The sequence below is a fragment of the Poecilia mexicana genome, unplaced genomic scaffold (assembly GCF_051168715.1).
Source record: "Poecilia mexicana isolate PSO_F unplaced genomic scaffold, ASM5116871v1 scaffold_14, whole genome shotgun sequence".
NCBI classification, from domain to species: Eukaryota; Metazoa; Chordata; class Actinopteri; order Cyprinodontiformes; family Poeciliidae; genus Poecilia; species Poecilia mexicana.
Genome location: NW_028263383.1, coordinates 27,473,709 through 27,583,150, shown reverse-complemented (window position 1 = coordinate 27,583,150; position 109,442 = coordinate 27,473,709). Strand labels below are relative to the sequence as shown.

Genomic DNA, 109,442 nt, shown 5'->3' with positions numbered 1-109,442 from the left:
TATATATTTAATAAGTGTCATATAGCTGACTTTGGCATGTGATAATCTAATTTAGCAAATTAATTTGCAAATAGTCTCTATTAAAGATTTAGAACAATAGGATTTTTTGGTACAACTACATCCTTTTAAGATCTAAATGGAGAAAAAAAACAAGTGTGAACAATTAATGTTATTTATTTATCCTAATCACTTAAAATGATTAAGTTTCAGATGCCAAACATTTAAAGGGAAATGGCTAATTTGTATGACAATGGAACAAATTTTATTATCTCTGTGTCTAAAAAACCCAATTTATTTAACACAATCTTAAGCTAGATATCAAAGGTTTGCTGGTTGCAGACCCCAGTCTAAGACCAGAGGTGAAGCTTGGAGCATAGATGGTCCAGTTTTCTCTTCATTGTAAAAACACAAACTGCAGAAATGTTCATCTGTTCGTCCCTTAAATCCAAGCTGAGATTTGGAAGATGCCTTGTAATGAAGGTCTTCATTACTTGGAAGTACAACACTTAAAATGTGTGTTAAATGATTAAAAAATGCATGTTGAATGATAAAAGACACGGATACAGAGATTGAAGTATTTTATTGATTGTGTGTTTTTATGCAGTGGCATCTCAGCTGGAACTGATGGTGTCCTGTTAAAATACAACAAACTATAATATATGGTGATTGTCTGAAATGCACTGAAATGTTTGAAGGCTTTGTGTGGGTGTGGCTTACCTCTGTCTCTTCCTCTGCAGGGTGTTCAGGCTAAAAGATTCCCCAGGGGCCAGAGCATCTTTTAAAGGTTCCGGAAGAGGTCAAAGTAGATGGAAGAGGGGGAGCCATAGAGCTATGCACTTTATAAATTTAATGTTGGATTCATATTTATACCGATAGAAATGTGTTTTTAGAGATGCTTAAAATGAATAGCATTTGGTAATGTATATTATTCTGAAGATTTTGTTATTTTGTCAGTTTGTTTGTGTGTATGTATTTTGTTTTACCCTGTTTCTTGGTGGGTTTGTTAATTGGAACAGCCAGGGACTATAAAAGGCTGCATGTTGGCCACATTAGGGTAGTTGCTGCTGAGACCCTAGGCCTTTGTAAGCAGGGTTGTCTGTGTGTTAAATGTTGGTGAATAAACTCCCAGTAGGATTGCACTGTTTCTCTGCCTCAAGTCTCCTACTTCCTCCAGCTGCTAAGGGCCATTCTAACATGCCTGAAGTTCTGAGATCTTTGCAGACTTTATTATATAAAATATTAAAATACAACAAACCAGAGAAGAGAGTGGAGTCTTGGTTGTTTCGTTTAAGCTATCTTTATTTCACATTTATTTGTACACAATAAATACAGTCAAACATCCACTGGTGTGTAAATCTGAAGATTTAATGTCCGCAGAGCCAACATTAAACATGGGAATTTATCAGTGACTGGGCGTTAAATCAGGACCAGTAGCAGGTTTAAAACAACAACAATAACGTCTCTGATGGAAACGAGACGTCAGTCTGATTTTATTTTAATACAACAGGGTAAACGCAAACTTCAAAAATAAGTTTGATGTCATTCAGATCTCAAGGAGATCAATGAGAACACAGCAACGAGGCTGACAGATATCTCTTTCCCTCTGATCTAATTATCTACTGTTTAATAAAAAGGTCTTTATTTCTGAATCTAGTGAAACAGAGAAAATGCTATTATTATTTTTTCTTTTTTTACAGATATCCATCTCCAAGTTTTCTGTAAACTATTCATGTTTCAAAAACAGAAGCAGTAAAGACACTACGGTGGCTATTTAAGGCTAAATAACACAAAGAGCTGATAAAATAAATGCTTTTATACGAATACGGCTTTCAAACAAACCTTAAACATCAACAATACTGAGAGGGAACAAGAAGACGTGAAGAAAGTGCTTCGCTATGAAATGGGACAGCTAGCGGCTGCTAGCATCTCCAGCTAGTAGCTGCTAGTAGCTCCGGCCAGTGGTTGCTAGCTGCCCCAGATGGTAAAAAACATTAAGATGGAACAATCTGAATGATCTGCAGGGTTCCTGAACGGCTTCCATCAAAAAGGAACTCGAGATTTAATTCCTAAAATTTTAAAGATAAAAACATAAGGAAGGAAGGAGGGAAGGAGTGATGGAGAGATACAAGAAAGAAAGGAAGGGAAAAAGGATACAAAGAAGGAATCTGGGAGGGAGGGAAGAATGGATACAAGAAAGGAATAAAGGACATAAGGAAGGATGGAAGGGAGGCCATCAAGGATGGAAAAAAATAGATGGAAGTAAGGACTGAAGGAGGGAGGAAAGGAAGGAAAGATGACACAAGGAAGGGAAAAAAGGGACAAAGACAGAAGGTTGAGAGGGAGGACATAAAGAAGGAAGGAAGCTGAGCATTTAGGGAACAAAGTCTGGAGATTTTTTTTCTTTTCTCTTATTTTTCCACTTTTCCAGACCTGAAAAATCCTGAAATCATATTCCAGATTTTTTTATTTTCCCTCAGACTGCGAAGAAACCCCGAACATCACAAAACATCCAAATCTGGACGTCAGGACACAAAAACAACAAGACGTTACACTAAGTGTGTGTTTACGTTACAGGATTCCTTAAACTGCTTCTAAAGCGAAAACAAGGGCATAAAAAAACAAACAAAAAAACAAAGAGGAAGTCACTGAAAGGAGAAAAACAAACAGAATTGCCACTTTTCCCTTTGTTGGTGTAACTGTTTCCAGTTACGATGCGTTGAAGGCGGAGAGGACCGGCCTCGGCCGTGTGGAGTCGGGATCAGACCAGAGTTTTATTTTATCGGCGGGTCATGTGATCAGGAAGCTGCTACTTTATCAGGAACACAAAAAAAATTAGCAGTAAAAGATCGCTCTGATTGGGCACATAAAAATGTAAAAAAAAAAAAAAATACAATAATAACAATCTGCCACTAATTTTAATCTGTAAGATGGAAAAGTGTGACATTTAATGCATTTTAATAAAAAATAAATGAGGATAGCATTGTAGTTTCTGACAGATTTATAACTTAGGAAGATTTCCATCTTATTCGTACTTTGAAAAATAAAACCAAACAAGTTGAAAGTAGAATTTAAAAGCATGGTTTTGGCCAAGAAAAGCATGAATGGCCTGAAAATATCCATAAAATGAATCGAACTTTATTGTTTATCACAGTATTCTTCAGCTTGGGATTGAAAAGATGGACCGTGGGGAAGTTATTTCTTTTTCAGCAGGAAAACAAATAAATAAGAAGCCAGGAGGTGATTAGCATCAGCAGCTAAATCCTGCCTCTAATATTCATTAGATGAGTACGGAAGCTCTTAACTGCCAGGAAATAAACTCAGGAGCAAAAGCTCTTTTAAACGAGAAAACCTTCTGGTTTAAACAATATCAAAAACACAAAATACTAATACAAGATTTATTTTATGTCATTAAAACTAAAATATCTCTTACGCAAGAAATCTGTCAGAGGAGCATGTTTTTATATCTCATTACAGCGTCAAAGTTTTTCAATTCAACATTTTTTCTTTTAACAAAAAAACTTTCTCGTTACAACACTTTTACTGTTTTTGACAAGTGCCGTTTATTTAACGTCTTTTTCTCATGTTGTGGAGAAAACTTTTTCTGTTTTAACATTTTTTCTTATTTTAACAAAAAACTTTGTTTTAATATATTTTCTTTTTTTTTCCCAATGAGAAAACTGCCGTTTTAATGAGACACTGTTTCTGCATTCATTTCCATGCTGGTATTTAAATGCTTACATCTTTTTAAGAAATTAGAAAATAAAACGAATCACATTATAATGGGAGAAGCTAAGATTTTCTGTTACATTGTACAAAAATCTTAACACCTGCAACTAAGCCACATTTTTAATTATGAATTTCAACGTTTTATCTGGACTTTGTGCTGAATCTAAAAGCGACAGCCCACTTCCAGACACAAGATGAGGACGCAAATTTAAATTACATATCATCATAATCAAGAATTTAAATTATTAAAAGTTGAAAAGATAAAACATAATTAAGAGTTAAATTTGTTTTCTTAATGAGCTTTAGGGTAAATTTTAAATTGTAAATTTAACGTGAACCGGTTTAAATGAGGCCAAACTTACTGAAAATCAGTAAATTATGTGGAGCTAATCACCTCCAGGAAGTCAACGTGGCTTTAAAAGTGTTCCTTAAAGTGCAATCCACTCTGCTGACTACGAGTTGTTTCCTTTTCTGTAAACTTCCCTTAATTTACTAGGAGAAAATGTAATTTTTTTTTGGTATTGTAAATATTCCAGATGCAGATAAAGCAGGTGATGTTCCTCGTTTGCGTTAACTGAGCAGGAAAAACAGACGATAAAGGCACATTATTCCGACCCTCTGAGGTTCCGGACGTCTCCAGGCTCTCTCGGGGCGTTAAGCGTCCTCCGGTTTATTTGGGGGTGTCGGTGTTAGAGCAGTTTCACACCAGCGTGATCTCCACCTCCTCCCGGCGCTTTACCTGGCCGCGAGGATGCTGCTTTGGGGGAGGAGGAGCTGCACGGACCTGCAACACACCCAACAGGACAGACAAAATCACAACAAAGTTGCTTTTCAAAATACAATCATGATAAAAAAATTAAAAAAAAGGAAAATACACCCTACTCTGTTTGAAAAATACAACAAAATAATACTACAGGGTTTGCACTCTCTTCCCACAGTAAAATTCGAGCACTTTTTAAGCATTTTCAAGGTAAGTTTTCAAACATTTCTAACACCAAAACAATAAAATAAAGACAGCTCCAATTCATTATTATATGAAGCAAAAAAAAAAAAAAAAGTTATATATATATATATATATATATATATATATATATATATATATATAAAATAAATATACACAGGAGTTTTGAGTTTAACTACTGCTCAGAGTTTTGTTCTTTCATTAAATGCTTGTTTTTGAGTCTTTACTACAATTAACAATTAATCAATTACGTAGAGATTATTTCAGTAATCAATTAGTCATGATTAATACAATTAATCTTTTCAGTGTTTGTCCAAAATAAACAGTGGAATCAAACTTTACAACATATTTAGTTTGTTATGCAACTCTTGTTTTCTGGCGCCACCATCTGGTGAGAGTTTATTACTAAACTGTAGCTTACAGGTCTGATGCTGCCGGCGCCGCTCTCTGGGTATTTAGGAGGTTGAGGGGATCCTTGAACTGGACCTGAAGGAAAGACAAACATTCAGATTGTTCATCTTTCATCTCTGTGAGCTCTTTGTTTTCACCGCAGACAAAGCAGCTGATCTTACTGTGATACGGGCTCTTGTGCGGCGCCGGCGGAGGCCGGTGGTGTCCGTTGTGGTAAGATGGCGGCCGGCCGACAGGAGAGGCGGCGGCGCTGCACGGACTGGACCCGGGAGAGGCGGCGGTGGGAGTCTGCAGGGGGCTGCTGTGGAGAGGCGCCGCCTGGAAGGGACTGCAGGGGGAGCGGTCGCTCTGAGCCACGGCCGAGGGAGAAGCCTTAAAACGCAAAACGCAACGTCACAAACCGACACGCTGCAAACTGGATCGACTTCTGCACAATTCAAGCTTTAAACACAACAGCAGCTCCATTTATACAGGGATCTTTACATTTTATAAAATTCAAACACTTTTTAAGCACTTCAAGGTAAGTTTTCAAACTTTTACATTTCTTTGAAGGTAAAAACAATACAAACAAACTAAGAGAAGACTCATATTCAATATATCATATCATATTCAGAGGTGGTAGAGTAACCAAAAGTTGAACTCAACTAAGAGTAGAAGAACTTCAACATATTTTTACTCAAGTAAAAATAAAAAGCAGCAATCTAAGAAATTACTCAAGTAAGAGCAAAAAAAGTACAGAGTAACTGATGAAAAACATTTTATACTTAAAAATTACATCATCAGATGGAGTGGAACTATTGGTATTTTAAGGATCAGGATAAAACATATTTCATACAAGTAAAATCAGGTGAAATATTTGTTTTTCCAAATCAATTTCTTTCTATATAAAAATTATGAAACTTATGAAAACTGTCTGGTGGATTTTTGGTTAGAACATGTTTGTTCTTTTTTCAAGAGAAGCAATACTTCACAATCAAGTACAAGTAAAAAAGTACAGGGTAGTAAAAGTTCTCCTAAAAGTACATTTTATCCAAAAAGTTACTCAAATAAATGTAACTGAGTAAAGTCATTTCTACCCAACTCTGATTATTTGTTAGTGTAACTAATAACATCTTGTGATTGTATTCTACATTCTACAGCGGGGACAGTATAAGTTAAAAATAGCAACATGTGATGTTTTGAAACGTCTCTCACACACCTGACTGGTCGGAGAACAAAAAACGAATTTGACAAAAAAATAAAATAAAATAAAAAATTCAATAACCTTGTTTAGTGTATAATACATAAGCCAAACTTTATATCAATTACACAGACCAATAAGTCATAGAGAAGTTAAGAATAATAGATATTCATTACATTGAAACAATCCAAGCAAATTATGTTCAGGTTAAGAGCCTTCCTGCTCAAATTAAATGCTTCGACAAAGAAAGTTCCAAAAAAAAAAAAAAAAAAAAAATCTAAAAATGTTTTCTGGCATTTTACAAATGAAAATAATTTAAACAATTCTAACCTAAGACAAGACTGGGGACAAAGCTAACCTAAAACAAGAAAGTCTGATTTAACTTCAGACAGTGAGAAAGAAAATGTATCTGTGTCTTTTTATTGTGTATGAAAATATCTGGTTTCAACTGTACATAAAGTTTTCAAGGCTTCAAGCACCCATATGGCCGTGTTTTAGTATCAGCAGCCCACCTGCGCGCCGCCTTCTTTCTGTCCATCTCCGTTTTCGATGACTCCAGTGAGATCTTCCACCAGGACGGCAGGAAAGACGCCGACGGCGCCGTTGAACTCCCCCTCCCAGAAACCGTCGTCCTCATGAGTCTCTCTGCTCAGGATGCGGATGATGGCGCCTTCGGGGAACGAAAGTTCTTCGGCCGTTTGACCCGCGTAGTCGTACAGAGCCTTCGCAAACGACACTGATATAAACAGATTATTGTCATGTTATATGCTTGTCTGATGCTGATCAGCAGTAGTGTTGGGTTTGTGGGCCTCACCGCTGGAGTCTCCGTTGATGGAGCTGGCAGGCAGTTCGGTCTCGGGTTCGGTGGAGTTGCTGGAGGAGTGGGAGCGGGCGTCCAGCGAGGCGAGCGACTGCAGCATGCTCAGCAGGCTGTTGGAGGACGGCAGCTGCAGGTATTTCTCTGGGACATAACCGACCTGTCCACTGCGGTTTCTGGCCTGCAGAGATAAAAGTGTCAATAAATATATATCTGTAAAGACAGAGCCATGTTTCAATCCTTATGAGGGATTCCTAAAGAATCCCTCATATGGACTCATATCTGCACCCCTGTTTCATCCTGAATGAAACAGGGGTGCACAAACTTTCTATATACACATACATGAATGTGCAGCATCATCTTACCTTGAGCCAGTCCTCCATATCTCCATCATCAATGACCTCCAGGATCTCCTGTTCCTCGATGGTTAGTTCATCTGGCTGAGATGCCTGCAGGCAGCAGTTTAAACTGACTTCAGTTTTCCTCTGTTATAATCTAACTCCACTGTTTACCTTGTCCTCTTCCAGCTGCTCGGTCAGCTCTCTGTTACCTTGTAGGAGTAAAGCACTTTGCAGGTGAGCGGATAGTTCTTCAGGGTGCTGGAGGGACTGGAGCTGCTGTCGTCCAACACCTCACCGCTGTCCTCCGTCTCCTCCTCGTCTTCCCGCTCCAAATCAGCTGTTCCCTGAAAAAAATTACATCTTCACTTCTGCTAAATGTCACTTTAGTTAAGCACAAAAACTGTTTTTAGAGCCATTTCCATAACAGTAGACAAAAACATTGAGTTTTGCTTGAATAAGTCAGGTTTGGGGTCTTACGGAAAGTGAAGGATCATGGGTATTGAGGTTGTTCCAGCGCTCGTTCTCCAGCTCCTCCATCACCTGGTTCATTGCGCTCTTCAGCCACGTTTCCACGGCAACTCCCGCCTGCCGCAGGAGGTCCAATCGGGCCTCAGCCTTCACTTTCACAGTCTGCCATTAAATGATAAATGGCCATTTTATTTGCATACCAATGTGGCAGCAAGACATTTACAGCTTCTACTGTTAATTTAGCAAAGCAACCAACAATTATTTTAGGTATTTATTATTGGATCGATTATTTTGATGGTTAATCAGAGACAAAAACAGGCACATTTTGCAGATTTTTGATTTAACCACATAAGCCTTTTTTATACAAGATAAAAAAACACAAATAAATAATTGAATTCCATTTTAAATTAGAAAATAAAATTGTTCATCCCTAAAATGTAATAACAGCATTTATTTGGTATACACTGATCCATTCATTATGTTTTAGATGAACCTATTAACAACTGGATCGCAAAAGGTTCTGAACAGAAAATCTTTTCCTACTAAGAATTTGAGCCAGAATTTGAAAACGATGCCACTGGAGGAGTTCTGGATATAACATGTTTACAGAAAAAGAAGAGTTTTTAAAATAAAAGTGCATATTGTTTTTATATTTCTGGTAATTGCTGCTCTGACCGTATTTTTTTTCCAGCAGATTACCCTTTTTAGAGTCTGTACACTACAGTTAACCATTAATTGATTACTAAATTAGTTGACAATCATTTCAACTAATTGAAATGATTAGTTGAGCAGTCTGGTCTGCTCTGCATCCTAAGAACCAGAACCAAACACGGAGAAGCAAATCTCAGCTTCTACGCTCCACAAATCTGGAACAAACTTCTAGAAAACTGCAAAACAGCTGAAACACTGAGTTCATTTAAATCTAGACTAAAAACCCAGCTGATTGATTAACAAGTGGAACATCAATGGTTTTAATTTTAGCTTTCCAACTTCAATTTACTCCTTTTTATATTTTCTCCATATAAAGCAATTAGAATTGTCTTGTTACTGAAATGCATTATATAAATAAAGTTACCTTGGCTTAAATTTTCCTCTAATGGACATTCCACATGAATGAATGAAAGGTTTATTAGACCTTCAGCATGTCACTTCACCTCTCTAACCAGCAGATGGCGGGCTGGAAACAGTATATGTGAGAACAAGAGTGAGATTTAGGGTGCATTCACACCAGCCCAGAATTAGAGTCTTGAATCAGACTCCAATAAATTTGTCTAGAAAGTCCGATTCGTTAGGGAGGCGAGAATGCAAATTTGAATTCCAAAACGGACTAAAAACGTGAACTCTGATCCGCCTAAAAACCTAGGTCTCGATCCGGTTGAAGTGAACCCTTGCACGGTTGAAAGCATATCTGAATGCAACCTGACTAGGAACCGTTCCTGAAGCAGGAAGTGGACTACAGTGCAGGGCATTCTGTGTCATAACAACCATAACAAACGTGAGTTTCCACCATTAGTGAAAAAAATGGCTTGTGGTCAGACGTACAGTTGCACAGTGCCGCACCAAGGTAAAAAGACTTCGCCATCAATACATCAAAATCCATGACATGCTAAGGACAAGTAGAAGTTCAGGAGACGCGAAGGACAAGTTTCCTTGGTATGATGAACTAGATGCTATTCTTGGCACTCGATCCAGGAGCAACACGCAACATGTTGTGGAGTCCTACCAAAAAGAGCCTCTGCTTTTTGTCTTCTTCGGAGGTTTTAGTGTTGATTCCTTCAGTAGACGTTGGTGCAGCGCCACCACAGGCAGTGGTGGGAACAGGTTTTTCAGTAAGTTTGAGTGGTTTGACAGTGCAGTGTGAATGCGAACTACAGTCCTGAAAATGTAACTAATGTTGCAAATTTGATCCCCAATCGAACCAAGTCTACCAGATTATCAGGTGTGAAAGCACCGCTAGAGGAGATTTCATCGTTTCACCTCTGACCGCCGAAGACTCTGCCGGGCCACCTCCATCTTGGTCTCCACCTCGCCGCCGCTCTGCTCAGACGTATCCTGATTTCCGTACTCCTCCAGGGCCTGAAAGCAAACCACGAGGAAACATTGTCATGGTTACATCACAGACATCCAGAGTGTGAACAACAGAAGTGTGACTCATCTGAAAATGAAAGAGATAAGAGGTGATGAAACTCTGACCTGAGTCATCTCTCACATGGTGGTATAATCAAGCATAAATTTACAACCTCTGGGTTTATTTTTACTAAACTAACACGTCCTGCAGCTCGACAGGAAGAGGGACAGATTCCAGTTCAGTGAAGGAAAACAACACGTCAGACTAGAGATCAAGGAACAGATATGTGTTAAAACTGTAGAGAAAACTAATTTTGCTCAGCAACAATATATTTAAATTTTGGTGCGAGTTTCTTTAGATCCACAAATCCAAACTGCATGATTTCCCATTATTAGTGTAAATCTTGCAATAAATGGTAAATAAATCTTGGAAATCTAAGCTCTAAACAAATCCTGGATTTTTACAGCCATCTGGGACTTTAAATGGCCCAATATCCATAGAAAATCCCAAACAAACCAAGTGTTAATTCCAAATGCAAAACATAATTATGTTGCTTTGGTTCAAAACAAGAGCTTTTAATCTGAAGGTGACCAATATTGTTTTTGTTTGGTAGCTATATTAGCACCCTTGTATGTTTTTAATAATATGCTGACTAAATATGGGCTGAACAGTGCATTTCATTGCTGTACCATTAATAATAATGCAAAGGACTGTTATTTTCATATGTCATAAATACACACTCTGCATGTCAATAAGATATTCAGTCTCACAGCTGACACAGATAGTAGAGCACAAGACACTGAAGTTCCCACTGACAGGTGGAAACAATAAATAACACAAGTTTAGAGTAATTGTTTACTCGAGTCAGGTAAAGAGTCTGTGTGAAGAACAGGATGCAGTTCTCAGGGCTTCATTTCAAAAGTACTTTATTTCAAAGGGAAACTAAATGTTGCAACTTAAATCATCTAAGTATCTTCAAAAAGTCATTGTGGATGATGATGCTGCAAAAAGAGGGATCTCCAGTAGCAGTCAGTCTTGCCAGAGAATGAAAAAAACCTCTGACTGAACACTGTTGCTGTATGACAGTCTCATGACTGTTACAACATGCTAATAGCTTAATATCTAGACAGCACAATAACATGTCCTGAGTGACACCATCAGTTGTTGGAAAGCTCTGCTAATCCACCTCATTTGCTTTTGCTGCTCCTCTTTAAGTTTCTGACTAATCGCTTGGTTAGAAAACACCAGAAAGACGTTGGAATCGGGGATATGACATAAAAAAGGCCCATTTCACAGCTTTTTAAACATTCACTGGGTTATCTTACACTAAATATACATTCATCAATACAGTTTGTGATCTTTGATACCTTCTGTTAAAGAAAAAAGGGTAAATTTTAGTGCTTTATTTGCACCTAAAACGACCCGAGATTAAAACCTTTTTTTACAACACAGTTTAAAATCTCACAAACAGTGACATGGCCATTTTTGACTTGTGCATTCATCTGCAAGTAACGCAAAAAAAAATAAAATAAATATATATATATATATATATATATATATATATATATATATATATATATATATATATATATATATATACACACACACACCACTGGCAGCTAAAATGTTAAAGATAAAATATGCAATTTAAAACTAAATCAATATAAAAACAATTTCTTCTGGTTCTTATCATTTGGATAAAGTAATCAGAAAAATATGGAAATACTAACATCATTCTATATTCAGATTTCTTTTGACGATATTTATATCCACATTTGTCCAGTGGATGTTTTATTTCTAAGCTCTATTGCTCCATATTTTAGCTCAGGCACTTCTAATCTAAAAATAAAAATCAGACCAAATATCTGAATTTGAAGAAATTAATAAATAAATCTCATATTATTTTCCTCATTCCTCTGTTTTTTTTTTAGCAAACAGAAATAATTTATAGTGATTCTAACAAGAGAGAGTTGGTTTAACATCAGACAGTGAGAAAAAAGTGGACATGTCTTCTAACATTTAATGATTTAAGTGATATTTTTACAGGACAGCATATGAGACACCAAGCTGTGTTTGATTTCCTCCTCACCCTCTGTGTGTGGATAATGCTTTTGTACTCTCGTGCTACGCGGCTCGCCCACTTCCTCGCCTCTTTATCCAGGCTGTGCTCCTCGGCCGTTCCGCTCTCTTTCTGCAGCTCCATCACCTGAGACATAAAAACACCAGCATGAAAAAGATTAAATCCTGAAAACTTGATAATTTTGATAGACTTTAAGTATAATTTTCCTGTAGAAATTCTGTGAATCTTTGCAAAAATAAAAAAAATAAAATAAAATACAAAAAAAAGCAGCTCTTCCAAAAAAGTTCTCTTTGATGTAAATGTATTCTTCTAGGGGGCGCTGTTGCACATGTGCAAATCATTTTAGGTTATTTCTCCCCTTCAGTCTGATTCCAAACTTACAAATTGCTGCCCACAACTCCAGCCTGGAGCTTACTGGCATCTGCTTCTCAGCATGGAAACCAAACTGAGCTCAAACATATTTTATGTTTTTCTCCTTCCCAAAATAATAACAATAATAAAAATTAATAAAAAAATAAGATTTTTCGACAACACAGCATAAAAACAAAGAGATGGTTTTAAAAATATAAAAAGCTTCGTATATATATTTGGATCGGTCTGATGCTGTTGAAAAGATTTAATATGATGAAGGTAAAAAAATATATATATACTGAAATTTTATTTTAGTTTTATATAAAGAGTGAGTGAGTTAATGAGTTACTCAGGAGGCTGTTGGTGACCAAACAGAAAATGAGTTAGTTGATCCCACAAAGGTAGCTTAGCTGGTTGTGAGAGGTTGAGAGACTAAAGTCTTTCCTCTGCCTACATCCCCCAGAATGCTGTGCGGTTCTGGATCGGGGTTCAGTGGAATTGCATATTCTATCAGACGTATCATCTATTGATATTAGTCACATCTATCACGACATACTAATTAAATGTCCAGCCCTAGTTTTATAGAAAGTACCATTTTGAGTCATAAAGACAAAAAACAGGGTTAAGATGTAACAGTGTGTCTATGGTGTAAACTTTTCTCTTCATTAAGTTTTGAGTAAATGGATCCACATGACATCAGGGCAGTGTGTGCATGTGTGTGTGTTGAGGGAAGAGGCCAGGGTGGTGGGGGGCTGAGGTCAGTGCACTCTGATGAAACACACACACAATGCCTCCTTTTCACAGATGGCCCGTTCACAGGGCTCGGCCTGCTTCCCATCCAGCTCTGTTCCTCACCGGATCCCCTCGTCGGCAGCGAGCGGCGCTGGACGGAGGAAAGGAGAGAGAGAGGGAGGCGCTGCACCACTAAAGTTTTCTTTAGGAACAGGCTGCTGCTTGTTTGGCCTCCAATCAAAACAACACGAGCATTTGCAGTTCGAACAAATTGTCCAGTGTTGTCCAATGGAGCAGTGGAGAAAAGGAGCGCCAGTGATGGGCGATCTGCTCCTTCTTTCATGAGTCGTTAGAAAATCAGGAGAACATCTGAACTCCAGGCTCATCTCAAAGGAACACCCTAAAATATGTTTGGATCCTGTGTTTGTTTAAAACAGGGTAAAAAATCGTCCAATCAAAGTGACGTGAATGAGGGACAATGTCCTTCAGACATAGCAGGTCTGAGGAGATGAAGAGAAAGTCAGAATGAAACTTAGCGGCCATTTTAGGATGGATTTGATTCACATTCTTCATTTCTGTCAAAACCACAGAGTTATCTAACATAAAAACTAAACTTAACAATAACCTTGATATGAAAAAATGTATCATAACTGATGGATGGATGGACTGAAGAACAGATGAATGGATGAATGGATGCAACCTTTAGCTGATGAAAAAGAAGATAAAACCTGGAAATTCAAACATTTTTCATTCTTCTTGTTTCAACGTTTCCAAACCTTGAAAATCCTTAAATCACATAATCTAGCCTGAGTAGAAATCCAGAAAAAACTATAACTGATAAACAATTTTAGAGTTTAACTTTTAATCAACAGCTGCACCTCTGTGTTGCAACAATCATGCAGTTAATAAAGCTCCTTGCTGCTGGGTTTCACTTTCAACACAACATGCTAAAAAACGCTAAACAACCATGGGAAACCCTTTCGGAACCATGTATCCTTTTTATTTTCTGATTTGTGTTGGTCTGAGGCATTGTTTAAGCAGAGAGTGAGCGTTCCCGTCAGCTGTTTCTGAGCTCAGTGTAAACGCTTCCACATGCCGCATTGTGTTGGAATTTCCTAATAAAAAACATGCAAAACAAAGAATCAATCAATCCAAACAAAGACAACACAATCCAACCACTTCTGGTAATCCACTGATTTCTAGGATTTCTTAAAATTCTTTTCCCGTCATTAACAACCCAGTTGGACGCATTTCCTTCTTTTCTATAAACCACTGTTGACATTAGTTGAATCATTCATATTATCTGGATTTTATGTCCCACTTGCTCGTAAACATGATAAATATGAAGATTTCAAAACAAAGCCGGCGTGATCGACACCCACCGGAAACTTTGTTTACAAGAGGGCGACATTTCTGCGAGTCATAGAAACGTTTCTGTGGGGGGGAAAGCTGTTTACGACTGTCAGAACAAACTTTTAGGAGTGAATAAATCTGCAAACATCTGCTTACAAAAGGAATTTCAACACATTTTCTCCCAGATCCTGATAACATTTTGCATTCTAACCAAAATGTCTGATTACCAGAGTGAAACAAAGAACATAGCTTTAAGTTGTATTAGAAAAAGAACAAATTGAGCAACTATTTTATATTTTTCCAATAAAATTCACGAACTAGAAAAAGGGAAGGGTGTTTCTAATGATAAAAAAACAAAAATAAAGGGAAGCTGGGCATTTGTTTTCAAACAAAAAGGTTTAAGGTCTGCAAAGTTTTTCTAATACTTTTGATCTCAAAAAAAAAAAAAAAAAGACGTACAACTCAGAAAATTAGAATATCATCAAAAGATGAGTGCTATATCCAGAAATACTGGTAGAAAGTTGAGTGGAAGGAAAAAGTATGATGAAATAGGTTGAGTTTTCATCCTTTGGAAGCCATAAATATCAAAACTACAAGAAGAAAATGCTTGAAATATTTCGCAAAAAAAATTGACAAAATTTAGAACTTTTTCACAACATTCAAATACCTGTACCTATTATATAACCTATGTATACCCAATAATGAACTCAAAACAAACATAAATGGAAGAAAATAAAATCACATAAAAAGAGGAAATGAATGCATTTCCTGTTCTACATAAACATGATTTCTGAAGCGTTTCTGATATTAATTGCTATTAAGCCCATATTAAATCTCACAACACTTAGTAATGAGAAACAGCTGGTTTGAAGTGAAGCAACGCTCTTCATTAGACTTCATGAAGGCAGTCAAAGTTTCAGGCTTATAAAAACAGAGGCACAGAGGTTTCCCCTTAGAGTCTGGATTTTATTCTCACAGTAAGAGCAATTTATTAAGCCCAAATTAATATTATTATTAACAATATTATTGTTATTATTCTGTTACATGGTCTGCATTTGTGATAAAGGTGGGTTATAAAATCTTTTCATTACTAATTATTGCTTTATTTATGTATTTACTTTGAACATGATAGAAGTATAAAATCACACACATGAACAAGGAATGCAGAAGACATATTTTTGTACAATAATCTTAACATGCTCAAAAAGCATGTTAAGATTAATACAGCACTTAATTTTCATGCAAGTTAAGTGCTGTATTTCAGTGCTAATTTTAGCTATCGTCACTTTGTAACTAGTTTATTTGAGGTTTCTATTTTCTGATATAACGTAAGCACAGGAAATCTTGGTAACAGTTTTTGTTGGATATTAATAGGCTAGCCTTTCCACTGTTATTTTTCAGATACAGTACATGCAGTTATTCCCTGCCTTTCTTAAATGCTCTCCTTTCTTTCCCATTTCCAAGAGCAAACTAATAAAAGGCCCAAAAAAACAGAATATTTTGGATCATTCAAAAGGTCAGGCTGAACAACTTAAAGAGGCATTAAAAATATTTCACTTTACAAAACTTCTGAGCAGCTCTAAAAAGTGTAAAACTGGTGATTTTGTATTAAAATGTTTTAAAAAGCAGAATAAATGTTCTCATAGTAAGAAGTTTTACTAATGTGCCAAAATCCACAAGCTCAGGTTTATGGCTTGTTTTGGCTCGTTCCACCGTGTCAAAGCGGGTCGGCAGAACCGTTCAGAGCTTCAGCAAACAACAGCTGTTGTTCGGCATGAAACGATGACCCAGATTTGGTCCTGCAGTCCGACAGTCAGCTTTTATTCCCACACTTCAGAGAAGTTGTGCAGCGGCTAAATGTGTGACAGCTGCACATGGAAAACAAACAGTGTGAACAGTTTGTGTCAAAACCTGAATTCTGCACTTTCAGCTGATTTCACAACTAACCTTTACCACTACAGGTAATCGCTGGGTGTAAAATCAGAGATATAATCTAACAGCAGATGATGGTTTGGTGCCTGTGTGGTCCGTCAGCCCTGTGGGGGTTTTCCATGGAAATCTGACCAGGTCACATGTAACGTATACATATCGCTTTAACCAGGACAAGGGTTAGTCGGCTGCTTTAGCAGATCATATAATTATCAAATAAATAATGAACAAGTGCAAATTAGCATGCTCCCTGATTGTGCAAGACAATATTCGGTGGAATAAATTTTATTTTCATGGTTTGAACCAAATGAAGTAAAAGAAATTCTGCATCAACAGATGAAAACCTCGAATCCCAAACTGTACAAATCAAAATAAAACATTATTCTTTCCTCAAGATAGAAACTACTTTAAAGCTTTGTGGTTGGTTGAGTTAAAATATATATACACTGCTCAAAAAAATAAAGGGAACACTCAAATAACACATCCTAGATCTGAATGAATGAAATATTATCATTGAATACTTTGTTCTGTACAAAGTTGAATGTGCTGACAACAAAATCACACAAAAATCATCAATGGAAATCAAATTTATTAACCAATGGAGGCCTGGATTTAATCCTTAAAAAACACAGGTGTGGCTCAATGAATTATAATATTATACATGCATCCTCCTTTCTCAGGGTCTTGAAGGTCTGGTCTGGAGTTTCCCAAAATTCAATGTCAAAATATTTTGTTTCTGTAACATTGGCTGACAAAGAGGGAGAGGAGAAGAGCTTTAAATATAAGTATATTAAAATATGGCTGTTCAAAAATTTAAGGTAAGGCAGGACCGTCACTCCTGGATTGGTTGCTTTGCTAACATTAGCCAATAGCGTTTCAAGTAGCATAATGCCCATCTATTTCTGCTTCCCAACCTGCATTTTCTTTAGAAAATTTTAGATTTGTTCTATGGAAATTTCCAAGATTAATGTCAGAATAAAGTCAGAAGTATCTACCTTAAACTGAATTGTTTTCATTCCATAATCCAATACTTTTCCAGACTCAAATTTCTAGATTCTTTTCTAGTTATATTAATCTTCCTAACACTCAACCATAAAATATTCACCTCAATCTGCTGAGACTCGAGTATGAAACACGAGTCTCAAACTCGAGACTCTGACTCAAGTTGCACTGAAGTCCCAAAAATAAAATTTAACTTGGATCTAAGCCCTAAAGACTTTAAAAGAAAAAGACTTGTGAACACCTCTGGTTTCCACACATCCTGAATCAACAACATGCCAAAATCACCTCATGTTTTTTCTGATTTCACTTCCTATTTGGCATGTGGACCCCCTCAGACCAGCTCTACTTCCACATCTGTAACTCTTTTATTAGTCTAATAAAGATTGAAGCATCACACTGTAAAAATACATGTGTAAAGCAGCTTATAAAGTTACTCTTACCTTTATTTTATTTGTAAAAATTCCCAAAAATAGCTTTTTTTAGTGTGGCATTTCTACCAAACTCTGTTCAAGTTGAATCTGAAGTTGTTTAAAGCTAAAAAACTCATTAAATGGACTTTCTCAACTTTTGAATGACAGTAGATTTAGTCTATAAGTCAAAAACTAAAATACTGATGACTAAAGTGTTTAAAATGAAAGTTGTGATGTTTTAGTCAAATATAAGAAGTGTCACTTAAATATAAAACGAAGTAAAACCCATATTATTATTGTCATTTGAAAAACAAAACATAATGATAAACTGTCAATTTTCCATATTTAATTTTCTTTATTCACACTTTTTTGGGAAATGGTCATAGAAAATTCTAGATTTTTCCAGACTGATAAAAGCCGTAAACACCACAAACAGACACAAATACATGTAGTAAATCTATACATATTGTTTTTCAGTTTCAGCTGAGTATTTATCTGTTAATAATTATTTGTGATCCAATAATGAATAAATGGTGGAGCTGAACACCTCACTTGCAAAATAAAACCTTTCCTCTGACTTTACGTGTCCGTTTTTCTAGCTGCAGATGGAAACCCAGATTCTGCTCATTAGTTCTGCACACAAACCTTCTGGGTGTGTACAGGTTTAAAACAACACTGGATTCGTTCTGTACGCATGTGAGGCAACCCAAAGCGTCCTGAAAGCATGAATGTATGCATCTTTACACACCTAGAGGTTAATGTGTGAGGTTTTGGCAGTGCAGACCTACAGAACTGAGAAAGCTTACAGAGCAGTGGAACGCATTTAAAACATGCATAGAAATGAGTTCCAGTTTTAATTTTCTTGTGGAGGAGATGACTGATTGTAAAGTTGGAAGGGCAGACAAATAACAGAAAATCAGCATTTACCTTGTCTGAGTCAACGGGCTGATACAGGAAATCTGAGGCTTGTTGAAACACAGGATTCTTCTGCACAAACGTCTGCTGGTGAAACTCCTGGAGAAGCTGCAAATTAGAAACAAGAACCAATTCAAACACTGAGTAGATGCCGGGAGGTGCCAAAACTGGGACCAAGCAGAAACAAAACTGCATTCAATATTTTTGTACCTAAAGAGGAACAATTTAGAGTCAGCATACAGCTTTAGTCATTACAGCTAGAAACTAGTAATCAGGCCTGAAATCACATTTCAAACCTCTTAGGGTTCATTCCTCCCTAGGGTTCACTCTTAGGGTGGAGTGAACCCTAACAGTCATATAAAAACAATTACAAAGTCGGCCTTCTGTCACCTGAAGAACGTTTCCAGGATTAAAGAACTACTGACCCAGAAAGAGCTAGAGAAACTCATCCATGTGTTTATGTTTAGTTGCATTGATTACTGCAGCAGTGTCTTCACAGAACCAAACATGGAGAAGCAGAATTCAGCTTTTATGCTCCTCTAATCTGGAACAAACTTCCAGAAAACTGCAAAACTGCTGAAACAGTGAGTTACTTTAAATCAAGGCTAAAAAATTTTTGATTAATAAGAACTGAAACATTAACGATTTTCCTCTGGACTTTACAACTTTTCATCACTTTCCTATGTTATATCAGTACACCAAGATGTTTTGTCTGATGTTTTGATCATGAGAAGTGTTTCGAACTACCTTGTTGCTGAATTGTGCTCTACTCCCTTGCTCTCCTGCTCCAATGATTTGCTCATACTGTGTGGTGAGAAGAAATAAAAATCCCTCTTTGGGTCCAGAGACGCAAACTGACCCGAACAAACGTGAGCGGCTTTGGAGCGTGTAACTGAGCAGCAGCAAGTAACTCTAACCGCTTCAGTTAATCAGGAGAACCTGAAGCAGCCGAGTTCAGCTCAGGTTCATGAAACTGATCCGACGTTTACACATTTTGATCTATTTAAAAAAAAAAAACTCTTTACAATTTACCACTGAATTCATTTAAATTACTATGACTGTAAGATTCTTAAAGTTGGGTTTGTCTGACTGTCGGTCAAAAAAGCATCAAAAATACACTTTAACATAGAAAAAACCCCCACTGTGAATCAAAACTGTGAAGTAAAAATAGAGAAACTTGTGCTTTTTTTCCCTTTAAGGTGTCAAATTCATCTAGAAATGAAAGTTGTTTTTTTTTTTGTTTTTTTTTTTTGAGAAAATGTGCTCTATAGCTGCATTATTTTTCTTTTAATACACATGGTCTTAATACTCCACCACCACCTAAACCAGACCCAGTTTGAAAACCTCGGATTCAGTTTAAAATCTAAAAGGCCTTTAAGTAAAAAACATAAAAGTAAACAGATTTCGTTTGAATTTGAATAATTGTAGATTCTCCAAATAACAAACTAACAAAACAAAACAATAAGTTGGACAAAGACATTTTTTGATTTGGCAAGTCAAAGTTTCTAATGATAAATATACATAAAAAGTCATTTATGCCATTTTAAATTCTGTCTTTTAGAATACGATAAAAGCAGTAAAGGTATTTTCTTTTTTGCACTTTGGCTCATTAGTATTCTAGCATTAGAATCTGTTAAATAACCTTCATCTGGGTGCAATAAAGGCTCCTCTAATGGTTACAATCAGCTCTCTTTCCTGCAGCTGCAGCTGTTGCCCTCCATAACTACAGTGAAATGTGCCCACATGTTTGACCTCTGACTGTTTTTCTAAGCTCACCCAATAGTTCAACCACAAAGCTGCAACACTTTAGATAAGGCGGCTTTGTTGAGAGTTAAACTTCAACTTATTATGTCAGAACTGAAGCACTTTATGCAATAATTTATTTAAAGATAAATATTAAGTGGTGCTCTGCTTGATTCCAGGTGAGGGCAGAAAAAACTCACCCCGGCTGAGCTGTTCAGCAGCTGGGTGAAGGAGTCATGCACCGTCTGGTGCGTCTCCAGCTCAGTGTGACAAAGCGAGACCAGGTAATCTTTAACCTGCTCGTAGATTCGACCGTCTAACACCTGAAACACGGGAGGAAAACAGAAAGTGTTGTTATATCTGTGGGACATGAGGATCCGCAGCCGTTCAGATCCGGTTTGAACCGGCGGCCGCACCTTGATGCAGTCCTGGAGGTCTGCGCTGTAGTAGCGCTGCAGGTGAGCGTTGGAGGCCGCCAGGGTGAGAAGATAGTCGTTTCTGGCATGAGTTGCTTTGGAGTTGCATTCACTTCTCTTTGCTTTCAGCTGAAATGAAACCAGCAAAAACACAGTTAGCTGAGTTAAACATTGTCTAGATAATAAGAAGGAGCTCTTCTAAGGTGTCAATATCCTACCTTTACACTGGCCCTCTGCAGACTGGAGCGTGACTGGAAGAGACTTAGTTTTGACCTGAAAAATACAAAAATCAGATGTTGAAACTTGCAGTAGAAATACTTATTTTACAGTGAAAAGGTGGTTTAAATTAAAACAAGCAAAATTTCTAACAGCCAGTTGAAGCTAAAGCAAAGCTAAGTGATTAATATGGAGTGCTGAGCAAAGTTGCTTTTATTTTTGACTCCTAAAGACTCAGGATGCATAAAGAGATACATTGAAAACAATGCAGACTGGAAAAACTAAAATGATAAAATCTTTCAAATTGAAAAGTTGTTTAGAACTTTATTTTCAAATCTTTTTCTACTATTTTTGTTGATTTTCAGTCACAAAAACACAAATGATCTATCATAAGTAAATATAAAAAAAACAATTGATATATTTGGCACATTTTGGCAATTTTTAAAGCCAAAATGCTTGTATCATTTTTTAGTCTCTAAATTTTTTCAGTTTCAAAATTATTTTTTTTAACAATCTCTATGATCCCAATTTACCTCCATAGAGGCACAAATTATCAGTATTGCCATCTGGGTCGGTTGATGTTGGTCTTATGTTTTTAGAACATATTGGTACTAATATTAACCGATTAACTGATGCTTGTTTCCATCTTGTTGCTGTTTGTAGATGTGAGGGATTTGTGGGGCATTTACCTGACACAGAGAAGCAACGGAAATATTCACTAAAACTGATAGAAAAAACATCTTGATTGCAACATATTTGTGTGACAGAGGTTAAAAAACTGGAAAACAATTTTTTTAAGAAACATTTTTCCTCATTATTTGTGTGGAAAGAGACTGTTCTGAAATAAAATAAGACTTTATGTGACGTGTTTGCTCACAGCGTCCTAAAGAAAGTATTACTGGTATAAGAACAAGCGATTCTCCAGCAGTTAATCCCTCCTGAAAGCATTTCTTTATGAAGTCAAGCCACAGCTTTTTTAAAACGTTCCTGATGGGCAGAAAAATGTCAGAAATGCAGTGAGTCACGGTGCCAGCTGCTCATGTTGTGCCAGGATGAAGGGGAGAGGGACAGCTTCCTGGACTCGTCTGAGACATTTTTTCTGTTTGAAACCCATAAAAAAAACAGATTTTATATCTGCAGATCAGGCATCTTTGGGATAAAAGAGCACAGGTTCTGGCGTGTCCAGCTAGGGAGTGAATCAGTCGCTGGGAAGTGTGAATGAAATGGGAATTTTATGAGAATTCTGCACCATGATGTTCTAGCTTTGAGCATTTTGGAGTTCCACAGCCCAACAGGAAGTGATTTTAACCAACACTTTGCTCTGTGAGCATTCAGATAAGCTGGTTTGGATCTGTCGTACTTGGCCTCGAGCTCGGTCTTCTCCCGGACGGCCTGCGCCATGGTCTCAGCCTCCTGGTACTTCTTCCTGCTCTTGCTCAGCTCCTTCACCGAGTCCTGCAGCTCCGCCTGGATCACCGTCAGCTGTTCGATGCACTGCGGGGCCAAACACAGACACACACAACACATACATTCAAATGATTTATCCACCTGGAAAAACATGCAAATGCTCTTTATAAAAATGCACAAAAAACAGCTGAATACATGTGACATGTAGGAAACATGTAGGGCAAACAAGAGCAGCTTTGTGAGGTGTGAGCAGTGAAACACAGAGCAGCTCTTCTAATGTTTCTGAGCAAAAGGATCAGGAAGCAACCTGAAGCCTTTCACGTTCTGTCACACTGCAACCAGGCCTGTTGCAATAACCAATAAATCAATTAATCCCATGACAAATTAAAACAAGCTTAGTAATTTACATTTGCATAATTTAACATTTTAATCTTTTCTCTCTGTCTACTGAAAAAAACTCAATTGTTCATCAAAATTTAAAGTTTATTCATCTTTGAGATTGTGTTCCTGCATTATTATCCCGTTACCATTTTATTACTTCAAAATGGTCTCAAAACAACAATATTATCTTTTATCACAATAACTTCTGCGACGATTTATTGTCTAGTATTTTTTTTTATCATGACAGGCAATCCCAAACTTTAATGCATTTATGACAGTTTTATCTAAGAGACCGACACAAAGAAGGAGAGAGAGAGAGAAAGAAAGAAAAAAAAAACACAATTCAGAATCTGAAAAGAATGGACTGCATTTGAATTCTGCTCTTCTGAGTTGATGTTTTTCCCAGCTGCAGGGTTTTTGGAATATTTCTCCACCAGCTTTATCTAATTTCCAAGATAACAGTTGTGTGCTTAAATATTATTTTATCAATCAAATCAAAGCAGTTTTTATCTCTATATAGCCAAAGTACATCCATCAGTCTCTCCAGTTTTTTGTGATTCTGCAATTGTGGAAATTCACACAAAATCAACAGATTCTCAAATTTTTTGCATTAAGGCATAATTGTGAGTTTGTTGTAAATTTGTAGCAAAAATGGTTATATATATATATATATATATATATATATATATATATATATACATGTAAAAAAAATCAGGTTTAAGTGATTTAACTGTAAGTGGCAGAATTTCCCACTTCCACTGCCTCAGCCTTATTTAATGTAAAGTTATAGTCTTGATCAAAATGGAAAGGAATAAAAACATTTCCCATTATATTAAATGAACTGTAAAATTTCTTACACATATTCCTAAGTTAGCTCCATAAAATCAGTGATTTTTGATTGAAAAAGAAAAAAATTGCAAAAGCAACTGGAAATACTGGAGGGACTGATTTCTATCTCGTACTGATCATATTTTCAAATGTTTTAATATTTATTGGTACTCTCACTGGATATCAGTACAGTTTTAGTGAGTTTTAAAAATAATTAATTGGAATTTATCATGGCAACGATAAGTTTAAATTCTTATTATAATTAGAAATTAATCACAATAAATGATAAACAATACAATACATGCCCACGCCTATATGCCACTCCTAGTGAAATTTATTTTAAGTCATGTTAATATAAACCACATTTTTACAGCAACTGAAGGTAACCTCGTTACTTGACTATGGAAAATACATAAAGTCCCTTTAAGGCACCTGAGTGGTTGCCATGGAGATTAAAGGTTTTCTCAAACATGCATGAAGTAATCAAAGCAAGACTTCAGGTATGTTTTTGATAAGGGCATTCATTACATTATAACACGATATAAAGCTGAAAAAGTAAATTTTTTATAATATCTCCTCTTGAAGTTTGTATAGATAAACCTTCAAGTGGAAAAATGACTAACTTGTTTTTTATCTGCTTCTCAAAGCTGCAGGTTGTGACAGATTATTTTACACAAACTAAGCTGTGTTTTAGTGACTCTAATGAACACCTCTTTAATCTTCTTTTTCCACTGTTTTTATTAGCTGCGGTTGCCCCCAAATGATCGCGTGCCTTTCAGTAAACTGCTCAAAGCTCCCTCTTTAAACATCAGTGTAGCACATCATGAAGCATAATGGGTAGAATTAGGCTGGTTCTGACATCTGGGACACAACCTTTAAAGACCGGGGTCACAGTTTCAACCTCATCTCAGTTCTGCTCTGATGAAAGAAGCAGATCCTAGAACAGAAACAACTTTGTGATTCTGTGGGTGTGCTCTTCAGTGAGAAAATTGCTTTTTGTGGTTGGTTGAAAAGGGAAGGATGGCAATTGCTGTGAAATATTTCTTTTATTTCATCTTCCGCTATCAAATGTGACACAGAGAGTGAGATCACCAAGTGTGAACGTCTTTAAATGCAAACATCTCCACAGATCAAGTGAAAATTTAAACTTTGTTTAAAATTTACCTAAAAAAATATTTTTAAAAAATGAGTCTTGGTTCATGCTAACGTATGTAAAGTTTTTAACAGATCCTGGACTGCAGTATTAAAAAGCTTCAGTTATAACAGCTACAAACTCGTGATCAGGGCAGAAATCTCAGAGCTGAACATTCAGAGTCACATAAAGACAGTTACAAGTCGGCCTTCCATCACCTGAAGAACATTTCCAGGATTGAAGGACTAATTTTCCAGAAAGATCTAGAGAAACTCAGCCATGTGTTTATCTTTAGTTCTAAAATCCTTCCACTGGCTCCCTGCAGCTCAGAGAATAGAGTAGGGCTGTTGTAAACGAATATTTTAGTAATCGAGTAATCTATCGATTATTCTTACGATTAATCGAGTAATCGGATAAAAAAAATTATAAAATGAAATATTGGTAAATCTGGCATAATACCGGTGTTACTATCAGATATCAATATCAGTCCAATTTTTCATATTTGAGCATCCCTAACAGTTGCTTTATTGTAGTTTAGAAAACTAACCTGTAACAATAATAGCTCACTTTCTAAGTTAACCAGAAGAAAAGTTATAGAAAAATCTGAAATTATATTGAATTTAATAACAAAGAGGCAGGCTCACAAATATGCTTATAAAAAATGTCTACAATCCAGCTTTTAGTTTATGTATTCATCTTCAGTGAGTTTAATAGATTAATTAAACTCACCTTGCCACCTAACCTGTCACGCTTTGGGTTTGAAAATACGGGAAATGCCGCCTGGACTGGGAGGAGAGGGCGAATGAACGAACATGGGGTGGAGGGGAGGAAATAGACCAGCGGACTGACGAACCGTTAGACCGGGGGACGAACACGGGGGGAAGCAATACGGGATATTTACGACACCTTCACTGGTCACACTCAGAAACTCATCTACCAGCCATGTACGATGCGCTCCGCCACCCGTTTCTTCAGACCGGGATATGAAATTTATTGTGCGGTTCGTCGGTAAAGCTACATTTACACGGTAAGCATCAGCTACTCAGCCGCCCGCCCTGTTCAGGCTATCCGCTCACCTCAGCGCTCTTCCCGCCGTTCGCTTTCAACCAGCAGCCCCGGAGGAGAAATGCTGCCGTACTCCAGGCATTCCCCCAGTCATTTTAAGGATGCTTATTGGTTCCCCAAAAACGATAAAAAGTCGGGCATTATCATCAATCAATAAAATCCCCACGGGCCAATCTTGAAGATTGGACTTTATGCCGCTGAGACTTAACTTTTGTCAACAACTCAGAGGCGGAAGTGAGAGCTCCGCGCAACGCAAATGAAGTCCCGGCCGGAACACAGTGCACTAACTAATAAAACATAAATTAACGAAGCTTCGAGGCAGGTACATTTTCCTCGAGGAATTTTAGTAATCGAGGTACTCGAATCATTCGAGGAATCGTTTCAGCCCTAGAATAGAGATTAAAATAATTTTGTTAGTTCATAAATCACTGAAGGGCTTAGCACCAAAGGAGCTGTCGTTGTATCAACCTTCCAGACCTCAAAGGGCTTCTGCATCTGCATCCTCAGGGCATTATCCCAAACATGGAGAAGCAGCATTCAGCTTCTACCCACCACAAATCTGAAACAAACTTCCTTAAAACTGCAAAACAGCCAAAACACTGAGCTTCTTTAAATCAAGGCTAAAAACCCAGATGTTTAGAGCTGCTTTTGATTAATAATAACTGGAACATAGGTCAAAACATTTGATGTGTATTTGCTGAACCATTTTGATGACGACATCTGACAAAATGTCATGTTTATTGCATGTTTCATAATTGGTGACTGTATGGTGTTTTATGATATAAAACTCTTAAAACTGCTTTGTTGCTGAAATATGTTACAAATAAACTTGACTTGACTTAAAAAGGCCAGAAGTGAGTGAAACCGCAGCAAAGTTGTATAATTAACCCGAATTACCTTCCTGAGCTGCTGCTCCTTCTGCAGCCGCGCCGTCTTGGCTGCGTCTGCGACCTGGAGCTTGTAGTTATCACAGGCGCTGAGTCTGGACTGCGTGGCCTGGACGGTGCCCTCCAGGTACGCTCTCCACACACAGAACATGTTCCTGAGGAGAAAGGAGCACAAACATGCAGGAAACAATGATTCATGGTTCAGAGCAACTGGTTTATGTAATTTCTTTGCAGTTAGAGAAAAGCATACAGGGTAATCTTCTGTGCAAGTAACAGGAAGGTTAAAAAATAAGCAGCAAAACACATAAATCTAATGTAATTGAAAAGCTTGTTTCAGTAAATAAACTTGAAAAGTCCCAGTTATTCAACACAAACATAAATGAGCATTGATGATTCTGGCTTACAACCAATTTAGATAAAATCTCAGAGACAAACATCTAAGATATTCCCTCTTTCTGACACTTCAGCACAAAGACGATGTAAAATAAAACCATATCTCATTTATAAGAATAGGTTTTATTGGTCCTAAGTTGAAATTTTGGTTTCTGAGGAACAATTTAAAGCAAAATATTTTAAATCTTTTAAGGAAATAAATGTAGAGTATTAAAATTCACAAACGTATTCAGCTTCTACGCACCACGTAAACTAAACTTCTATAACAGTAGTAAACGTACTGATTAAGTCAAACGTCCTTGAGCAGCACATTACTTCACATCAGGAAGAAAAGAATATAAACGACAATAAAAAAACCCAACTCCTCATAAATGTTTGCGCAATAAGTTGAAGTATGAAACAAAAAAATAGAAGCACTTCTATCTAAAGTTTTGACAGACAGAAGCAAACGATCACAGAAAGCAGAATAAACTGAACCAACCTGTGATCTGCTGGTTTTTCTGCAACGCTCTCTGGCCATTCCCTCTTCAGATACTGATTCGCCAACTTCTGGAGAGCCTGAAAGAACGAAAGAAAAAAACAAAACAAAAAAGAAAACAAAGACGTTGAGAATAAATGTAACCATATTAAACTTAACCAGCAATTTAACCCTTTCAAACCCAAGCTTAATTTTAGTTGTCAACTCTAAAGTTGCATAATCATGATCAAACGTAGTGTTGTTTACTAACAAAAATGTCCTTTCATGGAAAGACAGGTAGAATAAGACACATTTTATGACTGTTGTTAGATGAAGCAGCTTTGGTGTGGAGCGTTGTGACGCATAATGTTGGAATCTGTGGAGTCTCAGCTTTTGTTTAACGTGTGTTTTATCTGTTCAGCATAAAGTGTTGAAGCAGCAGAGCCAGAAATATGACAAGTGGGATCGGCACAGAGGTTATTTATTATAATCATTTGTTTCAGTTCATGTAATTCATGTTTGTGGCATTTAAAAATAGATTACCAGGATCAACACAGGAGCAGAGTTGTGATGGCTTCGTGAGGGCGGGGTTTCAGAAGCAGCAAGAGTTTTTAAAGAGACAGGGTCCCAATTTCAAGGATTTAAATCAGGAAAGAAAATTTATTTTAAGTCATATTTGATATATTCAACATTTTTTTAACAACTGAAGGTAACAAAGTAACTTGATTATGCTATAAAATGGCACTATTTGCCTGGAAAATACACATCCTGTCCCTTTAAATCACCATGATTAGGTTAGCTTAGCTGCCTATATTTTCTTAAATAAAAAATATCCAAGACTTATTCAAAATATATACATCGGCCAAATGGAAGCGTAATGTGATAAGCAAAATGCTCACAAATAAGAGCAGCAAAGACATACAACACATTTTAAATTCAACATTTGACCATTTTGAATTGTCTTTAGAGAATTTATTTTTTTCTGCACCTCTAGTAAATACAGCCAAAACAAATGTGCTAACCTAGCACTAGCGGGAAAATGGATTGTGTTTTTTTTTTTTTTTTTTTTTTTACCAAAGACAAAAGAGAAACCCTGCAACTGCTAAAATCTGATGCCACTCCATTTTTGTTTACATTTAGGGAAGCAGAAAATTGCATTCAGTGTCTTCAGAGATTTTCATGTTGTTTCCTTCAGTGGTTCTTGGTGCAGCGACCCCGACTGGCGAGGAGGGGAAAAGGTTGCTCTAATGGTTTGTTTTGTTTGACAGTGCAGTGTGAAAGAAAATGGCAGCAGATGAAAATGTAACAAATGTTGCAAATTACTGGACTATCAGTTTGGGATTCAAACCCAGGACCTTCCAGCTGGAAGGCAGCAACACTATCAAAGCTGCCTCTCTGTGCAGCTCAGTTAAAACAGCACCAATGAAAAACTCTTCAGTGATGTGGTCATTTTTAAAGTCAAACTGAAACTTTTCATGAATACTTTTCCTTAAAGACGTTTACAACTGTTTAAAAACTGGCAGTCTTAAATTAGCCTGGAGTTAGAGAGGACAGAAAGACACCACAACATGTTTAAAAGCCACAAATAAACAAAAAGGAGAACTAAAGAAGAGTGATATGATAACAGCTAAAACTAACAAAGACACAGACTCAATCTGAGTAAAAGCAGCTGGCTGTGAATCATCCAAGTCAGCCTGCGTTGGTTAGAGCGGCGCTAAATGGAGAATGACTGACAGGGCTAAGACCCGCCTCCTCGCTCAGATTGGTTGTTTCTAGTTAGCATTGGGAGAAGGCAGAGGCTTGATTTTTTTCACAGATTATATGTCTCGACATGGTGACATTTTCAACAAATATTTAAAAAAATATTTTTTTTATAAAAGTTACATACCGCAGCTTTAAAAGAAGGTAAATCTGCTCTTCCAAAATTGTTCTCAGGAGATTTGTTTTGGTAAAGTGCCAGAGCTTTCGCCAAAAATAAATCTGTGCAGCAGTCTGAGGCTTCGCTGTTCAAACAGACAGAACTGACAATAGCACAATGCGTTTACTTCACTTCTGGCTCCAATAGAAGCAGGTTTTCGATTTAATTTTACTCTTTTTCTCTCTCTCTCTCTTTTTTTTTTTTAAGAAAACAACTATTTTAAGGCCCAACAAGCCCTAATCTGTCTTCCTTTACCTCTAAAAGTCAGGGCCGGTTTATGCGGTCCTGAAGCCGGCGAGGCAGCAGCCGTGAACTCATTGATATGGGCAATCCGGGTGCCAAAGCTTCAAAGTTGCTACAGACGCCATCACTGTGGCCTCAGATAGAGGGACAATCACGGACTGAGCCGGACTAATGGACGCACTGAATGACAGAGGAAGAGCCACACAGAGGAGGGCTTCTTCACCGCAGCGTGTGATATGAATAGCAATGGCTGACAGCCGAAGCCGCCTGCAGGTGTAAGAGACGGAGGAAAATAAGAGACTGATCTGAAAGGAGGAGAGCTGCTAAAGAGAGCAAACTGTTCCAGAGAAGGTCTGACCCACTTCGATTCAAACACTGAATAAACAATCAGACATAACCAACAGATCAGACTAGTTAACACAAGAAAAACAGCCAGCTTGTCCCTGAAGGAGAACTAATTATCATTCTTATTAATTAATAAATGGTGTATTTAGTTGCTCTGAAACTGTTCTGCCTAAACTGAGGATCCGATGTCCAAACTTTTTGTCACTATTATCAAGTCAAACTTTTACCAAGTAAATAAAAGAAAACTAAAATCAAGCAAAGTAGTTCCAAATTTTTGTATTTACTTTTTTGTAGGAAAAGGAAAATTATATATCATAGATACAAAACTTAGGAGGGATTTTGAGTGTTTGCTGTGTTAAACAACAAAAACAAAAAACATAATTTTTTTAAATTTTCTGGGTTTAATAACCAAATCCTGGTTGAAAAACCAGGATTTGGGTCACTTTCCTTCAAAATGCTTGATATAATTAGTTGAGTTCAATAAACTAAATAAAAGCTGATTTGAGTGCAGCAAAGTCAACTTTTCAGTAAAGGTCTCTGGATAGATGTGGTTCTACATATTACAAAAACTAAGTTATAAAAAGATGAATACTTTGTGCCGTACTTAACATTCTCCATTGTAAGAAAAATATGTCCGAAATAATTTTATCCTGAATAAAGGAAAACAGCTTGGAGCAAGAAGTGACATCCTGTTGAATCCTGACCAAACGTAGAATATCATCAGCAAAGAAATACATTTTTGCTTGTTTTGAAGTCGAGTAGAAAATGACGAGGCAACGTGGACCAAACAGAGCAGTCACAAAAACTCTCCTCCACTTGTTTGTATGAAACTGATCACATCTCAGCACAGACTGCAGGTATGTTTTACTTCCTTCTGTTGTGAAACAAGTTTAAATCACTGAATCCAGAAAGCAGGCAACAGGAAGCTACATAAAACATGCAAGAAAACAGAAACCAAACAGAAGAGCTCCCCTGTGAAAGACGGTGAAGGGAATGGAGACTCAGTCTCAACTACACACATGGTGACATAGCACAGCAGAACCACAGGCTCATCTCCTCCATACTAAACTGCATTGATGCAGTAATTCATGGAGCTCCACCCACATATTGAGAGCAGATACTCTGAACTACGTCAACAACCTCGTCAGCCCCTCATTCATACATTAAAAATATTATTTTGGTCTTATGTATTTATATTTATTAATTAGCTTTAAGCCACAATCATCAAAACTAAGGACTAAACATTTGTGTGGAGTGGTTATAAATTCAATTTCTGATATATTACTTTTTAATGACATTCACATTTGAATTTATGTCTTTTACTGCTTTTTCTTTAATCAGCATGGGACTGCAGATAAAAATATATGGTATGTGAAAGCAAATCAGTTAACATCTGATTTATTTTTACCTTTGAAAACTGAAATAATGAAAAAAAAAAAAACTAATTCATAAATTGTCATGGAAATGATCAGTCTTACTTTCATGCAAAAAATCATCCAAAAAATATAAATCATGCAAATGGAAATTATTGGGTTCTTGAGATTGATTGGTTTATTGTGACAGGCCTAATGAGTCTTTATAATATTTAATAAATATGGTATTAAATACATATACTTGTGATGTTAAATGTAATTATACAGATGCACACAAAACAAAATAAATCAGCGTTAAGATGTGGGTTATTTGGTTGAAAACTACAAACATGGCCCCACTCTTTACAGCTCTGGAACAGATTCCTCACTGGGCTGAAAACCAAAGCCAATTGGGACACAGAGGGATTTCCAAATATCCCAATCGTGTCTTTAGGAAAGGGGTGGGGGTGGGGGAGGGCAAACGACAAACAAACATTAAAAAAAAAAAATCAACACGACAGTGAGGAGGAAGTCAGATACCGGACCAGCAGTGGAAGCTGGGATGTTTTTTCTGAGGCTTGTCGACTTTCATGGCTTATCTGGCCACAAGTGAATCAAAAAAGTTTTTTTTAAATGCCACATCCTCACCCAGCTGTCAGATGGTGTCTTTCGAGGGCGTAAAGAACCATTTATTTTTAGCGTCCCAAATGACAAGGCGCTCCAGCGGTGGCGTTAACGAGCGTCGGCAGTGGGGCTAAAAGGACAACAAAGCGGACGTTTTCATTTACCTGGGCGTAGTCCCGCTCTACCGCTGCCCTCTTCTGACTGAAGGTCCTGCAGGCACGAAAGAGAAACTGCAGTGAGGATCCAGAACAATTTAAGCATCCGACACCACTACTGCTGCTCATTTAAATGTGACTTTGGTACCTTAAATTTATAGATTCTATGCAGCTTGGCAAAGAAAACTGTATTTTTTTGCACTTGAGGTGCAACAAAACAAGTTTAACATCACATATAATATTTAGGTCATTGTTATAACCCAATGGCTGCCTGAGATAATAAACTCCAACACGTTGGAGCCACAGTGTAAACTCTTATCAGAAACTTTCAGTGCATAAAATGGACTTTGAAGTGAAGAATGTAAAAATACTCTGTGGGATAAAAGCAGATGTAGTTATGGCCTCATAAAAGGAGGAGTTTATTTTAGCCAGCTGTGCAAAGGGACAGTTAATGTTACAATAAATTTTATGTATTTAAGAGGATTCATAATTAGTTACAACACAGACTATGAGAAATATTTCTATCAGATGTAAAACCAACACGGTCAAAATATTGTAATCTGTTTAGGTTTATAATCTTAAATAAAATACTGTCACACAGACATCACGGTGTTGTTTACACTGCAATGCATCCTGGGTAGATGGGGTTTATTAGGTTCTACAAAACTAGCGCCTTTCAGCCAGAACAGTAATTTTCATGCAAAGAGTAATGTTCAGCCAATTTCACTTAAATCAGAGTGAGTTCAAGTAGAAGGAAATGTAGAAATAACAAGAGGAGATGAAGATGAAAGTGTTCTCGGCAAAGAGCTGCAGTTTGCAGCTCAAGCTGTTCATGGTAATAATCAGGATCAAAACATTTTCTCAAATATATTAGAATGGTTGTTAAGAAGACTTAAATATGCTTTACTGTCATTTATTAGCTTCCACTCAGTTAGATTTTACATTAGTTACTGCTAATGGTGTTAGCTTCTGCTAATGGCGTTAGCTCCTACTAGTGATGGGTCCGGCAACACCGATGCGTCGGCACATGGATCAAGCCTATAGACCAAAACCCGTGTCGGTGCGCGTATTGGTTTCAGCAAGTCACGTGATCGATACAGGAACTGTTCCGAAATGACATTAAAGCGCCAAACTGTGTTTATAAGGAAGCCAATCTGTCAATCTGTCAAATGCATTTGCCAAATGAATTCTTGAACTTTTACGGAACAGTGTCAACTATGGAGCAGCCTCAAACAAAAGGTTTCCGCAGTGTGGGACCATTTTGATCTTATATTGGAAAATAAATTTGTTTTCATTGTTGTTGTTTCATCCGGTTCTCGTCAGTTTCTACTTAATCTGTCTGAATCCAAATTCAGCTGAAACTGACTCTTAGTTTACTTTCATATTATGTTCTGCAGGTTAAGTGTCGCATATGTTTGACTAAACTGTCTTATTTAAATAAATCCACTTCCTCAATGTTGAGGCATTATGAGGCATGAGAATGAAGTCCCAGATAAACCTAGATAAACTCACATATACAGCCATTCTACAAATTACTCAGGTGCTTTTTATAAATTATTTTGCATACAGTGATCCCTCGCTATAACGCGATTCACCTTTCACGGTATCGCTGCTTCGCAGATTTTTTTTGTGCAGTTTTTTTTTCACAGTGTTCTGCGTCCTGATTGACCGTATGATTGGTAAAAACAGTCTCCGAGCTTCTTCTCTACCTGAGTGCCAATAAAGTTACGGTATTTAATACAGATTGGCCATTCAGGAGATGGAAACTGAAACTGTGAATACCAGCTGGAAAAAAAAACTGTGGCCAGAGGCAGCGCAAAACCCGACCAGAGGCTCGCTTGACGAGATCCATCGCTCTGCCGTAGATACAGCTGTGAGTCTCAAAAAGCAGCTTGGAGGAGACGATTTAATGACACGACTCCGGATCACATTAAGGCCCGATTGGTACACACGCACATCTGCTGATCTGAAAACAGGTTTTGTTATTTGGTTTCAATGTAGAGTATTTATTTATGCTGTGTAATAACTGTAAAAAATAAAGGTAATTACTTCACGGATTTCACCTATCACGGGTTATTTTCGGAACGCAACCCCTAAGAAAAACAAGGGTTCGCTGTAAATGTAGTGTTTACTTCATCTTTTTCTACAGCAGGAGAAGTTTAGTCAAGAAAGCATAACAAGCTAAATTTCAAAATGTTGTAAAAACTTTTTTTTTTTTTTTAAATAAAATCTGTGGGGGAAAAAACAGTCCACAAGCATCCTCATTCCAAACACATTCACTTAAATTTTCACTTTATGGTACATGTTCACATTTTTTATTGACCGTTTATCAAATCTATTTTAAATGTAACTGAAGATATGACATAATACAATACATAATATTCAATAAAATACAAAGACTTAAATCTTATCATATGGACTAGATTAGGGGTCCCCAAACTACGGCCCGCCTCCTCATTTGGTCCGGCCCCCTGAACAATACCAGAGAGCATTCAGTGTTTTTTTCATATATATGTGGATTTTTCTTCAACCACCAGGGGGGCTCTTGAGCAGATATGAAACTTAGTTTCCCTCAATGGAATATATACTAGTCAGTACCAGTCACCGTTTCGCTCACGTTTTTTTTTTCCATTTGCATTCTGGGTAAAAATCTATCTACAAACGCGAATATGTCGTCGGCAGTAATCCAATTCCCCCCTCGCCCCCGGTCCACAGTTTCACTCTTCCTCCCCACCCCACCCCCCGTCAACAAAATTTTTCTAAGGTTTCTTTCTCGAAAAACTAAGACCGGCCCCCGACGGGAAAAGGGAACAGTCATGTGGCCCTCGCAGGAAAAAGTTTGGGGACCCCTGGACTAGATCATCAAATCACTACATTGCCTGTAGGATTTTTTAATGTCCAGCAGATGTCAGTATTCAGTGACACAGTATCGAGACAGAATCGACACAGTTTTGCTATGGGTCGAAACGATACATGACGCCTCATCTACCCATCACTAGCTCCTGCTAATGTTGTTAGCTCCTGCTAATGGTGTTAGCTCCTGCTAATGGTGTTAGCTTCAGTACATCACAAGCCGACCATATTTGTTTGTTTCAGCAGATATCTGGTGTATAATGGCACATGAAAACTTTGAGGCAATTTGCCTCAATCCAGATGTTTTGTTGACTTCCTTGACTTCTTGAGTTTTGTGTATAAACTCTATTCCACTGTAACCTTCCCGCATCATCGGCCCAGAATGCATTGTACGGGTGAAAAGATGGAGACCTCCGCAGGTGTAATATGTAACAAAGATCTACAATTTTTGAACTATTTATGAGTTTTTACGTATCACAAACAACAACTTTTAGGTTAAGAGGAAAATTACAACATATGTGGGCCAATATGTTCAGCTAATCATGGATCTGTTTAAGACCTCTAACATGCAGACATCAGGTTCTGCCGTTGAATATTTGCAAAGTGATGACGGTTTTAAGGTTGGTATCTTAAACCAACAAAAATGAATGCCTCGTTTCCACTAAACGGTAGGTAACGGGTCGCTGCGTCATTTTGTCTGTTTCCATTGTAAAAACGGTGCAAGAAACCTTCTTGTGTGAAGCACCACTCAATAGAAACAAAGCCTTACTCTGCTGTACTACATGTATATTATGGAGTTGGAAATATTTACTCTACCGCAGCCAAAATGCACATTTATTTGTGGTTTCTGTCCACAACTTAAAATGATCAAGAAACAGGACCAAAACAGAGCTGTGAAAGGACATATTTCAAATATAATTCAATATTATACCGGTATTTTTTTCAGAAAATCTGATTTTCTGTTTGCTTGCAGATATTTCCAGAGCTCAAATTCTAACAGTTCTTTTTAGCAGTGTTTTTGCTACTTTAATTTCCTTCCACAGTCACCACATTTTAATTAATTAATTGGTCAAACTGTAAAACATTTCCACTGAATCCGCTGCCTCAGATTTGACTCGTTCCGGTTTGTTTTTGTGAAATTAACACGTTCCAGCAGGTTTCACGAACATTAAAAACAGATCAGACGATGCGCAGAGGAACCTGGTGGCTTTAAAACCTTTTCTGGTTTGTTTATAACGCAGATATAAACAGGATAATGACATCTCGAGCGAGGCTTGTGAAAACGTCTAAGAAAAGAAGCAAGGTCAGTGCCCTGGGAAAAACTCCCGCAGCAAAATCATCATTAAGTCATTAAACATGTCGAGACTCGGCCGCCTGCTCCACCCTGACTCTAAACAATCTGCCGTACTTCCTGGGATCTTCCGCCTCTTCCTCTCCGCCGCGTTTCCATCGCTCCCTCTCTCTCCCCTCCTCCATCGCTTCCTGCCATTTTCCCATGCAGAGCTTTTGCTGACAACCACAACCAGCTTCCGGTTTGCTGAATCACTTCAGCAGAGAGAGGAACGTCGTTTCTGATGGAGTGAAGCTACAGAACCTCCCGCGGCGAATGATTTGGGGCGGCGGGAACATCTGGCAGCTCTCTGTGACCTGAACTTCCAGCTGCTCAGAGGGCCAGAGCGCCAGCACCCACCACAGACAGGAAGCGGGGAGCCAGAGATCGGCAGTTTAGCACAAAACATCACCGCAACCCTTTGGTTTTTTCAGCCTGAAAAGGGCTCTACGTGAACGCAGCTGAAGTTTCCTGCGTGGGTTTACAGGACCTGACATCATCAAGCCTGATCTCATTTCAGGCACAAACAGTTGATCTCTACTGAGTTTTCACATTTCATCACATTGAAAGTTTCAGATGAAACCCTGTTAAGATACTTTAAAGTGGAGATGCTCCGATCTGATATTAACATCTGTATTCGTCCTGATATTGAATACAATTCTAGATCAGGTATCGGTGACAGTGTTTCCAATCCATAAGATCTGTTCAGTCTAATTCTATTCTTTGTGCTCTGAGCATAAAAAATAATAAAAAAAAAAAAATTATTTTAAATTCTATTTAGGATTCCTAATTGCACTTCCTGAACCTTTAGAACAAAGGTTTGCTGCAGTTTGTTTTTTTGTCAGATTCTTTATCATTTATTTTACATTGTTATTCTCCTAACTGCACTGACTTAACATATTCAAGTTGTGTTGTTTCACATGTTTGACCAAACTTGTGAAGATTCAGGTGTATTTAGGTGAGCTGTACTGGTGCAGAATTATCAAATAAACTTTAATTTAGTAAAGCTATGTCTATTTGAAAAAACAAAACATTTTAAGTCAACTCAGTGCTGTTCTTCTGTATCAGATCGCATCAGCCGATACCAAACCTCACTTTAAAGGTCTGGTGATTTATTCAGACCCTGAAGTTTGGATCAATTTTACACATAGTTTGCAAACATGGAAAAAAAAACTACCTCAGACTACATGGTGCAGTAAAAAATTCTTGGTTCCTTACAGATTTACTCATTTTGTTGTTTTGTTCCACTTAAATGCTTCAGATGTTCAAAGATAAATCCGTTTACGAATTGTAATTTAATTATCCAAACCTTAGTGTGAACCGGAGTGCTTACCTTAGGTCTTCCAGCAGGTCACATTCTGTCTGGTGTTTTATCTGTAACTGGCTCATCTGCTCGGCTTGAGTGTGCTTCAGCTCCTGGGTGAGCCTTACCTGGCAGGGAAAACAAACCAAACCAGCTGTGATATGAAGTGGCTAACAGACCTGCTGACGGCTGTGTTTCATGACAGGTTTCTATTACACTCCTGAAGATAAAACGCTAAAAACGCTTTGATTTAACGGCAAACTGAGGCAGGTTGAATTAAACGAGAGGTAGCCGTAAAGTAAAGGTCAAAATCCTTCATACACCCAACAGACTTACATCTAAAGTTATTTTTATTCAACCGAGAAGTTATTTTTATGCTGAGAAATGAGACCAGCATCTCTCAAAAGATGAATCAGTGTCAAGAATATTACTAACATTTTATAAAAAAAAATTGAAATGCATCACTAATCCGTCACCTTCCACTTAACTCAATTAACTTTAACCTGCAATTAGGCGGACAAATCTTACCTCAACTGCGTTATTTTTTCCACACATTAAGAACTGTTTCACAACATGTTTGTTCGAAATACTCATTTTATACAATATTAGTAATATATTAACAATGCAAATAAACCAACAAATCAGTTGTTTTGGCAGAATTTGGACCAGGTGAAGCTAAATCTATTAGTTACTTTAGGAGTTCTGGATAAAACATATTTAAATCCAAAAAAGGCTGTTTTTTTATCTTCAATGTAAAATGTATGTATTTTGCACAGTATTTCTTAATATTTGTGCAAAATGGCCTTTTTTGAGTCTGAATGATCTATTTAACGATTCATCGTTCGCTAAATTAGTTGACAATTATTTCAATACTTGATTAACCATGATTGAGCTGATTTATCGTTTATCTGATTTATCCCTAGTCAGCAGTATGAATAATTCTGGCCTCACCTGTTTAACACAGCTAGTCTAGAAGCAAACAGAAGAACCACATGAAAACAATACAGCAGGCAGAGCTGCTTCAATACAGCAGAATGATGATGTCACTTCCTGTGTAGCTCACCTAGGCAAAAATCCTTTCAACTTATCAAAAATTATTAAGCTACGAATTTTAAAATTAGGAGAGAAATTATTTTTATAACTTTTCTCTGTTCTAGAGCTGCAAGATCAAACTGACAAGAAATTTCTCTTGTGCTGCAAAGTGGATAAAGACATTAAAACAAAAGGTTTTAACTGGAGTCAGACTGACTGCAGCCTCATCTGCTACCGTCTGTTGGTTGATGGTATTTCACATAAAAGGGACTTGGGTGCACATATTTGCTCTGAGGGGGCTCTAAGGTTCTACGAGTGAAAATGAACAAAACAGAGAAAACTGTAATAACCTGAGCTACAGGTTCTTTCACAGAGGAAGCTTCGAATCACAAAACGTGGAAACAACATAATCACACTCATCTATAGCTCATATATTGCGCTGAACTTTTTTATACAATCTCAAACTGAAAGAAGCATATTAAAGAAGATGAAGTGGCTTAACGTTTTAAAAAATTAGTTTTGATGCATTTTAATACACAGGAGAAAAAATGATTGACCATCACACCATGAAACCTGCATTCAGCTGGGCTTCAAATAAAGCTACTTTTACTGGAACGGAGCAGAAGCTATGTTCCAGTAACGTTGGAAGCTAGCTTGAGCTAGTAAATATCATCAGTAACAAAATAATCTGAGGTATTTTGCCTTTTAATAAACATCATGAACATTGTTGGACAGTTTAAAGTAGGGATATAAAATGTCTGCATTAACATTGTTACTGGACAATGTTAATAATAGTATTGGGTTTTGTCTTATTGTTTATTGTTTAAAGATTATTAGTGTTGGTCCAATAAGTGAAACTGGACTGTTATCAACAACCAATGTTTATTTCTATTTTTTTTTTTTTTTGCCATTTGTGTTTTAGGAGGGCGCCGAGTTTATCATTTATCAAATGTGTTTCCATCTCCCCTTTAGTGCACCACGTCTTTTTTCAGAAAAGCCAGAAACCAGCTCAGACAAGCACACAAACTTTTTTTTCTTTTTGCGAAATTGATTTATTTTTTTTTTCAAAATTTGCATTTTCTATCAACCTCTTCTAGTGCAATACTTCAAAATATGCACAAAAGAAGCAACGTAAGCAGTGTGATTGCTTTTTTGCTTTGGAAAGTTTAGGAAGATATATATATATATATATATATATATATATATATATATATATATATATACATATATATATATATATATATATATATATATATATATATATATATATATATATATATATATATATATATATATATATATATATATAATATTGGTAAATATTGGATATTCGTCATAATGGCAGTATTAACATCAGCCCAAATTGTCATGTCGGTGCATCTGAGTTATTATCTGTGTTAATTTAACATTGATGCAAATCTAGTGGTTAATAATTCAACAATTACAGAAAGTAATAAAGTGAAGCAGTACTAACTGATCAGGATAGAGTGTATCTGTCTGACTGGAAGTGACACAAATACTACAGAGAACTCAGAGAAGGTGTGATTAGAAGTGTTATCAACAGCTGCTCTGAAGTTAAATATTCACTTATATATTTGCAGCAACCGCTGAAAGAAAAACCCCAGATAGAATTTGTACATAAAAGGTGAGCAGTGTTGCACAAATCAATTGACTATTTTCACCTGAATGGCTCAAATCGTTACATTAATGCTGAAAATTTTGATTTATATCCTCCGCTTTTCATTCAAATCTGATTTTTCAGCCTTTCAAATCAGAAAAAAAAAAGTATCTGCAAGGAATTTTATTTTAAGATCTCTAGTAAATATAAACAATTTGGCAAATGTTCCCCATGTAAAGCTGCACACTGGCTATTACTACAGCTAAAAGTGCAATTTAATTGCATGTAGAAGTATAACCAGGTATAATCTGTCAATATGTCTGTTTGAGACGTTTTTAACAACTTTTTGGTCATCAGATGTTAAAGCACATGTCAAAATACAAAAAATACTGTCAGGATTACTTTAAATAAGTGTAGATTTATGAGCCTTCAGTAAACTGAAACATATTTACTAAGAGGACTGGGACAAAAATGGTCTGTGCTGTTATTGAAATATGATACTATGTCCACATACTTGCACAGAGACTGATGTCTGCAGGGATTTGTGTTTTTAAGGCTTATCTTAATGATAAAACATGCACTGCAATGCTTCCTGGAGGGTATTTAAGACTTTAAATAGCTTATAACCCCTACATCCTATAGAAAATAACAGAAATATCCCAAAAAGTTTACAAATTTAATATACTACAGGTTATGCTAAATATTACAGTTCAAAGTAACAGAGCATCTCAGTTATTATAAGTCAGAAACTGTTTCTAATTCGGATACAGCTGAAAGGAAATAGTTGAAGAACCGTTTTTAAGTTTCAGAGCGAGCGAAGCACGTTTGATGAGCGCTAAAAAAACAAGGGAAAACTGCAGCGCATCAAGTGTTTTTAATAAGTTTTCTTCCTTTTAACTGACTTAAACAAACAACCGCAGAGGTTTTGATGTGGAAACCAACAGTGTATGTGTTCTATGATGTTCAAAAGTGGAAGTCCATCGTGTGAACCAGGCGAGCAGCAACAAAGCGTACATTTCCAACCATTAAATATGCACCACTACGTCGAAGTAACGCTAGCTTAGGAGGCTACAGCCGCGGAAAAAAGGAGGAAAAAAAAAAAAGAAATCTCACCTTTCTCGGTGGGGGCTGCATCCTTAGTTCTGGACATAAAACTGATCCAACAAGTCCAAAAGTTTATCCAGAAAAGTTCGTACGAATGGTTTTCGGGGCAAGATGGAAGCGGACGGATGGAGTTTCAGCCCGGGTCAAGCAACCATAGTGGGACCAGTGAGCACCGAAGTTGAGTCCCGTTGAAAACACTGTGGCCCCGGGGAACAGAAAACAGTGCGTCAAAAACCGCACAGTTCACTATCCACTTCCGGTTGACGCCACAAAATAAACGCCAAGGTCCACTGTATTATAAAACTCTACTTCCGCAAGGATTTTTCAGAGTAAAGTTAGGTTTGGCTGTTTTAATTATTGAACAATGGTTCCGTAGGAATCAGTCTCAAAGAGATCTACTTCGGTTTCTTATTTTACTGTAAACTTGTTTTATTTTACTGCTTAATAATTTTACATTTTACGGAACTTTAGTTACATGAATAAATAAGGGTTGCTGCGCATATTATATTGTTGAACCGTTAGTTAATATAAAAACTGTAATTGTTGACTAGCCTTTGAATGCGATCACTGGTATTTGGACAAATTTATAGTAATTATATTTTTTCATTTGTTACCATAATTCTTTATTGCATTCTTTTTTATTCAAAATATTTTTATTTTAAAAATTATAAAAACACCACTGGTTTTCAAGTTCTTTATAACTTTAATTTAGAGTAGAATATAATAGATTAGAAAGCTATCTATTGCTTTATTTATCTGTTTACAAAAAATATACATTAGATAGTCATCTGCTGTAAAATATTAAATGGTAAATGGCTTGTGCTTGTACAGAACTTTATCAAGTACAGAGGAACCCCAAACGCTTTACACTGCATTCAAATATCTTCAAATCTAAAATAAGGCAAAAATATTAAAAAGAACACGGATATATAAATTAGTGGGCCGATCCTCTTTACTATTGGTTCATTTAAGTGACGTGAAAGCCACTGCCTCCCATCTCAGTTAACTCAAGTTAACATTTACGTATTTGTCATTTCCTGCTACATTTTCAAAATAAAATCCATCCCCTGCTCTATTTTTCCATCACTAATGTAAAAGACATAAAAACCAACTCATTCCAGTTAGCCACCAAGTAGCAAACAACAACAAACCTATAAATTATACATCTTGCAATATATATTTATTCATAGTTGCAACCATGTTTCGTATAATTTTATACATTAAGCAAAATCACAAAAGTTTTGGGAAAATAATCAATCCAGCTGGTAACTGTGAACAAACCTCAAAAGATATAAAATAAATGCGACGGATAGTTTTTATAAATACTTCTACGATGCATTTAACAGCGTATAGAGTCTAATTTCTTATAATATTGTAAACTAGTTTTGTAGAATTTAGAGTAACGTTGTGTCTGTCTTGTTTCCCTAAAGCTTACGTCTTTATTTTTATTTTGAACGGCAGACATGTCAAACCGGATGTGAATGTTTTCGGTTCATTTTACTTAACTTTCTCTTGACCTCGCTGTCAGATTATAGACTTTGCATATTTTCATTCGTTTTAGATGAAATATGACCTTTCGTTTGCCCCGACATCTCGGTCCGGTTTCCACCTTAGTAGCGTTGGAGCTGAATAACTAACTGATCTCAGAGCCAGGATGTGTGCGTGGAGACGGCTGCACAGAAATGTGCGGACTCTTCGTGGATGTTTCACCCATGGATCGCTCAACTGCACTGCGGTGACACAATGGCAGCCAGACCGATGTGGAGGTCTGACTTTCTGCCAGAAGCTGAGCACTGGTGGAGCCTTACGGAACGACTTCCTTAATGGTGGGAACCCTGAAGGACCTGGGACAGAAGTGGTAGTTAAAAAGGAGTGAGCCAGATCCCATTTAACATACAGCCATAGCTTAAATAAACTCAGTATATAAAGCTCCTCGCAGAGTTTATATCACAAGTAGACACGTTTCCTGAACATTTTAAACCTCGCCAATTATTCGGCATATATAGTTACAATAAATACATTAAGAATTGTTTTCTTGTTATTCTCCAATTTGTATTCTTTTAAAAAAAATTTTATTCAATATTGAAGGTTGACAAAACTAGACAAGCTGACAGCAAAGGTTCTGTTTCTAAATAATGGTTTGCATAAGAAGATAAGGTGAAAATAAAGCAAAGATCAACTTCTTTAAAAGTCCATGTTGATTTTATATCTTTGCATTTCCTGCTATTTGTAGAGTTTAGGAGATCTATTATTATTATTTATTGTTATTAATTTTTTTTTACCCAAAAGAGTCATTCAAGCAAACCAAAAAACACTGGTTGTTGACAAGATAGAAAATTTGTGAAAAACACTGAAAGACCTTCAGAAACATCTATGGATCACACTTTTTGTTTAGAGCTGAAAGCCCAGATAGCAGCGATGAAGAAGAAGGCGGCAGACGGTCTGCCGAGCAGCAACTGGATGCCCTTCGAGATCAACCCCAATCTCCCTCCTGAGACGGCGGACATCGTGATCGTTGGCGGCGGTGTGATGGGCTGGTCCATCGCCTACTGGCTGAAGCAGAAAGAGAAGTTCTCCAAAAAGATGCGAGTCCTCGTTGTAGAGAGGGACCCAACAGTAAGGACACAGTTTTTTGGAGGATTTCTATACATCTTTAAGATAAGATACAATCAAAGAGATCCTTGGCTCTAAACAGTAGGGGGAAATCAGTTCTTAAACTTTTACACAGAAAACAAATGTATGTAAAACCACTTTTTAACCCTCTTGACTGTGTCCAGTATTCCCAGGCCTCCACGGTTCTGTCTGCGGGAGGAATCCGCCAGCAGTTCTCCCTGCTGGAGAACATCCACCTCTCCCTGGAGTCTGCAGACTTCATGAGGAACATCAACGTAGGTCAAAGTTTATAAGCATTTCAATCACCGAGTACTGAAGCAAGTTTTATGGAAATATTTTGGGAGTGGTAATGTATAAAGAGAAAAGTGGTTAGAAAGGTTGTGCATAAGAAGGTGAGAGCTACAAATAAAAGTAGCGGTCATCTTTTGTTTTATCTTAAGTCTGGATCGAATCATCTCCTCTGTTTCCCATCAGGAACATCTCAGCGTTGTGAATGAAGATCCTGTGGATCTGCAGTTCAACCAGTCGGGATATCTGTTCTTAGCCAGCGAGGAGGTGGCTCACATCATGGAGCAGAACTACAACACCCAGAGGTGCCTTGACGGCGAGATGTGCTCTGGATTTCAGACGGTTTGCCTTGCTAATCATCTCGTCGTGTGATTCCAGGTGTGCAGGAGCTAAAGTTTCCCTCTTCTCTCCGCAACAAGTGAAGGAGAAATTTCCGTGGATAAATACAGAGGGCGTGGCACTGGCTTCATACGGTAACAGTACATGATTTATTGCATCTAATTTAGCAATGTGCTCTGCATTATTCAGGCCCTAAATGAATAAAGAGCACCATAGCCTGAGCTAATTCATGACACAATGTTTAGTTAGTATGATTTAATTAACCTCAGTTTGCCGTGGTGTTTTGCATTTGTGGCCGAGTTGCTGGAGGCTGATCAAACAAACAAAATGTTATCACTTAAAGCTAAACTAGAAAGGAAAACAAACAAGAATCTAATGTAACGGAAGTTACCTCCTCAAGGTCTCACCTCAAGAAGATTATGAGTCCTTTCTTCTGTGGAGTAGTGGAGAAGTTGGCAGATGAGGATTGGCTAGAATCCCTGTGGATCATGATGTTTGCAGATGATATTGTGATCTCTAAAGACAGTATTGTAAAAGCACCAAAACTGGACGAGTGCATGTACCAAGCATCCAAAGCAACCCTAACTCTAACAGACATGATGATGATGATGACTTAAGGTTAGTTGCAAGAGAGAAAAAAAGTTCACAAGACTTGCAGCGATGTGCAGTTTGGAGCAATGACAGCTAGATTGACACTTGACAATGAAGAATTGGACAGAATCCGGAGCTGCTAGGGAGGAAAAGAGGAAGACCACAGAAAAGACTAACATATCCTGTGAGCTGCTCTGAACTCTTTGTCTAAGACAGGCCTTGCTGAGTCTGTGAAGCTGCCTTGTTTACTTTACTGGTTTGTTCACACCTGCCCGCTACATTTGTGTAGTGCTGTAACTAAATGCAGTTTGTAACATTTCTCATGGAAGTGAGTTTCCCCATTTTGGAAGCATTACTGATACATAAATTTGAAATATAGAGTTAATTGGGGAGGTGTTAACATGCTTAACTGCTAATTTTTTACCAGATTTTTCTTTTTTTCCTAATCGTAGCAACAGTGTTTTTAATGTAAAGATATTTATGTTTTTGTAACTAATTTATGCAACCTATTGTTCCTGCAAAATAAACCATCCAACCTGACTGAGGCTGATTTATTTTTGCAAAGCATGAGCAAAAATGTTAGTCTCCAGACATGCAAAGCTGGTAGAGACAAACCCCAGAAAGACTTGCAGCTTTAACTGTGGTTCCACAAAGTATCGACCAAGCAGACGTACATTGCTAAGCCATTTGTGTAACAATCCTTTAAATGCTAGTTAGTGGGGGTATTTTTGTTTTTTGTTTTTTTTAAATGTCACCCAGAATGATTTATTAGTTTGGGATAATTCCAAGTTTTTGGATTGCTAACTGGAAACAAGCTAATTTTGATGCCTTGGCTGTTGATAAAACCGTATTTAACTTGGTTCTGCAGCTGGTTTAACTTCACTCTGGGGGTTTGGTGCTATGCAGGGCTGGAGAACGAGGGCTGGTTCGACCCCTGGTCTCTCCTGAACGCCTTCAGGAGGAAGGCCATGTCCATGGGGGTCATTCAGTGCTTCGGGGAAGTTGCAGGTGGGTCATACCTTCAGATGTTGGTCACATTTTAGGTTGATTTGTGTAAACGCCTCGTTTTGTCCTCCCATTATACCCTGTAGTATTAACATGATAACAAGCTGGTGTATTCCTTTCGATTAATACAAACATAACAACTTAAAACCTGAAATGAGAAGAGAACATGTTACATCTAATATGTTAAATCTTTGTTTTTTTATTGTCTGTTAATCTATTAATCTTATTCTCATCCACAGATTTTAGACACGTGAAACAAGTTCTGATGACAAAAAATGGGGAACAAATAGACATGAAGACAATAAAATCTGTCAAAGTAAGTGGAACATCCAGAACTTACTGAGAGTGACTGATAGGAAACAGTAAGATGTTCTATGTAATTTGGTTCAAAAGACTCACTGAAGAGTCTTCTTGGAGTATAATGTTTGCAGATGACACTGAGGGTCAATGATTCAAATGTGTGAAAACATCCTTAAAGAAAAGTCAGGTGGAAGAAAAAAGTGTGGTAGAAAACCATCCACAAGCATTACATTTTAATTGTGAATAAGAATCCTAGAGAGAAGCTCAGACTTCATGCTGCTGGAAGTCCAAAGCGAACGTTCTGAAAGGAACCTGGACTTCCTGAACACCTCCACAGAACCACAGCATGATCTCTGTGCCACGCCGCATGGAGGCAGTAATTGATGTAAACTATTCGTCAGGGCCTCATTTCTCTGTCAAAGTGATCCCAGCTGTGTTGAACACTGCAAAAATAAAAAATCTTACCAAGTTCAAAATCTTAGAACACTTTGAAATAGACAACTAACTTACAAGTAACATTTCAGCAAGATTTAGTAGCTTGTATTATGTCAATAATTCCTTAATACTGATGACAAAGTACCAGTTCCACTAGCACATTATTTTATTCACAATATGGAAAAAAAAAATATTTTTTTTTATAAGTGAAATAACCTGCCAGTGGAACTGGTTCTTTTCATCAATATTAAGGAATTGTTGACTTAAAATAAGTTTATATATCTTGGTGAAAAGTTCCTGTGTTTTGTCTTATTTATATTTGCAGTAGAAACTAGACCACAAAAACCTCGTAAGATTCTGTGTTTTGCAGTGTGACCTGCTGTGCGAAGGTTTCCCCTGACCTCTTGTATTTAAGGCTAATAAACACAACAGTGCAGGTCACTACATCAGTCGGTTTGTGTCTCGCAGGTACAGATGCTGAACAGCCTGGAGTACCAGCCGGTGGAATGTGCCCTTGTTGTGAACGCAGCCGGAGCGTTTTCTGGGAAACTGGCAAAGATGGTGGGAATCGGCCTCGGCCCCAAAGACTCCCTCGCTGGATTTTCAGTCCCTGTGGAACCTCGGAAGAGGTCGGTCTCCGACCTCAGCCGCTTTTTCAGGATTTCCTTTTTGTTTCTAAAGGAGTATTTAATTATATCTTAGAATGTTAAGAGGATAGGTGTTTTTGTTGTTTTCCAGGTATGTGTATGTGGTTCACTGTCCTGATGGCCCAGGACTCGACTCTCCCTTCTTAATTGACTATTCCGGAGTTTATTTCCGAAGGGAAGGTTTGGGAGGAAACTACATCTGTGGAGTGTCGCCCGAGGAGGTCAGTTTCATCTCTGAGCAGCATCTTTTTGTCTGAATTGTAACTGAGAGGTTACATCGTTTTCCTCTCAGGCGGAGGAGCCGGACACCAGTAATCTGGAAGTGGACCATCAGTTTTTTGAAGACAAGGTTTGGCCCAAATTGGCCAATCGAGTTCCAGCTTTTGAGAAACTGAAGGTACCTCAAGGCTCAATTTTAGGTTTCATACTTTTTTTAATCTAGACATAATGTTATTGCATCAGGTGAAACAGCTATGCTGATGACATGCAGGTATTTATTGCTGCTTCCTGAATCAGGACATATTGATGGATGTTTAAATGTATTTTTGATCTTAAATTATGAAAAGCACATCATTTTTTGTCAAGTTTAAAAAAATTGCCTCTGGCTTTAATTTCAGTTTCACAAACCATGATAAAAACATTACACAAAACATATTTCTGCTGGAGTTTGATAGTTTCTCCAAGAGTCGAATGCATAAATATCAATACACACCTAAATTACATAAAATATGATTTTTTTTTTTGTACTTTCTCGTCATTACAGCTACTTCAAGTTTCAACTACGAGACAACCAGAACACAAGGCCACATGAAGCCAATTAGAATCTTAGAATTTACTTTAAGTTGGTTTGCGAGCCCAGCTCTGTTACCTAGCAACCCCAGCTGAGCCCAGCTCTGTTATCTAGCAACCCAAGTTGAGTTCCAGCCCGTTTGGTCAGCTGGTTTTACCGCTGTATGTGCTCTACAATGGCTTCTGGAAAAGACGAGTGTTTAGTTGTTGACTTATCATTCAGAAACCACTTGCTGCATTCTTGTTGGTTGTGCAGGAGGCTCTACTAACGCTTTTCTAAGATGCACGGTTGTAAAACTGTGTATCTGTTTGCAGCCATTTTCATGTGTGAGTGCAAACATTGATTCCAGGGGCGTGGCCAGCAGCAGCTTATTTGGATTTAAAGTGACAATGGCCCTGAAACAGCTTGTTCTCTAAGAAGCTAAAAACAGTTTTCTTGGACTTTTTAACATAAAAACAGCCTCTCATGGTCCGACTTGTTGCCCTTTATTCCTGCCAGGTGACCAGCGCCTGGGCCGGTTTCTACGACTACAACACGTTCGACCAGAACGGCATCATTGGCATTCACCCTCTAATCAACAACATGTACTTTGCCACTGGCTTCAGCGGCCACGGCCTGCAGCAGTCGCCGGCGGTGGGCCGCGCCGTGGCAGAGCTCATCCTGGACGGAGAGTTCAAAACGCTGGACCTGAGCGGATTAAGCTTCCGACGCATTCTGACACAGGAGCCCATGCTGGAGCAGAATATTGTGTAGAAAGGGCTCAAATTAGGGAAAGTCGAGTCTTATTTTTTTTATTTAGTATCCTGTAAGGAAGATGCTGCAGCTTTGGAAATATAGGGAACACATAGTTTTTTTTATATTTACATGCCTTTTTCTTAATTTTTTCAGTGGATATGAATCACGATTGACAAACCAACAAACACTGCAGGGATGTGCAAAAGTGCCAGTTGCACCTAAAATTTTACTATCTCATGTAAAAGGAACAGCAAATATTATTGTCATTTAAAAACTTATATGTCAAAAACTGAACTTTTTTTTTTGCTAAAATCCGTAAAAGTGAAAGCAGCAGAAAGGAGCTCCACCATAACACCAAGAAGGAAAATCAGCAACAAAGACTTCAGCAATACAAGTGTTGCCTCCCGTCACTCTGGGAAGAGTTGTAAGGACATTTCCAAACTGTAGAAGTCCATCGTTCTACACAGATAAATATTCAAGAGTGTCAGTTTTCCTTAAATTATGCCAAAGTGTAACTCTCAAAGAAATGGTGATGATTAGTAAGTTAAGATGTTGAAGTTAATAATTACAGGACAGTTAGAAAAAGTCTCTATAAAATGTTACTTTATTAATATTATGAGGATTAACGTTATAAGTATTGTTTTGCACTATTGACCTAAAGTGCTTTTCAGAAACTTTGCACCAGATGGCGCCATTTAGCCATTTAATCACTGTAAGCGTTCGTCCTAGCTAACATTGCGTTTATTTTACAGCTAATTTTAAGACTCTTGAAGACCAAGGAGACGGAAACGTCTGGCTGTACATGTTTAACGTGATTTGTTTTACTAGATTCAAATGTTGTATCTAGATGTACAAAAGTTGAAAAGGTCTTATTTTTTATCTTCTTCTACTGTTGCCTAGCCCAGGACACCTTTGTAAATTATATTTTTAATTTTGATAAGATTATTTTTCTCCTGGTGAAATAAAAGGTATTGGGGAAAAAACTAAATATTTTTTGACACTTGCTAAAATCCTGTTTAGAGTTTATTAGACAACTCAACGCAACACAGTCAACACACAGACAGGTTGCAGTGCAGTCAAAACTACAACAGTGTATTACAGCCATTGTAGATTTAAAAAAATAAAAGTATGAGCAAATTAACACAAAAAAAATATTGCTTTAAACAGTGAGACAACTGGAAGAATGATGTGCATGAGACAAAATTGAGTATATAAAGAAACCAAGGATATTATTGTGATCTTTAAGAAATGTTGGTAGGTAGAGAGAGTGAGAACCTTTAAATTCCTTTGCCCAACATTTTGACCAATACTTCATCAAGAGGCCAAACGGAGGCTTCACCTCCTCAGGAAGCTAAAGGTAGCTCTTTTCTTTTACCACCTGCTCATCAACTTTCATCTAGAAAAGAGAGCCTCCTGGCCTGCAGCAGGTGGTGAGGGATTACCAACACACCAATACCTCTCCTCAAAGACATTTACACTCACCGACTACAAAAGAAGGTATTTTTAAGGGCCGCACCCACCCGGGGTATCATCTGTTCTTCTTGTTACCGTCTGAAAGGAGATACAGACTCATCCGCTACATCAGACAGAAGAGAAAAACTACTTTCTGCCCTCCAGCTGTCAGAGAGGTAACAAACACTCACACCCAAAAACATGCAACCAAGAGTGAAATAACTTCTATAATTAAAAAGTGCAGTGCAGAATTAAAAATAAAAGTTTTCCTTTTATTTGAGTTAAATCCAGAGTCACTGAAAGATTGTGTTCATTTGCCCTGATTATGGTTTTTAGTTGTGACTTGCCACAAATGCCACAGGCTGCGCTTCCTCCCCGACTTAGCTTCCTGTATCGCAATGCATTTCACCAGCAAAAGAGTGAGGCACGCTGCTAAAACCACTCAAACACACTCCTGTATCTCTGAGGTACAAAAACAAGCCCACTAACAGGTTAGAACAAAGAAAAGTTTCAGATGGTGAAGGTCACCCAGATGTTCAACCTGCTGTGTGGGTGTTAAATAGATCACATATAAATGTTGAAAAAATAAATAAATGCCCACCGTGAATGAAGATGTTTAAAAAAGAAAATATAAAAAGTTTTCTTCTTCTTGATCAACTGTTGGCACCAATAACAGAGTATTAGGGCCACGCTAAGAAAATAAGAAAAAAATTGCGAGAATAAAGTGACAGTATCTAAAATAGATATATTACAAGAATAAAGTCATAGTATTATGAGAATAAAGTCATATAAGAATCAATTTGTAGTTTCATGAGAATAAAGACAAAATTATGATTTTGTTCTGGCTTTATTCTCATAATATTATGATTTTATCCTCACATTATTTTGGCTTTATTCTGATCATTTTATGACGTTATTTTAAATGAGAAAGGATGTCCAAATAACAGCAGGAATGTAAACACTGGTTAAGATTGTTGGCAGCAGTGATGGTTGTAGAGTCTAAGAGCTGCAGAGAGGAAGGATATGTGATAATGCAACCTTGTGCTTTTAGGATGCAACAGTCTGATGTGCATTCTTAAAAAAAAACACAAAAAATCAAAACATAACCAAATGGTATCCTATTTGCATTAATGTGGCACACAAAAAAATGATTGTGCATAATATGCACCTGCTGAACAGATCTTGCTTCTGTTTAGTTAGAAAATATATATATTTTTAAATGCTAATTAGTCGAATCATCTCCTGTTGCTTTATTTACACCACTGGAAGTATATTTTACAGATCTAAGACATTTCCCTGAAGAACAGCAGATGGTTCTCAGATGTAAGAACTGCAGCATGCAGAAAAGGCATAGTGAGGTCTTTGTGTCTCTGCAGCTCTTCATTTTGATGTAAATGTGGGGCAACCTAGCAGGTTCGAACTGGGGGAGGGGGCCGAATGAAATGCAACTGGAGGGATCTTTTGTGTGGCCTCCTGTAAATCCCAAATGTTCTCAAGAACTGAAAACAAAAACAGCGTGAGTGCTCGGGCCGGCCAACTTCGGTTGCCTCAAGTGACGTACCAACTGCCCCAACAAAGAAAACCCTACTGAAGGCATTCAGTCGGCTGTTTTCCAGAATATTCGTTCCTGCCCGTCCTGGCCAGGCATTTACAGTGTCAACACCATGAAGGGAGTCGCCCACCGGGAGTCCTGCAGCTGTATAAGGCCACCGTACATGGTGGCATGTGGCTGGGATTAGGAAATTTCACTGTGGATTAAAATCTTTCCAACGCCTCCATGGCCACCAGCTAAAAGGAAAGGAGTCCAAAGCTCTAGCGCAGATCCAAGGGGAACGCTGGGCCCAAAGTCTCACTGAGCAGGTACGTCCAAACTTTACTGAAACTCACAGTGAACTGCTGCTGCTGGACCAATAATGCAAGACAAGGTTTGTTGACCTGCTAATTGGTAAATTATCTTTTAATAATGATAGAAGCTTTGCAGAATAAACAGGTGTACTTAATATTTATGGTATGTGCATGTTTCAGAAATCATTGAGAAGAACAATATAAGTTTTTAGTAATAGGAAATAAAAAAAACAAGAAATGTTTCCAGTTCGACAATTATGACAAAACCATGGTGATATTACAGGTCATAAAAAATTATAAAGCAACTCTTCAGATAATAAATAAATAAATATATATATATATATATATATATATATATATATATATATATATATATATATATATTTATAGTATGCCAGCTTCATGCATGACCTTGAACCTTTTAATTGGACCATTTGGTTTGAAATAGTACCAACCCACCATTCTGTTCAATAATGCATCACAATTACCCTGATGCACTCTTACAATGATGATAAAAATGTGCATGTTCATTTGCAGAGGTCTTGCTTTACTACTTAATCCAAAAGTATGAAACAATTCAGATATTTTAATTTCAATTTGCTATCAATTTCTGAATTTTGAATTTAAATATAGCTTTTTCCTTGATCAACAATATTAGAAATATACTCATATTAACATAGCTGTTATGGCCGATAGCTGACATTACACTTCCCCAACATCGAGAAGATGGAAATAAACATCATTTTTTAATACTAGTCCAGTATTACTTAAGGGACCCTAACATTTATTAACTAGAATTTCTGTAAACGTAATCTTCCAATGGTCTTTAGGGATCTCAGAAATGGTAGCAAAACTGTTTTTCACTTACAAGCTGGAAAATCTGTGAAAATTATCAATAACATTTCTCATTGACCAGGCTAACTGCTATTAGCAACAGAAGCCAATAATTCATTGGAGTCAGAGGTTAAAACTGGTGAAAAATTTCTGACTTTTCAAGTTTTAATTCCAATTTCTGAAGGTTTTCCAGTCGATTGTCTGACTTGGAATGTGAAAATGCCAAACTCTGAGTAGAAACAGTAATTTATATACAAATTTTAGTACATAAATGATTATTTAAAAACAATGTTTTTCTACTTGGGTTGGGCAACCTAACATGCAAAAATGTGATTACAAAGTTTCAATAAAAGTTCTATTTACTACTTGTCAGAAGAATGTTTGCTTTGTTCAAGCTACGTTGAAGAAGCAAGTTCATTTGAGTTTCTTTACATCAAGACTAAACCTCTTCAGTTTCTTTGGAACCATAATAAATAGAACACCGACCAACACATTTGATGTGTATTGATGATTTTAACGATGGCACTTTATAAAAAGTAATGTCTACTAATGTTTTACACAATTGTTGACATTAATTTATGATCTTTGTGTCTAAATGATGTAAACACTGAACTGCCTTGTTGCTGAAATGTGCTATAAATATTAACTTGATAGATTGTCTAGTTGATGTGGAGTGAATACCAGTAATTATTCTTTCTACGTCTGATATTACAATATTTGTTTTGTTATTGCATAGATATTGTTTGATTACTAATTCTGCATTTATTTCTACATTTCCAGGATGTTCCAGCTGCTTCCAGGTCACATCCAGCCGCCTGGACACCGAACCCGAAAAAGCCGTCTGGTCACCAAAGATGGGCACTGCAACATCGAGTTTGGCAACATTGAGTATAGTAACCACTTCGCCTTTGTGGTGGACTTCTGGACTACCTTCGTGGAAATCCGCTGGCGTTTTGTCCTCGTCCTGTTTGTGGCTACCTTCACTGGCAGCTGGTTCATGTTCAGCCTGTTGTGGTACTGGATCGCAAAGAGCAACGGGGACCTGACGGCGCAGAACCAAACAGAGGAGCATGTCCGTTGTATAGACAATGTTAACGGCCTCACAACGGCGTTCCTGTACTCACTAGAGACACAAACCACCATTGGTTATGGTGGCAGGGCGCTGACTGGGCACTGTGCTGGCACGGTGGCTCTGATTATCATCCAGTCTCTAGTTGGTGTCTTCATCAACTGCTTTATGTGTGGCATCATCCTGGCCAAGATCTCCTTACCCAAGAAAAGGGCAAAGACTGTCACCTTCAGCAACACAGCGGTCATTTGTTTGAAGAAAGGAAGTCTGTGTCTCCTCATCAGAGTGGCCAACCTTAGAAAGACCTTATTGATTGGAAGCCAGATTTATGGCAAGCTGCTGAGGACCACCACCACTCCAGATGGAGAGACCATCATCCTGGATCAGGTGGACGTTGACTTCATGGTTGATGCTGGCAAGGATAACTTATTCTTTGTTTGTCCGCTGACGCTCTACCACGTCATTAACAGATCGAGTCCATTCTACGAGCTGTCCGCCGACACTCTCCCCCTACAGGACTTTGAGTTGGTGGTGTTTTTAGACGGGACGGCAGAGTCCACCAGCTCATCATGCCAGGTACGAACATCGTATGTCCCACAGGAGATCCAGTGGGGCTACAGCTTCCTCCCCATCATCTCCCGCACTAAAACAGGAAAGTATCGAGTGGATTTCTCAAACTTTTCCAAAAGTGTCCGAGTTACCACGCCGCACTGCGTGCACTGCTTTGAGACGGACGTAGACCAGAGAACCCCCAACAAGGAGAACCACATCAACCAGCTCAAGCTGGGCATCGACAACCTGGGCTTCCAGGTGATCGACATTCCTGACCCGGTAGATGTCACAAAAATGTGAAACGTACCTATTCTAGAGGAAAGGTGAAAGCTATAAGGGCCACTGAAGATAAAAATAAAAGGAAGAGAAAATTTCTGCCAAAAAACTCAGAAATTTTGGAATTAATCTCAAAAATGTTCTAAAAGAAAAATATATGTGTTTGAAAAGTCAAAACATTTCAACTTTGAAATTTGTGGAGCTTCACAGGTCTTTTCAAATTGAAACTTTTTTCTAGAAAATATCTGACATTAATCTCTAAATTTCCATGTATTTTCTAGCAAATATTTGACTTTTCAAACTCAGAAATTTATTTGTTTTTCTAGAATATTTCTGAGGGTTTTTTTTGGCGGAAATCTACTCTTTCTTTTTCATAATATGCCATCAAATAAAGTCAAGGAATCAGCATGTAGGTTGACTTTTATGAAACCCACAGACACATTTACTCTGTTTCAAGTATTTCAAGCACTACAGACTACAGAAAGGTTTGGCTGTGAAAGAGAACGGTGAAAACTGACAACTGACTGGAATTAGACTGCTCATCACAATGAGACCCCACCTGGAGTTTTTATGGGGATAAACACTGTATCAAAACATTAAGGTTTTGATACGGTGTAAATAAAAAAAATAAAACAGTGAATGGCACAGTGGGCATTTCTTGAGAAGATTACAGGCTGATCCTGTTCTAATGAGAAACTGTGGGCTCTAAAGGCTGTTATAGGGAATGTAGCAGAGAACAATCTCACTTTAAACACTAACCCTGTGGTGTTTCAGTCATGTTGGCAGGTCCTGTATCTCAACATGACGTGGAAACGGCAAAGGTAGCTATAAATGTCATAATTTAGTTATAGCCAGTCTAGATGTACAAGGTTGTAATATCTCAGGGAACGTAAGATCCTCAGCTGGAATAAAGCGATTTTTTCAGTGTAATTTGTCTTACTGCTCATTATTGCCATAGTAATCACCCATAACTACAAAATTAGAAACCCGGTTTGAGTGAACATTTCTCAGTGTAATTGCAGTGCAGATATAGGCTGGCAGAAGTCAAGGTAATGTCTTGTAAATAAAAGTTAACCAGTGGAAATTCGTTCAGGCAGCCAGACCATGCCGTGAGTAGAAATCACAGTGGTGTGTTGACATTTTGCAGTTTGAAATGAACCTCGAGAAGACACACAGGCTGGCATCCTATGACATTGTGAGGAAGCAACTGTGTACAAGATATCTCTATACTCCAACACAGACAGAAACAAGTCGCTTTTCTAGTACCCTATGAAAACAAGTTATTTTGAAAATAATAACTTTAATTTGAGGTTTTTTACGAGATTTTCCACATGGAGTTTGAAAGTGAGGGAGTCGATGATCAAAATGCCAAGATACTTATACATGTAAACCAGCTCTATTTCATTTTGTTTTGTGGCTTTATGGATCTGGAAAAATACATAAATGTATTTTTTTTTGTATTAAGAACAACTTTCAAATTTATTAAAGAGTGCTGGATAGCAGCAAAGGCTTTCTGTAGTAGACCATGACAGTAGTCTGTGACAAATCCACTCATTAAAAATTCTTTCTACAAGCTCAAGCTTCAGGCTGGACATTTGACCATTTATCTTGGCGTTATGGTAATTGAGGTAATTGTTTTAGTTTCCGACCACTGACCAGTCTTTTAGCCATCATTGAGAAACTCCCAACATGGTTACGGGTGGAGCTTAGAGATTTCACCAGCTTAATGGCGGCCTGTTGTGTCATTTAAAACCCAACTTTGATGTTTGTTTGGGATTATTATAAAAGTTCAGAAATTATATTGCACTTCTCTAGTGATACCACTAAAATTTGCACACAATCAAATACTGAAAGTCACATTGGTAGCCAATTTGGGACTATAAACCTGTGAAGAATTTGAATTAATATGAGCTACAACAACATTTCATTTTCTTTTCAGCTCAATAAAGTATTTTTCAATCCAAATTGAATTTGAGATTAGGTGCCTTTCTCAGTAATATAGCAAGAGAAAGATGGAATCAACCCGACAACGTTCAGATTACGAGTTACCCCTCCTGTCCAGTTGGAACATTGTCTGTTTATGAGACATAAACAAAATATGACAACTGAATGGTATTATTTTTGGCATGAGCTATCTTATAGGAAACAAATCATAAATTAAAGAAATTTTCCACAAATATTTAATGAAAACTAGTTATTCTCATTTAAAAATATATATTAATTTAAACTGAGTTTGTGGTGCTTTTGTTTCAATATTTAAAAGAAAAACATTTTATCCAGTAGGGTATTTTTGTTTTTATAAAATAGTGATATTTTTTGCAATTTCTTCACAAGATATTATGTATAAGATTATGAATCTTTAGAAATAAGATTGTATTAATTAGTTATGTACTTCTGAATCCTCTTACGTGTTTGCTTTTTAAACATTTTTCTTCTCTTGACCAAATTGATATTTAAAAAAAGTCAGCTACGCCTGCTGCCCCGACCACTAGAGAGCATCAGTCCACTTATTTGCTGTGTGATGATGTGTATCACACAATTACTTCAACAATGATTGTTTTGTTTTTTTCCCTTTAAATCTGTCCCAGTTCTGCCAGCAATCTTTCTTTCATAAGCTTATATGCTCAGAGAAAAAGCTCCAGCCATTAAATTCTTGAAGCTCACACTGTCGCACAATTTCAGGAATGGCAGCAGGTAGAAACCAACATCACCTGGTTAAATTCATCCTCCTCATCATGCAGACCGGGCGAACCAAAACACGTTATTCTCTCAGAGACGGAGCCTCTTTGTTCATTTAGGACCATCTTCTGTCAGCGAGGCTTCTGCTGCGGCTTTGATCCCATCTGGATTAGCGGGAGACAAGTTAACTGGGCCTCATCTGCATAACAATGAACAGTTGAGGCGGATTGGTAAATTTGAAGCTGATGAAACCAACAAAGGTGGATTTAAAACGAAGAAAGTGCGTACTTCCAACTCAACTAATTAAAGGCTAGAGCTTCCCCTTCCTTAGTTACTGTTGCTATGGTGAACTTAAGGTTCTAGAACCGCGCTGGTAACGCCAAAATCCGTCAACGGTCCTACGTCATTTTACCGTCTTGACGGTGATTTGATTGATTTAGGTGTCAAAAGACAACAATATTATTTAAGATTTGATCTAATTCCTAACTTAACTTTACATATGAAAAAAGAATATTAAAAACATTTTAAAAAAGTAGCAGCATGATGAATAGTGTAAAAGTTATTAGCTTCTTAGCCTTACTATGTAGCATATAATTTCTTTTAAACGTTCTCCCATAAATACTGGCACCAACTCCTTCTCTTGCATATGTCGTTTTCTGATACAAACAAGAAAATAATGGCAGCACTTGCTCCAAAATTACAGCGGGTTTAAAAATCTCGGTATTATGTATATGCAAGCAGTGAACAAGCTTTGCTAGCAAGAACAGGTTTCTGTAGCAGGGCATAGACTAGTAATACAGGAATATGAACTGAATACAGATTATTTTTTAAGCGCTTAAAAAAAGATTTTTCCCCCCACACAGTGACCAAATTCAATTTCTCATTTTAATGTTTTTTTCTTCTTTTTTTCTTTCGTTCTTAAAAAGAATTTGCAAATGAAATAAATTAAAGTAAGCTAAAAAACCTACTTTATTTCAATCATTCTTATCTGTTTTCCTATCTGAATTCAAAGTTTAAGTAAAAGCTGAAAAACATGCATGTAAAACAAGATGGTAGGTGCTGGACAGGCTGACATCAATCTGAACTGTAGAAGAACAAGGAGCACTAGTGAAAATAAATCCTGATTTTCCAAAAATAAAATCTTTATAAACAAATGTGATTAGTAAATAAAATCAATCCAAGCGGTCAAATACTTTTTATAGACCCTGTAGTCGTGTCTTGTTTTTAATTTGATGTGACCTCTTTCTCCTAGAAAAGTCATTTTTTCCCCATGTAAATAAAACACTCCAGTCATAAAACACAACTGAAAACAAAAGTACAAATTCATCTCCAGTTCCAAATGTTTTTTATTCACATCTCCTGGATCCACATAGGAAGCAAATGATGAATATTTCACATGTAAACATGTTGTGTAAGGTCACTTGAATGCTGAAATGTTAGCAGAACTGTAGCAACAAGAGATGTTCCCCCAGTGAGAGTCTTCTTCAACAATAAACCAGCCTGATGGTACTTAGCAGATAGCTTATGTAAAGCTCAGCATGCAGAAGAACTTTCCCAGCAGCCTCCTTTTAACCAGCAGAACCACGCAATGTGGGTCAGGAAGGAAATGGGAGTTTCAGAGCCTTTTCTTGAATTTTTCTTTTTATCTGAAACAAAACCCTCAGAAATAAGTGTTAATAAGATATCCTGTGGTTTTGGCACTGATAATGCAGTTCAAAAGGCAGTGACCGGCATACAAATCAAGACATTTTGTGGGAAAGTGATAGAATGGGTTTATTTACATGTCTGCAAAGAGGAAGTAGGAAAGTAACCGGTGTTCGCTTTGACCAATTAAAGCTAACAACTGCACAGCCCTCCTGCATTTCAATTAACCATTTAGCTGTTAATTAATCTGTGCAGCTACTTTCATTTATAATCGATTCGTGATGTGTGATTAGACACTGATTCAATAACTTCAGTACCCAGTAAGAATAAAGATACCCTGTGGATTTTAAACTCTGCCTGAGCATAAATGTAGTTTAATATCCTTACCTGAATGTGGTAAAAAGAGATGATTAAAAGGAAAATGCTAACGGCTAATGTGTAGGACAGTAAATTATATTCTTTCAAAAGTGGAAATTAAATGTTCTTTGTTTTATTTTATTGTAGAAGCAAATTTCGATTGTTTAATATGACATCATATTGATCATATTAAGTTGGAGTTTATGCTAGTTTTTTGGAGCGAATACCACCCACTTCAACTTGAAAACAAATATTCTGTCCAAACACAAAAAGTTCAAGTTTAAAATAACCATCCATCGAACGTAAATATTCAATCCTGAGGTGACTTAATGGAGGTGAGAGAGAGAAGTGTCAGGCTAAACTTCAGGGGAAGAACAAAGGACCGCTACCCAATCCATCGACCTGAATATTTCAGTTTGGACTGACATGATGGATCAACAGACTGACGCCGTCCTCTGAGCCACGTTGCTAAAAATACTTTTAAAGAGAACCAGATAAAGTCCCCAAAGTGAGCAAAGCAGCTGCTCCGTCCTGTAGGGTTCCTGAGCTAAATTCGGACGCAAAAAACGTTTTTGCTTTTTTTAACGTCAAAATTTTAATGTCTGAATGACAGAAACTTTACTTTTCCGAGTCCACCCACACGTTTGGAAACATCTGTGTGTTCAGACCGACCGCCTCAGCTGCCAGCAGCGATGGACATCATGTTTACGTCTCAGTACAGTATGGCCTAATGTGCTGGGTATAAATATTTCAGTGGGCGGCCTGGTTTCTAGTTGTCTCTCAGAGCTTTTAATGAGTGAGAGTCTCCTCACTGACAGATGGAGAGATCTCAGAGTGGTCATAACTTACCCTCCCATCAGGACCACTGATGTAAAACAGTGACCTTTTAGCCACACACCTGCTCACTGGAAGACAAGTGAAGATTTTATTGCTGCTGCTCGACATTTATTACCGCTATAAATCTGGACATGTGTAGTAGTGAAACTCTAGTTCTGAACAGTACAGTACAAAAGTCTTAAAGGTGACCTATTATGCTTCCTTGAGCAGGTAAGGATAGATATATGGCCTGAACATCATTACTCTTTTTGCAAAATTCTTAGATGAGATTTCAGTCTGCTCAGTCCTGCCTCCTTTCAGAATAAGCTGTTCGTCTCTTTAAATCCAAATAATGTGCTGCTGGCCACAAAACTCAACGTTTGCACTCACATGTGAAGATGGCTACAAACAGAGGCTCAATTATACAACCGCACATTTTTGAAAAGCAGAAGTGGAGCCTGCTGCACAATCAACAAGAATGCAGCAAGTGGTTTCTGGATGGCAAATCAACAGAGCACTTGTCTTTTCCAGCAGCCATTGTATGGCTTATACAGCTGTCAAACCAGCTGACCAAGCAGGCTCGAGCTCAGCTTGGGTTGCTAGGTAACGGCGCAGTGTACGTTTTAATAAATACATAATATTAGGATATTATTTATTGAATAGGTCTGTATATAATCACTGTTCTGGCTAATCCCGACTCACCTTAAACAAAAAGCTTTAGTCAATTTAATGGCAGAGATTAAAATAAAAAATCTGTGAATCTCATTTTGCAGAGTGTGTAAAAATCTTTTTTTTCCAAATACTGTTTGTTATTAGACTGAAGATTAGTAAAAAAGAAAAAAAACAAAGAAAGACCTTCACAAAGTCTGAAACTGATAGTCGGGATCATTTCAGAGCTTGAATGCATATTATTTAACCCAGTTCAACCCTATTTTAATCTTAATTTAATTGGAAAATCTAATAATCATGTCTTAGTCTTAGTTTTGATTCCAATATCCTTAGTCCTTTAGATGCAAAAAACACTGATGTCGATCAACTGTTTTCACAGAAAAACTAGTGTCTTTAAGCTGAAAACAGCATATTAACCTAAGCTTTAGCACCAGATTTCAATTTTATTTCTTGACTAACCTTATTTTGTGTATTTGCAGCCAGATTCCTTCCAGCTCTCTCAATATCAGACTGCTTCACTTTCTGGATGCAGTTAATGTCCACACATTTTGGTTTTAGTAGTGGACAATATCAAATGAGATAATTTAGCCTCATGGTCTTGGGTTGGAAAGTAGCAGTCACTGCAGCAGAAAGCTCATCCACAGCATTTTAAGGATAATTATGTTTTCTGCTGGCAGATGAAACCAGAGTTATTTACCTGCTGGCGCTGGTTCCACGATCACATCAAACTGCTGATGATGAGCCGACGACCTTCATCGTGTTTTGAATGTGTCGCGCACGCCAGCGTAGCGACAAGCATCAGCTAACAGGGATATTATTAGCTCAGTCTTACACGCTGCACCGCTGATCAGCTTTGACGAGCGCCTGCAGCGGCTTCGTGTCAGATTTCTGCGTGGCGTTTAAAGCTGGCCAACGTCTAGCTCTGGGTTTTTTAACAAGAAGAAGGCTGCTGGGACGAGATCTCTTTAGAAAACACACTTTAGGTACAGACTGGACAAAAAAAAAAAAAAAAAAAAAAAAAAAAAGCACTTCACATCAATATTTGAGTTTTCACACACATCCAGTCTGACATGAACCACCAGTTTCACACGTCACTACGACACACCAAGAAAAACAGAAATCAGGACTGTGAGAAACAACAAAACTCTAAACTTTTTTTTAGTAAACTCTCACAGCAACAGTGGAAAGTCGATGGTGATTTGGTTTCACTGATGTTTTTAGTCTGACTTGAGTTCATCGCCACCACAACTACAACTTATGAAGCCGTTTTTGTTTCCCTATAAGAACCTGAGTGGGCACAGCATGTTTGAAGCCAGAACCCAGTCGCATCAAAGCCCAATGTAACAAGAGGTACACCAAGTATTTTAGTTTCTACTACAAAGATCTCAGTACACTTGAAATAAAACCAAACTAACTTACAAGTAACCTTTCAGAAAGGTATAGAGCTTGTTTTAAGTAAATAATTCCTGGCAGATCATTTTATTTCTACCAGTGGGACTAACTTTTTTCAATCAATATTAATGAAATGCTGACTAAAAAATTGCTTAAAAATTACTTTGATCAAATTTCAACTGTATTAAGATATTTGCACTAGAAACCAGACCCAAATACTTTGTAGGATTTGGTGTTTTTGCAGTATACAAAATGTTCTTTTGGGTTTAGGAGAGTTGAAGATTAATTACCCTAAATCAGTTTTCTGAAACCTTGAAACCTGAGGCACCATAATGACTTTGGGTAAGACACAAAAATGACCAGCTAGTGTTTTAAATATAGATATCACAAATGTAGGTTTTTAACTGTTTTTCTACAATATTTGCATTTAATTTCCAGAAAAAGTGACACTAAAAGTACCAGTAATATGCTTTTAGATCTGTTTTTCTTGTCATTTGGTTGGAATCTGTTTTTTTGTTTTTTTACATAATTTTCAATCCTGCAGGAAAAAAAGCTATCCTCTTTTGCAAATGTGTATCTTTATTTTTATTTTAAACCCTAAATATAGAGAGAAAATTAGTGGTTCTTTAAAAATAAATTTCCTAAACTAGATAGTTATCTAACTTTATAAGATGTCTTTAAAATAAAATAAAAAAATGTGACTTTTGAGGCTCAAAATATTTTTTCTTTCTTTTGAAAATGGATAAAAATTGATAATTTTGTAAATAAAATTATGAAAGGGTGAGTTTTTATGTAAAAATATTAAAAGATGTGAGGTCAATTTAACTCAAAAAAAGAATATTGTTCATTAACAACCCAAGAAAGCTTTAATCTGGATAAATATTTTTTTTGCATATTTCCAGCTTTCTTTCAAATTCTTTTCATGCAGCCTTTCTCATACTTTATGATAAACAGGGATGTAGTTTTAGGTCTCATTTGCATTTCAATTTACTAAATAACACAAACAACAAAACTTAATCTGTGAGGAGAGAACAAAAAAGGCCGAATGTTTTCCACCTCCCAATCTTTTTCCTTGTCCTGTCAGATTTTCCGTAGGTTGTTGTTGAACTGTATTGTGTTTTTCCCCCTCAAAACAAACCAATTTGTTGTCAACAAAGCAGACAAAACAGAGACAAGCCTAAAATAGAAAAGCCACTCGGTTCCTCAGTCAAAATGAGCCGAGGAGGAGGGGAAGCATGAGAAAGTTATTGCTTTTTTGTTCAACAGAAACTAGCAGGAGGATCTTCATCATTCTGTGTAGAAATCATTAGCATTTAGTTTGAAATTAAAGGATAATTTAGGTTAACCTTTCTCTACCTTTAAAGACAAACATGAGCCATCTATTAGCTACAGCTTCAGCTCTAAGAATGCATCATTTTCATGAAAACTAGGGATGCACTGATTGCAGTTTTCTGTTTGATCAATGATCTTTAAAATGTTTAAATTCAAAAAATTTAGATGTTTGCATAATTTTAAAAATTCACATTTTCAAATTCTAAGATCTCAATGAATGATTCTTCATAAAACGAAGAAAATTATGGACTGCTCTGAGCCTTCTCTTCATGAGAATGTGTTGAGAAAACAGTGTCTTCAGTCAAAGGCTTTTTCAAACTCATTGTAATACAGACGGCTGCAAGAGAGCTTTCTGCCAACAGCCATCACCATCTACAATAAGTCTTCAAATTAATGAGTTACAACATTTAATTTCCATTTGGGTTCAACAAAATATTTTTGAAGTTGAACTGAAAAGGCCAGACCTGACAATTCAGATTTTTTTTTTTGTCAGAAAAGTCGCTAAATGTGGTGACTAAACTAGCAACAATAAGACCTTTTCATAGGGAAGTATCAGCCAAGTGCTGGTCTCCCAAAATTAAGGAAATTGGTGCACCCCTAATAAAAACACATTAAGCTCAGAGACTGAAAAGCTACTAAGCAGAAAATTAATTCCTTGTTATGAAGAGATAAACACAGAAACAAACGTTCACTTCACTTTTCCCCCCATTTAAGGATCTTTTTCAAATTAGAAGAGGAAGTCAAATTAAATCCCCTCCCTGTTTATTATGCAACTGGGCACTGGCTTTTTGAAGGCATTTTCATGTACTTGAACAAGCTGTTGTAAGCATGCACTTATGAGATACCGATGAGCGATGAACAAACTTATGTTTAAGAACAGAGCCAAACTGCTGTCTTTCATAAATTTCTGCAGGACAGGCAGTGGGGAAGCGGTGACATTCGCACTTTGCGGCTCAGGAATAAAAACGGTTGCTTCCCTGGAAAGGAGGAAGCGGCTCCTCATTTGGTAAACAAGGGGCTTTGAAGTTGGACGTAAAAAACTGAATTTACATGAATAAATAAGCCGCCCACCGACGAGCCGCGCTAATGAAAGGCTGAAAGAGATGAGTCTGCAGCCGCATTCCTTCCAACATCCCGCAGCGCTCCCAATCTTGGGAATGACTCCAAGCATAAAGGTCTCTGTCTTAAACGGAAAACAACAGGACTTTATGTCTAACGCCACTTTACTGACGTCATCGTTCAGCTGGATGAGCTTCTCTTTGTTTCAAGCTGTATGAACTAACAATAAGATCCTTTTTCCTCTTCTTCTTCCAACATCTGACTTTGCTCTGTGCTTTCATATTCATTGTTGTAAAATACAAAATATATTAGAAAATAATTTGAATTAACGATTAAAAACATGTTGTTCTCCATGGGGATGGGCTTCGATAGCAGCAGTGTCGTCTCTTATCTAAAGGCTGGAAAACACAAAAAGCTTCTCTTGGCTGCGTTTTATGGGTCAACTCTATGAGGTCCCTTCATTTTTTTTCCCTCACCAATTTGTTTAGTCCCATTATAAACTGCAGTTTTTAAATAAATAATATTCCCACATTTTCAGACTTTTTAATCCCTTAAATTCCAGTTTAAGTGATTAAAATATGCAAATAGAAAATCTTGTGTTCATAGACTCAAAATGTTTATTTGCTTTGGCCTTTCATCCACACAAAAACTCCATTTATTTATTAAAACTCCGATCAAATTTGCGAAAACTCAGTTTTTGTGCTTGTGTGTACATTAGAAAACAGATTTACGGTCCTGCACTTCGCAGTCTGCGACAAATAATGCAACAATTAATCTACATACTTGCTTTGACACGATTCCCAATCTGTATCATTTTGTGTTTTAATAACTTTATATTCCAATACGATATTAAAAAAAGCCTATATATCTGTTCAGACAATCGAACTTCCGGCCACCATGTTTAGATTCTAACAGGAAGTTATGTTTCTTTTGAAGATATCCGATTGGCTCACAGAATTTAGCTGTGTGCTACACTGCCCCCAATGGGTTTGGCATGTTTAAAACAATGATTTGTGCAGATTCATCTGGATGAAAACTTTTCTGCAACCACATTGCCACATTGTTTTTTTAAACAATGTGGCAAAGAACAAAAGAAAACATAAACGAAATTGGTGTCAAATTTACGTTTGTGCCACTAGATTTTAAAGACATAAATATCTTCAGAGTTCAAAGGTCAACTAGCTGGTCCACATTTACAAAACCATTTGAAATATGGTGTCAATGATCTGTGCTACGTTTATGCAGCAGAAGTTTTTGTTTTTGTCGTTATAATTTTGTTGGCCTTTAAAGATTTCACACCAATTTTGTTTAATTTGAAGAAGGCTGAATTTTTTTAAAGACTGGCCCAGGAGCTGGTATAACCAAAGAACACATTCAGAATGGCATAAAAATGATTAAGGGGTGCAGATTGCTCCATTTATTTTAAAAATTATATAAAAGAGAATATAAATTCCCTAAGAAAAAAATAAATAAAACATTTGCATCAACAATGCAGAAAATGTTGAGGGACCCAGGAGGGTTCAAACCAGCACACAGCAGCTGTTCCTGTTTTGGTTTTATGAAGTAATAAAAGCAGATTAGTGGATGTTTTGGAGGAGATTAGCTCACCAGAGATGAACCCGAGCCGTTATCCCAGCCCATCCCCGGCTCTCCTGTCTGCCACCTCTCTACCTTTATGCTCATGCTTTCCTGGCCATGGAGGGACAACAGAAACGTTGGACCTCTGTCCTGCCTGCCTGCCTGGGTGACTGTGACAGCCGCCGCTTGGCTCCGACGGGTTGGAAGACCTCTCTAACTGTCTCTTTACCGCCCACTGCTGGAGCTTATCGGTATGGCGGCTCGGGCTGCTGCGGGTTGGGTCTGTAGAGCTGCTGGACCCGGACCGGCCGCCCGTTAGCGGGCCAGCCACCCGGCAGCTGGCCTATGACCCGGAGGCCAACTGGCTGGCCGTGTCCTGGGATCGGGCTGCTTGGGCTCAAGATGTGGGTCTGGCCCACTGGGGGTTCAGAGGCAGGGTTTTGATGGCTCGGCGCCGAGGCAGGGGGGGAAACAGGGTAATGGGGAACGAGGATGGCCGGCGTCAGGCCATATCGGACCTGGAACACTCTGAGAGGCCCCTGTGCCACAAAGCCGTTGGGCCGCTGAGGCTCCTGCTGCGGCTCGGAGTCCTTCTTCACCTCCGGAACCTGGCTCTCCTCGGGTCTCTTGCTTTTGTTGGACTGCTTCCGGGCTTGAACGGCCTCCTGGATCTTCTCTGTTTGAGCCCGGCGGATGTGGTAGGTCTTCCTGTAGCTCTGGAACGAATCCAGGAACTCATCCAGACTCACGTTGCCCTCCATGAACTTCTCCAGCAGCTCCTGGGAAGCAGAGCAGACAAACTATCATCAGACAACTTGCTAAAGAGTCCTACCTCCTTAGCAAGTTGTCTGTCCTCAAGTTGGCCAGTTGAGTACTTTGAAGTTAGATGCTTGATATCAAGCGTCAACATTGCTCTAGCCTGCCAATAAACAATAAATCAATTAGTTTGTATTTCCATTTGGATCTCTGCTGCTTCTACAAACAGCTCAAGCACCTAAAAGAAAAACAAAAACTACCCAGCTATTTTTTGTCAATAAGTTAATGTTTTTTCGTGTCCGAAAATGAGCCATTTCAAAAACCTCCAATTTGTAAAGCCAAAGTGCAATGTTACCAAGCAACCCCAATCAAGCCCAGCCTTGTTACCTAGCAACTCAAGCAAAGTTCTAGCAGTTTTGGTCAGCTGATTTTACCGCTGTACAATGGCTGCTGGAACAGACAAGTATTTTCTTCTTGACTTACCATCCAGAAATCTCTTACTGCATTCTTGTTGATGGTGAAGGAGGCTCCGCTTCTGCTTTTCAAAGATTTTTTGTCATATAATTGTGCATTTGTTTGCAACACAAGTAAGCAGCAGCTTACTATGGCTTTAAAGTGTCCCACAGAGTCCCTAAAACAGCTCAAAATAGGAAGAACGAACCAGACTAAAATCGCATTATCTAAGAATGATTTTGATTAAAAAAAAAATGTGATGAACATGTTTTGGGTAGCCCATAGACATATCCTAACCTTTTCAAGGAAGCATAATAGGTCATCTTTAAATATTTTTTTGCTTATTAAATTGTTTTAGGATGTTAATCTTTGCACAGAAATACATTTTAATGTTTTGTAATTTATTAAGGTTCTCTCATGACCCAGACTTAACTTCCTGGTGTATTAGTCTGTATTCCCAGCAGGAATGACCATCTATCCATACTGAGGTGGCTGAACACCTGGGGCTGGGTGTGGGGGCGGTACTTCTTGTAGGCCTGCTATTTAAAGGTTAAGGTCCTGTGCAGATGGTTAGAGGCCATGGGGTCATCCCAGTGGGAGTTGTTTTCCCAGCTGACCAGATGGTGTTTTAGGAGGGCTCATCTGGTCACCAATCAATACCGATAAATATATTAGCTTCCTAAAATTAGAGTTTTTGCTGAGCTTTCAGTTTTTATTGATATAGAACCATCAAAAACATCTCTTCTGGTAAATGGTTGATCTATTCTATGATGTATTCTGACTTTCTGTGGACAACCAATGTGCAGAGAGACAGTTTATCTCCCACAGATCCCAGCATTCGCCTCATTATCAATGCAAACAGTCTTATAAATAAGACTGGTGAGAAAACATCAGTTGAGTTCTTCTGGTCTGAGATCATTAACTGTGAAACAGAAGAACATTTCAGTTCCTATTTAGAAAAGGTTTAGGATTTTATTTCTCTTCACAGATGAAAAGGAATGAAATAGATTAAAGTTTTTAAAAGTCTGGGTTTTTTTAGTCTTTCTCATGATTGATGCTCACATTAATAGTTAAAATACCAATCATAAAATTAAAGATATCAAACACTGTTGTGGCTTGATTGAAGTATTTTAGGCTTTGAATAGCAGATAATCACATTTAGTCCAGATTCCAAAAAAACCTGTGAAATATTCCTGAACTCTGGTGCCAAAACCAGGAGTTAAGAGCTTTTGTACACCTGCAGCTCATTTACTTTAGTCCGAATCAGTTGAGTTTGTTAACTTGTAAATTTTATTGGTGGTTTGGTTTTTTCCATGCAGAAAAAGACAAAACAAACCAGAACCTGTCACTACAAACCAAGCCATAAGGTTTTGTCTGTTTATTGGACAGATGAGTTTGGAGCAGGAGAACCAGATGTAAACACAGGAGGCAAATGTTGAGTTCTGACCCAGTAGAAAACATGGATAATTTAATCATCGTATGAGTTTTATTTCAGGTGAAACTATTTGAGCAGAAAATCAAAAATGATTTTGAGAAGATGTCTTGAAGGTTGAACTGTTATGCTTCATTAAAAAAAAAAACAAAAAAAAAAACACATGCCATTGTTTATTAGTTTATTTACTCAACCCGGAGTCAGACAAACATCTTTACAGGTGACCCATTACACTTTACTGAACAGATTAGGATTGCTCTATGGGCTGTACAAAACATGTTCATTACATTTTTTGCACAAAATCAATCTTGGATAATGAGATTTTAGTCTGCTCAGTTCTGCCTATTTTGAACTCCTTTCAGAATGAGCTGTTTTAGGGCCTCTGTCACTTTAAATTCAAATAAGCTGCTTGTGGACATGCCCCCCCAACATACCGTTTACACTCACAGGTAAAAATGGGGGCAAACAAATGCAAACTTAAACAACCGTACATCTTTGAAAAGCATTAGTAGAGTCTCCTGCACAACCAACAAGAATTCAGCAAGTGGTTTCTGGATGATAAGTCAAAAACAAAACACTTGTCTTTTCCCGCAGCCATTGTACAGTGCATACAGCAGGTAAACCATCTGACCAAACATGCTGCAGGATCTATTGGGGCTGCTAGCAAAAGGCACAATGCCTGTTGAATGTCACATATACTGGAAGTTTTTAAAACTAATTTTGCAGACACCAAAAATCATCAACTTACTACCAAGAAACAGGTAAGTGTTTTATTAAGCACTTGGGCTGTTTTTAGCATTAGAAGCATTAGAAACTCAAATAAAAGAATAAAAAAATCCAAAATGGCAAAATCGATGGACTTAATTTTATGTCTATTACACAAAGTTCCAGTGAAACAGTTTGCGGTTGTAAAATGAAACATCTTTTTTTCCACTATTTCACCATTTATGGTTTAGACGACCACAACATCTACAACACTCTGAGATGAATTTGGTCTTGATTGGTATACCTATTTCGATGTGTGTTTTTGTGTTTGTGAGTCTGACAGGAAACAAGATTTAACAAAATATTTCACAGGAACAGTTAAAAAGCCCTCAAACCTTTCAGCTGCGTTTCCTCCACCTCATTAAAAAAAAAAACCCACTGTCAGATGACCTACAGGCTGACAGATTTGATTTATAGGATGACGGAAGAATACATCAAGTTCTCGATTCCTCCATCAGATTTGTTTGTTCATGTTGGTACCTGAGACCCAGGGCAACAGAAGAAGGGGTTTTTTGGCCTGAAACCTTAACGGTCTGGACCCAATTTCACAAAGCCCCAGATCTTCTTCACCATAAAATGACTATGAAAGGCTGTAAAGATTTCCGTCAACCATGAAAACTTAAATCTTTTTGCCCTCTAAGGTCTCAATCTGAGACGATTTAGATTCAAGCTGATAGTGAGACAGCAGAGAGGCCTGATTGTATTGATTCAGGCACACTAACTCTGAAGCTCTGATTAAACACAGAGGAGAGAGCCTTTCATCTGTTCCATGCAATAATCATAAACCATCTCTTCTTAAAACTTGTGATTAATAAGATAGAAAATAGGAATTGATATATCAGATATATCAAGCCGCCTTGATATATCTGATATATCCATGCTGAGGCTCTCTGAAAGCTGCTGCTGCTGCTTAATCAATCAGTGAGCGGCTCGTTTGTTGAGTCAGTCATGAAACTATTGATCGCAGCCATGTGAGGTGGGGGCGGCAGCCTCTGTGGATCAATGTGTGCCTGCAACAGCAGCGGCATCTTTCTTCTGTAAATAAGCAACATGGAGGTCGGCAGGTAAGCAAAGGATTGTGGGTATTTCAGCAACACCAACAGACTTGCATTTGGTTCTTTAATTAAAAAGAAACGGATTACATTGCATGTGAGTCATAAGCTACTCTGTTTAGGTTTGATTTGAGGCTGAGGGACTTGACTTCTGCTCTAAAACCAGAAATTGTTCAAAAATAAAACCATTAATTTTTAGTTTTTTTAATAACTTAAGATTAATAATGTTCTTATTATCACATCTTATTCACATCCTATCCACCCAGATCTCAATTTAAGAGCAAAACCCAAACCAAGGTGTTATGTTTTCATTACAGCCCTGAACCAAGGAAGAGCCGTTCACACCCGATAGTCCAGTACACTCAGTTTGACTGGGGACCAAAATTGCAACATTTGTTGCATTTTCAGCTGCTGTGGTTCTTTTTCATACTGTACAATTGAACAAACCAAAACCTTTGAGAAACCTGTTCCCCTCCTCACCTATGGGGGCGCTGCAACAAGAACCACTGAAGGAAACAACACAAAACCAGATGTGATGTGGCATCAGATTTTAGCCACTGTACAATTTCTCTTTTGTCTTTAGAAAAAGACTGTAAGCCATTTCACCCAACTAGCACAAGACTAGTGCGTTTGCTTTGGTTGTATTTACCCAGAATGCCTTGCTTTTGAAGCAATCTTCAATCCGCTTAGCGTTCACATATGCATCTGAACTGCACCAGAGTTAATTTCAACTGAGTCGAGACCAAAGTTTGTAGGTGTTCCAGAGTTTGGCTACGCACTCACATCTCCCCAAATGAATCAGACTTTCTAGCTAAATGGACTGGAGCTGGATTAAATCAGATTAATAATTAGATAGCAAAGGTGCTTAATAAAGATTTATTTTTACAGCATTTGAACCAGATGAATCTGAAACTTCCACTTGAGGAGTTTTGGATAGACCATATTTATAGACAAATAAATGTTATTTTAAGTGCAAACGCTTTTTGTTTTGAACAATTTTGGCTTAATTACTAATATGTTATTCTTTCAACAACTTACCTTTTTGAGTCAGTATACTCCGATTAATTAATCGATAATTAAATTAGTTGACAATTACTTAAATAATTGATTCATTATGATTAATTGTTTTACCCCTAATTCTAATCACTGAGATTAAATCGAAGACATTTTGTGCCTGAAGTATCAAATTTTTTATTTTGTCGATGACTTATGCTGTCTACATTGAGAACTTTTGGCACATATATGATAACCTGTTACTTACTGATGTTTCATCTCCAGCTGAACTCCAAAGTCGTGAGTATGTGACTAACTGCGACATTAATGTGCAGCAGCCTTTCAGTTATCGATCCAAACTTCATTTAAAACCACAGTAATCTGGGGTTTACAGTTTGAATCATTTACTGCACAGACTTGGAGACAAGAGGTCTGACTCTACAGCTGCTTGTGTTGTGAGCTCACCCCGGTCGTGTTGGTGCATGCATGAAGGAGAATCAGTGTGGATCAGTGACGGGAGGCCTGCAGGCAGCCCTGTGGCAGCTTTAACTCCCAGCTGTTTGTGTTTTTTAGACACCTGTGAAAGCATCAATGTCGCTTGGTAAAACTATTTCAGAAACACACCAGCGAGTTCTGGGGATCAGGCTTCTCTTGCTCTCAGGTCGTCAGATGTTTTAATCATGAAGCAGCAGATTTCTATTTCAGACTTCAGCTTCAAAGCAGCTCAGCTTATTGTCTGACACAAAGGGAAACTGAATCAACAAATAATGACTGATTTTCATTCCCTGCTCTGCAAACTCAATTTTTAAGGTTTAAATGGTATGAATATTACTGTGACTATAAATATGGATGAGAAGCTCTTTTCTTTTAGCTACTTTATGGCTTATGAAGATCGTGTTCTTCTGTTTTTCCCCTTTTGAGGAGTGGGTAGGAATGTGTCCAAATTCAGACACATTCTTTGAAGGACCAGAAACGAGGTCCAGCCTTCAGATTTATTCCTGCCCCTCCTGTCGCCTAGCAACCGTGACATTGCTAACCTCAAGTTGGTAAAAAAATAAACCTTGAACTCAAAATCTAGCTGAGCTTTTTTTTATTACTTAAGTCTCTTAATTTGATAAATTCATTAATTGTTTCCAAAATTATATGGTTGTAACAATACAACCGCTTTAAGCTTTTAGTTTTTATAGTGCATATATATTTCATATACTTAGATTTAAAACGAAGTATGAAAGTATGTGAACTGTAAAAAAAACTATCAATTGGAATGTATGTGTGATTTAATTGAAATGACTTGTTTGCATGACATTTGCTATGAATTGGTGCTACTTAAACTAAGAGAGAGAGAGGGAGAGAGAGAGAGTCTTTTATATATAAAAGACTAGAGAAATGTACAAAAGATAAATAATATTAGGAAATATCGGCTGTTGGCCTCAACAGCATTAATATTGGATATCGATATTGGCCCTTTTTCTTTGCTTAAGTCAGTGCATCCCTAGATCAGGGGTTCACTAAAGGAATGCCATGTTGTTGCATTTTAGGGAGTAAAATATTTATTTTCTTATGTGAAAATAATTAACTTATTTGCATTTTTAGTGTATTTTTAATATTATATAAAATGATTTAAATGGTTGACTGAAAAATGGGCAGAATATGCCTTTTTCAAATCAGAATGATCAATTAATAAAATAATTGTTAGTTGTGGCCCTAAATAAAACCCGATTTGCTCTCATTTTTCTCTTCAGTCACACAGACAAAGACAAAGTCGGAAATTTTCCCCCAAATCTGCTCTGAATATGTTTAAACACACAAAGACTGTGAAGCATTTTTTATTGACAGCAGCTTCAGACACCGAATTCACGCCATCTGGTTCAGATTAAACTCTGTTGCTTATTTAGTTTTAGTTAGAGAAGCATCGTATTGTTTGTCATTAAATGAAGCCTTAAGGGGAGCAAACAGGATGTTAACAGTCCACTGGCTGCTGCTGCTGACGTAGGGTGGGTGTATGTATAGCATGCCTAGCGGCTTCATACAGCAGATTGCATTGAAGTGGGTGGGCTTGCTCAGAGCCAGCCTGCAGATTTATTTATTTATTTCAAAATAAAAGCCCCCAGCAACACCGCTGCCAGAGCAGTAACGCTCTGTTTTGAATTTCCAGGAGGGATTTTAGAGAAAAGGCAGAGCTGCGTTGTTCTTACCTCGGAGTGTTCTTCAGCACGTGCCACCTCCTCCTGCAGGAGGTTCTGCGACGACTGCAGGCTGCGCCTCGGCCCGCGAGCCTCTGCAACGACAGGGAGACATCACTGATGCATGCGGAGCCATCAAGTATGACTTCACCGCTAGCTGGAGGAGAAATCCAGAAACCGACAAACCGCAGCGTAGAGAATTATTTTCCAGATCACAGAGAACCTTCCTGGTATGCACTGGTGAGGCGGTGGGCAGTTTATGGCCTCAAAAAACATGGGAAAAAGCAGCGAATCATTGTTTGAGGCTTTTACATAAACCGGTTAACGTCTTGTCTTTCCTCGTCACTTTAGGTCGCTTATATTTACTCCAATGTAAGAAACACAAATCCAAACCTAATTACATCATTTCTAACATATTTCTGAGCACAAACACACACACACACACACACACGCACACGCACACGCACACACAACGTTATGTAACAGGGCTGAATTATTCACGGCCTTGTCAATACAATAAGAAAGAGGAAAAGCCTTAAACAAATACATGAGGGATGTAGTTCCTCTTTGAATCAAAGGATTTCAACTAAAAAGCGAAGCTGTGAGTCTGACTCCTCACTAAACTGCAAGACAAGTTTAGCTTTTTCAGACATATTTACACTCAGCTCAAATAAAATATGTATTTAGATAACTATTCTAAATGCATTGTTGAAAAGGAGGGGAGCAGAAGAATAAACTTATCTGATCCTGCTGCCTTTCTGTTATATCTATTACTTTACACATTCTTTGTTTAAAGAAAAATATTTACATATACAAAGGCAGGTAGTAATCTTAATTTATTTGTATAGCACTTTTTTAATCAAATGTTGCAAAGTGCTGCACATAATATAACATATACATATTTACATATACATGAAAGAAAGCTACAAAAAAATCTCTCAGTAATGTTTTAAGTTTTCTGGCATTTGCAAATAGTAATAGTTGTGGTCAAACTAAACCAAAATGAGAAAAGTTTAGTATGATTTAACTTCAGACAGCGAGAAAAAAATGTGTCTGAAAATATCAGCTTTCTACTGTAAATAAATAACGTTTCCAAATTTAAGCTTTTAATCAAACGATAGATTGAACTTTATTACCAAACTGTGCAGTTTGAATATCAATCACTTTCAAGTACTTTATAAAGAAATTAACCTTGAAAACACCTAATTTAAATTCAAGGATTTCAAGCACCCTATCCTTCTTATTTTGTTGATTAAAATGTGATAAATTAATTACAGACCCTACAGTTAACTTAATAAAAATTTTTCCTAGTATGATTTGGCTCTTTAAGCAAAGTGATTTGGCTTTAATTATCCATGTGAACCTAAATAAATAAATCAAACATGCACATCTATGAGGTTTTTCCCTCAAAGACCACCTGGCTCGCTGCACTAAGATCTAAAGTAGCTTTTCCTGCACACAAGTCAGAACTTTACAGACTAAATGACTAATCTAGCTGAGAGAACCGAAGGTGAGTAAATGTGTGATAATTTGTTTACGTCTTGTGGTTTGGAAGGGAGACGTGGAAAAGATTAGCGTGTTTAGCATTTCTGGGGATTACAGAGCTTGGCAGTGAGATGATAAACCGTCTGGGTGAAATCATCCGGAACCACAGAACGGTAGGTGGACCTGAGGAACCGAGCGTTAGCTTCGATAAAAACCTCCTTTATATAAATTTGTTGACTTGGAAACTGGTAATTAGAGCGACCCGTTTATGACATGAGTGGGTGTGAACACAGAGGGTCAAAGCAGATCCAATAAACCGGACCGGAAAGTGTGCTGGCAGATGAAAACGGACGGGTTCCCTCCGGACCTGGACTGACCTGCTTTCAACGAAGCGCTCAAAGATCTCAGCAGGGAGCAAACAAGCAGAGGAATTACTTTAAACAGAAACCGTTTGAGCTTCACACGCAGATGTTAGAGGAAAAGGATGAAGAGGTTGACGGCTGCTAAACTAAATACTGTAAGGTAAAGATGGACGAAGGAAAAGGAATCTCTAAAATCATGATTTTAAACTCCTCCAGTTCTCAGACCTTTACTATCCTTTAGAACAGAGTAGAAAATATAATAATTTACAGCAGACATTTCTGCAAACTTTATATCTGTAGCCTGGAAAATTAGAAATAGAAGAAACCAAGGAAGGACGCAAGAAAGGAAGTGAAAAAAGACAGAGGGAAGACATGCAATAGAAAGTAAGATTTGAAAATAAATTAGATAGGATTGAAGGAAAGAAAGAAGGAAAGGCAGTAAGGGCACAAGGAAGGAATAAAAGAAGAAAGAATGAAGGACACGAGATAAGAAGGACAAAAGAAAGGAAATAAGGAAGGGAATAAATGAGGAAGTAGGGAAGACATTCAATAGAAAGTAAAGAAATATGACAAGAAATGAGGTAAGAGAAAGAAAGAGGGAAGGAAAAGAAAGACATTTAAGGAATTTATATTTTATTTATGTATTTATTTCAAACATGATAGCAGTATAAAATAACACACATGAACAAGGAATGCAAAGATACATTTTTTGTACCACAATAATCTTAATATGCTTGAAAAAGAGTAGGAATCAAAGAAAGCATGAAAGGAAATAATGAAATACAATTTAGGAAAGAAGGAAGGACAAAAAGAGGAAAGAGGGAAAACATTCAGAAGAATGTAAAGACATGATGTCGGATAAAAATGAAGGAAGAAAAGGAAGGATACAAGGACCAAAATAAGAAAAGGAAAGAAAGAACAATATCTTGGTTTTTACAAGAAATGTTTTAATTATATAAATCTCCTTAAATGCAGAATGTTTCTTGTAATGAAATGCAAAACAAGTTTCTTGTTAAAACGAAATGAGTTTTATATCATTTTAACAAGAAATTTTCTTGTTGAGTTTTAGATTTTGTTACAACAAAACTTTCTTCTTCTAGACGACATCTAGAAATCCCAAGAGCTGTTGTGGTTTTACTACGATTTTTGTTTAAGAAATATTTTGGTTTTAATGAGACACAAATCTCGATAGTGAGTGTTTTAATCTCATTAAAGGAAAGTTTTCTAATTTAAACGAGATTCTGCTCCAGAATTTATTTCCAAGCTCTGGCAGTTGAACGTTTTCATATGTTTACCCTAAAACTAAAAATAAAGTCTCATCCCTACAACTGCGGTTGGAACTTTAGTCCATCAGATGGGAGAATAAAAGGCCACAGCCTGTCTGATAAATATGTTTGCAGGGGAGCTTCCTGTCACACTCACAGCGTGCCTCCACCTCCTGTGGATCGCGGTTGGTAATCACTCTGAACAGGCTTGACCCGTCTGACTGCAAAGTGTGTCTTGTCCCTCGAAGAGACGATGCGACAGCCGACGAGTCACGCCAAGTTCAGTGGAGACCGCGGGGCAAATAAAGGTCACGGTAATGACTCTAATAACTCCGATCCCCTCAGGGAAATCTCCACCATCCAGACAGAGCGCAGTAATGCATGCTGGCAATCCGTTTTCAATAAGATGTCATCTCTGAATCTCATCCTCGACAGTCGGATCATTTTCCCCGAGTCTTCAGGGGAGATAAATGCACTTTAAAAAGGTTTTAGACTGAACAAATGGCACGCTCTGCTCTCTGTCACATAACGCATTACAGCCCTACGAGTAGAGAGACACGTGTCAAACCCAAGGTCCGGGGGCCAAATCCAGCTTTTTATGTGGCCCTCTAGACTCTAGAGAGAAACATACAAATAGAACAAAATAAGAGTTGTTTACTTAAATATTATTTTATCAATCAAGTTAAAGTAGTTCTTATAGTCTCAAATTACATCAATCAGTCCCCCCCCGGGTTTTTGCCATAGTGACATTTTTTCGCACTTAATATATAGTGGGGCTGGACTACTATATCAATAATTGTCAATATCAATATTTATAGATTAGCTTTTTCTTTGAAATATCTGAAATACTGCTAAGCTGATGGCACAACCATTCCTGTTTTAGCTGCGGTTTTCACAGAATTGTTTTTATTTTTAAACGGTTATGAGGCACATGTGGACAAACCTGAAACTGCTGCTGCCCTATTTACTCAACAAATTGTTGCTAGGCAACCAGAGTGAGTTGCTAGATAACCAGAGAGCGAGTTGGTTAGTTGAAGCCACCCAGCTAACGAGCTTAGCTGGCCGTGAGAGTTTGAGCGGCTAAAGTTTTCCCTCTGTCTACATATCCCAGAATTCTGTGCAGTTCTGGATCAGAGGTTCAGTGAAAATATTCTACATATCGAATTGACTATCAATAAATAAATAAATAAAAACAAAACAACAAAAGCAATAAATAAAATTAACTATGAAGCCTCTGTAAACAAAATTGTCCTTCAAAAAAAGCTGTTAGATGAGTCCAAAGCACCAGACTGAAGACTTATCATCCAGTCTTTGATAGAAAAAAAGAGAGAGAAATGAGAAAAACAAACAATCATGGAAATGGAAATTATTGAGCTCATTTTAATTTATGCGATTAATTTATTTATTGCTTATTGTGACAGGTGTGGATGTGGTCCAAAATAAAAATGAGTGTGACACCCCTGCGTTGGAGGAAGGGCCTCATTCCCGACCCAACACTGCAGACCCTGGAGAGGGGGATGATGGGGATGTAATGAGAGGCGACAGCCGAGAAAACAAGTCGTCCTACAGCAGCTGTACTCGACCTATATTTTGGGAGTAGATGAGGGAAGTGGACCTGAGGCCTACTGAGTGCAGCACAAATTTCACTTAACAAGCGAATGGTGTCAGTGCTGGAGTCAAACATTTTGTCTGGGTGGTGATATGAGACAATGGAGTCGCCGCCCCACTGCTCTACGGAGACTTTCTGCTCATTTCACAAAAGAGCCATAAAACTAACACGCATGAGTCGTCTCCTGGGACACTTTGAAACATTTTTAGTAAACTGAAACCTTGTGAAACTGTCATCACCGCATCTAAGGAGGCTTCAGGAAGAAGAAAGACATACAAGAACAAAAGGTTTCTCTGTAAACCGTCACATTATGTGACAAAAGCTTACTTCACATTAATATTAAACAGCTGAATCCATTTGCTGACAGGGAAATTACATATAAAAGTCTGGTGGCTACAGATGTGACAATACACCAAGGTTTTACAGATGGTGTCAAAACCACACGATAGAGAAAATAAACAGAGAATTATGTCTTTTCCAGGCACATAAAGCCACTTTATAATACAATCAAGTAACTATGCTACCTTCAGTTGTTATAAATATGCCTTACAAGATTTACTTCTTGATTTAATGCCTTGAAATTGGGCCTATGTCACTTGAAAAATGCCTGCTCTTTCTGAAACTGTGCCTTCAGGAAGTTATTGCAACAGCACATTAAACCTTTAACAATATTTTTACCAGTGTTGCTCTGAGAAGTAGCTCCTATAATGAACTCAGCAGATATGCAGTTCCACCAGGTATTTGCTAATTGCTGCTGGATAGTCTGAAGGAGCTCAAAACCTTGGAAACTACAGTTCTGAGACGGAGCTCCATCTCAAAGGCGGAGATAGGCCCACACAGAGGTTTGGCACAGCTGACTGGTTGTCAAGGAGATTAAATGATTTCTTAAACATGCATGAAAGAATCAAGGCAACACTTCAGATATGTTTTTGATGAGAGAATAACATTATAACACGATGTAATGCTCAAAAAGACGATTTCAAATGATACTGCCTTTTTACACAAAACACCGCAATTGCGAAGTTGTGATTTTTCGACAGCAGAATATCAACAGTTTTGCACACATTTGCTATTTAAAGCAGCTGACGATTCCTTCTCCCAATGAATAAAAAAAAAAAAAATTATATATATATATATATATATATATATATATATATATATATATGTATATATATATATATATATATATATATATATATATATATAAGCAAACTTATATTTCCTGGAGGAAAACTTGATAAAACCCTACAGACAGACACAAACCCAACTAGATTTACTCACTTAAACATAAAACTTCACAACTCAAAGCAATAAGCAACCCAAGCTTCTTTTCATTGCTTTCGTTTATCTAACATGTTATTTAATGTTTTATTATTTATGATATTTGATTTTAAAATTCAGATCTGAAGCTGCGTCATGCAAGTTGAAACATTTACTTACATCAAAAATGTATGTTTTAGTGCATTCACACAGTAGCTACACTGAAATGCAAAACTACCGTTGTTTGGGCTAAAATGACATTTTAGTTGATTTATTAAAATTAGAACGACTGTATAGGAAGAAGCACGCAGGGTGAAGAAAAGCCCTACCGCTGTGTCTTCCAGCATCTCCATGTTGTTTAAAGCGGATTTCACAATCAGCCTCCGGAGGTTTAGGAGAAACAAACAAACCACATTTCATTCATCTTGGCGTCTGCTCTGTGTGAACTTATTGGTTTTTCAATCTGATTATTTCTTTCCAGACTCCCAGATAAGAAAGCCTTTAAAGTCACGGCTCATAGATCCGGAATGACTTGCCTGAGGTTATGTGGCCTGGAAATGTTTGAAAAGGCAACTTTGTTTAACAGCTTCACTGAGATTTATTTACATTTCAGGTTTTTATCTGTCTGTTGATTTGTCAGATTAAAAACACTTTGGTTCTTTGGTTAAAGCTGTGAGATTATCATCATTTCTGAAAAACCAGACTTGGAAATTGCTTTTGAAGCTGAAAGAAAATATTTAAATATGCAGAATCATTTAGAGTTTAGGTATCTTGTAAATTCACATGCAAATACTGAAATAATTTGCCAGGAACGGTTCAAATCTAAGTAAAATACCTCCCCATCATCTCTCAACATTTCTTTGGTACTAAAGCTTCTTGTAAGCATTTTAGGTGTAATATTGTTTGTTATTGCTGTAAAAATTGTCCTTAATGTAAAAAGGTAGATTTTCACAACTTAATTTCATTCTGATTTAAAGCATGGAGCAGATCAGTTCTCACAGATGCATCAGGAAATTTGAAAAACAGCAACAAAAAAAACAACAAAAATGTTTAAAATGGGTGCATCCTGGACATTTTTCATTTAACTATTTAAGCTTATTTTATGCAATGTTAAAAATACATCAAATATGCAAATGAAGAAATAATTCAGTTGCGTTTTTAATAAACCTTTTACTGCCTAAAATGCAGTAACGTAGCAGTGATGCAGATATTGGAGATGAGGTTTTGAAATGTTTTTTGTGTCTATGTCAAATAAACAATAAAAAAGAAATGTAGCAAAGGATCCATCTACAGCTAAAAATACTTCTAACATCAATGTGAAAAAAGCCTTTACTGTCTGACCCTGCATTAATGCAGTTTCGGACTGATCTGGTGTTTATTTTTTGAATTAACTGATTCATTTAGATAAGATTTTTACCACTTGAGGAGTTCTGGGTTAAAATGGACATATATTTTTGTACAGTTTTGGCTTCATTACTGCTCTGAATATATTTCAGCAAATAGAATTTTTTAAGTCTGTATACTCCAGTTAATTAATTAATGACAAATTAGTTGATGACTATGTCAATATTTGATTAATCACGATTAATTGGATTAGTAGCTTAGAGTCACACCTGTATAATTAAATATCCATTAACAAATATATTGTAGCTTTGGTCATAGTCTCACATTTCAGAGCTCTTGCTTCAGGCCGACAGCCATTAAAAGTTTTAGCCACAGCAAAACAATCTGATCTCCTGTCAGGAACCGCCGGCCCTCGAGTCCCAGATGTTGCGTTCAGGCAGGTTTGGAGTCAGCAGTGTAGTCGTCTACACTGATTTGAGTTGAAGTGGAGTCAAAACAGGCAGCGTGTCCTCATAAGGCTGGAGCTGCAGCAGCACTGATTGATGTGACAGCTAGCGTGGATGCTGCAAAGCAGGAGCGGAAAGCTCCCAGGAAACAGCTGATGCTAACATATTAACAGGCCCTCGGAAACCTCCATAGTCTTTCTGCAATATAAAAAGTTAAATACTCTTGTGATGTGCGTGGATTTGCAAAAAAAAAAACCTGAGTTAAATGTCTTGGTTTTGGATGTACAACCTGCAACAAAGCTGAGCCTAAGTACAACCTTTGTAAATTAAGTAAGTCTGTATAAGGAGATGAATGTATTCCCCATCATTTTCCTAAACATCAGTACTTTAGCATTACAAGCTGGACACTTTTGATGTCTGTAAGGATTCTTGTCCCATCCACTCCCAGAGCCAAAGCACAGTCAATGCCTGCTTAAATCCACCTCCTTTGGTCCTTTGGGTTTTACAGCCTGCAGCTTTAAAATAAAACCACACCAGTATTAACAGCTTTCTTGCTGAGTCAGAGAAAATAATGACTTTATTTTGGGGATAATGGAGACTAAATACTGTTTAAAATGTTCTGGGCTTCATTTTTATAGACTGTTGATATTCCGATGGACCCTGTTTGATTGGGGAGCAAAATGCAACATTTGTTACATTTTCAGCTGCTGTGGTTCTTTCTCACTGCACTGTCAAATCACTGAAACCACAGACATGAATACGGAGACGCCTCATTGAACGCCGACTCGTACGTTTCGTCGCCGCCATTTTGAATGTGGCGGTGGAGTGATCATCAGAGGTCTCCAGTTCATGACGAGTGAACTTGATTCAACCAATTTACAGGACAAACTGGATCTATTTGTTTTAACTTTCACAGGTAAGAATTATATATATATATGTTCATAATAATGTTATTTTATGAGAAGGATTTCTTGACTGCGCCAGTACAGTGGATTTTTTTCATGGTAAAACTTGCTTCTAAACAACCAAGAAATATTTTCTGTGCAACTTAATTGGCCCAAAGTAACTACTCTGACTATAATTTTCTTAGCTTAGCTAATTTTTTTCGTACTGTATAGGTTTTCTAATGAGAGCGCTAATGAGAAACCACTGAACTTTGCAGACCAAAGGATTTTGGGAGGACAGGTGAGTCATTATCAGAGCTGGTGCTGTTTTTCTCCAGTCTTATGTTTTACAGCTCCACTCCAAAATGTCGGTGTTTAACTATGCTGTAAATATGACATACTGTAAGTCAATGCCCCAACATTGTGAAAATGTGTGTTAAAGAATCAGGGTTGTATTTTCCATGACACTGTTAGATAATTTGTCTTTTGTCCTTGGCTTCAGCCTGTGTCTACCAGGACATTTAGAAGTCAAAAAACAAAACATCTTTTTCTTTAACAGGAGATGTCTGTTTACAAAACCGTCTTTGCACACTGATTGAAATCCTGAGATCTAGTATTACGAGCTCAAAAGATGGATTTCTTATGATCATTTTTCTCCTCAGCTGGCATTACAAGGCTTCACATGACTCAGAGCGAGGAACCTGATATATACTGTAAATAGCAGAACGCTGTAAGCTCCAACTCCCGCAATATGTGGAGGCATGTTTTTAGCAGTCACTGTGTAGCAGCCTGCTGCAATTTCCATTTGATTTAGTGCAGATAAACACAGCATATCGGTTTTGCATAATAGCAGCACGCTCCAATGCAAGGCTTCTTATATCTCAGCGCAAAGATTGATCGGCATTCGGCTGCAGAGATTTAACATTGTGAAGAAAGAGCAGCTTCTTTATTTACACGGACTGAGGCAGCAGTGGAAACAATTATCCCCATGTTAACTAATGCAAGCTAAATCACTGACAGTTCTGCATTAATTAAATTTAGTATTAATTAGTGGTGAGACTCGTGTTAAATTTTTAATCAAATTAATTGCAGGCTCTGTAATTAATTAAATAACCTATACTGACAAAATAAGAAACATTTTCCAATTCAAAAAGCCTTTTGTTGCTAAATTATTGAATGTTTAGACCCACGAGGTCAACAATAGATGTTTATTGTTTTTTTTTTGTTGTTTTTTTGTGAGGCTATTTTAGGCTTGAATAGATTTACCGACATGCCAGTTAATTTTAGCACAACTTGAACACAATAGTCTTTTCCAGTGTCCTGTCTGATCATTTTTTTAAGGAAAAATTAAACCCCAGTGGGCCAAAAGAAGCAGATTTGTCATCCGTTGCTGTTGTTGGCGGATGTCACTTGTGCGTCAGATTTAATGGTGTACCAGAAAAGTGCTATGGTACTAAGTACTAAGGTTCTAAGGTTCTGGACACAAGATAAAAGGCGATTGCGTTAAAATCTATCATCTATTATTTATCAAAATTAATGTGTTCAAGTCCCTGCCCTAGTATATAATCTATCTAGAGTAGAACTAGCTATTTTAGCTTTCATTAAACGAACAAATAATAAATAAAACCTGATTATGCTTTGTGTGAAATACAACAATTTAAATGCTTAAATTCACTGTCATTTGTTCCACAGGTGACAAAACTTGAATGAGACCTGACACCAGATGTCGATTCCCCGGGATTTTTAACACAGAGTTGCTTACTCATCTGTGCATGAGTGTTTGGGCCTTGTGAGTACCCCTGGGTGAATGTGACTCTAGTGTAAAAGTGCCTTGAGTCATCAGTATGAGTAAAAATGGGCTTTCTAAGTTTAGTCTACTTCTCATTTCTTAGAAGAAAGTCATTAGTAGAGCTTCAGCTACTTTAATGTCAGTTTAGTAGTTTTTTTTGTCTCAAAAACGACCCATGACTCAGTGCTTCTGTGTTCTCCATGTTCTCTGAACACCCAGCTGGTTAAGGCAGAGGTCCACTCATACAGTACCCACTTCTGCTAAAAGATTCCCTCCCACTATGGCCTCCAGCTTAGATGAAAGTCAACAACTCGATGCAATCAGCTCATCTTCCTTATTGGTAGAAACTAACCAATCAGTTTAACATATTAGGATTTTCCCACCATGCACTAAAAAGCCTGGTGGGCCACCAGGGTTTACTTGGACACCCACCAGGCAAAGCATTGCTTATTTCTTTGAGGTTTTTTTTAATGTTTGCATTTTTTAAGAGGTTATAGTTGGCATTGAAGCATTAATCTTCCAATAACGCATAATTATCATGTGATATTTTAAAATTTCCTATCAACTGTACACATTTTTTAACTCAAAAACATGGCAGGCTGCTGAATGAATAACATTGTTTGTCAATAAAGAAATTTGAAGATAATTTGCTCTACAGGCCAATTAACCAACATTTTTGGAGATAAATTAATTGAAAACATTGCAAACTGACCAAAAAAAAATTAGGAAAGAAAGAAATTCATCAGTTATTTAACTGCCCTGTTGTTCAAAAACACTAGTGATATCACTGAGCCGCCCGTCTAACAGAAATCCTTCTGCCCTTTAAACACGACACAGTTCCACGTTGCACAGCTGAACTGGCAGTGACATCGTCTCCGGTCAGAAGCTGCTGAATATCAATGAGGCTCGCTGATGGAGCGGCAGCTGGAAACGCCACAAACATGAAGATACCATCAGTCAATAATAATGACCACGATTCTTTCCACCCGAAAGGCTGCTAACTGAACTGTGCTGAATGGTTGCAAGGAGCTCAGGGAGCCAGCGGCTGCTGGGTGCTCAGAGTTTACAAAAAGCTGCCTTGAAGGACATGGACATCTCAGAGGCTTGGAAAAAAAAAAAGAGAGAAAAATAAATAAAATGATTCTCACTAATCATCCATCATGTTAGCTGTGAATTATGGCCCTCCAGCACTTCAGACCCATTCATGGCCTTTCAAACACACAACGCAACAAAATGTGTGATAACAGCTTCACAGCTTCTTGGAAAACACCACCAACCAAAAGTAACGCCTTTTTATAGAGTGACATTTTCTCTGCAAAAAATATAAAACTTCATTTTACTTTATTTTACTGCTGTTGTTGATTATGATAACTGATGATCTTTGTTGTCACACCCGAAAGGTTCATTGCTGGACTTTAAGGCGTCTTACAAACACTTACACAGGTTTGTCCATGTCTGTTTAAATGTTTTGTGTAATTTCATTAAGTTTGCGACAGAAACCAGATACAGCAAAAATGACAAACTGCACTGAAGAGAACAAGTAAACATTGATCCAACTTTTTGTTTAAATATTCTATTACATTTACAAGTAACACTGATTACTCTAAATATATTGTCTCAAAAGACTTCAACCACAGCAGATTTTTGTTAGTTAAAAGGAAAAAAAAGCTTCCACCTTTATCATAAACAGTCTTCTGGATATAGATGAAAAAAATAGAAAATATGAGGTAATTAGGAAGGCGTTGATTTGGAGGGAAATTAGACTTTTAGAACAACCTTTTTGCTTCTTAATCCAGAAAATAGTTTCCCTCAAAGGAAAGGATGTGATGACTGCTGTGTGAAATTTTGATCGCTCTCCAATCACTTTAAACCAGAGTAAAAATCAAAGCAGAAAAGTTACACGATTTGATCTGCTTGATATATGATGGCCCGATGTGAATTTTCTGTTCAGCTTGTTGAATATTAATTAAACCAAACCAAAATTAAATGCAACTAAATCTGTAATTTTATTTTTAAAATTGATGGGTAAAAATCTCTTTATATTACCTTATGTTCATATCAACACTTTCTACTGATTTCAAACCATGAAATTAAGAGGAGAGTCAGTTTTAACGCATTGAGACGTATCGCTCTGCTCTAGCTCCTTTATTTATGTTTTTTACTTCAAAGTCCAGATGAACATCACTTTGTGTCTGATACAACAGAAACCTAAAAGGTTGGTAAAGTAACTCAATTCTGACTAATAAACAAAAGTAACCAGTAGGGATGCTATTTCGATTGTGGCCTTGGCCACAATCAGAATCGACAAGTCAGGCTTTTTAAAGATCAGTAATCGGATATCGCCCAAAAAACAGCAATAGGTGCCCCTATTAAACAGAAAGAAAATGTGTTTCAAACTTAGAATATTAGATTTAAACTACATTTGACTATATATAAACCTTCCATAGATTACTTTCTGAAAACTAAAACAGGAAAAATGCCTCTGATCCACACATTAAGAATTCCTTCTGTGTTTTCTGGAGTTAGAGTACATGTTTAGTGAGTAATGAACTGAAATACTGAACTTGCCATGTTCAGCTCATTGCTTTAGAGTAAAAGTTCCACAAGTACTGCAACTACTGCTTTAAAAATAAACAAAGCTGTAATCACTTCACGCAGAGAGGCTGGCAGTGCTGTAGACGAGCTTGCAGATGGTTTCCAGTTTCACAGTTTCACTGAACTAACACCAGCTGTCAGTAACACCCTCAACATCTCCCCTCATCCTCTCGCTACACGTCTACCACTCTCTATTGATAAAAAATGTATCACTGAGCAAACTCAAACATTCACAGAGTCGATCTGACCCAACACCTCATAAATGTCTACGGCACAAACTTTATACAGAAACAGTCACGCAGACACTCCCTGTCTACTCGGAGTCATCACTGAAAATTAAAACCTCAAAATGACAGCAGGATCTCTGGAGGAAGCTTTTCTTTTGCTCCTTCGTTCAAACCAATGTGGTTTGACAGCAAACAGTCCCATTTTTATGAAGTCTGACAGAAATTAAACCAGCTACATTCCTGTTCTTGTCAACGGGAGAGAAGAGAAGTTAACATTTGGTCAGCATGTTCTCCAGCAGGGAAGAACCTTTAACAGGTAAAGAGCACAGTCAGGGTTGTAAGCCCAAATCTTAACAACTCCACCCACAGCTGTTTTTCCAGCCCTAAACTGGTGAAGACCCACCCAGTTTAGAAGCATCGAACACAGTCTGGTTCGTTGCAGAGAAGCACACACTGCTTACATAAAATCAGATGCTACAGTTTATTGAAACTGGTTTGAACAGTGATGGCGCAAAGTGTGTTTTTTAATTACTTATCGCACATGTGATTTTAATTGAGTTTATTATTTAATGGAAACACTGCAATTACAAAATTGTTTTGTTTTTTTACATTAGCGGAATATTGACAAAGTTTTGTGCACAGTTGTAATGGAAACGCAGCTAGTGAAACTGGTTTGAGGATGATCAAACACAATCAAGGTTCCTATTAAAAAAAACAACAGGGAGAGTCACTATGAGCAGAATGAGAAGAGCTACACAGTGAGTGTTTTAAGGAGATAATGTGAAAGGAGAGTCACTGCCATGCACATACAGAGAGCTCATCAATCACTGACAAGAAGGCACAAATGGTCCTGAATACCTCATGAGAAATGACTTGAAACTCTTTTGTTCTGAACAGACTGTTAAAACAACTTTTCAGCACATTATTAAACCAGATTTTAAAGGATGAGTTGTCGAGTGTGGGAGCTCAGGTGCAGCACACCCAAAAGATTGTATAAATCATGCAGAACCCTTTAATTCAAAGCATTTTTATTCAGTCATTCAGTAACAACAGTTCCCTGCTTTTTTTTAAATGCAACTACTCCTACAATCACACAGCATTTTCAGTTTACTGCATTAAAGGCCTGAAGGGGAGTTGAATTTATGCTGTTCCGGTCTCTGGGACCATGAGTTTGCTGGATTTTTAAATTAAATTCAAACTGTTTTAGGGTGAAAAAGGCATGTAATAAGGTAGAAAAACAATAATAAAATGAATTCCTGCAATTCTAAGATAGGAGTTCCTCTCATTTATAGAGAAACATTAAGAAATACAACTTAAAGCATTATGTAATTATGACCCTGATTAGGCCTGTCGCGATAAACGATAAATCAATTAATCGCATGATAAATTAAACCTATCGACCTCATTTTAATTATCGGCTTTATCGTCTCTTCCTGCCTTTTCGTCTTTCTCTTGACACTGAATGAAAAAAGGCTCAACTCCGGTGCTCTCCACTGACCCTCCCTTCCTCATTTCCTAAGTGCAATGTCCACCCCACACGACACAAGTTGTCAGCCGACTGTCGGCCCATTTTCAAAACCTGAGAGACCACACATTAGCTGACAGAAATCCTGGGTATAACGGTTTGATCAGGTTCGATCATGCTGTGTGGTCTCCAGCCACACAGCCATTATTTTGAACTTGTAGCCCAAAATAATGGCTACAAGTCCAGTTAACTAATTTTAAAATCAGGCATTAATCAATGCTTTACTAGAATCTACCTGTGATGCATGTGGTTAAAGTCAGCGTAAAGTCCTGACTGAATGAAAATCATTATAACCTATTTATGTCACATTAAAGAAGAACAGCTGAAAACTTACCGGGTTTATAGCAATTTGGCTCCAACTCCTCCCCTTGTCCCTATATTCTTTGCACGAAATGTTGAATAAATATTAATGTTGTTTCCACATATCATATCCAATGTCCGCTGGACTCCGGGTTGCGCTGTGTCAGTTGTTTGGGATTCTCCCTCAGAAAGCACGGAGGAGAATCCCCGCTTTCTGATTGGCTACCTGTCACATTCAACGTAAATGCTCCCAGTCGGGGGAAACCCCTGATTTAGATCGGAGCAGCCACGACGATCTACCGTAACACTCTGCAGGATGATCGGTTACGAAATCACCTGCGACAATCTTAGATCAGCCAACGTTCTAAGATTGTTGTAAGGGGAAAATAGGGGCAAAAAGTCGTGCAGTGTGAACTATTGCATCAGGTAGTCAGATGCCCATCTTCTCTATCTAAATCTAGTGATTACTGAAGGGCGATATAGTATACAAACTTCATAATCTGCACTCTTTTGGTTGAATGTAGTATTTATTTCCACTTTGGTTTTATGTTGGTTAGTTTTTTTTTCAAGTACGTTTTTTTATTAATGGAGACTGAGAATTCATTTTATTTTGTTTTTGGTCGTTTTGTTTATTTAGTTAATCAGTTCTAGTGTTATGTGTTCTTTTGAAAATAAAGTGTATGTATCTATGGCAGGAAATAGCATGCATTATTATGTCATTTTCATTAAATCAGTGTCAAAAGGTCTTGAAACAATATTATCGTTTATTGCAATAATTTTTTAGACAATTAATCGCTCAGCAAAATTGGTTATCGTGACAGGCCTAACCTAACCCTGATGGCTACATTTGAGCTGTCGCATTAAATATAAAAAGTGCCAGTGATGCATTCAAGGTCTTCAAACTTCTCTTAAGCTGATGAGCCATGCAGAAATAGAGAGTAAATGTTCCTGAATGTTTTACACAAGAGCCATAATTCAGCACTGAGGCGTGTAATTTGAAACTGTCTGCTTCACTTTTAACATAAGAACAAACCTTAAAATATGGAAGAGTTTAACTGCCAGGGCAAGGAAATAAAGTCAGGAGCAGAATCTAGTTATAACGAAATACAAAATTGACAAAATTGAAACACAAAACATTTTTAATACAATGAGATAAAAAAACTTATGCGCACATAAGCATGCACTGAATATTTTTCCTACCAATATGTGTACTGTTACACCTGCTAATGACATCCAAAGTTACATAAATAAAAAACACTGAAGAGTAAATGGATCCAATTCAGAGAAAACTCATCTGAGAAAATAGTACGCTGAGATAAATTAAAAATATCTAAAAACTAGTTTTTGATGGAAAGCCATGCACAAGTTTGAAGACATTACTATCCACAACAAAACACTTCCTGTTCCGGCTGCCTTAAACAGTTAGCAGAGGCAGCTGTCATATTTTCATTTCTGTGCTATTTTTTAACTACTTAAAAATAGACTTTGCCAACTTTAGAGCACTGATCTCTGGCTGGTGACAACACATCAGTGTGTTTTATGCTTTAAATAGCAGAGCCAATATATATATATATATATATATATATATATATATATATATATATATATATATATATATATATATATATATATATATATATATATATATGTGGAGTCACCTTAAACTGTCAGCCTCTGAGGCTTAACTGGAAAACAGACCGACTTCAAGGCAAAGTGGAAAGACGTTTACATCAAATTTGGTAAATGTTAATCTATGAAAGAAAATTAGGGCCAATGAATAAAAGAATTCTGTCTTTTGTTGCAGAACCCAGAGTAATTCTGACTTGAATCCTGAAAAAAGTCAAGATTCTTTAAAAAAAAAAAAAGTCAGCATTTTAATGTTTTTTTTTCAGAGACTCTAATCTTCTTCCATATAAATCAATGGTGTAGAAATAAAAATCTACATTACACTGTATTATTAAATAAATTAGAAAAGTTCTAATTTTTTTTTTTGGATGCAATATTTGGCACATTAATTACTTTATCAAGCCGTTTTGTGTTAACAATTAATCTATAAAACATTATGCGACAGTTATTTGAATAATTGATTAATCATGACTAATCTGATTAATCAATTCACCTTTGTTCTCCCTGACATGTCTTCTGGGCTCCTCCTTCTTCATGATCCTGTTCGTCCACTAATCCCACGTCTGTCCATAATCTGAACATTTACGCCTCAGGTCTACACCTGGTCCAGATCACGTCTGAATCAGTCGGCAAATGTATGTAGCTCCAAACCAAACCCTTTGGGGACTCCTGCTGTTAAGGTTACAGGATTTCTGCACCAGCCTTCTCAGATTAGGCATTTCTGTGACCTTTCTTATGAGCACAAACGGCTGTGAACACGTCGCAGAATTTGCACCATCAGTCATTTTATAAGGTAATAGTAGGCCTGTCACGATAACAAATTTTGCTGAGCAATTAATTGTCTAAAAAATTATTACGATAAACGATAATATTGTTTCAAGTCCTTTTGACACTGATTTAACGGAAATGACTAATAATGCATGCGATTTCCTGCCATAGATAGATACACATTATTTTCAAAAGAACACATAACACTGGAACTAAACAAACTAAATAAATGAAACAACCAAAAACAAAAATAAAATGGATTAATATTTATTTCACATTTAGTGCAAAGAATATAGAAATGACAAGGAGAGGAGTTGGAGCCAAATTGCTACCGCAGTTGATAAACCCGGTAAGTTTTCAGCTGTTCTTCGTTAACGTACATAAATAGGTTATAATGATTTTCATTCAGTCAGGACTTTACGCTGACTCTAGCCACATGGATCACAGGTAGATTCTAGTAAAGCATTGATTAATGCCTGGTTTTAAAATTGGTTAACTGGATTTGTAGCCATTATTTTGTCCCCAGGTGGCTGGACACCACACGGCACGACGAACCCGATCGAACCGTGATACCTAGGATTTCTGTCTGCTAATGTGTGGTCTCTCAGGTTTTGAAAATGGGCCAACAACTCATGTTGTGTGCCCTGGGCATTACACTAAATGAAGAAGGGAGGATCAGTGGAGAGCACCGGAGTTGAGCCTTTTTTTCATTCAGTGTCATCAACAGAAAGACGAAAAGGCAGGAAGAGACGATAAAGCCGATACTTAAAATGAGGTCGATAGGTTTAATTTATCATGCGATTAATTGATTTATCGTTTATCGCGACAGGCCTAGGTAATAGTGGAGGAAAGTAAACTAAAGGTGGCTGCAACGTTTAAGAGAAAGAAACTCAAAACCAGGACAGTTCAAGGTTTCTCCTCCACCTGGAGTCCCTGCAATAACATCTTACCAAGTATTTTCGGTCTAGTTTAGTAGTCCTAATATCTTATTGTACTTGAAATAAGACAAAACTAACTTTTCAGAAAGATGTAGTTGCTTGTTTTTAATCAATAATTCCTTAATAAATCACATTATTTCAGTTATAACAAGGGTGTCCAAAGTGTAGCCAAGGGGCCATTTTTGGCCCTTAACATGATTGCTGTTAATTGTGTTTGGTCCCCAATCACAAGTCAAGAGTGGTATAAATTTGGCCAACAAAATAGAAAACAATTGATAAGCCAGATAATTTGAAAAAGCTTTATTTTTCAATAAGAAAACACTATGAACCCCTTTTTTATTTGTTTATTTTATATATTTATTATTAAGTAGGTAAAACAAAAAAAGAAAGAAAAAAGATTACATTAAACTAATTAAATACAGTTTGCGGCCTCCAGTAGTTTGAATTTGCCAGTTTTGGTCCCAATACTAAAAATTTGGACACCGCTGATCTGTAACATGAGAAAAACGTCTTGCTAAAAGTGAAATAATCTTGTACGTTTTTCCATCAATATTAAGGAATTACTTACTTAAAAAACTCATATTTCTTGCTGAAAAGTTACTTGTAAGATGGTACACTTGAAATAAGAGAAAATATTTGGTAAGATTTAGTTTTTTGCAGTGCTCTGGCAGCGTTTCCCACCCACAGATCCTCCTCAGTGAAACAGCAGGATGCGTCTAACAATCTGCTCCTCAGTTTGCCTCCACTGGGAACGTTTACGTCAAGAAAAGCTGCTTCATTCATCTTTCTGGTCCGCTTCCCCCCCCAGCCGCTCACGGAGCCAAATGAGAATCAGATGTTACGCGCAGGAAGGACGCAAAGACTGACCCCCGCCCATCCTGCCTGCCTCGCCGGGGAGGTGGGATAGCATCTGTGCACCGCGCGCACATCGACAGGAAGTTTAGCATTCCACCCAACTTCCATCACTGCAGCTGAGGCAGAAATCTGGCCTTTTCATTACGCCACACTTGAACTTGAAGCAGCAGAAGACATTATGGAACGCTGACTTCATCACCCGTTTCTGATTCGACTCGCCGTGTACGAACCTTTAAAGCTTCTCTACCCAGATAAGAGTTGAGCAGAAAGGCTGAGGCGACGTCGTCTGAGAAGGAATAACTTGCCGAAACAAAAAGAAGCAAGGCACCCCCTCCCCGTCTTTTAGCCCGCAAATTCCTTGACAACTGCTGCAAGCTTCCTGCTGGCATTTGATATGCTCCATTTGGTTCCCATGACCGAACTCCAGTCATGCTGAGGTTTCTCTGAGCAGATGAAGGCTCGACTCCGTGACACTCAGAGGCTTCTCTGCACTCTGATGGGAAGCTGCCTTCAGTCTCTGAACCGAGAGGCTGACAGACAGCTGAGTGGGATGTAAACACTACAGAGAATGAGGCCCAGGCTAAGAAAAGAATAAAATTATCAGAATAATATCATAAGATTACAAGAAATAAAGCAGTGATAATGAGAATAAAGTCACAATATTTTGAGAATAAACTCACACCAGAATAAAGTAAATCATATAAGCATAAAGTCTTAATATTATGAGAATAACATTATAATACAGGAAGAATAAAGTCCCATGACCTGGTGACCTGTTCAGGGTGACCCCCGAATAAAGTCATATTACGAGACTAAGATAATATATTGAAAATTAAGTTGTAATGAAGAGTAAAGTGATAACATGACAATAAAGTAGTTTGAGAATAAAGTTAAATTTATTAAATTAAAGCAACTGATAATCTGATGCTGATGCTTTTCTCCTAATATCATGACATTGTTCTCATTGTTTTGACATTCTCTTATTATTATGGCCTTATTCCTATAATATACTCACATTACTACAACTTTGTTCTGGTGATATTATGAGTGTAATATCTTGACTTTATTCTTGTAATTTTATTACTTTATTCCCATTATATTCTGACTTTATTCTCATAATTTAATTTTTTTATTCATATTTTTTCTTAGCCTGACCTATAACTCCGTTGTAAAGCACAGCTCTGCTTTCGATGTGTAAGTGCAGCCATCATGTTTGGGTGTCTTCCTGCCATTACCAGGGAAGACACCGAGGAGCCGCTGTGGGTTACTGTGTGTAATTAGCTGTGACCTTAAGTGTTTGGGACGCGACCTTTTCTGACTGATTTCTCTGGCTGTTTCCACTGAATCATTTCAGACTGCTGAGGGCTGCAGGGCTGCGTTCATCGATCCGGCCGTAGATACAAACCAGTGACCTTGCCATCACTGACATTTCAGCTGCATGAAACCAGAACCACATCGCCCCATCCCTCCCCATCCCTAAATCTATGTCTCCTCGGCAGCAAGGCAAACTCACCCAGCTGACTCTGTTTTTCCCAGCATGTGGTTACGAGGTTGGACAGCTCCTTGTACTTCTCTGCCAGCTGGAGCTTGCCGTTGTTGAGGCGGGGTCGTCGAGCCAGGCTCTCCTCGGCCAGGCTCCGGTTGGAGGTCAGCTGGATCTCCCGATCAACCTGGAGCTCCTGGAACTGCAAAAGAAGAAAAAGAGTCAAATGAGGTCAATTTGTTTTCCGTTTAACAACATGACGGATGTTCGGACTCACGTGATGAGTCAGTCATGCATGGAAAACATCTGTGCAGTCTGGGCTTGTGGTGCATAAGACTGTGCAGATGACACCTTAAAGTTCTGGTTTAGAAAATAAATCTGCTCCACACACGGAAATGTTACAATGTCCCCATCTTAGATTTTTTTTTTTTTTTTTTTTGCAGAAACACAATACCTTACCAAGTATTTTAGGTCTGAGAGAAAGAAAACCGCACTGTTACCAGAATCTTTTTTAAAGATGATTGTTTTTGGAAAGCTGAAAAATGCCAAAACATGTTATATTCAAGACAAATTTGAACAATTTTTCAAACAGTTATGTTGTGGTGATCTACGTGTAACAGTAAAACAGTGTAAACTGCAAAAACATAAAATATTACAAATTACTTTGGTGCAAATATTTGAGTACACTTGAATTAAGAGAAAAACTAACTTACAAGTAACTTTTCAGCGAGATATATGAGTTTGTTGTAAGCAAATAATTCAATAATTTAACCAATCAGATTGCTTCAAACAACCACAACTTCCTGTTAGGCATTAAACATAATTTGTGAGGACAGATATATAGGCTGAACAACTTTTGAGTAGCATATTAGAATATAAAGTCATTAAAACATAAGACAATGCTTATTGGGAATAATTTCAAAAACTAGTATGTGGATATATTGGCACATTATTTGTCACCGACTAATGTGTGGCATCCTAAATCTCAGTTTTCCTATGAACACACGTAAACACAAATCCAGTTTTCACAAGTTTCCCCTTTTGTCAGAGTTTTTATAAATAATCATTTTTAGTTATATTAAGCAGAGTTTTCATGTGGATGAAAGGCCAAAACGCAAGAAAATGTTTCATTTTTCTTCTAGTACAGGTCTGCTGGTTGCATCAGGAGTAACACCTGTATAGCTTGTCCTTAATAACATTAATACATGAAATTTATATTGTGATTTTTAGGACATTCAAAGAAGAGAAAAAAACTCATACGATTACAATTAGCTACACATTTTTAATAAATATATTGTCTATTCTTCGATCTCTAAAAGTATAATCTTCGTCCACAAGTTTATTTTGCTTTTATGACATTAAACTCTGGCTAATGTTTACATTCATTGTATGCCACAAAATAAAATGTAAGCAATGATTTCCACTTTAAAGTTTATATTATAAGCATAAAGTTCAAACAAAGGCATGTAAAAAAAAAGAAAGAAAATGTATACATTTACAAATAAAAAAAGGACGTAAGTGTTCATGATGTCAAATTTGTTGAGACTGAACTGGAAATTAATATAAAAAGGCTTAGTTCAGTCAGGAGATCCTGCAAACTATGCATTTTTTACTAGTTTATCTTAATTCATCTGCGTATTATTTTCTACACAATTAGGATTTGTTCTTCCGCACATCAGCACGTAAGAGTCATCTCTTCAGATGCTCACTGTGCAACAAAACCTTACAGAGTATCCAAACCCACAGCTAACCATTGCCTAACTTCAACTACTCCCATACTTTCCACCAGTTTAGTCTTTAAAAAAAATTAAATGCTCATTTTGACAGCAAAGAAGATGATTTAAACTCTAAAAACATGTGGCAAAATGTGCCTCTAATATGAAGCAACAATGACGCACCAGACTAGGAACGTTTCACTGAAAAAGCTTGAAGGAAATCTGCTGTAAATGAGGCCAGCTCTGTGGTTAGTTTGGAGGCTGATAAATGTTTGCTTTTAACACCAGCAGGACTCCCTGGAAACCAAGAGAAAACTCAAACACAATCTGTGGGGGTTAGGAGGGGTCTCTGTGTGCAAATATAGGACATTGGTTGACTTTGTTCGAGCCGATGAGAAGATGGGCTTTGTTTATGGGTGAGAGACCATATCCTGTGAGAGCTCATCCTCTCTGCAGGTACAGGAAGCAGAGCAGCTAGTCTTAACGCAGCCTGACTGAAGACAGGTTTGAGTGCTTGACGGCAGGTCATCTTATCATTTAATGCTGCACAGACTCAACAGGTCCAAAATGTTAAGTGACCTGCTGGGGAATAACTTTGCAGCTGAAATCATATTCTCAAAGTGACAGTCGGTCAGGGAGATGCGAAAAACTTCTGCTTAAAATACATATTTTCATATTACAACCACAATTTCTTAGATGTACAAATAAAATTAACTGCATAAGTTTGCATGTTTTTAATTTTTTTTTTTTTTTACAAATCAAGCTCTGGATGTCACCTTGAACCAATGAAGGTGGAGGCAGACAGAAGGACTGGTTAAAACATTACTACTGTTGGACTTAGGTTGTTTTCCCACCTGATTTTCCTCTAGGCTTGGTTTGATTGGGGACCACAGTTGCAAGATTTGTTACATTTTCTACTGGTGAAATTCGCTTTCACACTGTACTGTGTCAAATGAACCAAACCCTTAGAAAAACCTGTTCCCTTCCTCGCCCACAGAGGCGCTGCATCAAGAACCACTGAACGAAACAACACAAAAATCTCTGAAGAAAGAAAGATGATCTTTGGTAAGTACAACTTTCTTCTTCATGACATGTAAACAAAAATGGAGTAGTGTCAGATTTTAGCAGCTGTAGGATTTTTCTTTTTGTCTTTTTGGAGTCATTTCTCCTGCTAGCATGGATTACCTGCGCTGTAATCTGGTCCTAATTTTGGAGTGGTCTCCTGTCTGCTTGGTGTTCACATATGAACAGCACCAGAATTCACTTCAACCAAACCATGATCCAGATTTGTAGGCGGACCAGAATTCACCAATGGTTCTATTAGCATTCACCAAACAAACCAGAGTTTCTAGGCAAACGGACTGGATTTGGATTAAAGTGGACTGAACAGGGATGGTGTGAATACACCCAATGTTTTCTACCCTATGCAGGAAGTTGTTGCTTAACAGGAGAGCTCCTTCTGTGACAAAAATCTGATTAATTAATTACTAATCTTTTTATTTTTTTTTATTTTTTTTTTTTTATACCTTTTTTTAAACCTGCCTGCTTCCTTTGCTGCTGGAACCCGTGAATTTGCAGAATGTGGGACAGTAAAGGATATTTATTTTCAAGTGTTATTATATTCAGTTCCATCTGCAGGTGAAAAACATGCAAAAAAGAAAATCCAAGGCATCTGAATAATTTTGCAAGGCACTGTATTGTATGTATTCAGGTGATGCATGAATCACATGTATCAGGTTCGCTGTTCGTGAATCTACGAAGAGGAGTGAAAGAAAAGATAGCAACAGACCTGAGAGAATCAGCTATTTATACTTTAATATGCAATCTCCCTGCAGCTGCTCAGAACAAACACATTAACATTTTGGTCTTCGCTAAAATCGCAGCCCATAAAGCCGAGCTGCCAGGCTTAAGTGAAAATAAAGATTTACTTTAAGCTGATCTGTAGCCACTGAAGACAAATGTCAAACAGCCAAACATGCAGAATAAACCTGGAAGCATTAAAATAGCGTGAAAGCAAGATCGTTTTGGGATGCAGAGCTCAATGCAGCTGTCCTGCTTTTAGGGGATTCAGATATTTGGACATATGGGGGAGGGGTCCAGAGTCACACTGTCACCACAACAATAAAAAGACGCCATAAATAATTCAAATGATTGCTGTCTCCCATGTCCTCGCTGTGAGGATATGGAAGACAAAACTCGTCCGTCCCAGCGGTTCGGGCGGATACGTTTCTAACTCAACAGGGTCAGCAGTCACTTTGGGCCTGAAGGACCCGCCGCTGCACACCGCATCTGTCTTGCATTTTCATGGGTCATTTAAAAGCCGGTCCCAAGTTCAAAGGAATTCACAGAATGGCCCACATATTAGGACTGGTGATATGGCTTAAAAATGAAACCTCAGATTTTTTCCAATCAATTTTTTTTTCCTCACTTTGTTTTCTAACAAAATAAATTACAAGTGACAAAAATATTTTTAAAAAGTGATTTATTTAAATGTCTTCTTTTGTGAGTTATATGACAGAGTATCAGGGCCACGCTAACTAAATATTACTTATAAAGTTTACCTTAATTCAAATTCCAATTAAATAAAAGTTGTAAAATATGTTGTTTAAACAAGATGATCGCCCTGAATGGGCAGACATCACTCAAGGAAGTGCAATGGTGAAGAAAAAAAATCCAGATGTTCAAAAATTAACCTTCAAAAGCCCAAAAACATTAATCAATAGAAGTCAGAGGAATTTGATGGCAATAAATTATCCCAGGAGTTATTGCGTTAAACAATAATATTGTTGTTTGAGACCATGTTCCAGTGATGGCATAATAATACAAAAACACATTCCCAAAGATCAAACTTTAAATTCTAATGAACATTAGAATAAGGATGTGCAAGACATTTCAAATAGCACAAATAAATAAAACAAGCAAATGAAAATGAATTGTGAAGTCTTTCTAAATAAAACTGTCCTTCTAAAAAGGTGTTGTCTGAAACCAGAGCACCGGACTGTAGATTTATCATCCAGTTTTTGTTAGAGCGAGAGAAAAAAGAAAAATGATAAATCATGTAAATGAAAATTACAGAGCTCGTTTTAATTTATCATGCGATTAATTTATTTATTGCTTATTGCGGCTTGCCTAGGAGTTTGTAGAATGTCTCACACAGTTGTCGATCCTTTCAGACATTAAAAAGCCCATTTCTTCCCCCCCCCCCGACAGGAATAAAAAGGACGTCTCGTTTTCATCTTGTTTATCCAACAACAACCGCTGTCGTCTTGAGGGACGGCGCATCTTCTGCACTATGATGCCTGGGCTAGAGGGGAAACTCTGACAGCGTTTACTATCCTCCACAAACGATGTTTGGGGATTCTGGAGAAGACGAGATGCAGCTCTGTCGTTGTTTGCTGTGGTTTCACTCGTCTGGCCGCATGAAATGAAGCAAATGGGCGTTTCTCTTTCATCCTCGACAAGTCTGAGTCCTAACGAGGTTTCCGCTGTCTGCAGCCATCAATTAAACACACAGCCTGGGACAAAAGCGGCGGCCGGAGTTGCTTCCATGAAAGGGAATCTGTTTGCAGCAGACTTGAAGAAACCAAGGGCTGGCCTGTAAATATCAAGGCAGCGTCTTTTTTTGGAACATTAGGGAAAAGTTTAAAGCTGATACGACGAGATTTATTACAGAAGCGGATCAAAGGAAGATGTGCGATGTGTCATCGGTTGGCTTTGCAGCTCATTTGCTAAGCTGGCAGGTTTGAGTGACACTTTCACTGTTTTGATATGAGAAACCATTTAAAGTTTGCGTGTATTCCCTCCGTCTGATGCTTTGATTTTCAGACTTACTTCACATCGCCTGGAGGTGAAATGACAGGACATCCTGACAGGACAAAAGGAGTCTACTCTGTTGGATCTTTCACAGGGTTTTGCCTTTAAGCATGATTTTAAAGAACAACAAAACCCACAAACGGATTTGGAAATTGTCGGCTAAAGCATGTGGATGACTGCCTATTGAGCTGGGATGCAAAGATTAGAGAGCACCACTATGGGTGTTTTTTTTAAGTTAGAAAAAATGGGAAGAAACAAAGTGAACACTGGCACCAGTTTGGTACTCGAACACTTCACTCTTAATGAGAATTATTAGAAAATCTACAAAAAAAGACATTTATTAGAGGTGCAGAATAAAAAAGAAATCTTTAAGAATCCCAAATCCTTGTCCTGGGAATTTTGATTCAAAATGCTCTGAATAATATTGCATTTTTTTAAAGTTAATATTGATAATTTAAGTCTCATAATTTTATGCACAAACTTATTTTTGTTTAATCATAAACTGATGGTATTTGATACAGCATACAACCTGACTTGTTTTAAATAAATATTCTATTTGTGTACACCGTCTTTTTCTCTTGTCAGTCACATAATTTAAACGGAATATCTGGACCATTTGAATAGAAAAATTGGCTTCTGAATAAAAAATGAATTCAAGTGTGACCCTAAAAATCAGAATCAAATCACTAGAAGATTTGAATCTCTAATATTTAGCACCTTTCAAACACAAACATCAATTATTTTTATGTAAAAAAGCAAATAAAAGCACTTCAAAAATCTGGATGTGGCGATAGACTCTGACCTGAACCTTAAGAGACACACAAAGACAGATACAAAGTTGTCCTTCTATCACCAGAAGAGCATTTCAGTATTTCAGGACTACTCTACAGAAACTCATCCATGCGTTTATCTTTAGTTGCACTGATTACTGCAAGAGTGTCAGCGTTCTCCTTTAGCTGCAGCTAAGGCCTTAGTACCAAAATACATTAAAGATTGTTGTATCAACCTTCCAGATCTCTTAGGTCTTCTGGCTCTGGTCTGTCCTGCATCCAGAGAACCAGAACCACACATGGAGAAGCAGCATTCAGCTTCTGTTCTCCACAAATCTCGAACAAACTTCCAGAAAACTGCACAACAGCTGAAACACTGAGTTCCTTTAAACCAAGGCTAAAAAAACTTATTTACAGATGCCCTTGATTTGTAGTAAATGGAACATTGACTAATTCTAGTCTGACTTTATTGTGTTACTGCAGTGAAATGCTTTTTCTTTTATTAACATCTGAAGCACTGTGATTTGCCATGTTGCTGAAATGTGTTATACAAATCAACTTTATTTTAAGTCACCTCTGCTCTCAAATAGCTAATGACTGCTCACTAACAAGTGTTGACCTTTTGGGGAGGTGTGAATGTGTAACTGAACCAAAAAAGTGAACTCTGGTCCACCTGCAGAGACCTCTGTCTCAGTTTGGTTGAAGTGAACTCCGGTGATCTGAATGCGCATGTGAACACCAAGCAGATCGGAGACGCACTCCAAAAGCAGGAAGCAGACTGTAGCACAGGGTATTCTGGGTAAGTACAACCAAAAAAATGGCAAGTCTTGTGCTGACGGAAGAAATGGATCATGGTTTTCAGCCAAAGACAAAAGAAAAACACTACAACTACTAAAATCTGATGCCACTTCATTCTTGTTCAAAATTATAAGAAGGAGTTGCGCTCAGTGTCTTCTTCAGAGGTTTTTCTGTCATTTCCTTCAGTCATTCTTGGTGCAGCGCCCCCACAGGTGAGGAGGAGAACAGGTTTTTCAAAGGGTTTGGTTGGTTTGACACAGTGCAGTGAGAAAAAGAGCTAGAGCAGTTGAAAATATAACAAATGTTGATAGTTCGAGTCTACTGAACAGCCAGGTGTGAAAACACCCTTAAACGATCCAATGTTTTATTATCAACTATTATCAACACACAACTTCCTATAAGGAGTTTCCATCCTCTCCATTGCCATTCTTGGGAATTAACTCGTTGCAGACTTTTAATTGGCTGAGTGAAATGTCATCTGATGCATCTCCAGTAAGGAGTTATACCGCACAAGGCAGACTGCAGCAGTCATGATTCACATTCATTACCGGAGATTAAGCCAAGCAGCTTACATAACAACCATAATTAACACAAACTCGTCAAGGGGGCGCACAGTTTGAGCAGAGAGACGGGATGAGAAACATTACACATAAGGTCTGGATTAGGGTTAAGGTTAAGGTTGGTCACGTTAACCCTATTGTCCATGGTTAAAAACCCAAAGTACACGCATCACTTAAGAACATAGCAACAGCTTTCCCTTCAATTTACAAATGTAGCAAAATAAAGTTGCGGAAAGCAACCAAAGCACACAATGAAAACACTAGATCCTTGAAATCAAGGATCCAAAACCAACTGTTCATCCGCAGAGCGCGATCATTTCCTCAATCTGTACATATTTAGTGAAGTGAGAGGCTGTTTATGTTTTCATGCATCCACCTGCAGTGATTCCAGCTATAATCGCTGAGATTATCCAATCCACACAAGCTCTGTATTGGGTATTAATGGCACATTAATTACCACATCCGTTGACTCTGACAATCTCAGCCCCAGGCTCCAGCAGCTCTGAGTCAGAAATTCAACTATTTAATCTCCATCATCCCAGGGTTTTAAATTTCAAATCTTTAAACCCGGATTCTATTCCCCAAATAAAATGTGTTTTTAATTTTCTGAGCTAAATTCAACATTATTCAGCTTTTACCTTCTTTGGGACATGATGGTCACACACCTAAATGTCCAGTTCAGGGATTTTAAAACTAGGTTCTTAATTCTCTAATCTAATACCCCCCCCAGTCATTCAAACGACTGACTGCAGGATGACTAAACCCACGCTGGTTTATGTTTCACTGCACACACCCATAGCTATGGAACACCCAGCCTCCTGTAGGCTTTTTATTGTCCACAGGAAAAAAAACTAAAGAAAAAGACCTCACAAACAGAGCTTTTGAAAAAGTTTCGGACCCCCCTGGTTGGCACAATAAGTTGCGTTCATCTGTGTGAGTGTGAGTGTGTGTTTGCATTCCCAGTGCTGCGGGGGACATAAATGTATTAATACAGTCCCATAGCGTGGGAGGAAAAGCGACCGTAGCAGTGGTTATGAATTTTTAATATCAAGACAGAGTTTAAGGAAAGGTTAGGGGTTAGAGGAGCAGCAGCTGTGGTTAAGAGGGTGATATTAACTTTAAATAAATTAAAGATGCTATACAGTGGGGCAGTTTTAACTTGCTAACTGAATGTCCACTCACAACAAAAACAGCTGAGCAATCAAATATGGGGTTTTACAAAATAAAAAGTTATTTAATAAAAGCGCCCTGAGGAAACAAAAATGCTAATTCTCCTCTGGGCCGAGATGCATCACTGACATCACAGGAGGTGCAAATATTTTTAATTGATTTTTTCAGATTATGAAAGATTCAAATTGTGTTTGAGTCTTTTTTTATTTGAATAAAATTGTTGTTTCCTGTGCATATTCACAGCTGAGACGCACAGGGCTCTGATGGGATTCATCCTGCCTCTAGTGGTTATGTTCATTGTTATAAAATGAATAAATAAATACAAAATATCAGAAAAAAAGTCATTGGGACTTAAATGCAACATTAAAGAAACATGTTTAAGTGTTTTTTCATGTGGGTACAAAACAAAAGAAAAGCTAAAAATATGAAGCTTAAAGTGCAACACCTTAATTTTTAATTTATTGTTAAAAGAAAGAAGGAAATATTTGATTCATCCAACTAATTCAGTAATTAGTTTTTGATTCTGAGTCAGCACATATCATCATAAGAAACTGAATTAGCAGCAACTTTTCAGACATGGCAACAGGGGGTGCTGGCCCCCGTTGGACCCCGCCTAGAACCTCCCATGGACTGAGTCAAATACAAGGCAATCAAACGCTGCAAAGAACTTGAGACATTAGCAACCTCACTGATTAAAAGCATGAAAATAAAGACAATATAAAGAACAACTCAAATTGAAACTCAAAAGAACCACCTTCTGTGATGTCATCAGAGACACGCCCGCACAGAGGCTGATTTTATCACGATCAGCCAACAATTGACAACATAACAGAAAAACAAACTGAAAAACTGACCATGACGTTGTTATTTTGGTGGCAATGAATTAAAAATGAAGTGACTTGATTTTAGAGGAAAGTCAAGCTAATAGCTTTAATCATTGTTACTATCCTTATTTATTAAGGTAGAAACATATGAGGAATAAAACAATAAAAACTTAATTATGATTGCTTTGAAGAAGTTTGAGATTGAATTTTCCTGAAATTTGTTTCGTCCAGTGAATATTTTATAGGGAATATATAATATAAATGAATAATATAATCCTTCAATGTATGGACCAATGTAAACCACAAAGAGCAGAACAGCGCTGCATGGGGGGTTCAACACTGCATCTGATGCTTCCTCCCAACAGAGGGACCAAAACACAATAACATGCATTAAAAGAGCATAAATGTGACCATTAAATCAAAACTTAAAGCCTTAAATATGATGGGAGTGGGGAAGCCTTGGGGGGGGGGGGGACAAATTGGAAATCTGACCGCTCGCCACGCAGACAATCGATGAGCCATCACATATATCTGCTTCACACTAACTGCCCACCGAAAACACACGTTTATTTTTACTTCAGTTATTACACATAATTAAAATTTTAAACGGTTATCAGAAGTGGTAAAGAAGGAGAATTAGCGGATGAATTTAGCGGTACTTTGGCTGTTTGAGCGTGTAACAGAAGATGCCTACCTTCTCATTGAGTCGAATAATTTGGTCCATTTTGTCGTCGCTGTGTAAAAGCTCCCTCAGCTCGGTAGTGCTTAAAGCCCGGTAGCCGTCGGGACAGGAGTTCCCTTCCTTGGAGTTGGACATTTTTAACCCGTACAAACTGCGCCTGGAAGACGGAGAGACGCGTTGGGAAGCAGCGAAGTCCCGCCGCACTCTACTCACATCTCGATGGCATTGGAATGCGAGGCGCCCGCACGCGGCGTCAAACTGCAAAACCACAACTCTTCCTTTAGATCCTTCCAAAATAAAAGCTTTTCTTATAGTTCTGCATTCGATTTGTACGGAGCTAAATTGGGGCCATGAAGTTTATTAAGCGTAATAATAATTTTTAACTAAGAAAAATGAGATTTGAACAAATGGTTGAAAACTGTTTTTCAGATTAAAGTTTTTTTCACTTTTGATTTTTGTTTTTTCAGATTCAGATGGTACGAAATATATCCCATTATCCAAAATTATCCAAAGTTGAACAGAACATAGCTTTGACGTTATCTTTAATATTCAGATAACCGGACACCAAAGCTTAGCAGCATAGCATATTTTACTTTGAAGTTCAGACTTCCAAATCTGAAAAGTATCAGAGATAAAATTAGTATGCAAATTAATATTTTTGATCATCTGATTATATAATTTTGTTCAAACTAAATCTGATGTTGTGAATGAGAAATATTTACTTAGAAGGAAGAATATATGTTTACAAAAGCTTTATAGTAATAAACAGTGTAAAAGATATCAGACCTTTCTAAATAATCTATTTTTTTAGACTCCAGGCTTGGTTCCAGTGCATAGCTACTCATTTAAATAAACCACATGTTTAAAGTGTATGACTATTGCAGTAAATTATGACTGACATGCTATTATTATGTGGTTAGTGAGGGGGAAAGTCACTTTATGTAGGTCAGAAGAGTAATGGCTCACGGCTGTTTTAGTGTTTTGTTTTCATTCCATTTTATTTTATTTTTAATATGTCATTAATTGTATTTTATTTTGCATTATAATAATATCTACTGCTGGAATCAGAATAAGGACAGACAGCCACTAGGGGACGCCCAAGACTACTCGCAACTTTGGATCGATCTTCACCAAACAACTGTTTTGTCTCATCACTATTTTATGCTAAGGTTTTTCTGCTTTTCAGACTCATATTTTGTGCATTATTTCCTTCTGTGTGTTTCTTTCGCAGCACATCCCTAAGTCAGAAATACAGGCAACAATCCTTCTGTGATCCTACTGAAATTATATCATTTTAATCCATAATAATTCCCCTTAGAAAACTTAAAAGTTTCCCTCATAACCTTTTGAGGGCTTGACCATTCTCTGACAATGATTCAGCAAGAAAAAGCAACATAGAAGAGGTTCTCTTTTCTGCTGAATTTAAGCATTTATTATAATTTGTTGGACTCTACTGAAAGAGGAATCTGAGCAACAGTTTGGTTTTCCCCAATATATGCCAACTGTGTGCTTCTAGGAATCCTGTTCTGTTTAACCATTTCTTGAAGTTCTTCTGACCTCCAAACTTGTTTAGATTTTGTCTTGGCTGCAGGATTCTCAAACCCCCACATTTGCAACGAGACGTTGGTTATTTGTGTAAACTTTGGTTTGAGGAAACAAAGCTCCTCTTCTTTCCTGTGGGCTGAAGAACAGAGTTGATGATGAATCTGTCAAAAATGGAAAGTACCGTGTTTTTTTTGCTGTCTAAAAATTTTATCGAATCATGACTAGAGACCAAAAATTACACGTTGTGTTTTTTGCTTGAGTGGTCCCTTGAAATTAAGAACCAACTAACCTATTGTTTTATGAGTGGATGAAGCCAATACCTATACTCTACCATTATTTTAAAATAGCAAATAGTAATGAAGGTAGTACTTCTTTGATCTTCTGGTTTTCCTCACACCTGAAAGGCTTTTTCAGCAGTGACAACTGAATTGAAAGGTTGAAAAGGCTTCAAGCAAATAATTAAGAGGTGGAAGTCAACAACAAAGCATATATATTATTTTTTGCTCTTTAAATACGGCATAATAAAGGATGTTGATATGGTCAGACACGTTTAAAAGGAACAGAACCTCTCAAAAGATCGGTGAAGAAAAAATAAAGAAAACCAACTGGCTTTTAATGGTCTTCATCTATTTTAGTTGTGTAAAAAATATAGGAATGTACCCAAGTTAGGGTTATCACAATACTAAAATCTTCAACTGGATACTGACACTATGAAAAATATTAGATACTTGATATCATTGCTGATATTGTAGTAACATTTCTTGAAGACAGTTATTTCTAGTCAAGAGTAAAATGTATGAATAAGTGTAATTACCATGTAATAATATTTTTATTTCCTTCATTAGGGCAAAACCAGTGAGATTGATTTTTGATAGATTATGAGACTAATTTCATTGATTAATTGTTTAATATCATGGATAAACTTTCCTTTTTAGGATAGCAAATGATTACTCTTATATGCATAAGGTCAAATAATGACCTTACTATGACCTAAATGGAATATATATTTTGTGTTTTCTACTTCCTGTCCATCCTAGATGTCAAAAAAATTGAAATTATTCATCTTGACTTGAGTAACAATGACAACATAAATGTGTAGGAGTAGTTCATGCTAATAAAAACACAATAAAGGTTTCTACCATAAAAGGTCAAATATATTCACAGTTCAGCTTTAAAGGGTAAGTACCCCTTTCGCCAGACAAACTTTGAAAAATTAAGCCAAAAATGGGCGGAATTAATGAGTGGAGTGGCCACGTTTGGGGTTGAGTGGCTGGGCTAAACTGCTAAGTTATTAACTTTGTTGCTATATTTAGCAACTTTTCAGATCCTATACAGACCTTTTTAAACAAGTAAATACATTTTTAAAGCGACTAGCGATAAATCTGGCGACTTTTACACAGTTATTCCACTCCGTGTCTTAGTTGGAAATAAATCACATGCGCAAAACTGAGAAACACTATTGCTCAGCGCTTGCTCTGTAACTCGTTACTGGAGGGAGGGGAGTGTCTGTGCCATCATAACCACAGGAAAATTTAACTGCTGTAGCCACTTTTCAACCCAGAGGGAAGCACTGAGAGAGTTTTAGGAAAAATATTTCATCAGAACTAAACAAATTTACACAAAAATGCCAAAATTTGCACAGAAACAAAGAAAAACATTATGAGTTTTTTTGGTGGAAATGTATTCCGTTTTTCTATCTACAATGGTCCTAATGCACTGCTGCAGTGGATAAATGTTAACTTCATAATAAGAAAAAAATTTGTAATATCTGCAGATATGCTGATTAATTTCAGTGGATCACTTCTATTTTTGCTTGAATCAGATAATAAGTTGGTTTTACATTTTACACGTGAATTTTTTTTCCTCTACCACCACTTTTTTCCCCCGATTATTTCAGACTATATTCATCAGAAATATTTCACTTACGTTTTGGGCTATTCCCTCAGCTTATGAATAAAACATTAATCTGTCTAAACGGTGCAGTTTTTAGAGTCTGAGGAAGAAGTTCATGTCAGGGAGATTTACTTCATAGCAGTTTGGGGAGCTGTAAACTTCTGAGGATTTAGTTTCCAAATGCTTTAGTTATCTCCACGCTACACACATCTAAAGAAAAATGCACTTTCACAGCTCTTTAACAAACAAATCTCTCAAACTCCATTATGAAATTTTCAGAAAGGCTTCTTCACTTTATTTTATTCTTTGATGTGATTTATCAAGAGTTTTCAATATTTAAGTCAATATGACCAAGAAAAGTAAAGAAAGTTTTAATGCTAGCATTCTGTGCTAAGTTACACACACACAGTTTGTTCCCACTGTTTCTGCAAACA

General features: G+C 37.4%; 3 protein-coding genes and 1 pseudogene across 3 annotated transcripts; 2 read left to right on the top strand and 2 right to left on the bottom strand.

Moving 5' to 3' along the window:
* Positions 1–1,278: 1,278 nt before the first annotated feature.
* Positions 1,279–41,811, bottom strand: LOC106907328 (F-BAR and double SH3 domains protein 2-like). Its single transcript, XM_088012449.1, has 20 exons — positions 41,556–41,811; positions 37,823–37,920; positions 32,316–32,361; positions 27,694–27,770; positions 26,830–26,974; positions 22,480–22,613; positions 21,122–21,176; positions 20,904–21,032; positions 20,688–20,810; positions 18,757–18,852; positions 12,062–12,178; positions 9,882–9,980; positions 7,914–8,066; positions 7,646–7,780; positions 7,461–7,544; positions 7,093–7,276; positions 6,791–7,014; positions 5,260–5,470; positions 5,109–5,173; positions 1,279–4,510 (listed from the first exon to the last, which is right to left on the bottom strand). Exons 1-20 carry the CDS (start codon positions 41,574–41,576, stop codon positions 4,427–4,429), a joined length of 2,280 nt encoding a protein of 759 aa, XP_087868575.1. The 5' UTR covers positions 41,577–41,811; the 3' UTR covers positions 1,279–4,426.
* Positions 41,812–43,037: 1,226 nt separating this feature from the next.
* Positions 43,038–50,277, top strand: foxred1 (FAD-dependent oxidoreductase domain containing 1). Its single transcript, XM_014975365.2, has 11 exons — positions 43,038–43,372; positions 43,942–44,162; positions 44,324–44,434; positions 44,634–44,752; positions 44,826–44,920; positions 46,284–46,385; positions 46,622–46,698; positions 47,586–47,746; positions 47,856–47,985; positions 48,057–48,161; positions 49,053–50,277. The coding sequence occupies exons 1-11, from the start codon at positions 43,201–43,203 to the stop codon at positions 49,305–49,307; spliced, it is 1,548 nt and encodes a 515-aa protein (XP_014830851.2). The 5' UTR covers positions 43,038–43,200; the 3' UTR covers positions 49,308–50,277.
* Positions 50,278–54,099: 3,822 nt separating this feature from the next.
* On the top strand, positions 54,100–55,545 carry LOC106909058 (ATP-sensitive inward rectifier potassium channel 1 pseudogene; annotated as a pseudogene).
* Positions 55,546–59,324: 3,779 nt separating this feature from the next.
* On the bottom strand, positions 59,325–105,856 carry vps37d (VPS37D subunit of ESCRT-I). The gene is made up of 4 exons (XM_088012447.1): positions 105,583–105,856; positions 95,269–95,440; positions 74,490–74,572; positions 59,325–67,622 (listed from the first exon to the last, which is right to left on the bottom strand). Exons 1-4 carry the CDS (start codon positions 105,703–105,705, stop codon positions 67,089–67,091), a joined length of 912 nt encoding a protein of 303 aa, XP_087868573.1. The 5' UTR covers positions 105,706–105,856; the 3' UTR covers positions 59,325–67,088.
* Between the last annotated feature and the right edge of the window lie 3,586 nt (positions 105,857–109,442).

Bases quoted from the DNA above. Each gene is read 5' to 3' on its own strand.
- LOC106907328 (XM_088012449.1), bottom strand. From the start codon at position 41,576: ATGCAGCCCCCACCGAGAAAG. The intron at 37,921-41,555 runs GTGAGATTTCTT...TTTCCCTGCCAG, and splicing joins TGCAGCCCCCACCGAGAAAG to GTAAGGCTCACCCAGGAGCT. The intron at 5,174-5,259 runs GTAAGATCAGCT...TCTTTCCTTCAG, and splicing joins GCACAAGAGCCCGTATCACA to GTCCAGTTCAAGGATCCCCT.
- foxred1 (XM_014975365.2), top strand. From the start codon at position 43,201: ATGTGTGCGTGGAGACGGCTGCACAGAAATGTGCGGACTCTTCGTGGA. The intron at 44,163-44,323 runs GTAAGGACACAG...GACTGTGTCCAG, and splicing joins TTGTAGAGAGGGACCCAACA to TATTCCCAGGCCTCCACGGT. The intron at 46,699-47,585 runs GTAAGTGGAACA...TGTGTCTCGCAG, and splicing joins AGACAATAAAATCTGTCAAA to GTACAGATGCTGAACAGCCT.
- vps37d (XM_088012447.1), bottom strand. From the start codon at position 105,705: ATGTCCAACTCCAAGGAAGGGAACTCCTGTCCCGACGGCTACCGGGCT. The intron at 95,441-105,582 runs GTAGGCATCTTC...CTTCTTTTGCAG, and splicing joins TTATTCGACTCAATGAGAAG to TTCCAGGAGCTCCAGGTTGA. The intron at 67,623-74,489 runs GTAAGAACAACG...TCTGCTTCCCAG, and splicing joins GTGCTGAAGAACACTCCGAG to GAGCTGCTGGAGAAGTTCAT.